The sequence below is a fragment of the Vanacampus margaritifer genome, chromosome 13, assembly GCF_051991255.1.
Source record: "Vanacampus margaritifer isolate UIUO_Vmar chromosome 13, RoL_Vmar_1.0, whole genome shotgun sequence".
Lineage (NCBI taxonomy): Eukaryota > Metazoa > Chordata > Actinopteri > Syngnathiformes > Syngnathidae > Vanacampus > Vanacampus margaritifer.
In genome coordinates this window covers 6,224,119-6,346,014 of record NC_135444.1, presented here as the reverse complement: position 1 = coordinate 6,346,014, position 121,896 = coordinate 6,224,119, and the positions used below count along the sequence as shown (strand labels likewise).

The 121,896-nt window shown below is 38.8% G+C and overlaps 7 protein-coding genes across 14 annotated transcripts; all 7 read right to left on the bottom strand.

Moving 5' to 3' along the window:
* Positions 1–573: 573 nt before the first annotated feature.
* mfsd12b (major facilitator superfamily domain containing 12b) lies at positions 574–16,807 on the bottom strand. The gene is made up of 9 exons (XM_077583730.1): positions 14,612–16,807; positions 10,918–11,128; positions 7,918–8,038; positions 7,615–7,788; positions 4,085–4,177; positions 3,920–4,012; positions 3,347–3,520; positions 2,745–2,839; positions 574–1,347 (listed from the first exon to the last, which is right to left on the bottom strand). The coding sequence occupies exons 1-9, from the start codon at positions 14,892–14,894 to the stop codon at positions 1,209–1,211; spliced, it is 1,383 nt and encodes a 460-aa protein (XP_077439856.1). The 5' UTR covers positions 14,895–16,807; the 3' UTR covers positions 574–1,208.
* A 155-nt stretch (positions 16,808–16,962) lies between these two features.
* Positions 16,963–51,677, bottom strand: csnk1g2b (casein kinase 1, gamma 2b). Of its 4 annotated transcripts, none has more exons than XM_077583731.1 (12): positions 51,518–51,677; positions 47,425–48,163; positions 30,241–30,310; positions 26,094–26,242; positions 25,528–25,762; positions 24,735–24,820; positions 23,380–23,464; positions 23,155–23,303; positions 21,550–21,633; positions 20,326–20,427; positions 19,612–19,718; positions 16,963–17,957 (listed from the first exon to the last, which is right to left on the bottom strand). In XM_077583731.1, exons 2-12 carry the CDS (start codon positions 47,650–47,652, stop codon positions 17,903–17,905), a joined length of 1,350 nt encoding a protein of 449 aa, XP_077439857.1. In that variant the 5' UTR covers positions 47,653–48,163; positions 51,518–51,677; the 3' UTR covers positions 16,963–17,902. The 4 variants fall into 4 exon arrangements, with proteins under 4 accessions (XP_077439857.1, XP_077439858.1, XP_077439860.1 ...); XM_077583732.1 differs by having other exon boundaries at positions 23,155–23,300; XM_077583734.1 differs by lacking the exon at positions 20,326–20,427.
* A 1,579-nt stretch (positions 51,678–53,256) lies between these two features.
* On the bottom strand, positions 53,257–57,323 carry dmbx2 (diencephalon/mesencephalon homeobox 2). The gene is made up of 4 exons (XM_077584870.1): positions 57,224–57,323; positions 56,555–56,688; positions 55,658–55,833; positions 53,257–53,945 (listed from the first exon to the last, which is right to left on the bottom strand). The coding sequence occupies exons 2-4, from the start codon at positions 56,685–56,687 to the stop codon at positions 53,460–53,462; spliced, it is 795 nt and encodes a 264-aa protein (XP_077440996.1). The 5' UTR covers position 56,688; positions 57,224–57,323; the 3' UTR covers positions 53,257–53,459.
* Positions 57,324–64,268: 6,945 nt separating this feature from the next.
* Positions 64,269–80,511, bottom strand: rexo1 (REX1, RNA exonuclease 1 homolog). The gene is made up of 16 exons (XM_077584899.1): positions 79,808–80,511; positions 75,389–77,181; positions 75,217–75,312; positions 73,822–74,035; positions 72,526–72,647; positions 71,095–71,232; positions 70,853–70,976; positions 70,603–70,728; positions 69,207–69,347; positions 68,309–68,422; positions 68,154–68,227; positions 67,914–68,024; positions 67,709–67,824; positions 67,465–67,603; positions 66,969–67,089; positions 64,269–65,226 (listed from the first exon to the last, which is right to left on the bottom strand). The coding sequence occupies exons 1-16, from the start codon at positions 79,986–79,988 to the stop codon at positions 65,138–65,140; spliced, it is 3,699 nt and encodes a 1,232-aa protein (XP_077441025.1). The 5' UTR covers positions 79,989–80,511; the 3' UTR covers positions 64,269–65,137.
* A 3,073-nt stretch (positions 80,512–83,584) lies between these two features.
* Positions 83,585–95,601, bottom strand: mknk2b (MAPK interacting serine/threonine kinase 2b). Of its 2 annotated transcripts, XM_077584419.1 has the most exons (15): positions 95,436–95,601; positions 94,687–94,916; positions 94,329–94,419; positions 94,106–94,207; positions 93,921–94,018; positions 92,182–92,261; positions 91,965–92,035; positions 91,827–91,859; positions 91,755–91,772; positions 91,492–91,547; positions 91,198–91,293; positions 87,445–87,639; positions 86,596–86,760; positions 86,468–86,508; positions 83,585–86,386 (listed from the first exon to the last, which is right to left on the bottom strand). In XM_077584419.1, exons 2-15 carry the CDS (start codon positions 94,735–94,737, stop codon positions 86,110–86,112), a joined length of 1,374 nt encoding a protein of 457 aa, XP_077440545.1. In that variant the 5' UTR covers positions 94,738–94,916; positions 95,436–95,601; the 3' UTR covers positions 83,585–86,109. The 2 variants fall into 2 exon arrangements, with proteins under 2 accessions (XP_077440545.1, XP_077440544.1); XM_077584418.1 differs by having other exon boundaries at positions 91,755–91,859.
* Positions 95,602–104,800: 9,199 nt separating this feature from the next.
* mob3a (MOB kinase activator 3A) lies at positions 104,801–111,369 on the bottom strand. The gene is made up of 4 exons (XM_077584421.1): positions 111,220–111,369; positions 109,242–109,789; positions 107,469–107,671; positions 104,801–105,191 (listed from the first exon to the last, which is right to left on the bottom strand). Exons 2-4 carry the CDS (start codon positions 109,657–109,659, stop codon positions 105,162–105,164), a joined length of 651 nt encoding a protein of 216 aa, XP_077440547.1. The 5' UTR covers positions 109,660–109,789; positions 111,220–111,369; the 3' UTR covers positions 104,801–105,161.
* Positions 111,370–111,580: 211 nt separating this feature from the next.
* On the bottom strand, positions 111,581–121,683 carry zap70 (zeta chain of T cell receptor associated protein kinase 70). Of its 4 annotated transcripts, none has more exons than XM_077584414.1 (13): positions 121,610–121,683; positions 118,460–118,901; positions 116,518–116,678; positions 116,285–116,423; positions 116,119–116,197; positions 115,565–115,587; positions 115,403–115,442; positions 115,051–115,228; positions 114,771–114,977; positions 113,348–113,540; positions 112,711–112,851; positions 112,522–112,634; positions 111,581–112,422 (listed from the first exon to the last, which is right to left on the bottom strand). In XM_077584414.1, exons 2-13 carry the CDS (start codon positions 118,862–118,864, stop codon positions 112,311–112,313), a joined length of 1,791 nt encoding a protein of 596 aa, XP_077440540.1. In that variant the 5' UTR covers positions 118,865–118,901; positions 121,610–121,683; the 3' UTR covers positions 111,581–112,310. The 4 variants fall into 4 exon arrangements, with proteins under 4 accessions (XP_077440540.1, XP_077440543.1, XP_077440542.1 ...); XM_077584417.1 differs by having other exon boundaries at positions 115,051–115,210; XM_077584416.1 differs by having other exon boundaries at positions 118,460–118,942; positions 121,610–121,642.
* Positions 121,684–121,896: the final 213 nt, after the last annotated feature.

The following is a 121,896-nucleotide window of genomic DNA, read 5'->3' as shown; positions in this document are numbered from 1 at the left end:
TACTACACTCCGCCGCCTCTGTTCACTGTGCCCTCCTGTATTTGCATTGAACGGATTGAATCCTTCCTGCATTTTTGTTTGTCTGTCCCCCAAGTTCCTTTCCCCATCCCTTTGATCTCCAGTTGTTTTAAAGAACACACCCTTCATTCTTTGGCCAAAAACTAACACAGCACCTCTGTGAAATGATTAATTTCAACTCATCCCTGAAAAAAACAGCATCTTATATTGTTTGATTAGGATTTTATAGAACTTTTTTTGTTCAAGTGTGTAGAAACTACTATAATAAGTTCAGTCTATTGTTTCATTAAGTAAGGAGGCCACCAGTATTTTTTAAACATAGTCACATGATGATGACATTCATCATGTGACTATGTTTAATGTGTCATCAGAGAAACAGTAAAAAAAAAAAAAAAAAAATGTGTGTGAAGTACCGGTACCAATACCTGAAAAAGGCTTCGCTTTCACGGTCCTTATTCAATTCTTTCTAATTTTGGTAACCTAATTCAGGTACAATTAAAAAGACTGGCCTAAGCACAGTTTTCAAATACTGCAAACTGGAATGATACGATCACATTTACATTGTAACATTTGGTCAGATTTTATTTGGTCATTTCCTGTCTTTTTCCAAGTGATAACAAACCAAACACAATAAAAACAAATAAAAAAACAGTCACACAGATTGTAGTGTTGAGATTGTATTCAATTTTTTTTTTATACATTTATCACACATTAGTTTTCTGTGTTGCCCTTTTATAGGGCAACGGAACATAATTTAATTTAATTTAAAATTGATACACACACCTCGATTAAGGCAGTAGAATCATGTTACTTCTCCCAGCCAACTAGATAAAATAATTCAATATGAGATATGTACTGTATAATACAAAAACCTGCTGTACTGCACATCAACAATGTTGCGTTTAGTGTCCTTCACAGATTATGTGTTAGCTGTTAGTGAGCTTGTTTGAGAGTAAATAACATAACATGAAAAATGTGGTTACATATCAATTCATTATGTCGGGTTTTGACCTCATAATGTATTAAAAATTAAATATTTATTTTAACTAACCAACAAATTAAAGCAAAGTGAATTGTGTGCAAATGTCATTTAAAAAAACATCCATAAAGATGCATTCAACATCAATTGGATTTTTTCCCCTCCTTATCACAATCTCGAAGCACAATTTAGAAACGATGCTAACAATCCATCATTCGCTTTTTCTAGTCTTGAGCGGCCAGATGAGAATTGTTAACAGGCCAAACACGGCAGCCAACGCCACGCCTCCTGTTACGGCTGCCATCACGTCTCGATAAAACCAAATACACGCCGGGCAGCATGCCTCTGTGCTGTGGATGGCAGAAAGAGGGAAAATAATTAAAAAAAAAAAGTCAGTTGGGCATCATGAGGACACTTGCACAATCAACATCCTTATGAATAGTGAATACTTCCCAAAGTAACCATATATATTGTTTTCTATCGCCTACCCTTAACCCTGAAACTTAACCTCCATCACAGACACTCTGGGAGTATTCTCCACACCTAAGCGCCTATTACAGACTGACTCAAATCCAAATCCTAACCTCGACTATCCCGGGAGTGCACCATCTGCTGGGGATATGTGGTACTGCACCCATCACTACACAATCAGAAACCAACGTCGACTCCCCCAGCTGGCTCTAAGACCCTCTTTTCACCCAGAATAGGTGTCAAAATGACCATTTCAGTCACTTCCGATTGTAATGTTTCAGCTCCACCCATATTTAGTCCGAATCTGCGGGCTGCAGCATGGCTAGTAATCTAAAAAAAAATGGCAATCAACCGTTACCAAAATGTATGTGGACATCTCTACTTCTACCTACTTTAACCTCTGAAAATATTACAGTTAGCCTCTCAATGGCTCACTTATTAGGAAATGAGCAGCTTACCTGCAGTTTTTCTCATGCTGGATTTGTTTTACTTTAATAAATCCCCAAGATATATGTTTAAAAAAAAAAAGCACTCTGATAGGCTTTGGGTAAGATATATTGTTCGTAAGTACATATGAAATAAAAATATTAAAATTTAATACTTTCTTTCCCCCCCAAGACTACCTCCAGGTGGCACGTCCGCCACCGTATAGCCACAAATGACACCCTAAGCACCAGCGGCATGCACAGAGATTTTGGGAGGCAAGTGCTCCAGGGGAGAAGTTCAGCAGAACTCATATTTCAGGAAAATCCGCAAATCAGCCATGTCACTGTTTGGGCCGCAGGGGTTAAAGCTTAGGAGGAAAGTTGTGGCTTACAGTCCAAATTTTACAATACTAGGCTCTTTATTTGCAATTATACAATGTGTGCAAATTTTAACTTATCTCACAGAAAGTAAGGCTTTTGTTCCAAATTTAGAACAATTGCGCTGTTCATTCATTCAAACAGCAAACTTAATGAAACACAAACTTTGAGTCATTGCCAAAACCTTTTGGCGATCTCAAACTGAAGTTGTTGTAAAGGTTAAAAATACTTAAAAAAGAGGGCAGGATTAAAGTTATGCTACACACTTTTTTTAAACCATATAAAATAAAATGAGCACACGGTATGCTTCATTTAGGCGTTACAACAAATGAGGCACTTTCTTTTCCTTATATCACTGTTATTCTTCTGAAATGAAAAGATCCAAACAAACTGACTAGTTCCTTAAAGCGCTGAAGCAAAAATGTCCCTAAAAACAGCTAAAATGGGAATGTCAACAGAGAAGTGATGCTCACCTGCACGGTCTTATACTCTGAATGATAATGACACCCAAACCATTGGCCACCTTGTCCGTGAGGCTCATTGATCCGTATACAAAGGCTCCACTTTGCTGCCAAACAAAACACACACACACACACACACACACACGCACACACACACACACACACACACACACACACACACACACACACACACACACACACACACACACACAGAGTTGACATGACATCACTATTAAAGCAAAGCACAATGGGAGGAAACCCTCTTTTATCCCTATAGAAAGAAGGAACATCTGCCAAAGTATGCCCATGGGAATTAAATATGGAATTTTAGACCTGTGTGGAAAATAGGTCGGGGTATAACTTGGACTGATTGCTAGCCAATCGTCGGACAAACACAAACAAACTATTGAAGCGACACTTAATTTGTTTGAGTCCTGAGGAAAGAAAATGTCAAATTTGTGTTTCAAGCCAAAATTATTTGGGGAAACCCTGTTTAGGAAGAACATTAAAAACAAAAACAGCCCAGCCATGACTCAGCAGAACAAATTCTTCTTATCTTTCTCCGCAAGTTGAAGCGGGTGTCACTTTTCGGGCGTGTCTTCCCCCAAACGTACCGTTTGCTCCCCGATGAGTTTGGCCGTCATGGACAACGACATGACCAGGATGACAGCCGAGCCAGCTCCCAGCAGCACGGCCGCGCCATAGATACTCTCATATCTCATGTTCTTGTCAAAAATCACCCAGAGGGCAAAGGCGAACACCAACAACAGCCCGATAAAATACATCATCTGAAAAGTACAGCATGACTCACTAAAACATCACACATTCATCATATGATCTTTGGGTGCACTCACTATAAATTGACCTCCATAGTTAAATGACATCCAGTCTAAAAACTAACAGGTCATCTATCACAAGTGATTGTTATCAACATTTCAGTAAAAAACAAATACATACTGTTGTATAAATGATTTTGAGACTTGTTTTGTTCTTTACTACCGTATTTTGCAAAAGTGAGTACACCCCACGGGCCAGTACATTTGGTTACTGCACAATGACAATTGAGGTTACATTGTAGGAAAGCGTCCTTTCTTCAGTGTACATCAATATTTACCAATAAGTGAGGGCTGTGCTGACTTTGGGAGATACTGTATGTACAAAACAGATTGCAATGTTGTTTTACTCACGCTGATGCCTACAAGCCTGCTGATCGGCTTCATGGTCAACGAGCTAACGAAGCCGCTGACATACATGACAAGCGGTATGATGGCAATGTATTTCTGTCGGACATCAAGATACATGTTAGAGCGCAACAGACAGAATTGGCATGCTGACGCGGCGCAATCTCTTACCTTTGGTAGCAACAGCGAGTTGGTGAGGTAAACAGAGATGTACGACTGGGACAGGTTGACTATCAGTCTCGTGCACATGTAGAGGAAGGCCACCTTGCATGAAAGGTGACATGAACGAGAATCAGTCATTTAAGCACCTTCTTGCAATCTTTTAAGGATTTGCACCTTCAGTTTCTAAAATGCGCTTTGTCCTGGCATGGCTTTGTCATGGCACTAAATGCACCACTGTGCTGAGTCGCTGACAAAAATGATTTAATAGGATCATTTGACCTTGTGACAGGGGCACTGCCAGGGATTTAGGGTCCGATGGAAGAAAAAAAAATCACTTGGGACCCTCCATGTCAATGCTTGAAATATCTTTATTCATCTATATGTGCCATGAACACATAGTGACTGAAGGGAAAAAAAACATGGTTTGATATGTCCTCATGAAACCTCTTATATAAGGATATGTTGTTGTCCTGAACTGTTGTACAAATCCAGGTGCCCAACAATTTGTAAATAAAGGGCGGCATCAGCCTGGGAACTCTTCCTTGTTTATACTACAGCCTTCCCTGCTTTGCAAAACATGTTTTCGAAAGTGTCTGAGAAAGGGCTTTGCTAGCCCGGTTTCCCACGCTAATGAATAAAAGACGGAGCGGCACGCGGTCCCGACAGAGTCAGCTGTGGAACACGTACGATTGCCCAGCCGTTTTGCAGCTCGTTCTACCCGGACCGTAGGCTCTCCGGTCTAGTGTCAAGGTAAGCGCTGATGATCATCATATTATGCTGCTTAACGTTGTAGTGTATTGATTGCTGTTTGCGGGGAATAAAATGTACAATAATTCTAGCAAAGCAAGTTGTGATTATTGCTGTTTGCGGGGAATAAAAGGTAGAATAATTCTAGCAAAGCAAGTTGAGAGTATTTCTGTTTGCGGGGAATAAAAGGTAAATTCTAGCAAATCGAGTTGTGACTGTTGCTGTTTGCGGGGAATGAAAGGGATAATCATTCTAGCATAGCGCAGGTGTTGATTACTGTTTGCGGGGGATAAAACGTACGATTATCCTAGCACAGTATAAATGTTGATTGCTGTTTGCGGGGAACAAAAGACACGGTTATTCTAGCAAAGCATATCAAGTCTCTGTGTATTCATTGTTGCCGCCGACCACTCACGATCCTGCATAAAAATATAAAGGTGAAGTAGTGTTTTCCACAAAACAGTGACTGACAGGCCAAACGAGTAAAATGTTCTTCCAAAGAAAGAACTGTGAGCCTACCAGTTGTCATTCATACAACAGACCAAGTCATGTATATCAGCTTTGTGTTCAAATTCCACACTGAATAAGTATATTTGTGACTAAATTGAGACACAGTTGTTATTTAAATATTCATAATTTTTCATATTTTTGTTTGGTGGTGTGCTATGAGATGTATTAAATGTAAACACTGTTGAACTTGTCACATAGGGACCTATTTTCTTATAGTCGCTAAGTCACGACCCACTTTTATAGAAGTTAAGAATGATAAATAAAATGTACTGTTCAAACATATGTTGAAAACATACAGTAGATTATATTTTCAAAATAACTACACATGCTTCCAAGCTTGAATCCTGTGTACAAATATAAACATCGTTAGTGGCTAAAATTCTAAATTGAAGTTATATCTTGGCACTGATCTCATCATTTTAGGAACGTTCTTTACCCGATATGTACTGTGTGGTACAGAAGCGTACTATTTACAAATATATGTACTGGTACATCTGTATAGGAATACAGTTTCTGCCTGTCAAAATAATGTTATTTACAACATAAAAGGCAAATCAGCCCTGAGATGCATGTTCAATATTTCATACATGGGTGTCCTCAGTTTACAATGGAAGCTTCACTACAGTGGTGACAATCCAAATTTGTACGCAGTCTAGAACTACTCTAACCTAACCGACCACAGTAGTAAGGTCATAACTATACAGTAATTATTTGTGTGAAAACACTTTTAGGCCATAAATATGAAATATGAAAGCTGTTTGTGACCTCACAAGTTACTTTGAGGTTGAGAATGACTGTAGGGCACCTGTCATTCATGGGGCCCTACAACCGTCATCACTCCCAACATTCCGGCCAACCCCCGATCGGTGCCTCTGCCTTGTGATGCCAAATGTAATTGTTGTGATTTGGCTCAAGGGCTATAGTTATGAGGGAAATAAACTGAGAAAACAAGGACAAACCGAGTTATCCGCTTGTAAGCAGAATGTTTATACAGTAGGGCAGTACTGTACTAGGGTTGAATGATTTGGAAAATAATTGAATTGCGATTTGCAATTTAATATCTGATTATTTTGTCAATGTCCTCTTTTCATGTACTGAAATGATTATGGCATTACTGTATTTTAAAGGCGAAGTTAACCCTATAATAAAACCTATAATAATAATTTTTGTATACACCCCCACTAGTCTCAACTCAGCATTCTGATTAATTTTGTGTTTGTAGAATATGAATTAAGCAACAAAAATCCACCTGTTTGTATCTACCTCAGGTGGTGGCCATTTTGCCAGTTGCTGTTGTCCGAAAATGATATCACAGTTGCTCAGGGTTCAGGCAACGACCAATCCCTGCTCACCTGTTTTCTGAGTTTGGTCATGTGACGTTTGCAAAATGAGCTGTGATTGATAAATAAAATGTAATAATAAAATAAAATGTCCTACACTCTAAAAAGAGAATTGTTGGACCAATTTAAGATTATAAATTGAATTGTTGACCAACTTAAACACACAATTGAATCACGTTAATCCAAAGTGAATACCGCTATATTAAGTTTAATTAATTCAGAGTTCATTAAACTTAATATATTCACTTTGGATTAACTTAATTCAATCGTGTGTTACCAATTGAAGCATTTTTTTTTACGTTGGTCATTAATTCAATTTTCAATCTTACATTGGCTCAACAATTCTCTTTTTAGAGTGTAATTCAGTGGTCGGCAATGAGTCGCCCGCGGGCCAGAATTGGCCTGCTGCCAATTATATCCAGTCTGCCAGACTATGTTGTTTGGAATAAACATGATAACTAGGAAGAACACAATATTTACAACATTAAAAAATGCCTCAATGGCATTGTGGTCTTGTTTTGGTACAAAATAATGAGCCGTTCTGTTTAAAATGTAATTTTGTTTGGCATGTTGTTTGGAAGCACTCCGCTTCTATATTTCAGGCTATGCGGCCAAACAGATGCCTGTATTGACTATACAAGCACCAAGATTGGCTGCCTGACCCAAGTAAAGATGTGACCACATAACAACAAATGCACTGATGATTGCCAGACTGGACTACGAGATAATGTAAACAAAAGCCAACCACGCCCACTAACTGTTTTACATAAAGTGAAGCTTGACCCCCAGAACTGTGAAACAGAAGATCTGACCAACAGACTGCCCAGAAATAAGCTAATAAAACAGAAAGATAGATTAATAAACAAAAAGTATCATAGTAATGATTGGAGCAATATAGCATTGTGCTACCTGGAAGTATGAGTCAAATGTCTGTCACCTCACCTGGTAGAAGGAAGGCTCTTTTAGCCAGTGTTTCCACTGCATCACTCGAGCAGGCGGTGCATCCACATCAGGGGAAGGTGCGATGAGCGGATCATCTCCTGACTTCTCCTTTGTGCCAATGTGAAATATGAACGAGAACACTACTCCAACGCCCACAACGATGAGAGCCAGCATCTGTTGTGCACAGGAGAGCACAAGTAAACAATGGTGACAGACAATATCACATTCCACTTGACTGTGAAATCAAAAATGTGCATCCTGCGCCTATAGGAAAATAGCATTGGAATGCCATTCAAATCTTACCCGAAAGACAGGAATGTCCGCCGAACTCAGGTTGTCTGTGATGTCCTCTTGAGCCAGGAAGTGAAAGAGAAGAAAGGCCACCGTGTACACCATGATGTTGGCCACCACAGTAAAGGCATACCTGCCAAAAAATGCACAGCAATACATTCAGTTGACATGTTATTCTAGATTTAAAAAATATATATATATTAGCATCTGAGCTAAAGTGCTACATGTTGGGCAATATAATAGAAAGCCCCATGCACAGGTTCTTTCATCATAGTTGTTGACGCCAGTTACTTCCACACAAGGAAGAAATGGATGACTAAAAGATACCGGATTCATTTTTATTTTTGTCACATGAGTTTATGACACATCCACAAATGACAAAACAGTCATGTAAATGGACAACCCAAGAAAGACATTGCACAGTGAGTAATTGCTGCTTCTAATCAGACATTCAGTACTAGTCCATAGAATTATCAACATAGGTAAGAATTTATATTAGGGTAACAATGTACTCTAGTAAAAATATCAAATCAGAACTATATTAATAAAATATTTCTTCACGTGAGCTTTTTTGATTTGCAGGGTATTAGATACTGAACGCAGAAAATGTTATTTTGAATCGCTACTGCCACATGTGGCCGGAAATGAAACTGCATTTTCCCTTCTTCACAACACACACATTACGTCACATCCGCAGTCAAAGGGCAGAAAATTCGAAACCAAATTTCCATTATGAACAGCTAGGGTGTTAATCTACTAATTAAAAAATATATAAATGGTAATAAATGGTCAAATAAAAAGGCTATTGTAAAGATATTTCGGGCAAATTGTTACAAAATACAGCATTAATATATAGGCTTGCTTAAAAAAATAAAAAATAAACAAGTGATTGTATAGTAGCCTAGTCACCAATCATGCAGAAATGTTAAATGGAAGTCAGTACATACCTGCCTACAATTAAAGTGAATGTTTAACCTCAAATGAAGTTCACCTGATCTACTAACATTTTGTTGCCATTTTCAGTAATCTACATCTTAAAAGCTACCTCAACTAGCATAAAATGGTTTAGAGTCTTTATCTACTGGAATTGTGCATTAGTAGTCAAGGGGAGCATTTGAAAGAGGGCAAGAACTTGCAAGGCACTGGGCACAAGCATGCATGGTAGCATAAAATGTGCTAAATGTTCATTGTCCCTGCCAAATGTCATTCTGTTGTACTAGTGACTAACTTTCAGCTGTGGAACCTGAACATATTAGAGAATTCTGATAATAATGCTCGCCACAGAGGGGAAACAAAGAATAGTCGGCTCAATCCAGCTGAAAAACACTTGGGATCAGCTTTGGTGTGCTCTCTTTGCCCGAGTGGCAACCATAAGAAAGGCTTTCCAGTGGTGTAGATAATGCATTGGCAAGAGGTATTGTTTCTACAGAGATGTAATCACATTAACAGGACATAAATTTCCCCAAAATATTTTGAAACCAATTGTGATAATCACGTACTGTCCGAATACAAAAGGTCATCTATTGAACGAGAATTTCAGCACAAGAACCACACAAACAACATTTCAGCAAATCAGCCAAAGAATGCCATTGCAATTGCAGCACTTATATGAACAAACCAAAAGGAACAACAATTTGACCGGTCTTCCTGCCATTTTCCCTCTCATTTTCCCATACTTCTCGGTGCTCTGGTCAGTTTTTGTCATTTTGAATTTACAAAGCTGTCTGGGGTCTCAGCAATTAATTTTCCATAAAAAAAATAGAGCTAGCAGTATACTAATAGACAGAGGAGGAATTATTTGGTCTTATCATGTGTGGTAATATTAATTGGGAATTGCTTCAAATTTTAGTTAACTGTTCCATTTTCAGGGTTAGTTGTAAAGTTATTGCAATGTGTAGTGCTTTCATTATTTACATTTGTCACTGGCAATCAAAGGAATTAAGTTTTTAAGTCAAATTTTTATTCTCCACAATTTGTTGCCGTGAAACAAGTCTCACATAATACTTCAGATTTACACAGTTCAAATTTCAACTCGCTTCAAAAATTCACGCCTTCCGGGTTATTTATCATCTGATTCCACATTACTTACAGTATTCACACAATTTAACGTTAGATATCAACTTTTCCCCATTCATTTTCAATGGACTGATATGTCCCACTTTCCATGCCCACATCCATACATACAACTGAACATCATTACCAGCAGTCTAATACTGCTCAATGGCACATTTGGTAAATTGCCTTCTCCAGTACCCTGGAGGTCGCGGGTTCAAATCCCACCTCTGACTGTACATTGCAAATATATCCATGGCAATTACGCTAAGGGATATAAGGTAAGGTAAAGGTAAATTCCACTGATTGTCACACCCAACTACATGTATACCAACTGACTATCATAGTTCCACTTTTTCATCTAAATGAATGGAGGGTACTTTCAGATAACACTTTTACAAATATAATTTTCAACTTGCTTAAAAAATTCACACCTCCCTGGTTCAAGTGTTCTTTTTATTCATTTATCTTTCAACTACAATTAATACTTTGTAATTTTCAAATATTTTTTCTTTCAATTTACTTCATAAGCATTCAGCATTCCCAAGCAACTTCTGCTGAAATTGCACTTAGTTTAGTGGTTTGGAATTCTGTTAAATTAATCCAGTCGTTTTAAAACCAACATTTATAAGTTTTTAACTGAGAATAATTGAGTTGCTTGTAATAAAGGTTCTAAGTAACTACAAGTATGTATGTATATATATTTTATAATTAATTAAAATTAAATAACTTAAACTAAATACAAATATTTTTAACAATTTAAAAAACCCCATCATTCATTCAACTAAAAAAATATATATTTTAAGTTGCTAACTACAGGTTAAGTGCAGTTAAGTTACATTTTCACAGATTTTTGCAAACCCGCCCCCCCTCAATCCCACAGCACTGTTTGCATCTGCTGATTTGGTGTAATGGGCAAGCGGGGCCTGCCTTTAGGACATCCATGATGTCATAGCCCACCTGTACGCGGTGAGCTCAACCTTGGCGCTCTCACTGGACACCAGCTCTGGGATGAGGGAGAGGTGTGAGATCTGAATGGCCGCCCAGCCAAACTGGAAGATGACGATGAAGGGGGCAAAGTAGAAGACTTTGGCCCATTGGGGGGTGTTTGTCGAGCAAGCCAGGCAGGGGTTGAAAATGAAGGGAAAAGACAGGATAACACAGATGGTTCCTGGTGGAGAGGAAAAAGATGGTTTCATCAGATTAAGAATCGATTATAGTTTCAGTAAAAGCTATGCTTACAAGGTTAATAACTAGGATATATTTTTTCAAATTCAATACTGCAAAATCTGTTTCAAGTAATAGTTTAAAAAATTACCCCAATGCTATGGGGAGTGCATGTGTATAGTTGACTTAAATCAGGCTTCCCCAATCCTAGTCCTCGAAGGCCAAAGTCCTGCAGGTTTGAGATGTTTCCGTCCTCCAACGCACGTGATTCTAAAGATCAGGATCGTTATCATTCTTCTGCAGAGCTTGCTGATGAGCTGATTATAGGAATCAGGTGTATTGGAGTAAGGACATTTCTAAAGTCTGCAGGGCTCTAGCCTTCGGGGAACAGGCTTGAGGAAGCTTGACTATGTATTTGGGAGAAAGTCATGTGCTGCACTAAAGATTAGTCATCTGACCTTATGATGAAGAAAACAACAACAACCATCCTTTATTGTGCTTCAGTCTATCATTAAAAACAATTCAAAACATTGAGACAAAACGACCCACTTTAACAGATAAAACTTTGGTTGGAATTTTTCGGGGAAAAAAACCCACAAGGATGTAGGCCAAACACAGCTTTGAACCCGTTTTTTTATTTTTTATAGGAACCCGATAACCCGTGCATTTCAAGCCAGCCCGTAGACAATTTGCATGCATAAAACTGGTACCTGGTACAAAAAAAGGTTGGGGACCAATGTTTTAAGAGAAGAAAAATAACACTCAACAATCAAGATAATGTGGTTAATTTAGGACATAGGTGTCAAACTCCGGTCCTGGAGGGCCGCAGTCCTGCAGGTTTTGGATGTTTCCGTTTTCCAACACAGCTGATATATGATCAGCTCATCAGCAAGCTCTGCATAAGCCTGAAAACGATCCTGCTGATTGGAATCAGCTTGTGTTGGAAGAGGGAAATATCCAAAACCTGCAGGACTGCGGCCCTCCAGGACCGGCGTTTGACACCTATGACTTAGGATGTTCAGAATTAACCAATAAGGCCCTGTCCAGAGGGAAGCCGGCTTCGTTCCTCAAACAAATCTCATACACACAGAAGCATTTCAAGACTTGCAGGGGTCCAAAAGAAGACACTGAGGGTGTTTAATGGCTGTAATGTATATGCCAAGTCTGGAGTGGCGCTGTAGTGCAGCCACAGAAAGCAAAATATTTGGCTGCAAAAGCATAAGCAAGCTAAGGAGGCCGCGCAAAACCACTATGACACGGCTATCCGCCATTGTTGTTGACAGACTGACAGTTCGTGCGCAGTCACGCGAGAATTGTCGCATACGTCATTAATCTGTGTCGTCATCGAGCTGCGACCATTACGTCATCAATGGAGGAGTATCCTGCATATGGTGTCCAGACGGACACGTACGGGGCGCGTTTTGAAATCTTCCGGTTTCAAAAGTGATTGGTTTCAAGCTCCAAAACCGCGCCATCACGTGGACGAACAGCCTAAAACGGTAAGAAACTTGTGAGGATACATTGAAACTGGCTTTCGTGTGGACAGGGCCTAAGTTTCAAACTCATGTTAAACGAGAACCCACAAACACCTGCTGTTGACTCTCTAGTACCCCCCGCTGCCTTCTTATTTTTCAACTTCCTCCCTAATTGTTCTTCACACAGCCTTTTAATGAGTGGCTCTGAAAAGATAAATGTAGTACATATTTCTAGTCTAATTGGAGATAGAATAAACAACAACAATTTACAGTACATGAAAAAAAAAAAATGTGGTGCCGGTCTTAGGAGTCATGCTTTGTGTGGTCAAATGTCTGCTGACTAACTTAACTAGTAATTATGATATCAAAAGCAAACATCTGTTAAAAAAACACACAAACAATGCTCAATGGTTTACATTAGAGGTATGATATCACGGGTTGCTCAAAACACAGTCATCTGACTTTGAAAATAATCTTGTTCACTAACACGCCCGCAGCCAATTGGGATTTGGGGACAGTTTCTATGAAGAGGTTAGCTCCCACTTGTAGCATCTTTAGACTGACGTGTCTGCTGCTTTTTGCTCTGCAGCTGATATTAAACACACAGCAAGTCCCCTATTCTCATGATACACTGTGTTCCACAAAATTTGACATAATTTCATCTATTGTCAGGATTGTACATGGCAACTACTCCCCAGCTGCCTCCGGAGTCCCACAGGCCAAAACGGCCCGATAGGACTACTGCTTTAGCTTGACGGCATCCCTCCCCACCACGACAGACAATTTACCAATTCTAAAGGTCCTAACTTTCAACAGTTCAGCTTATCCCCACCACTTTTTTAAATTTCAAAATGAAAATCAAACATTATGTTTTGTTTAATCCCCCTCTACATTACCGCTTCAAACCATTCCAACTTTAAAGAGTTAGGCTGATCCCTATACCGCTTGATTTTCAAAATTTCAGAGTAAAAGACAAGTTATGATTTTTTTTCTTAGAATGTATTTATTTGTATTTTTTTTAACTAATTGTAACTGTTGAGCTTGCAGTTGTACCTGCATTCAAAATTTAAAAAATAAAAGCTAAAAATTCAATTTTGTTTACCTTCTCTAATTTCTACATTGTTGACTAATTCAACCCGCTCCAACTTTAAACTTTTCATCTTATCCCAATTTTAAAATGTCTACATATTCACCTTCCGTCTGCATGCAGTGCAGTACAGGGCAGGCCAAAAGTTTGGACACAACTTCTTATTCAATACATTTGCTTTATGTTTCATGACTATGTAAATTGTAGATTCTCACTGAAGGCATCAAAACTATGACGACAACTATGACAATTAATGCACACGTAGAGTTACGTACTTAACAAAAAAAAGGTGAAAATAATAACATAAATACATATATAGCCACCCTTTTTTAAAATTACTTTTTTTGCATTCTTTCGCTTCAAAAAGTAGTCACCTGAAAGGATTTTCCAACAGTCTTTAAGGAGTTCCCAGAGGTAAGAATGCCTAAGTATGCAAAAAAGTAACCAGCGCAAACAATGGCTATTTTGAAGAATCTTTAATATAAAACATGTCTTCAGTCATTTCACCTTTTTTTGTTAAGTACATAACTCTACATCAGTTCATACACAGCTTTGATGCCTTCAGTGAGAATCTACAAACTAACCAACCAGTCATGAGAATTAAAGTAATGCAATGAAGAAAACGTGTCCAAACATTTGGCCTGTACTGTATATATTGAATTGATAATCAAATCAACTCCAGCATATGTTCAGCAGCTTCAGCTCATCCTAAATCATTGTATATCATTCCATGCTTGTTCAGTCAGCCTTCACACGCAATTTCTCCATAAATTGCATTCTCGACTTAATACATAAATGAGTGTGTGGGTGTGTGCGTATGTAGCTCTCTCTTGCCACCTGTTGTATTTTATGGAAGAAACCAAACAAAACCTATATTGTTGTTGCCCTTTTGAACAAAATGAAAACAAATGCTTGCGTTACTCACCCAACAAATGCCAGCTTTTTCTCTTGCCCAGTCTCATGCCGGTAGTTCTGTCGGATTCGTATCCAATAATTGGCGTGCATACTCCGTCTGCTACCTGGCCGATGAGCAGCAGCACGCCCGCAAAGGTGCTCCGGAGACCAAGGACAGAGTGCAGGTAGACCAGCAGATAGGTGAACCACATGGAGGCGCACAAATCATTGAGAAAATGCCCGACAGCATAGCACAAGCGCCGGCAGACCGACAGCTTCCTGAGCTCCCTCTCGACCGGGACACACGGCTCCATGATGGCTTGGATTGGTGATTAAATTGTCTTTATTTACGATTTTGTGATGTCCTTCTCGTATTTACAAATATACAATAGTTACACTAAAAAAAAGAAAATGAACAGCCCACCTTGCTAAACTTTCACGAAAATCTGCTGCATTAAGCATCTAATTCAGCGTGAAGGATTATGACAGTGGTTCTCCACCCCAATAAACTAACACTTAAAAAAAAGTCAAACTACTATGTTAAGCGCTCCATCATACACTGAGGAGGAGCTTTCAGGTCAAGGTTACGTTTCGAGCCTCCTCCTCCTCCTCGATACCGAAATAATGACCAGACGACTTTGCTTTTCAACGCCGGAAGGCAATGTAAAGATGAACACTAAAGCTCAACGCCTTTCACTCGTGACCAAATGCACTTCCTTTCTTTTCCCCGACAACCCACGGAGGGGAAGTGCTGCTGCTGACAAAAGAAAAAAAGTCACCTGGTGAAACTTGTCACTCAAGTCTCAAAACATGTCTCAAAATATGTTGCTGGCATGTTCACCACTGGCTCCTAACTTCCGTTTTCGTCTTTTCTTGACGCGCGTGTCGTGGTTCCACTTCTCCATTCGATTAACAAATACGCAGTGCCACACGTTCCACTCAAATGAGCAAACTAAAGAAAGACAACAGCATAACATTTGAAAGACAATCCATGGCCACGTTGATCTAAACAATGCCGAGCAAAAAAAAGGTGCAAGCTAGTGTTTTGAGAGATGACGTAAATTTGCATTGTGGGAAATGAAGTCCACCCTACACTTCTGAAGCAATCGTGACGTGTCCCCAACTTGGAAAACCGTCGGGGAGGAAAAAAGGCCTATGTTGACATTATAACACTGTATAATATCCCCAATATACAGCAGTACGTTAAAACAGGTGTAACTGACAATTTTAGGGCAAGTAAACAAACCCCCACACTGAAACAACTTTTTTTGTTTTTAACACAAAAACGTATGCAATCGTATCCCACCGGATATCCGGTTTCTTATGACAGATTAAAATGTAATTATATTTCAGTTGACTTCGTGAGAAAGAAAAAAGGTCACAAACTGATTATATTGTGCTGTAGTGGGTGTAATTTCCAGTGCTATAAAAATGCTCTGCACCATCTTTTTTCTTCCCTTCCAGGTGTCTTTATAAATCAACCAGTTTATATGATCAAAATGTTAACCAAAGAAAGCACTATGATGCAATGTAGTTTTGCACCACCGCAAACCACAGTAATAAACCGTTGACAAAATACCTCTGTTAATCAAAACCAAGCTTTACCTTTTGTAACGGTAAACATATTTTTAGCTTGTGCATGTGTACTTTCTGTTAAATCCTACACTGTATTCCCTTCACTGCTGTTGTGATGAGATCACAGTGGAAATTTGCTCGCTGTTTTGTAGGTCTAAAGTCTCTCCTAAAAGTGATAAGTGGGCTGAGATCAGGTGACAAATACATAACACGCACGCACAATCCCATGACATCTTTTACAACTCCAACCATCATCTGGCTTGGCCACCTGCATTGACATCCTCTTTCTCCTCACAAGATCATCCATGCATTATTTTCTATTAATTGTCACCTGTGTACATTTAGTTAAGATAAAGTGACATGAAACTGTATTTTGAAAGCAGTCAAAAAACAAAACCCATTAGTCATGATTTTGTCATATTCTGCTACAGAAATACCATTAAGTGAATTGCACAAAGGTGCATTATGACTGTCTTGTCAAATGTTATGAACACACATAACCCATCATCACCTCACAGCGCAAAGTGTATCCTGTTACTCACTTCCACAATAACTCCACGTCTGTGCACGCAAGCACACATGCATCCATCCACACATTTGACACAGTAAGTAATGCTGTAAACATTTGGGAGAGATTTGATAAACGTCATGGCGGGACACTCGTTGAGCTTTAAACATTTTACTTAGAAAGGCACAAACTATGATTTCCTGGTAAATTATTCTGATGTAAGAAATAAAAATTGAAAGACATCTTCCCCCATGTAAATCAACATTTTCTGCCATAACTCAGATATAAGCGTCGTGAAGGACTCTTCCTAGATCAGTCTTTATTAAGTTTTGTTTTCGTAATTGTTAATTCCAAACCTAAAGTTTCCACTGTAATTGTTTTCTGTTTTTTCCAAAAGTGCAATAATAGTAAGAGAGCTTAATATCTGTTTCTCTCAATCTTCCACAGTACCTGAGGCCAGTGACTGTGCTACAAAGTCCACGTTGACAGACAAAAAAGAAAGCCAGAGGAAGGAAAAAATGGAACTCCAGAACACTACAACATAAAAAATAAGTCTTCAAATCAGGTATTTGACTTTGAAAACTGAGGATTCCATTACAAAAAAGGAAGAAAAAAAAACATAAAAACCCTCCAAATTCTGTTATGGATGAAAAGCTTCCTGCGTCTCTCAGATTTAACATATTTCCACCTTTCCTTTTTACTTTGATCCCAAAACGCACACCAAAGGAAGAAAAGGAAAGCAATAAACAATTTCAAAAGGAGCAGAATTCTGATGGTTCCCCCTGATAAACAGCTCACTGTTGGAACAACACACCTTCTTTTATGGAATCTAGAATACAACAACTGTTTCAAACAGTATCTTTTTTCATATTCACGCCACAGTTTCATTGTTACAGCTTTTTAAAACTTTTTGTCAAGCCCAAACCCCCCCCTCCCTCCTTGCAATGCAGGTAAGTTTTTCTTTTCTGCTGATAAAGGAATCAGAGTCTGTTGTGAGTCAGTATGACTGCAACGTTCCTTTAGCACATCAGCAGTCAGGGAGCACTGAGAACGAGAAAGATAGAAGCATGGGCAGGGACATCGGGAGGAAAGTGGAGGAGGAGGAGGAAGTCAAGTGAGGGGGTAAAGAGGTGAGGGGAAAGCTGGGCAGAGAAAAGGACAGGGAGGGGTCTGTGTAGTTGCTTCCATTTAAAACTTGACAGTGACAACAAGGTTTCAAGTTCTCTCCAATCGCTTCCTTCACTTGTGCCTCTGGAGGGCTTTCCTCTTTCTCCTTTTGAAGAAACAACAGCACCTGGGGGACAACCAAGAGACATTTGGTTCAAAACATACATTTTTGTGCATTCAATAGCTGGCTAATTTAACTAAAGTGGGGTACACACATATCAATAATTGGGAAATTGACACAAACCAGAACAATAACCAATCAGGAAAAAGAGGAGCAAATGATTTTGAGTGTTTTTATATGACCCCCCCCCCCCCCACACACACACACACACACGACATTCAGCAAAAAAAAAAGACAATGAGAGGAGAATTTCCAACTGCAATGTCTATCTAATTGTACCAGACCAATCAACAGTTAACCTAACATCTATTTTGCTTCATCTTTTACAACTCTTTCTTCTCTGCATTTTTGCTATTGTATTTTCTATGTGGCTCCATGCTGTCTCCCAGAGGTCAGTCTTGGTATTACAACAGATTTCTCTGTTGGGGAAGGAGACTCATTTTGGTTGAGAAATATTATTGTGTGTGTGTGTTATTTCACATCACGTTAAAAATTGGCATGCTTACGAGCTCAGTGCTTGCACAGGCTAACCAGGTTAGATAGAAATCTCACTTAAACATCATGTTGATAAAGTGAGTCAAATTCACACTTGTCCATTTCGGCATCTTAAAAATCGTATGTTGACAGAAGCAGTACAGATGTACATGTTTTTTCATATAATGTCTCATATTACTTGTAATTATTATCCTCCCACCTGTCTCCTGTAAATTCTACAAATCTAAACTTGGTAAGATTCTTACACTGTACATTGGTGCCTGTATTTGTGATTTGTTATAATTTGTGGGGAAAAAATGGCAGCTGGGCAATAAATCAAATTAATTTGATTTTTTAAATTGAATTGTTGAAATTGAGTGTTGTCTTCTGGATTACTAAAAGCTGTTGTTTTTATGTTCTGTTACATCCAAATGTTATTTTGAGTTGTCCTTTTATTTTTATTTTTACAGTTGGCAGAATGTTGGATGGGTGGTTTACAAGACATATTTAAAATAGCTACCAACTACTTAATTGTGGCATTTAAGTGCAAACTATGAATATTAGGTTCATGCTAAAACTGATTTACAATCAGTATACTGTACATTATTGTTGTCTGAACATTTTGCACATGAATTATTTTTGAATAAATTGTTGGGTTGATTACATTAAAATAGATTAACATCGCAATCGTCCTGAATGACTTTAAAATAATAATAATCAAGATTGTATTTTTTGGCAATACCGCCCAACCCTACTACAATCACGACATGACATTTTCATAATAATTTCCTCTCGTGTATTTCAAGTATGGGTAGTGTTGCTATTTTGGACCTGGCCCTTTAATAGTAAAATGAACTGCACTGGTATGCTAACATCAGTGTCCATGGCTCAGTATCAGAATATCTGTAGAATCAAGACTTTCATTATAAGCACTAGCAAACATGTATTTGGTCAGCTCTGACAGCCTGTATGAAACAATTTCACAATACAGCCGATTTAAACCACCCCCAAAAAAATTTGGGGGGAAAAAAAGAGGGCTCAACCTCCAATAGCGCCTTCCATGAAAGTTTAATTTTTTTTTCATAATATTGAATCCACAGTGGGTCCGTCCACTTTATATAATACAACATTTATATGACAGCAGACAAAAGATTTTTGTAAAAGACAACCACTTGCGGTCTCTTACTTGGTTTCGTCGGCCACTTCAACCTCGGTGGGAGCAGTGATGGGAGCATTGGAGTGTCCAGCTGTGGGATCATCAGTGTTCAGCTCACCATTTGTTGAGCTCATCACCTGCATGAGCAAACAGAGACCAGAGAGCTCAAAAAGCAGTCACACACACCCAGAGCCCGCTGGCTGCAGGGTGACAATTCAAAGGCCCATATTCATATCTATTTGGCAGCCATCTTTGAGCAGATCAATTTGTGCAGTAACTTGGGAGTGCTCCAACTAAAGCAACTTCATAGAAGCGTAAAAGCTGCAGTACTACTGGCCGAACACTGGGTGGCATAATTGAGTTGCAGCATTAACAATTGAGGCGTTCTGATTTCAGTAGCTCTACCAAATACGAAGCAAATATGGGAAATGGCAATGGAATTTGAAATTGCGGTGATTTATTATTATACATGTATAGAAAGCTCCTGCATTTAGCTAACCAAATCATCATGTCATGATAGTTGCTGCTAGATGTCATCTCTGCGCGGCCCCTCACGTTAACAGGCAATTAGCAGATGAAGCAATTGCTGCAGTGAGAGCAAACAGAACGGACGCACAGGGATTCAGACAGCTGAACGTACGCACAGAGCACAGGCGGCGTGACGTGTGTGAAGGGATGACAGCACGCACATAACCATACAGCTTCATGCACTAGCCATCCAAGCAGCAGCAGTAGCAGCAGTACCTGGACAGAGCCCCCCAGCCGCTCAGCTGTAAGGTGCGACCCCAAAGTCTCCTTATTGGTCACGGGAGTGGGCTGAGACTCACTTCCTTTTGGCTCAGGCGACTTGATGCATTAGCAAAAAAGGTTGAAGACGCAGGTGGTGGTGAAAGGGGGGCAAGGAGGTGAGGGGATCAATGTGGTGGGAGTGGAGGGGGTGAGGGTAGAGTTGTGAGGGAGAGAAGGGAACAAGGAACAGGTGGGGTAGGTGAGTGAAAACAACAGAAAGAAAAACAAAAAGAAACAAAACAATTACAGAAGACATCTCCCAAGCAGAAGCAGGCTTGTTAAGACAAACTATGTTAAATAGAGGAGAAGAGGGAAGCAAAATTTATATGAAGCACAGATCAACACACTTACAACGTCATGCAGGAGTAAAAGAAAAACAGCCTTGATCAAACTTACTAGCAGTGAATATTCAATAGACACAGCTATGCACCATCAGGATGTTCTGTCAATTTGTACAGTTGACAATTTTGATGCTGTATTGTTACAGGATGTTTACAGTCATGGGCAGTGTGCAGGCTAGTGCGTGAGAGGTCACAATGTTTCCTCGAGAGCAATAAAAGAGAATGCGATTGGCAGTAAGAAGCCAACCGTAAAATCTTCAACACTGTGTGTCCTTCATGGAAACAATGACTTGGACTCACTATGTAGAATTGCATATCTGTGTCTATCAGAATTATCTTTTTGTGTAACAATCATTCTAAATGAATAATATTTCACTAACAAGGCAAGTGGTAAAATGGGGGAAAACAATCCAAACTTGGTCACACACTACGCATGTACTGTTCAGTACTGGTATGAACAATGCAGTCTGCGTTTTCAACTCAGGCATGCAATGATCGAAGCTTAGAGCGGCATGGCATAAGAAATAAATTCAACACCGAAACAGTGATTTGGTTGACAGCTAGTGCAGCAAAATTCAACTCATGACTGTGCAACTAAATGCATACCGTCTTGGCGGAGACTTGGAACAAATGACTCACTCTTTACCATCACTGCATTAATGTGTGGTGAACAAGTGAAAATGAGCGGCAGCCATTTTCTCAAGGAAGTTGCTTACAGTTGGATACAGCAAGAACAATCAGGCAGAGGAACTTGAATGACTGGGTTGGTTGGTCAGTCAGTCGACTGGTGGATTGGCAAGCGTGTGTGTTGGTTATGCAACACTGCTAATGACCTCACCTGGTTTTTGGTCTGCTGTTGTGCTTTGTCCCTGCTGCTGGGCTGCAGGGGAGCGTCACTGGGGATGGGGCCTATTGGTGTGGGCTGAAACAAACACAAAATGGAGAATATCTGAAATAGTTGAAAATGGAGCACAGAATAACAAAGGTAGGAAAATATACAGGTATATTATTATACAGGTTAGTTGGTACGGCTGGACGATTAATCAAAATTTTATCATGATTTCGATTTTGGCTTCTCTCTTATCTTTAAAACGTAATAATAAAAGAAAAAACATTAATGTGTTGAACAGTGAGGTGCTTTCATAAGGCTCCTATGTTGTGAAAGTACCTGAATGTACCATGTTGTTTGTATCAAGCTAATCAATGTGATTCTGCCGTCCCTAAACGTCCTTTAAGCTATTTAAAGACACTCCAGTTGGAGTTAACTGTAAAACTAAACACACAACAAGAACACTTACATACCCCCCATTTTAAATACAAAATATGATTCCTTTTTTTAAAACATTGCTAAAGCGCTAATTGTAAAGTGAATGGAGAATCCCATTCAAATGCTAACGGGAAGTTCGCATAGACTTCGGGAGTGTTAGTCCTTCAAATAACGAATATTCACAAACAAATGCTGTGGAAACGCATACCCACAGGTAATATAACACTACTCAAAGGCACAAATTCTTCCCAATTCGTGAAAAACGAGTTATTTTAATAAAATTCAACCGCAACTTTCTTCTGTTCTCATTGTAAGTGTGTACAGTACACCATGGATGCACCAGAGCCGTTGATAGAGTTTGGTCAACTCGGTTTCAGCAGAGTAAACAAGATGGCGTAGAGTACTACGTTGTGATTGGTCAACTGCTGGTCACATGGCATATGGAAGCCATCTTATTACCCTGCTGAGTTGGCCAAACTCTCTCTATCAACGGCTCTGGGATGCATGACACAATACTGCCCCTAAGAGGCCAAAATACACAGGGACACCCAGTAATTGTTTTCAATTTCTATCTTAGTATACAGTATTCTTATTTTACTTTTTAGTAATTTAATTACCCACTGTCATTTAAGTCAAATTTAAAGATGAGTTTTCAAGGAGTCATACATTTTCCTTCAAATTTCAAGGATACAAATATCCAAGGATTTTTTTTTTTGGCATACCAATCCACATGACACAGCACAAAATATAATCCCTGAGGTCCCAGGTTAGCCCACTAGTCACCAGACTTGTGAAAATAACATAAAATAAATATGATAAAGGGGGATAAGATAATGTAATGCTTAAGTTTGAAAATGAAGAATGAAAATACTAGAGGCTTGAATTTCATATATTTACAAGGTTAAGTTATACTTGACAAAAATAATAGTGTTCAAGAATAAAACGTTCAGCGTGAAGGGATGAATGGCTGTAAGATCATAGTTTTAAGTCGTTGAGTTTTAGCAGTTGAAAAAATATCAAGTTTTAAAATCAGTGAATAATTGTTTTAAATATTGTGACTTCAATCTCAATCGTGATCATCATTTTTCCCCACAATCATTCAGCCCTATTAGTTAGACTACAAAAAACAAATGCAGCCCAATACAATGCTTTATTTCTACACTAGTGGCCACTCACCAGGGATTTGCCAACCCAGTCATATTCATAGTCAAAGACATAGCCGTTTCTGTCAAACAGATCAGTGAAGAGCTTCCGCAAGTAGTCGTAGTCAGGCTTCTCAAAGAAGTCCAGCCTCCTCACATATCGCAGGTAGGTGGCCATCTCTTCTGTATCGAAAGGAGGAGTTAGCCTCAAAAGACAGACAGCGACATTAATATACTCCAAAAGGTTGATTGCACTGACCGGGGAAGCTTTCACAAAGCACTTCGATCGGGGTCGCTCGTTTGGTGTCCCCAATTTTTTGATACCGCTCCTTCAAAGTTTCCGCCTGGAAAAGGAAATAAAAAAGATGCGTAATTATCAAGCTCAAAATTGGTATGGTATGGTTATGGTCCATAACACAAGACAGTGTGAAAAAAAATGTTATTGTGTCTGTACACTGGATTCTTTTTCAAGTTTTCATTCAGTGTTCTTTTAGTCCTACAATAGACAGACGAAAGAAAACCTGGCAACTACGGTAATCAAAAATATAGTACTCCACAATGTTTGTTTAAAAGCCTCATGTATTGTTTTTACCAATATTGTCTAAAACATTGGATGCAACATTAAATTTTAGGAGAACAACCTAATTTTGCATTTCAAATGTAAACAAACATTCCCGTTTTTTTTTTGCAGAATAAATGTTTACAGGCAGACATCCTTGTGATAATGGCTGAAAAATTAAGTAGAGCATAGAGACCGAGCGCTAAAAATTACAAGTAATGGATGACCGCCCCCAAAGTTCTATTACATGGTATGTCACATGGTTGTAGGTTGTCGTGATCCACATTTACAAGACAAACTATGTATTTAAAGTAATGAGAGGGAAGAAAACAAAGCAAAAAATGAAAACCTGACTAGACGACCTATAAATATAGCAGGGGTATGTTCTTAATGAGAAATCAAAATGAATAGATCAGGTTTCTTCTGTAGAAATATTTTTTTCGTCTATCATCAGCCAATTAATTGCTACCAAGGCAAGGAGAGTGTGTAGATACTGCAATTCCAGAACTGGTCACTATACCCTGTCATTGTAATTTATGCTTGCTGCCATGTTACATATTGATGAAAACTTGGCTTGGCCCGAGCCGTGCAACCTCCCCCACAGTCATCCATCCCTCACATTCATCAACAACAGGCTTCCTCCCACATAACAAATGCTCAGATGTCTCACTCTACTCTTATTATTTGCAAGAGAGACCATTTGGATCATACCTTGTGAGAAATCCATCATTAGACAGCAATTTCGGAGTAGATTCTTGTTATTACCTGCTCTAACAGTAACCACCCTAAAACACAAGTCAATTTCCTCCAAAGTATTTTTTACAATTCAAGGCATAAAAACCACATACAAGTGAGACTTGACACTGAGACTTTGTTGTCCTTTCTTAGGTTTCAGGCTCCAAAAATAACACAAGGGGAGACCTTGAAATGTCTCCTGTGTGAGAGGATGGAGTTGTTTTCCCAATGTCATCTCAATAAAAGATGCGAGAGACTGCATTGGGGAGTGCAGGAAAAAGTAAAATCTCTGGTGCGTAGGAAACAATGCAGTACTATACCTTTAAGCCCTGCCAAGGGAGACTACCTCGAAGGAAGTACATGAACATGTGACCCAAGGCCTCCAAATCGTCCCGCCTACTTTGCTCTGAAAATGACAACAGGAAGAAAATGGCGTACCATTATGCAATAGGTTTTCATTAACTCACGACAGTGATGCCCATGGGCCAGTGATGAGCCATCCATCAGTTTAAGAGGGGGACTAATCAGTTAAATATATGCGTGGAGTGAGTACTTGGAAGGAAAACATGGAAACTTGGGTTAGCATACACTACAACAAGGATTTACTATTTACAGTAGCAAAAGGCGCAATAAGAGACAAAGATTCTACCTTTGGTCACAATGCAACGCGGGATTCTAGTTGAGGAAAAAAACAATCCGTAGTTAAAAGCATAAGTTTTGTCCAACCAGATCTCGTTCGCTGCCATCAACGTATGTTCAGAAATTCACTCTGATGCCCTAACACCACTTTGAAAGTGTGTGTGTTCAAAAAGGCAGAGTGCACCCCCCACCCCCTCCCATTAATTTCAAAACGCTGCCTATATTATATAGCAATCTGCAGCTTGTGCTTGAAACGTGCTTTATTTCCTTTCTTGCCTTGACGCACTAAGCTCTTTTTTTGAGCATGATGTATTTTTTGACTGGTACGACTCTCTTTACTGTCTGAAAAATACAGTAATTTCATTATCTAATTTAATTAAAAAGGGTTAAGCCGTAGTCCCAAACTAATTTGTGGATACTTTAAAGAACAGGTATTTAGGTCTAAAAGAGAACAAAGATGATATTCTCACTCACCTTTTCCCAAGTGTGTGTTGATGCTCATGTAGCGTGCCGTTCCAGTCAGACTCTTGTGCTCCCGGTATGGGATGTGTTTTTTGGTCTCGGGGTCTATGTACTCTTTGGCCAGACCAAAATCGATGATGTGAATGGTGTGCTGTCGTTTGCTTCCTGGTCGCCCAACTAAGAAGTTTTCCGGCTTCACATCTCTATATATCAGACTCTTTGTGTGGACATACTCCATCCGCGTTATCTAGATGAGATGTCAATAGATGAGAAAGTGGTTAAGAAACTTCAGTCCCTGTCTTTCCCTGTTTGTTTTCAATGCTGACACTGTGTAAGGACTTATTTTACTCAACTTTTTTTTTTCTTTCAGCTTCTGTAGTTAAAACGTTTACTTTACAATCTCATTATTGTTCTAACATTAATGCTTCCTTCATAGGAGTTAATTAAAGGTGTCATCATGCCACCAATATGGTATTTATATTGTTATTATAGTGCTTAAAATATGATATACACGGGTGGACAAAATTGATGATTTTTGTATGCAAACATTGTTCATGTGCCAGAAAGTTCAGCCTTACCAGCTGTATGGCTATCATCAGGACGGTCTTGAGGGAGAAAGTGCGGTCACAAAGGTCGAACAGGTCCTCTAGACTGGGCCCAAGCAACTCCAACACCATAGCGTTGTATTTCCCACAAGGACCAAAGTAGTACACCTGTGGAATTCCCTCTGTGGGAAGATGCACAAATAATGCATTTCATTTTAAAGAAGCTTGGAGGAAATTCTTCACCCTCATTAAAATGACAATTGAAAAATATATGTTTTTAGTTTGGACACCATTCAAATTCACAATCAATCTGTGACTTTTTCAAACTGTGTGTCATCTATAAAAAATAAAGGCACAAACATCCCTCTTTACATCATCAACTTTAACTTGATGAAGATGCAAAGAACCTATTTGTGCAGTTGCTGATAAGAAAAAGTATAAACTCAGCAATAATAAATAACACTAGTTAGCTAACTTCTACAGGTCTGTCAGGAAAAGGCGTGGCCGACTGTAGTAAAGGGAAAGTGTAAAACTTCAATGGAGGTCAAGCACATATCACTAGCTGAAGCTCTGATGCATTTGCTACTTGACACCACCACACCCCATTTTGTAATGACGTGTATAATGCTATTATGACAATACACTCAGAGGCCGCTTTAGAAAATAAGTCAAATGCTCGTATGCTCCTTTTCTGGGTAGTCAAGGCCTACAGTAATGTGGGTCATTGTAGCCTCTATGTAACAAACACGCACAAACCGTGAGATATTGCATAAATGATTAACCAGTTTGGATGTGTTGTATGAGATTGCCAAACCCCGTTTCCAACCAACACTGCAGTTCGGGTGACTTTTGTTTAGTGGAGCACTTAATATTTAGCGTAACACATTTTTGTCAAAAGTCGTGAGGGGGAAGAGAATAATATCTAGACACATTGCCTCCTGTGAAATGACCAGCAGATAATGTCAAATTTTGTGCAACAACTTGAGGGGATTTTTTTCTTTATTTTTAGTTTAACTTTTTTTTTTTTTTTTTTTTGCTGGTTACATTGTTCTGTGCTTTCTTGAAGTGGTTATTGCGATCCAACTAGACACCTCATGGCAGACAAGACAGATTGGGGTTTACCAGTCCAAGATGAACTGAACTGAGCCCTTTGTGGAAATCAATCTCAATGCAATGTGAGAGGGATATAAAACAGATGTAAAAACAGTCGGTATCAAAGCAGTCACTATCACATTGCTGATTTTTAGTAGAGAAAAAACGAATAGGTCTCGTTTGCTTGAATAAAAGAATGAAGCACAGTGAACATACACTAGGCAGGACAAGCAACAGTATACTCATCATCTTGAGTGGTACTTGAGCATTAACACAGAATTTTTTTTGTTTTCGAAAACTTGCCATAATTTCTGTTTGAAGAAATTACATAATAGTCAGTCCCATAAAATACATTGCATTAAGACACACCAGAAAAGTGATCCCCATTACTACTGCACTTTACAGGTAATGAAGCCCATGACATAAGAGGTCAGTGGAAGGCTGACTCATGAAAGCTTGGCCAAACCTAGAGGGCATTCAAAGCATAGTCATCACAAAGGAAAATCGGTAAATGAACATGCTGAATATGAGCAGTTAGATGGCTGTCTACCACATTCTACAGTAACATTATATCGCCTAGAGCAATGTCTTTTTAGCGTCATAAAAGTAATGGGGAAAAAGTATCTCCAGTCTCCACCTTATCAAGATTTCATGAAGAGTAAAACAAACTGCAGTACGATTCTCACATGTGATACTATTTAACAGGATACACTTTGTATTTTAATAGCAAAACAAGCGGCAAAAAAAAATTAAGAAACTAAAACAATCAATCATCCGCGATGCTCTGCCCCTATTGGCATAACTGGAGACAATTCAACCTATTGTATTTACTGCAGGCCTTATCAGGCTGCATCATGGCAGCTGAAGACAATGTTGCTGTACAGTGAAATGTCAGAGTTGTGGGTCAGCGATGAGAAGGACTGGGAAAAGAGGAGATGGCCAGAGAGCCGAGGAGTTGAAGGGAGTGAATGCATATTAAACATTTAGACTATGGAGGGAGGAAAAGGATGAAGATAAGTGACTTCCATTAGGCCAAATGCTCAGGAGATGTCCTCCCTGGATTGAAATAAGATCAATGGCCTGCCTTGTTCGGGCTGAGGCTAGACTGACAAAATGAAAGAAACACAGGAATGCTATTTGCAGCTTTTAAGCTGATATTGCTAATTTTAGAGTAGTTTGAAGGCCATATTTTTGCTTTATCCATGTATGCATGCTATCAACAATAACAATGAATCAAGGCAACATCCTTATAGACCAACTCCTTTTACACATACTCATTTCAGTTAGTACAGCGATAAACACAAATTTTCCTTGCAAAAATTAATGTAGTGCCAAGAAAAAAATAGACCTCTAAGACTTTGAACAAAGCAGGAACAATTGATTGGTAAGTTACTAAATCACCAGCTGCATCACTGGCTCTAAATGATTATAAAATGCTGAATTTTCTAGAGGCCCTTGAATTTGAATGTATTTATTTGAAAGGGACAATGCACATTAATCAACATTTTACAATTTAAATGTGCCCAAGTTAGCTAAGGCAAGCTAATATTATAGGAGGAGGTTAAAAGCGTGGCAGGAACAAAAGTATGACCAAAATCCGATAAGGCCAAAGCTGCAGGCATGTTTTAAATGTCAACAAGCTATCGCTCGCTAACTTGTAAGCCTTGTTGGCCACAAAAGAGGCATTTGCTCTGCCAAAGAGAAACAATTTGAAAACGAAAGAAAGGTTGAATTTCAGCACAACGTGTTGGAAATATCTTGACAGATTGAACATCCCCTAAATACAGAGTCATAGTTACTTAGTCCCTAGATAAAAGTAGGCTTGATTGAGAAAGTTTAATATCAAATAATTCAACAGTGCCACTCTACCAACTAAAAATGTTGTTCTCTCACAGTCACTACAATATGAATTATTTTCCAATGAACTATTGATTTACATTAATTACATCTGAAGTCAAATACTACGATTCATAATTCTGTTTTTCAAAAAGTTGCATATATGACAGTTAAGAATTTCAACTTAAAAATTAAGAGTAAACTTAAAGGTGTTATGAAGAATGTGATTTGATGCTAGAACTGATTATTTCTAAATAAATAATAGATAATAGAAAAGCAAAGAAATTATGGCCAGTTTAACTTCCCTTCCTAGCACAGAAAGAATCAATGTGATAGAATCAATATACTTAAGCTGTAAATTCAGCTAGACAATGAGACATATGACCATGATGATACTCATGTAGAACAACATTTTGTTGATTTTGCCAAGTGGGAGCTTATCTATTCTGAAATCACTGCTTGGTTTAGTCATGAGATTTCAGTTGAAAATCAAAGTGTCTCGCACCTTTTCAATCCAAAAACATTTTCCAACATGTTCAAACCCACTTTTGTTACAGTCCTCGTGTATTAGTCAAAGTAGAGGTTGGCATTGAAATGTATTCAGGAACACTACTGCAGCATAAAAACTGACATGACAGTTCTTGAACCCTATTGTGGCATATCGTCAATTTCTTTCACAAAAGATTACAACTCACAATCTTTATGCTAATGCTAACCATTAACAACGAGGAAAAAATCCTAACTGTCACTCTTGTGTGTGGGCATTATTAATCATCTAAGATTAACATAATCAGTGATGATATTAGCACAAGAGTACAGTACACCCAAGGAAAAGTGGGACACGCATTATCAGCAACGCATAATTGAGAGTTTCCCCTGTAATCTATGCTGGCGGCACAATCACAAACGCAGAGGATACCGACTGAGGAAGTTATCAGAGTAAACACACCATAATGGCCCACACAGCATGTAGAGGGCCATCTATAAATAGTCAAGGACTGCCCTTGCGCCCCAACCACTTTCAGGACTTTTGCTCCAGTACAAGGAAGAACCAAGGAAACTGCCACATGTCAATAAATAAGACGCAAAACGCACTTGTCAGGCTCACTGAATCATAAAGGATAACAGACAATCAAATAAATGACACACAGTGTATAATGTTCTCTTGAAAAAAACATTGTGGGGCAACATGGCCTCCCTTGTGTGTTGTTAGTTTTATTTCCCAACAGTAATCGAAAAAAAAAAATCTTACCTGAATTTCCCAACTGTTTGTAAAACCTATACTCCAAGTGAAGTTGTGGTGCCCTGGACTTAATAGGCTCCTGCAAAGAAAAAGAAAAAAAGAAAAGCTGTGAATCAAACATGGCACAGCATAACAAAAAAAAAAATTCACCTTGAATTAAAGCAAATTGCCACTATACAAGTCGTGTGATTTGGATGCATAACTGAACAAAAAATGTTTTACATGTTCTAATCGCAAAAAATAACTTTTGCGTTTAAAGTTGTCATTGTGAGAGGATCAAGAGCAGCTCCAGCTGGTGAACAGCAGGCTTTTGTGATGGCATGGCTTATGAACAACCTACTCACACATACAGTATTGCCTTTAGTTAGCTCCAGATTTACAACTTAAAAATGTAATCTGATTAACCCCTCCAGCAAAATGACATGGGCATTATAGACAAACATGAGCGACAGAAAAAATACACTCAAATTAACTCCTTTTCTAAGACTTCACTAGCTGCGCCACAGTTAATCCAGTACTGTGGTACCCAACATACAGTACGCACATGACAAAAAAATAGAGCTGCATTATAACTATTGGACCCATATGGGGGGGGGATTATGTCACATTCATCGGTCCGATAAAACAAAACCCAACCGATAATGACGCGGGCAACATCTTTGAGGGCTTTTTTTTGTGGCAAAATTCCATACTTTTATTTTAAAAATCTAATACAATTACTTTATGCTGCGCCTACGCTGTTGTACATACATGTCTTTACCAGAATTCTAAAATGTTGTCACTGCACATGTTCGTTCTCTGACAGACAAAGTGTAGGACATCAGTTTTACCATGGTATGCTCAGAGTGACGGCGCAATGGTTGGACAAGGACAACAAAATGCCAAAGACGATACTGCCTTTACAAATGCTGTCAGGTTCACACACAGCAATGAGGATTTGCAAGGCTTTCAAAACCATTTTACGGCAATTGGACATAAACAAGAGTGGATTCCGCCTTTTTATTCCGATTTAGATTTCATCCCGTTTGGTTATTCAGTTTCATTCTATTAAGAATACAAGGTTTGATGTCAATCTGGCTATTGACTGAATGTGTCCGTTGAGTGGTGTGAATGACAACGAATGATACTGCAAAATTGGTTGGCTAAACTTTGGCCACTCATGTTCAGTGACGGCATCAGACGAGGCTACGAGCAGGCATGCTAAGAATGTGCTTGTGCTCCCTGTAATTGCTTAAAGTTTGTTTAATGAAATAATTGAAAAAGCACCGACTGGACGTGCAATTGAGTTAAGTAAATACATTTAAACATGTGGAAAATTTCTCTGAGACAAGAAAAACAGTTTGAGAGTATAAAGCAGGTTTAAATTGAGAGTGTCTGGTGAGCTACTTTGCAACGTTTTGCAACACTGAACGAAGCCTGATGAAAAAACAACACTCGCAAGCCTGCGGCACTCAGTGATACAGGGGCATTAGGTGTCAGTCACAGACATATTTCAATACGTGTAAAACACACTGGGGGGAAAAAAACATCAACTAAATTAGTAGTTGATCTCAAAGACGTCAATCACACTTGCTCCCACATCTTAGCAACAAGAGAAATCCACAGGCTCGTTGTCCATGCATAAGAGTCCCAAAAGGGACAACAGAAACTGTAAGCAGAGCAGGAAGAGCAAGTAATGCAGAAGAGTGCGAGCCTGTGGGATGAAGACATGTGACCAGCCTGAGAGGCGAAGCAAGCAACTGCTCTGCTAGTGTGAACACCCCCCCCCCCACCCACCACCACCACCACCTATGAGCACAGACAACAAATATATAAATGATGGGTCAAACCAGATGGTACTACACTGTAGAACCATTTAAAACAGCTTACAATGGGAAACAGCGGCTTATGGCAGCTTTATGTAGCCTACTTAAGAGTCATCTCTATTTCCAGCAGATGGACTAAGCTATGGCTGTGTAAATGACCAGAGCCAAGCTGTGAACGTCTGATGTAACAACTTTGCATTTGACAAGGATTTTTCTCAGCGCTTGCAAATATCACATTTGTGATCTGCTCACAGGATGAAAGGAAATGAAATGAGGGCCATGCTCTGACATAGCAGAGCTACACATGATTTCAAGACAAATAGAACTGGGCTGCCTGTCATGTAACCTTGATCCTTCCCAAAAATATGTTTAAGTTTGTGACAATTCACCAAATCAATGTTTGCATATCAAAGGGCTTACAGCGAGAAATAAACTACAACTGAAATGAAGTGTTATAAAAAACAAAATAACAAAAATGGGACTTCCGTGGGGGTAGAAAAAAATCTGATATTTTATTTTAGGACTACATAGACTAGCCATAATGCATGATGGCATATATCTTAGCAAACAAATATACACACCAAGGTTTGTGAGCAGAATATGGTGAAATTAATGTGACTGGATGCTTAGAAAGTTACTGGCAATGCCACACCACCATTACCGCACAAATGTGTTGCTCACTAGTGATCGTTGAGTTATTACTTGATTCAGTCCAAACAGCTGCAATTATGTGGTAATGATGTCAGAAACAAAGCTTCTAGATTGCTCTGATGTCATTCCAATTTTTGACGAGGCCCAACTGGGCCATTTTTTTGCGCCGTGTCTAGGGACTGCTATGATAAACATTGATGTATTAATCAACCACTTATCCTTGACATTTAGCTAAATGAATTGTAATTTTTAGTTACTGATGCAATTTGCTGGAATCCCCTTTTGACAAACATACACTATGGTTTAGCTACCCTATGGTGTGTCACTTAAGAGAGCAGTATCCTTTCACCAACAATCCTGGTCTGTGTCCAGGGCAGCTGACCAAAAGGCCAGAAGGGTCCTTCCCTGTCTGACCCGCTGCTGCGCTAACCTCTCCATCTCAGCTGTTCCACACCACAGCAGGTTGGTTCAAAATACATGTGTGTGTTTTTGGCCATGTTAAAACATCCACTGAGGCACTAACATGTTCTGGCACTGTGCTTAACCTGATGGGTTTTGGATCACAGGCAGGCACATTCCTGTTTTCTAGCATGGTTGGATGGAAGGATAACATTCAGTTGATAAAAGCGATTTTAAAAAATAAATAAATAAATAAATTTAAAAAAAAAAACGCGCAGACCACTCCACTCTTGCTGCAACTGTCTTTGATTAGGAGCCAAGTCGGATCAAAAAAGTGCAGCAACAGTCCTGTACAGAAAATAGTAACGAACACCGGCTGCTGTTAAAGCAGTTAAAAAGCTTACTGATTTGTTGATAATATTCATGCCAACAAATATTGCTCTAGAAGGATAAAAGCTTGTACAACAGCTCAGGGATAATGTTTTTCATGACACGTTATACACCATTTAAAGGATCCCTCATACAGCAAACACTTGAAGTTGGTACAAATACACGATTATGTCATCAGAGATTATGGAGCGTTTTCAGGATTTTAACCACAGCCGTCTCGCATAGACTTGTATGGATAGAAAATCAACAATAATCTCTTCATATGATGTCTTCCAAGCAAAATCTGATATTTGCTCAATAGCAGCAGAGAAAGACCAGAACTGACCTTTGTAACTAGACGTTAAATTGAACCACAACATTTGCTTACTTACCCATGCAGTCTACTAAATAACTTCAATCACTTTTTGTCGTACATGGCAAAAACTGCTAAACATTGAAAAATGCTTGAGAGAACAAAAGTAACACAACAGTATACAAGTATATATACAGAAAATGAACAATGTTATTGCAAATTTATGATTGGATCGGCTTATTTAAATTCTGTGATCAACCATAAAAATCCTGATCGTGGAAAGCCTAGTATTAACACAAGTTATGTCAAATAAGATCCTTCTTAGCGTTTCTTCTACTGAGAGAGAAAGTTTGCTCATATAGTCAAACAGGTGATTAGACTGGAATTAGTCATTACTAACCAATACTTAGTGTTGGATTTTTGTTGTTGTGGTTAAAATGATTTGTGTCAGTATACAATGGTGCACTTTTGTCAATCAATAAAAGAAAAAGTTGGGGCTGGGCAATATGGCTGAAAAATGTATCACAATATTTCATATCACTCTTTCGATAACTGATTTATTTTTACATATAATTATTTTTTACATATTCAAAATCATAAAATATAGATTTAAAATAAAATATAATAAAACAAATATCATGAGAAAAAATACACTGTACAGTTGTGTACATTGTAATGTTTACATCCACGCTCCCTTAGTTGTGCCATAATGCCTTCTTCTTTTCCTTAAGGCTTTTCCCTTCAGAGGTCACCACAGCGAATCAGTTGCCTCCATCTAACCATGTCCTCTGCATCCTCTGCTCTGTCCTCTTTAACTACATCCATAAACCTACCTCCTCTTTGGTCTTCCTCTAGACCTCCTACCTGGCATTTGGAAACTCGGCAGCCTTCTGCCAATATACTCACTATCTCCCCTCTGGACACGTCCAAACCATCTCAGTCTGGCCACTCTGGCTTTATCTCTAAAGCCTCTACGTAGGGCTGGGCAATAGATCAAATTAATTCGATACATTGTCATTTTAAAAATCGAATTGTTGAAAATGTGCTAAATCGTGATATCAAATGTTCTCATGTTATGTTACATTCAAATGTTTTTGTAAGTTGTAATTTTGCACAAGTGGCAGAATGCTGGATGGGTGGTTTACAAAACATGTTTGCAATAGCTACCAACTACTTCATTGTGGCATTTAAGAAAAAAATATGAATGTTAAGTTTATGTTCAAACTAATTTAGAATCAATATATATTTGTACAGTGTATATTTTGCACAGGAATGATTGTTGAATAAATGAAACCTTTAAATAAACAATTGTTGGATTTATTAGATATAAATCGATAAAAATCGTAATCGTCCTGAATGTTTTTATTTTTGGGCCATATCGCCCAGCCCTACCCCTAACATGTGCTGTCCCTCTGATGTACTCATTCCTGATTCTATCCATCCTGATCACTCCCAAAGAGAACCTCAGCATTTTCATCTCTGCCACCTCCAGCTCTGCCTCCTGTCTTATCCTCAGTGGCACTGTCTCCAGACCAAACAACATCGCTGGTCTCACCACAGTTTTATAAACCTTTTCTTTCATTTTAGCTGAAACTCTTCTATCACACATCACACCTGACACATTTCTCCACCCATTCCAGCCTGCCTGCACATGCTTCTTCACTTCTTTTCCACACTCTCCATTGCTCTGGACTGTTGACCCTAAATACTCCACCTTCTTGGTCTCTTCTCCCTGTAACCTCACTCTTCCACTTGGGTCCCTCCCCTTCACACACAGATACTCCTACTGTCTTGCTATGACTAACCTTCATTCCCCTCCTTTCCAGGACAAACCTCCACGCCTCTAGCTTCTCCTCCACCTGTTCCCTGCAATCACTACAGATCACAATGTCATCAGCAAACATCATAGTCCATGGAGATTCCTGTCTAACCTCATCTGTCATCCTGTCCATTACCATAGCAAACAAGGGGCTTCAGAGCTGATCCCTGATGTAGTCCCATCTCTACTTTGAACTCCTTCGTCACACCTCCAACACACCTCACCACTGTCTTACAGTTCTCATACATGTCCTGTCTCATACATGTCCTGCACCACTTGACTGACTTCCTCATGCAAAACCACAGTTCCTCTCTAGGCACTCTGTCGTAAGCTTTCTCCAGATCTACAAAGACACGATGCAGCTCCTTCTGACCTTCTCTGTACTTCTCTATCAACATCCTCAAAGCAAATACTGCATCTGTAGTACTCTTTCTTTTTGGCATGAAACCATACTGCTGCTCACAAATGTTCACCTCTGCCCTCAGTCTAGCTTCAACTACTCTTTCCCATAGCTTCATTGTGTGGCTCATCAGCTTTATTCCTCTGTAGTTGCCACAACTCTGCACGTCTCCACTGTTCTTAAAAATGGGCACCAGCACACTTCTCTATTTCTCAGGCATCTTCTCACTATCTAAGATCCTGTTGAATAACCCTGTCAGAAATTCTACTGCTACCTCTCCTAGACACTCTCATACCTCCACAGGTATATCATCAGGACCAAGTGTCTTTCCACTCTTTATCCTCTTCAACACCCTTCTCACTTCATCCTTACTAATCTTTGCTACTTCCTGGTCCACAACAGTCACCACTTCTACTCTTCGTTCTCTCTCATTTTCCTCATTCATCAACTCTTCAAATTACTCTTTACATCTTCCCATCACACTACTGGCATCTGTCAACACACTTCCATCCCTATCCTTTATTACCCTAACCTGCTGCACGTCCTTTTCATCTCTGTCTCTTTGCCCTGCCAACCTGTATAGATCAGTCTCTCTTACTGTGCAACCTGGTACACACGTCATTGTAATCCCCTTGTTTGGCCTTTAGCACTTCTACTTTCACCTTACGCTGCATTTCCGTGTACTCCTGTTTACTGCCCCTGGTCTAAGCAGTAGTGTTCAATCACATTAAGCTTCCTACTTTCAAGAAAGGGAAGAAGAAGAAAGAAGGGGAAAAATGCTGTGCTCGTAGTCATTTTGCTTCCCGTAACAGCCTCTGAAGATTCAGATAATTGTACGTAGGCTTTGTCCAACATGGAGTTGAATTTCCAAGCAAAAATGCACGCAAAGCCCAAAAAAACAGCACGAGTGTTTAGTGACGAGGCGGCCATTACACCTGCTGGAGTGCCATGGGGGATCGATATTGTTTGAGCTGTCGATGCCTCTGATACCATGAAGACCCAGTCTTTAAACTTAAATATCCATACTTAGGTTATTTGAGGTAGTGTATTTTTAGCATTGTACCAAAAAGGAAAGCCGTATGGACATTGAGACAGATGCACACAGGGGGCAGGGCGGCATCAAGTTAATACATTTGTTACATATTGACAGGTAGTGTCAAAAGCTATTACTGTTGGCCAAAAGTCATTAGTGGCAGCCCACCACAGATAAATATATGTGGGAACCACTGTGGCTGTAATCTTATGTTATTTTGTGGAGCCGATCAATGACTGGCAAATTAAGATGTGTTGTTAAAATGTGTTGCTCACAAAAAGTGCATAAAATGCAAAATATCAGCCAATCCGATATAGCCGATCAGATCGGTGAAGCATAGCTAATGCTGTGAAATTACATTTTAGTAATTTATAAGAAAAGCCAGTATGACTTTCACGGAGTGTGAAGTACAGTATGCCAAAAACAACACACATGCAATAGAATCAACATTATGTATTAGCCCCGGAATAGACCAACCTTTGCATGACTGCCAATAAACCACTTCACAATATGCATCTTGCAATGTGACTCAACTGTAGAGAACTACTCAAATGTCAAAAAGTGCATCTTTAATCTGAATCTTTAACACGTATCAAGTATGAATTATCTACTGACTGGACAGCTCAAACAAATGAAAATGCCTGAGCAATGCATGTGTGTGTTTTGTTCCAGTGAGGCAGGTTTTCCTGACAAGAGGAGTTTCTTTTACAGTTGGGAGAGAGTATTCCGGAGAGAGTGGTGTCATGGGACAACATCTGGAATGTGTCCAACGTGTCTCCTGTTTCATTTCAGATTTAACACACACAGTCAAGAACTACCTAGTACATTCATAGAGTTAGGGTGATACCGGGCCACAGCCAAGCTTAGCTGCACAAGAATTGTTTTTTTATTTTTATAATGATGTTAGTTTGGTTCCATTTATGGCATAGGCAACTTAAGACTTACTACAGCTAAACCAGAATTAAAATTGACCACTATGCCCATGTCAGGCTGTGAAAAGCCATAAAATTTCATTTGCTGCACTGTTTGCCTCGGTTGTTGCAGCATTTCTGTGTAATGCCTTTTTTACATTTTTATTGCATAAGCTATATAGTATAAGCCTTCCATTTAAATGGGAATATTCAATTATGTTTAAATCTAATACTTGGTGCATCTGCTGGCGGGTGTATTAGATCATCATGTTTAAAAAAAAAATCCACTCGTGTGTAACAACTATTATACAAGTACAGATTATCCATGTGGTCAAAAGGATAAACCAGTGCTGCATTTGGCTTCAGTGGGCATTTTGTACACCCATGATCCATCTTTCCTAATGATGAAGATTGTCATGAAATCACAACAAAGTTTCAATGTTGACACCATTTATTGATGTTTTTCTAAATGTATACTTTGATTTTAAAAATACTGACACTTATGTGTCACAAGTCACAAGATTTCTATCCAGATTTAATGCCTGCACCTAAATCACTGTCTAAGCAACAACATAGTGATGTAAACACAGTACGATGCTGCTAGTAGCTACTGATTCATTAGCAGATTAGCTAGCTGACTGAAGGGGAGCTTTTACATGGCAATATTTCATTCATTCAAGCTGGACACAGTGTTCTCAAGAGAGCTCAAGCAAAGTAGGGAAGACCTTAAATTGTCAAAATGTCAATTTAAATTGTGCCAAACATGCTGATAGAGCTTTTTATGCCTTTACAGTTCTGCGACAACTGTCTCATGGCAGGCTGATGTAAGCTGCTGAGCTAGAGTGAAACGAGCTGTTTATCATACTTCAGTGGGAGACAGACAGAAGAGTTGGATAACACATCTCAATCCATCTCAGGATCATGTCAGTCAGTACTTTTTAAAATCTGGAATCAGTGAATTAGACCAGTGGTTCCCAACCAACGGTCCGCAGCCCAACAACACTTGGGCACTTGATACAGGGCCCAAAATTCAGTCCAGCACTGCTTACTGTACATTTTTGGCTTGGACACAACCCAGTGTCGCAACCATGAGGAATGAGAGTGTTTCTACATGATCGTGCCCTTTTCAACATTATGTTGTTTAAGGCAGTGTAGTCGAACAGCCAGACTCCAGCCATTGCTTGAAAGTAAGTGACCATGGATCTTCGCCGACATAGCCAACAAAGTCATGGACTGAAATTCGGTGTGGGGTTGTTATTTTGTAAATTAGTAAATGCAGATTCCTCAATCTCAAATTTTCAGTAATAGGCAGCTAAGATTTAATTTAAGGCTTAATGGGGTGGGTAGGCAGGTGACCCAGCTAATTGCATAAAAGAAATTAAAACAATCAAATATTCATGAACAAAAACTTGTGCATTTGTAGTGCCTAAGCTGCATATAATCAGACTGAAGTACACTTTTAGTCATCATATACAATGCAATATTCATATCACAAATTTTTACATCAGTAGTCTGATGGAGTAGCAGTACTCCATCTGCTGTTTCACTCCACTGATTATAACGACAAAACACCTTATGCTTGCATAATTGCTTGCTTTACATATACAGTATCTTGTTGATCTTGCAACGCCTCCCTGTCTGTTGTAGTTCACATAATACGGAAATTAATCAACCACAACTTCACCAATATGCAGTACCTTGGTGTCACACAGCATTGGCGGTGACCACAGATGCAGTGAGGTACTAAAAGAAACTGTATAATCCATCCATTTTTAGTTGATTGGCAGGAGCCGGAGCACATTCCAACCATTTTTTGGTGGGAGGCAAATAGCCAATTAATCACAAGGCATACTGTATATTGACAAACAGTCATGTCTAATTTCACAATATTCTCAAATGCAAAAACACACCATGATACAGGACGTGACCTACTAACAGCAACTGATAAACAAGAAAGACAAAAACAAATATGAAACAATGCAGACTTGGCAGAGATCCGTGAGTTCCATCCTGCGGATTAATCTGCAAGTAGGGCCGGCCGATAAGGCATTAAAAATTAAAATAAATAAATAAAAATCATAGAAATCTGATTGCCAACATTATTCATTTCATTTTTCCCCTCTTCACTACTAGGAAAAGCAAATGACAATGACATTATTCATAACTGGTTTTGCTTTTTGTATACCCCTGGCCCGCCCTTCTCAGATTTGCTTTATTTCTCGTGATACCTAACAAACTTTGAAAAGAGTTTTATCTGAGTATTAATTTGCATAGAACTACACAGAAATAAATTAGGGAGGCACCGAAAATTTGGCTACCAAAATATCGGCATTGAAGTGCCCAAAAGTGAACTTTCAGTTTTGCGATTTTTACAGAACTTTATTTACTTTATTATTTTATGTATATCGATATGTTTATTTACATCATCCACAAACAAATTTCAAACTCCAAATATATAAAACAAGCTAAACATAATTTACACAGAGGATTAACAGTCATATTAAAACAAACACATTTCTAATAATCAGTGATTTACAAATACAGTTCTTTTCGTCCTTTTTTCCCCCTTTTCTTAAGTGACAAAGGATTTGCCTGACTACGGTGTTACTATCCACTACTATATTCTTCATGGACACTGGTTTTCCAAAGTTTCGCACAAACAACCGTTATAATAGTTTGAAACAATTATTTTTCTTTGGGAGATGTTATTTTCTATCAAGCAATACATAATAGTGGTATAATTAACATCAATATTAAGACCATTAACTTTCCTCATCACTCAGACCTGCTGAGCTCTATTACATTCCATTAATAAGTGTTGTTGTGTTTCATCCTCTGAACAATTAATCATAGGATATTTTTTTGTCTTTACATAACAAGACCATGAAACCATTGCCCTAATTCAGTTTTAGTCCTCAGACTTGTCACAGAAACAACAGGGCTGAAACAGGATGTTGTGATGACGCAAGCACGGGCAGACAGACCTCTTAACTGAGCCAAGGTGGTGCAAGCCTTGATATGGGGAAATTAACTGAGCCAAAATTCCCCCACTATTTGGAGTGCCATTGCCAGTAATGCACACCTTTGAACGAACTCATAACTGTGTGCAGATGATATCATCAGACTAAATGCGTCACATGTACCACTGCACAAGCACAAATTACATGTACTACTCACGCAAGACCATTACACAAATGCATGCGAATTACTCAATTGTTAAAACACCAACAGTAATTTATGGACTATAAGGCGAACCTGACTATAAGACGGACTCGCTAAATTTGGGGAATACTCGAGTTTATTACACATATAAGCCGCACCCGACTATAAGCCACAGGTGTTTTAATGTTACCGCACCGGGTTCCCGCTACTTTCTTTTTGATAGTGAGGACGGCAAATTGTTTATCTCTTGTTCTGTCTTTCATACTGTATTTGGGCTCACTTGGTTTGTTTTGCTCTGCCTGACGCTCTTGCGCTTCCTTTATAGTGCGCCCCCTTGTGATCTGATGGACCTTTGTATTTGGCGCAGTGTCGAATGCAATAATAATAATAATAATAATAATAATAAGAATTAAAGTGTGAACTATGAACTCTGTAACAAACTATTTGAGATAGATACATGTAGTATTGACAGATAGACAGATAAATAGATATAGACTGACAAACAGATCAATTAAACACTTAAAACAGCAACTAGATGGTCATTTTCTCTCTTCTTGTTTTTACATCACCAAGAGCAGAGACCATTTAAATATATATAGTTTTGCAGTCATTTCTACAGGAGACCATGAGAGCAGACATTACTGTACATGTTGGTGTTTTCTTTAAGAGACTGGGATCTCCCTGTGAGTAAAGCCTGCAGTGTACATATGTAAATGGCTATACAGTCCTGTCACCGTCTCACAGGCATTCAGCCAGTGCAAGAAAGCACCCAGCTAAACCACAAACTGACCCACTGTGTGTCGACCAGGCCTGCGAACAAAGACAACCTTTCAGAACACAGCAGTTTCCACTTGTCTCTTGCTTTTCGTTTCAACATTAACACAGGGCTCAGAAGTGCATACTCTATTTCTCATTCTCAGTTGTGTTATAATGTGGTAAAAGAGGTCATTCTGCCATGCTTGGTTGTCTCAGGTACATATACAGTAGTCACCTCTTGATCTGCAAGTATAGTTTATTTCATGAATCATTACACTTAGTTTCAGTTTGGTCCACTACTTTTTGTTCTCATTGCCAAAGGTTATAAATGAGACTGACCATACCAGTTTTCAGGACCCTTCTATTGAGGCATTTATTACAATGGTACAACAGTAGGGAGGCACTAGACTAAATACCTGTTGATTGGATGACCAAGAATGGTCACTTCCATGCAACGGCGGGAACGGAATGGAAAAAATACTAATTGCATCATTTTCCAAGGTATTTTGGATCACAAAGAATTCAAAGAGGTTACATGTTTCTGCACCAGAAAATGGAATAGAATCGAATATATTGTCATTGCACGTCACGAGTAGAGACACAAACAACAAACAAAATTCACTTCACAGTTACAACCTGTCCAAGAGAAATAAACGATGACCAACAGAGGGAGACAGAATGGGAAGCCTGACAAGCCGCCAAAAGCAGTGTCCTGACTTCTCAGATGAAAAAAGAAAAACAAACGAAAATGCTCCTGTGACAGGAGCCGCACAGTCTTGATTTGAGGAAGGACCCCTCAGGAAACAGCCACATGATTACCCAACAAACAATAACTCGAATACTTGCACATAAGTGGGGTAGGGGCTTATCGGGCGGGGGACATTACAGCCCAAACGCAGGGAGTGGGCAATTGCGCCCTTAGATAGGCGTCCACCTCCTTCCCAGCACAAGTGAGTATTCAGTACTGTACTGTGTAAGTTAGTAAGGTTTGGTTAAATTATTGACCGGTTAGACGGTGTCACACTGATATGTCATGTCAAACATTGACACAGCTATCACCATCCTGCCTACACAGCTGGTGGCAGACATGGAAGGCAAATCAAGGTTTACAGTGGAAACTGAACTGTACTCCTCTGTGTTACAATTTAAGTCAGTCCTTAACACTAGGCCCTTTTACACTGCCTGGTAAAGCCACTTCATTTTCCTTTTTTTCTTACTATGCTGCTCAAGCTGGGGGGCGAAATTAACTCATTGCAGGATGACGTTGCTGTTTTAATAGCATTCACATTTGTGGTAATATTCTATCTTCACTGGGTTATGTGTAAAAGGCAAAGATAGACGCTGAATGTTCAGGCTCCGATGCGGGGCGTGTGTAAAAAGGGGGTCCACAACAACGGGGAAAACCAAGTGTTTTCCTTCAAATCCTGATATCTAGCATTCAATAGATTACAACAAATGATATTAAAGGAGTACTCCGATTGAAGAATCTGATACACCGCCATTGCTTGTCAAACAGTCAAAAGTAAGCTTATAAGCTTACTTCATAGTAATTTTACAAGCTCTCTTTTCATTGAAGTTTTAAAACACTGCCTTGAAACCAGTCAAACAACACTTCTGTATCAGCTAATTTATACAACCCCCATGTTACTTTACATATCTCAGTTTGTGATTTTAGATGGAATTCTAAAAAAAGATTGGTTGTTGGTGGATATATTGAACCTAATCTTCTGTTTCAGCTATCTTATTGCACAAACATAAATAGAGCACTGCACACTACCTACGGCTGGAATGAGTCCTTGAGTAATTGATTAATTTTAAAAATTGCTGGACGATTTTTTTCTGCCTCAAGGAACTGTTAAATTGTAAAGCTTAAGGGACACATGGGCTATTTAATCACTGCTATTGACAGGGAGCTACTGTATATACCAATAGTATGAAACTGGGAGGAGTGGCAGTGAATAAGTTGGCACAGAGTGGTTACGTCACCAGCGCATGGGAAGAAGTGCAGAAACAGGCATAATTGATCAAAGGAGCAACAAAATGGAGGAGGCGGGTAGGAACAGCAATGACGAAAACGATATTGTGGGAGCACTTCAGATTGAAAAGCAAGATGAACACCGTGACGTGTACTAATATTGTAAAACAGCCCTTGCACACAATAACAACAAATCCTCAATGTTGCAAAAACTCTGCCGAATACACCCAGAAGAAGAGCGGACAAGGTACAAATTACATAACAAAAATGAGTGCGATTAATGTACCTGTAATAACATAACGTTAGAAGTGCGGAGCGCTAGGTTTCTGCTAATTATGACAATTGTCAATTTTTGGGGGAGTTTATTACAATGGTGACAAGCATGGACATCCTATGACTTTCACACAGGGTTTATTTAATCGGTTAAAGGACATCGCTGTGAAGTGAAGAAGATGCCAATAAAAACATGATTAAGTTAGCGGAGCAGTCAGTAGCTGGTCACTTCTAGCAGACAATACTGTGTGGTGGAGGCTCTCACTTGCTTGGTGGAGAAAATTTTAAGGAGCACTGGTGTAATATGCTCCTTCAACATAGGTGCTTTTCATTTTAGTTCTGACTTCTAACTCTTCTAAATTTTATAGTAGTATTAAGAATATTTGTCTTATTTATTGATGTATTCGTCTACTTATTAGTTAGCTGGGCTGAGTTCGAACATAAATGCACGCCATGTCGAATGCTAAAATTCTAGGTGCTCAAGTGAAGTTCACAACAAAGGCTGTGTATTCATATTTTTATTAAAGCTTTATAATTTTGATGAAATACTACGTTTAAATTTGATATCTATTTAAATTTATTGATTTATTAATTGTATTTGTTTGAAATTGCCTCACTGGTAACAGTTTGCTGTTACACAAAATTTGAATTTAAGAACAAAAAATCTTGTTGATTATCAAAATGCCGACTCTCATTTTTTCTTGTGTATTCACAATTGCTCTTTATCCAATCACAAGTATATTTAATGTAAATACTTGATTATTTGATAGTATTGCTGCAGCCCTAACACTAATGTTAGTGCCAGCAACACGGTGAAGCATTCTGTTACTATTACATTTATTGCAATACTCCCACAATTACCAAGCCAGCTGTAACATATGAACATACGCTCTAAATGTGATACTCGCCTTGAAAAAACAAAAATATTGCTAGAACGAGGGGATAAAGTTAATGAGGTGAAAAGAATTAGTGGCTAATCATACAATTACCATTCTGTGGTTAGACAATATTTACAGCTTAAGTGGGTGACAAAGAAGTAAACGCTCGTGTATTAGAGTTGTCAGGTGTTTAGTTCTATAAGGAAGTGCTCACTAAGATAGATACGAACTCAGACCTTTGAGATCAGGAATGGACTTCAACATGTGGACCGACAACTGTTCAGGAGTGGGGGGCCTTTTTATTTTAGGTTCAGCATTACCTCATGTTAAGCTTCCGAACTACCGGCAGTTATGAGAATGTATGTTTTTAACTTCCCACCTCCCCTTACTATTATATGAAAATGAACAGTAGTTACAGTGGGCACAAGAATCATGGAGCAATAGTATTGCCTTAATGCCATACCCAGATATAGCTGGATACCATTGGGATAAAAATACCCGAACAGATGGGAGGGTGCACAGGCAAGGGTAGAGGCAGTGAGCAGTGAGCACAACGTAAGATTTCAGAGGAGAGAACTGCAATTACAACCGCTTTCTAACCTCTGCCTTCTATGTGGTTCACAAAGCCTTCAGTGGATGCCCATTCAGAGATAATGACCTCCCTGGGATACACAAATGTAAGAATAATCATACACAGACCAGTGGCGCTGTGGTGGAAATGACGCCAAGACTCCAACATCTCCAGTAATAACTACTTTACTAGTTAGACTTAGGCTTTGCCATCATTAATGTATTACCAGTAGTGGTGCACCAATCGACTGACCACCAATAGTGATCAGTCGATTTCCGTGGTTTGGCATATGTCAATATGCCTTTCAATGCCGATCACAAAAACCCACAGCTCATACTCTGCAACTAGAGACCAGCCTGAGTGCAATAGAGCGTCCCCTCCCCCTTTCCTTAATACTGCACATGTTCCAGACCAAACCAGTAACTGAATCATAATATATGTTTGTGTATTTTCGGCACTGTCAAACTGAGCTAATGTCCTGTTTTTTACAATAAAGGGATGGACATTTGGACAGATTGCTTTTTTTTCCAGGGGTCCCCAAACTTTTTGAAACAGAGCTACTTTCTGGGTACTGATTAATGCAAAGGGCTTCCAGTCTGAAATAACAAATTTGCTCAAATTGTTAGCAGGTAAAGCATTTCCATGTAATTGACCCTCTAGCTTTTCTCCACTAAGGTTTGGCCATGCGCAACAACAATACTTTTTTTTTTTTTAATACTGTATTGTTATTACCAAAAGTGATGCCATTTACTGGAAAGTGGAGCTGGTAGGGCCACCACAACTTGGCTCATGGTAGCCAGCCTGATATTGATCAGTCTCCTGATTAGTCAGTAAGTGAGTAAGAAAGTATCATGATTTGTCTTCACATAAATGAATATCATTAATTATTATTAATAAAACACAATAACAACATTATTAAAAGTAACTTGAGAAAATTTGTTACTTCAGAAGTGTGTACCAAACGGGTAGCCCACCACATTAATCAATACTCAAGATGTAGCTCTCAGTTTCAAAAAGGTTGGTGACCCCTAAATAGAGGTTATGCAATGGAAATGTCTGATATGCTGTAGTTAGCGTCTGGCCTTCACTTCAGCATTAAAAACCCAAACAAAATGATGACATTGAATACCAATATAAAAGGTTTGGTCATAAACTTGTTAAAATAACTACAGACACGACTTCTTATTGTACTTAGGAAAGATTTCATACAAATATTATATATAAATAAATATATAATATAAATAAAGATGAAAAGGTAAAGAGTTTCTGTAATGCTAGTGGTTTACTGAAAACATTGCATCAGTTTCTTTCCTTTATAGATAAACAAAGGAACCGTTTCTGTGCTTGAATGAAGCAACAGAAATTAAAGTTTAAAGATTGAAGCCAGCGTTCAAATCAATGGAGACCAGCGGAATACCAAATTGTTCACATATACAGTCAAAAGCTTAAAGCATAAGTGTGTTGCTATCTCAACAGAATCCTATAGTTAGAGGCTTTGGGTAGTGACTGAAAGAAAGAGAATACTGATATGGTATGTGACAAAATTGTAACCATGTGCCTGCTGAGCTTATCACCACTATTAGTTGTTTGTTTTTTAAATCCAGGAGTGATCATTAGCTACATATACATATCACATAATCGTGGTTCAATGAGAATATATTTACACTACGACTATTGCTTCTCATGGAAAAAAGTGGTAGACCAATACAATGCAGTGCTTTATTCAGGCTCCCAAATCAGCCTTTTGAGCAGTTATCTAATTGAGTTGTAACTATTTGATCATCACAAAACGAGCATTGTTGATTAGGTTTGCCAAATACTGAACAAAAAGGGGGACCAAACACATGAGTGCTGTGTTAAATGAGAGTGTGCGCTTACCAATTTGATCGCCACATATTCGTTGGTATAGAGATTTTTTCCCAGGCGCAGCTCTCCAAAGTTCCCGCAGCCAATCTTTTTACCAACACGGAAGTTTGGGCCAACCATAAGAACTCCAGAATTGGTCCCAGAACTCCGGCCCCCATGTCCAGTCCTGCTACCTGCCGTTTTAGACATTTTTTTCCCTTCCTCTGGCTCTCCCTTGCCCCCTCTCTTGTCAAAATCCATAAGCTTGTGATACCCTGGCCTCTCCACGGTTATTCTCCAGCCATGCAAACCATAGGAGATCCAGTAACAATGGCAGAGGAAGCTTTAGGAAGGGGGAAGGGAGTTAAATCTCACAAGACAGAGGAAAGGTGTTGCTGTTAAAATTGTGGTAGCAAATAAACAAATCTATATCTAGAGCCGCGTCCTCCCGTTTTTATCTTCTTAATTCTTTGTCACTCCAACTCCAGTCAAACAAAAATCCGGTCCCGACAGCAGACTGAGCAGCAGGCGGTGCTAGAATGTGCCCACAGACACACATACAGTACAAATCATAAAAAATCACTCCAAAAGCCAGCTAGTGAATCCACAAGGCCACTTGGGAACATCCCTTGGGGTTCCTCATTCCTTGTGGTCAGCCCTCAGTGATACATTGGCTGCTATCCATGTTGTAGGGTCACGGCACACAGCAACCCTGAGAGCAAACAGCGATGAGATGAACTGGTAACGGATTGGTTTTCTGTCACCTTGATACCTGCAAAAGAATCAAAAGGAAAGAATGAGCTCATAACTTATGATGTCATAGTTTCCATTTGGCCCATTATAGCTCTTCTTCAAACCCAAAATGGTACCCAGGTAGATTAAATAGTGTTTACACACACACACACACACACACACACAAAATCCTTAGACTGTTCCGTTAATCATTGAGCAGGCAAATTTTTTCATAGCCAAGATTTGTTTTGTGCTACCAATTTTACTTTGTCAAATTCTTTATCATTTTATTTAAGAGTCAAAATGTCAATGTTATGGTGTTATATCACAACCGTTTGACTTAACTAAAGACTAAAGTCAGTTGTTATTTAACCATAATAGAAGATATTCAAGTTTTAAAACTTAAGGTCAATTTAGCGTGTTAGATACCGGTAATTGAAGTTGAGATTAACACTGCAAGTCTACAATTACTATGATATACAGTAACCTTTGGAGCCAACAATACAAACCAATGATTTATCCTTTGAATGTGTCAAAGGCATTTCAGGAGTGGAATGTGACTGTTCAACAGTACAATACCAACATTAATTGATACAAGCACATATTAACAACAGTGACTGATAATATATATACATATCCATTTGAATGGTCAAAATTAATCATTTTTCAATTTAATTTGTTTAGCTAAGCAACATACTTGTGGTGCACAAATCAATCAGTTCCAGGCACAGCTGTCAAAAGCCAGAATGAGGTCAATTTTAATTGACAGTGCAACTTAAACATTAGATCCAAAACAGCTCTACTGAACATGAACACTATATAAGCACAAGCTAAGAGGCTGGTTCAGAAGAAGAGCCCAGGTAATGGTCAACTACTCTTACCACTGGAAAGGCACTTTATATGGATCAATAAGAAGTATAAATTAGAAACGATGTCTATTCCAAAATGGCCAAAATGCGTCTCACAATATAAATATCCAACATCCTCTGAAAAGTGTATGTTAAACATGTACAACTCTCTCATGTTCAGTTCTCAGGAACAACAGTGATGTTCCTGGGTCAAATCGACTCAGGCATACTTAATCCAAAAGTAAGTTCAAAGGCCTCCAACATCTTCCACAGCCAATAAATTCAGGAAGAAGCAATTGATTGTTGAAGTAAATGACCTACTGGCCACACTGCCCTTCTCACAAGTGATGCAGTTTGAAACGTCTCTTTAATTTTGACATGTCAACTTGGAAAACCCTTTGGAATTTTGGCCCATAACATCTTATTGGTGGATATTTTTAGCTGAAACTTGTCAGCCAATCTGAGATGTGGTTCCCCAAGTAGCAGACAAATAAAAGGGTCAAGGATATATGTTGAGAATAATCATGTTATACTTTTGTTAAATCTGAAGGCATTTTTGACCAGGCTTTCTAGGGGCGATATTACAAAACCATTCTCCAAAAAGATCCTTTCTTTTTCTTTTTTATTTCTCCAGAACCCACCATCCAAGTTTCAAAATGTATGCTATGTACTCAGATTGAAGTGCCCATTCCAACCAGGTTTGCATTTTTGACAGTGTCATATTTAAGAAATCAGCCCCCACCTTTCTCCCCACAGAAAATGCTTTAATCAAATTTATACTTTTTATTATTATTTTAAAACAGGTCAGTTTTCCTTGAAACATTACAAGAGAGTGTTAATACAGCAGTTTCCAAGAAGAGGTGAGATCACAGAAGATTGACAAAGATGTTTTCAAAAGCGAAAGGCAAACAACAAAATAGTAGAGCGGCTCTAAATAGGTTTTCCATTTTTCTTATATTTCCAACTACAGCCTATGAAAACAAGTGGCAATGCAATCGGCAATAAAGTCTTCACAGTATTGTTTGGTAATACATTCTGTAGGAAATGAAGAGAGCGGCCACCTGGTCACAAGTACATAAGTACAATAAACAAGAAGCCTAAAAGCCATTAGAGCATCCATGCTAAATCATCACGATTGTGAAATGTTTAAAGTTGCATACTGTATATGTGAAATGCTTGTATGAATAGGTTTACATTCGACATAATTGAGGTAAAACACACACAAATCCACTTCTGTGTTGTTGTATTTTGCGTTACCATTACTGCTTCTACTCAAGAAGGATATTTTGAATGTACTGCTATCACTACCTATTAGTTTATTACCTTAGCAATAAGGCCTAATTTTTGAGGTGGCACCAAACCAGCAGGTCTAAATCATGGCTAGTGACTTTACCGTCACTTCTCTCAATATAGCTACGGGTAGCTCGCATTGATTGACACGGCAAGGAAAAATAAACACAATTCAGTGTGACTACTCTTCCCTCGCAACAAAGTGAATGTCTAAAACGATATTAATCAATAGTGCCCACATCGATCGGCAGATTTCCTCTTTATGGCGAGTAAAATGTGTGCATTTTTGCTAATTGGTTCACGCTCGCTAACAACTTGCTAGCTAGCACTAGCTGTCATTTAGCTTTACTTTTGTGTAGTCTCACAAATAACTATTTCCTCAACTGGATACCAAGTATATTGCGTTTGGCGGCGGTTATGTCGGTAATACATACAAGGAGTAGTGATACATTTCTTCAAAAAATAACCGCAGACTAGCACTTGCTAGTTGGTGAGGACAAGGCCATTTACGCTCAAGACATCCTGGCGTTATTTAGCAACTTAGCATAACAGCGTTCATTCGTTCACAGATTTTATGTATATCAATATGTTGTCTTGTAATTCGTAAACACAAGTGGCGTACACAATTACCATCTAATTGTAAGCGGATGGTTCTTATTAAATTTTACAGTTGATGAATGCTAACCTAGTTAGCACATCAAAAAAAAAAAACACCGCTCCTCTTGGCCCTACGCCTAATAAAAAAAACAGCTAACGTTAGCCGGCGCTAATATAGCAACTCGGATGTAAAAGGAAAAAAATGACCTAAGAATAACTAACATTAAACGAACCACATCATCCAAAGTAGGAAGACAGCAGCGCACAAATTATTCATTGATTGACAGCCCCGAAAACACGCTAATCTGGTTAGTAAATGACTAATAACAAATGAATAACACTATCACTTCCGACGCTGTTATAGACTATAGACTACTGTATACTTTGTCAGATTTATCACAATGTAACCTGACAGTTTAATTCAAAATACATATTGCAGTCATTGACATTGCGCCGGCTACTGCCGGGCAACTCCTTAATCCTAACAAGCGAGTGTACACCAGCGGTCCCTCTTTTAGCTCGCATGCTAACGTTAGCGTTGACCAAAACTAGCACACGAAACACAGCGAGAACGTTCATATACCGCGAGGCGCTTTCTTCTTCGAGGAACAACAATTGGGAAGGAGCTTTTACGCCCACAGGAAAACGTGTGGAATTACCTTTAGACTTAAGCTATCGATGCACAGTCGAAGTCATGGCTCTTCGTACGTATGAATCGTTTATTTTTCCCCCTCTTGTCCTCCAGTTGCTATGATGTCTCTTTAAGCCTCCCTCGACTGCCGATACCCTGACACAGCGTCACACTGCCTCACGCCACTACTACGCAGAAAAAAATTCGGGACGTAACCTTTTTCGGGAATACGGAAAAGAAAAGCTCGCAGCTTCCGCAGTTTTACTGTTCCAACTCGAGTAAAGTACAAATACTGTACTGAACTATTCGGAAAAAGTGAAGCTACACTATATTATATTATAAGTCTAAATCTAAACATGTTTGTATCAGAAAATACAGAGTTAGTCATGATCACTTTATGCAAATCGGAAATTCGCTCACACGAAGTTTTGTGATTATTTTTCTCCAATATACGAAAATATACAATTTAAAACGTAAAAAATAAATAAAACATAAAGCATTAAATTGTATCATAAAACACTACAAACTACAGTCACAATAAACAATTATATGACAATTTAGTTATATCTAATTAAAATGTCAAGTATTGAGTCAATTGTTTTACAAGAAGAAACAATCGTGCTGTAGATTAACTATTAATGAAACAATATTGAACATGAATTAATTACTCAGGTAATTAACTCACATATCTCACATTCTAGCCACATGATTTAGGCACTCATACAGTTGGTCATATGCAGTGGATATAAACAATATACATAGTACACACTGCTGTTCAAAGTTTTTGTGATATAAAAAATTACAACAAGATTAATCATTTCAAAACTTTTCCCATCATGACCTATAATTAAAAACAAACAAACAAAAAATATTACTGGCGGAAACAGGCTTCCCTACCTAGAATGTATTTATTTATTTATTTATTTCTAGCTGAGATGATCTTTCATAACTGCATAACTCAATAATAATAATAATAATAATAATAATAATTTCTCAATTTACATCCTCTTATATCTGATGATGTGGCTATGTTCAAAATTAACCAATCACCCTTAAACTCATGTTGAATGGAAGTCAGCACACATCTGCCACCAGAAAAGTACCTCTGATTAACCCCAAATAAAGTTATGATGTTCTAGTAGGCTTTTCCAGCCATTTGTAGCAGAACTCTGAAGGTTTTCTGTGAACACTGACTACTATTTGTAGTCAATTACAATTCTACCAATCTTGACTGAGTTCTCATTTCCCAATATCATCTGAAGAAAAACAGCCACAAAATGTCAACCCAAAACTGTCATCATGCTGCTTCATCTCTTCTTCTTTTTTTTCAATTGAGTTGTACAGTTTATAGGTCACTACGACAGTCACAATGTTTTGAAATTACTTATTTTGATCTATTTATTATATCACAAAGGCTGGCATTTGAAAGGGGTGTGTAGATTTTTTATATACAGTACACTGTGTTTAATGCTGTCATTAAAATGTGTAGTATAGGCATGGTCCCAAAACTATTACTATAATATGCTGTACTATTTTCCATTATGTTAAGAATTTTGCAAAAGTCACAATTAGACAGCATGTTATGACAATATCATCCCAAGCAGTCCCAGTGTCCTTGTGAAATACATAACTTTGAATGTAGAAAAGTAAATGTTCAAATCAGCTATCTAGTCTTGGTTAAAATGAAGAGAAAAAAAGGAGAAGCCATTGAGAGACACAGAGATTTAAAATACAAATAATTTTATTTCACTTTTATTTTGTTTATATTGCAGAGCTGCGTTATAGTAAGGAGTATTATGTTGCCGTTGTTATTGCAGCAATAGAAAGCAGTGCAATCCGATAAAAGATATATAAATCATACAATAAAAAAAGTGAGCAGGAAACGGTATGGTAAAAGATGTAAAGAGAAAATAGGCAGTAGCACGTGCAGCCTCCAGATTGCCCATTGGCTGCTGGCCCTAAATCCACAGTTACAAGCCCAGGTTAGGATACAGCACAGCTTTATTGGAACAAGCAGTCTGAAGGGAGAGGCTGCAGTTTTTAGTCATGGCTGTCAGAGGAGCCCCCAGGCCCGGGTTCTGCTGCTGTATGAAGGGCCAGAACTCTGGAGGGCCGACAAGCTCTGTGGAAAGCATCCCGAAAAGTGGCTGGCGAGGTGGGTGGCTGTAATTTTGGCCTGGGATGAAAGGGAAAAGGGGAGGGGAGGGAAGTCGCAGGGGATACCTGGAGATGAGATGAGAGTCTGAACGGGGGCAAAGATCTCTTTTTTGATCTGACACGGGAGTGCAAGGCCTGAGTGGAATGTTTCTTTCAGTGGGTGATGCGTCCGTGTCTCGTCTGTCCCCCTCCTCTACCAGCTTGCTGTCATGTGGTGCCTCCTCTGTATTTTTGTCTTTGGACAGGGGTATGCACCTTTGACCTTTGCGATGCTTAGCTCTTCTGTTTTTAAACCACACCTGAAGGGAAGTGGCAAAAATACAAAGGTTTAAATTCAACACAGATTACTGTATAGAGCTGGTTAGGCAAATTTTGTGCTCAGTTCATTAGACGTGAGCTGATGTCAGCTGTCGTGTCTGGTGTGACATAAAATAAAGCAACATCACTTTCAACACAACAGGGTTTGGAGAAGTGGTGAATGTCCCGCCTCTGTTATGTCTCTGGTATTACTTCAGAAGGTGGGTGTGTTGGTGCTGTTTAAAAAGAAAAGCAATTGAGATAAAAGTGTTTTTTTTCCTGGCAGTGTAAAAGAGACTTTAAAGGGGAAGTCTACATAAAAATGCAGTCCCACTATTCTAAATAGTATTTTGGTTAATATTATTAAAGCATTTTAATTACATTTATTATTTAATTTCTTTTTCTTTTTTTTCACTTTGTAAATTTTTTATTATTATTATTATTTATTTAATTTTATTCATTTCAAGCAGCAAAATCCACCCGCTTTTATCTTGACAGCTGCAGCTGTTTGAAAGCGCTATATCTTGACCTGTTATATCAGGGGCAGCCATTTTCCACTTGTTGTCCACTGAAAATGATTGAAAATGAACAACCAATCACGGCTCACCTGTTTTCTGAAGCAGAGTCGAAAATAATATCAAACAAATCTTGTTATATTAAACTGACCATAGGTCATTGGGAATGAGATTACTAAAATATGAAATAAAAATGTAGGAGGCGCTATTGAGCCTTTTTTTTGTTGTTGTTGAAAATCACACAAGAAATTTCCAGGTCTTGATGTTTGTGCAAAGTTCCATGAGTTTTCTCCCAGGTTTAAACCTTCAAAACCAGCATTACTTTTCTTTGCAAATAGCTCATCGCCATGACAACAGTGTCCAATGAAATAAAACCCTTTCAATAACTTTTCATTTTAAACTCATTCACTCCCAGCCATTTTCACTGGTTTTACTGAATTTTGACAGATTTTGCATGGCCCACAGAATATTCTGTCCTATTGCTATTAAAACATGGAACCTACCAAAATAAGTCTCTTCTTTCATCAGGAAGAAAAAGTATATTATTTCCATTTTGCAGCAATTAGCATTAGAATATAGCTAAGTTTCATCATTATTCACAAATCTGTTTAAAACAGTGGGCAAAAGAGCTTTTTGCATGTTGGCCCTGGTTGATATCTTAAACTCTGCTGCCACCTGCTGGCCGTTTTTGTAATAGCTACCATTGCTTTAAGCTTTCTCTTCAGTTCAGAGGCTGCATTAAAAAAAAAACATTAAACAATTGTATAAATACGTTTTTGGGACCATGGTAATATTTAAAATAGAACATATTTATACATTTTTGGGAGCAAATGAGTTAAAAAAAAAAGTTAAATATGACCTCTATAAAAGGCCTCAAAAAACAGCAACAAATTCCAAAGTAAATCAAAACAACAGACTTCCTGTTAGGTTTAGCATATGGTTCCAAAATCATTTTTTGGTATGTCGTGGGTTATTACATATGCCTCCCAATTATCTGAGGTATATATCGGGCCCTAATACAGTAAATAAACACTTCCTTAGAGGTATTTATTGTGACCTGTTCTTGCAGCAGTAATATGAAAAAAATCTGTGAGTGAGTATTGTGAAAAGGTCAGAATAACTACAAATCTGGGACTGGCTGAAGATAAATCACTTATAGCATAAGTAAACAAATCCATTGAGTGTTGTTGGAAGCTGACCTGAATGCGAGCCTCGGGCAAGTTGATGCAGACTGCCAGCCTCTCTCTCATGCTGACATCAGGGTACTGAGTCTGCTCAAAAGCTTTCTCCAGAGCCTGCAGCTGGGACACCGTGAAGGCCGTGCGGCTGCGGCGCTGCTTCTGCTGGTTTCCGTAACGTGCCTCCAGTATAAGTTCTGTTGCCATGGAAAGAATTAACTTATTGAAAAATCTATGTGTTTTACTGTCTATTGTGTAATGCATAAAAAAAACATTGATATATTGCGGTTTAACAACTTTGCATGTTCTTTGTAGTATGGTGTAGTGCACCACAATATTATTTTTTGTTTTCACCATTTTATTTTGTGATTTTTAACTTGGTAATCAATGTGATTTGTACTTAAGTACTGTTGTTAATCGTTATTTGTATTTAAGGCTGTAAATGCATTATAGATTTGCCTTGTGTGTGAATGGTGCTTGCCTTGCCTTCCCTAACACGGTAGTAAAGTCATATAGTAAATATTGTACAATTACAATAACAATTGTGGGCTATGAAAAAGAAAAAGTAAGTTTTGAGCATACCTTCTTGTGCTCAGCAACAGCGCAAGATGCTACTAATAATAATTGAACATTTCATTCTCAGCTGGGCATATGCCTTCAAATGTTTAGAAAAGGTCTAATTAGGTTCTCCTATAAATGTCATACACTGTATGTAAAAGTCAATGTAAAGGTCATGGGAGCCCAATATTACTAACTTTTTGTAAGTATTGTTAAACACAATAAAATAAAACCCAGTACGTACGGTGGTAACTGAGTGCCTTCTTGTGTTGTGACCAGGTATCCTTATTCCGTTCAACGCCCTATATAGTTACTAGTTCCCGTCGTAAAGCATGAACGGTATGTTATACAGTTGAGTACCTGCAAGTCTCTCGGCCACCGACAGGGTGCGCGATGCGGGGCTGGCCGCTGAGTAGACGCCGCTGTACTGTGGCGCCATCTGCTGGTGGAGCTCCAGTAGTATCGCGGCGTTGACGCCATGCAGGGGGAACATGCTGCACAAAGTAAATCCATCGAGGTCATGTTCAATATTAGGCAGAGATGTCCCAACTTTTCCAACTCTCTAAGGGTCACGTATATAAAATGACAGGAAGAGGGGGCTACGTAATTTTCTGTTTATGAAACTAATGCTAAAACTAATTCAATATGCTGCAGCAGGTCAGTTATACAAAATGCTAAGCAGTTGAACATATTCAAAGAATAAAAACGGCTCAATCTCAGTTTTGACATGACAAAGTGAAAAAAAGAGTATAATATATTGTAACATTTAACTTAAAATAAAAGATAGCGTGTTAGCTTGTAAAGTTAAAATGAATGACAAATAATTTGGCAAATTTTCATTAATTTACTAATTTTTTTTAAAAGAAAGAAAATTATAGGAAACAAACCTCTTTTTTAGGGTCGTAAATGGCACGCCAGGATTAAAATTTCTGACGAAATTTGCCAATGAAAATTTGTTTGTGTTTTTTTTTCGTTTTTTTAAATGATTGTGATTAAGAATTTGTGTACGTGTGTGTACAGGTGGTTTACCTGAGATGTTAATCTTGTCTTTTTGAGGAGTTCTCAGTGCAGCAGTAGCGTTTATCCCCAGTGCAGGAGCTCCTTGCCCGTCTCAGCTGCTTGCGAGCATTGTCAGCCCGCACTATTTAAGAAGCATTTAGCAAGGCTCCCTTCAACCATTAGCCAATAGAAAGAAAGGTATTAGCTAGGATTAGGTGGGATGAGGAGGGGGTATGTGGGGGTTGCACAGGGCTCAAGTTTGTGAAACTATTGAACTTGGGAGATTTATTCCAAGGATCCCCCTACAAGCGGGCGTTAAAACAATTAAAACAATGTGGTGGGCTAATCTCTGAGGCAGCCTAGACTAAAATAGCAGCCTTCTCAGTCAGTCCCCTTTTCGTTCTCCCATCATGCTGCTGCCGCCTTTGACGGCCCCCGCCACCATCCCCTTCTTACCTCCCCTCTTCCCAGGGGGGTTTGTTTTGCTAACACACACAATATTTCCCCTGGTAAACTGTCACCGTGTGAAGGTAATCCCAAGTCAAACCTGTTGAGAACTTTTTCAAAGGAAACTCAATTAGGAATGTTCCCAGAGAGCTCAGAGCTCATTTTACTTTATATTCATATGCATATGCACTTCTTATCTATCGGTTAGTGTGGGTGGTTTGTAATTTTACAGTGTTGGAAAGCTTTTAAAAATTAAAGACTTGCATATTTGCAATGGCAGTTTGACATGCACCCACAGGACACTTTATTAGGTACACCAGCACAATCGAAAAAGCTGCATCAAAATTGTTCTGTGGCAATTCAAATATTTGTTTTACTTTATTTTGGTACATGAGAAAGAGCTAGTAATGGGAAACATAAAAGTGACAACCCTTGTCAAGTCACATGCAAATCACTAAAAATAAATGTACAGGTCTGTATAAATAATGCATCATTGAACGTGTGACTTTATTATTTGAATATTATCAAATGTGGCGTTTATTGCCCTGCATTAAATAATTTGATAATTTGGTGTCAGAAAGTACTTTTTGGACTATACAAATCATAACTACTACTTACAGTGCCTTGCAAAAGTATTAGCCCAACGCCCACCCCGCCTTGAACTTTTTGACCTTCTGTCACATTTCAGGCTTCAAGCATAAAGATATAAAAAAATATCTTATTTGTTATTTGTTTTGGTGAAAAGTCAACACAATTGTGACATGGAATAAAATGTATACAATATTTTAGACTTTTTAAAAATACAAATACTGCACATTGCTGAAAAATAGAGTGTGCGAAATTATTCACCCCCTTTTCTCTCAGTGATGAGACATGTTAAAAGAATATTGGGCACAAACAGAAAAATGATGATCAAGGCCAAGAATCACACTAGGTAGGTCTGCTTTTGATTTAAAAGAATGCATCAAATCAAACATACCAAATTGTTCCACTTTAATTTTACTTTTATTTTCAGTAGGAAAGATTACTGTAATGGTGTATCAATATCTAAATGGTCTTGAACCAAAATGCATGCAATATTTCAATTTATTTAGACTGATGCTTGTTTTTTTTATCATTGTAATCTAATTATTTTAGATGATTTTATTATGATTTTTGCAATGTCTGAATAATATTTTGTTTCTCTTTCTGTAATGCTTTTATGTAAAGCCCTTTGAATTGTCCTGTACATGAAATGTGCTATACAAATAAACTTTCCTTGCCTTAAAATATATCAAAATGCGTAACGTCATCAAATCACAGGAAAAAAAGAAAAAGTAATAACTTTCCCTTGTTATATTGACTTAGAGGGTGAAGACTCATACTTGGACTTCACTTCTTCCACTCACTCACATAAGCAACAGCTCAGACTTTGAAAATATGTGAAAATGTTTGCGGACTTTTTTTTTTTTACCCCCCCATCCCACTTGGCCTTTTTGTCTTCCTCCTTTCGCTGCTCTTGGCTGTCAAGCTGTATTAGTGTCCGATAGAAATAAGTCATTTAGAAGAGGCTCTGTCGGCCAGCCCCTCAGCTCCACTAAAAGCTCCAGGATTAGGTCCCAGAGGCCTTTGTCTCGGCAGCCCGTAGGATTAAGGGAGATTTAGCGCGAGGAGGGGGAAAAAAGTAGTTATTTCATGGCACTTTCATGATGAAACCTGGCCAAAGATGTGTTGGTTAGAGGGGATTAAAGGCACACAAAGAGTAGGCTTGTGTGTGACCCTCACCATCCCACACCAACGCTGTCTCAATTCGCTGCCACTAGTACCCCCTTCCCTCCACCAACGTTTCCCTTTCAGAAGGCCACTAAGGTTTTGACCGAGTTCATCTTGTAGTCATCAAGTCTCTTCTCAGTTCCCTCATTGCTTGGATGCAAGTTCCCACATGAGCAAGTGAGAGCGTCCTTAATGCAAAATTTAGGGATAATTATTCGACTACAGGGTCACGGTGTGTGCCTTTTACAGTGCTCTTATGAAAAAATAACTTCTATAAGGAAGGGTTTCGGTTTCCCAAGCTTTGTTGAGCCAAAATACATACAGGATGTTCCTGAAAGTCACTACACACTTCTTTTTCTTGTAATATATTCTATTCCAAAATTAGGCTAATTGTGAAAAAGCATTTCCGGTAATTGTTCTGCCAGCCACCCAACTATACATCGAGATAGACAGTTGAATGAAGATATTTTGTAGTAAATTTTCAGAACAAACAAGAGTAACTGGTGAATTTCAATAGGCACACTGTTTTAGGTAGCATGCTTTAGTAACTCCAGTGTGAAAACCGCTTGATTTGGTGCAACACATACTATAATCACCTGCACATAAGTAGCTGGCATTGAAGACTGAAGGGTGAGAAAATAAGTAGTTAGTGGACCCCCCCCTCCCCAGTTGGGTGGAAAAGCGTTCCAAAACTGTGATCCTCCTCTTAGGGGATCCGCTTACACATGCATGGATTACAGTGCATGAAAGACAAAAAGGCCAGTCACATTACTGAGCAGGTGAATACATGCTTGTAGCTACTACACAATATGTTGTATCACAGCTGCCTAACAGTGAACACATACTTCTTAATGACATCAAGCGGGAAACTTTTGCAATTTTGAGTCCCTTTCGATGTAAATTTCCAGCAAGTGTAGTGTTGGGGACCCTGTGGCCTGTGGGCGAGAGCAGTTTCTTTGGTCGAACATGCAATTCCATTTTATTTTTTAATCACTTCTCCTATTTAGGGTTACGGGTGAGACTATCCCAGCTGACTGAGCAAGGGGCTGCAGCGTGCACCCTGGACTGGTTGCCAGCCAATCTTTTTTTCTTTTTCTTTACATTTTAGCTTTTATAGGGGCAGCAAGATGGAGCATCTCAATTTGGGACTTTCTGTACGCATGTTTTCCTCATGCCTCTGTGTAATAATAATTGTACACTCTAAAAACAGTTGGGCCAAAAATAACCCAACTATGGGTAAAAAATGGACCGATCCTCTACTTGGGTCGATTTGACCCAACTTTGAGTCAAGAAATGGGTCTTTCAGCATAAAGCAACTCATAAATATTGGTCAGATCCTCTATTTGGGTATAAAATTGGGTCATTTTGTATAAAACAACCCAGAAAGTTGACCGGGATCGGTCCATTTTTTATCCATAATTGGGTTACTTTTGACCCAACAGTTTTTAGTGTACATTTTTAGAATGTATTAATAATCAATTGTGCTGAAATACACAGGATGAAATTATTACTTAATAAAGTACAGTCATTCATAATAATGATGATCAACTCAATCACACTCAATAAATAGTTTGTCTCCTAGTTTTTTAATGGGAAAGTCAACCCCACAACAACACGTTGTATGCACCCCCCACTAGTCTAAACACGACATTCTAATTAATAGTTTGTTTGTGAAATGTGAATTAAACAGCTAAATCCATCTGCTTTTATCCATCTCAGGGGGCGGCCATTTTGCCACTTGCTGTCGACTGAAAATGACATCACAATTAGGTAACAACCAATCACGGCTCAGCTAGCGAATGTCACGCCCAAACTCAGATGAGCCGTGATTGGTCAATACCTGCAATGTCATTTTCAGCTGACAGCAAGTGGCAAAATGTCGCCCCAAGATGAAAAAGGGTGTATTTGGTTGCTTTAGACCAGAGGTGGGCAATCTCGGTCCTCGAGGGCCAGAGTCCTGCAGGTTTTGGAGGTTTCTCACTTCCAACACAAGCTGATTCCAATCAACAGGATCGTTATCAGGCTTATGCAGAGCTTGCTGATGAGCTGATCATATATCAGCTGTGTTGGAGAAGGGCAACATGCAAAACCTGCAGGACTCCGGCCCTCGATGCCCACCTCTGCTTTAGACATATTCCACAAACACAATATTAATCAGAGACTAGTGGGGGTGCATACAACATATTGTATAGAATATTTTGGGATTGACTTCCCCTTTTAATATACTTGTCTAATAGAGCACAGATGGGAATGAGGAGCAAGAAGGTGGCTTATTATCCCCTCCTCTTTTTTGTTCTGCCACTTTTTTGGTTAATGTCTCCTGTTAAACAGATGTTTTTAAAGCAAGGCCCCTTATGTCGCGGCTTTCTTTAATGAATTATCAATAGTGGAAATTTATATTGACAAGATCTGTCAAGAGGGGACCTTTGTAGTTGTCAGTTATCTGAATGGAAGGCCCCCTTGGACAGCCACTGGATCAATCGGCATGCGGCGCACAATTGAGGGGCTTTTGGGAGGGCGATGTTGCTACAGGAGCAGTTGGGCGAAGAGCGGTAAGCGGGCGGACTAAAGCGCCCTTGATGGGGGGAATCGATAGGGCCGGCTGGCCTTTGACCTGAGACGGAGTGGGAGAGCGGGCGGTGGGTCAGTGGGTCTTCTTAAGCAGCCAGGATCACGCTGTGAGCTCTGACACTGGCTATGACACTCCAGTCTTACACTGATATTGACCAAGTGCACTCACATGCACACACCATTGTATAAATGTAGTTTCAGAATGTACATTCATTCAGAATATCAAAATAATTTGAATAAATGTTACACATCAGCTTGTTCAAGTGGGTTATGATAAATATTCTATACAGTCAACTTATAAGGGTGTGTTGATACATATACCTTTCTAATTAGCTCTTTATATGTTCAGCCCTCGGGAGCCTAACAAAGCAGATCAATACACGAGGCTGAGTCGAGATCAGCCTCTTAATTGGCACAGTGCTAAAGATTAAAGACAAGTGTAAGGGGTGGGCAACTGGGTCTAAGGCAGGGCTCTGCAGCCTGCTGCTCCGGAGCCACATCTGGCTCTTTAGTCCCTCTCCTGGCTCCCTGTGGATCTCTAAAAAAAACTAGTCATTTAAAAAAATATATATATTTATTAAAAAAAAAAAAAAAAAGATAAAATATTCTTCAAATTAAGTCATGATTTTTTTTTTTTAAGAATAATTAAATATTTCAAAATATATATTTTTTAAGTTGTCAGACGAAGTGGGACGGAAGTTTTTTTTTTTTTAACTACCTAAAAATGTCCAAAATGGAAGAGGAAAAACAGAAATTTAACATGAAATTGCCAAAAATGTCATATAATGGAATTTTTTTTAAAAAGGCAGAAAAGAAAATGTTCAAATAGTAACCTAAAATGTCTAAAAAATAAATAAAAGAAAGACAGAAAATTACCATAAAATATGTTTGGAATTTCCTAAAAAGTCAGACAAAAAAAGAAAACATTCAAAAAAATAACTAAAATGTCCAAAAACAAAAGAAGAAACTCGAAAATGACCATAAAATGTCCATAAAATCGCCCAAAAATTCTGAAAATTACTAGCAAAAAGGACCATATGTCCATACAATTGCCACAAATGTCAGAAATTTGACAGAAAAGCCTAAACATGTATGAAAAATGAACTTTGAAAAATCACAAATAAATAAACGAAAGGTAGAGGACAATGAATCTCAAAGTATTGGATGCTGAATATTTTTGTGTTATGGTGCAACTCCATATAGCTCTTGGGCCCACAGTTTATTAGACTAACACACTGTTTCCGTCATCACAATGTTCTATTGTTTTGTGGCACCACACACGATTTTTTTTTGCTATTTATTTGGCCTAAAACGGCTCTTTTGACAGTAAAGGTTCCTGACCCAGGCCTGGTCTAAGGGAAGTCAAGAGCAACCATAGTGGGTGAAGCTGCACAGCTTCAGGGTTGATGTTGGGACCACAGAAAGAAAATGTTTACAGGTATATATATATATTTTTTTAACCACTGCTGTCTTCTCTAAGTACTGTGCATACCGGTAGTTTGGTCCACTTCCATGCAACCTTCTGCATGTACACTCACTGCAATCATTGCTGATTAGAAGAGCTAAAAGACCTGATTCTTGATTGTGGTTGATAATTTAAAACACATTTGACTATATTATACATTGTATTTGAATTTAATCTTTCTTTCTTTTTTTTACAATGTTTTTGTTTAAAAAACTGTAGTAATCAGAGAAGTAATCAGAATAGTCAGTAGTTACATTGATACATTACATAATGGAAAAAAGTTCAAGTGCTTCTTTGCTTGGGCTCACGCAGAGATAATTGAGCTCTCCGTCGCTCAGCATGGGGTCAATTTCAGAGCCACCACATCGGCGTGACCCAAACTACTCAAAGGTGACCACGAGAGTGTGAGAGAAAGGCGAGCATTGATCGAATTTGATAATGAAGACGACCCCTCTAAGCCGCTTTGCTCCACACGTTTAAAAAAAAAAAAAAATCCTCTGCAACAGTCAATACACACTAGGAATCCCCCCTCCCTATCACTGCAACATTGTGTCACTATTGATTCCAGCTATCTGGCTCTTTTCATACCTGGGCACTCTGGCCCGGCCGGGGGAAATGCATCCTGACATGCGACGTGAGGAGCTTAATAGGCAAGGGATGGGCCTCTCACTTTAGCCTTTCACTCCCATTTATCACATCTGCTGGAGAAAGGAGGTTTACAGCAGCTGCACCTGCTGTTGAGAGGAAAGTCGGTCGGGAGGGCGCACTGCAAGATGTCCTGCACTGTATTTGGGACAGAGCTGTCACTAGCTATTTCTGCCAGGGGGAAACACAGACCTCTTTCTACTAATACCCTTTTAATAGAAAAGATAAACAACCAAAAATACAGAAATACAAAACAAAGCTGCATAGAGCTTATTTACAGCACTGTTTGGTCATTATCAACCAAACTACATAACAGGGTACCTCATATAGATAATAATAATTTAGGCCGATGATACTAAGCTTAGAAATACAAGTTTTCTGATATTCGGTTTCATGCAGCCCACATGAAAGACATGATCATGAAAAGTACAGTCATATACTGTAAATATATTAAATGGTTTAGAGTAAACACAATGCGTTTTCTTCATATGATCAAGTATGATACGTTCAGTCACATTTTTGCTAACTAAACGTGATTAGCCTTTTACAAACGGGACGTCGGTGCAATGTGGAAAGACCATGGTAACCTTCCAACAGACCAAGAGTGCAATGCACTTATGCACAACATGAAAAAAAAAAGTGACTTCCTTAACACTGGAAGTTAACGCACGTTAACCTAGATGAACTCGCACAGAAGACACGTCAAGAGCTTTTCTCTAGTGCAATGTAGCCTGTCATAGTACTGACAACCCCCCCCCCCCCCCCTCCTTCTCCTGTGAACAACACAAAGTATTTTATTCCCCGATTGCTGTTGAGGCCTTGGGCATTAAAATGGCTCAAAGAAACCAAGAAACAAATGCACTTTGACTCACATACAAACGAGGACTGAATTGTCAATACAAGTAACACTGACGAGGGCTCCTATTGCTTATCTCTGTAATAGGCAAGAAGCCACAACAATAGGTGCTTGTGGCCTGTTTGTGCTCAAAACTGGACTAAACTGTCCCAACAGCTCCAAATGTCCTTCCTTGGCGTCATGTGAGGCCTGAAGGGGTGGCGTGAGGTCATCTCTTGACTTTTGCGTCCTCCTTCAGCTTCCACATCATCAGTTCCATGCAGGCGGAGGCATCTTCGCTCGAGTCATGGCCTTCAACTATAAATCCAGAAAGAAATGAGAGCTGATGCTGTTAACCAGCTTGGAAAATGTCACATAATGAATTCAGTACTTAAGAAATCCATGAAGACATACTTTACGTTTTTCCTCCAGTTAAAAAAAAAAGAAAAAGAAAAAGGTATGCACTGGTGACATTTGCTACCGACATAAATTCACATAAAACGTTTGCAATATTTGGATGGAAACTGAATTTGAGCAGTCAGAATTTTGACTTCTCAATTGGTGTAACAACATGCATTACCCAAATTATCCACAACATTATGACCACTTACCTAATCGAAAGAGATTCAAAATGAATTGCATTTATTAAAAAAAAAAAAAAAAACTGTTGTTTCTCAAGCAAATGTAACTAATAAGTTCAACTTTTACAATTCAGACTGTTTTTCAATGCAATGAATGACTCAAATTAAACAATTAAAATTCAATGTATGTAATTTCAATTCAGTTTTTCCAATACACGTATTCAACTTTAAACAATAATAAAAAATGATTCAAATTCCGTTTCTGGTGGCACATATTTTAGCCCAAACTTCTCATCCAAACATTTTGGTTACCTTATTTAGTCACCAAAGCCTATTCATGATATTAGAAACAGTTGTTTGATGCAGTGCATTTCAACAGCATAAACTGCAACCACAATTCTAAATAAAATTCATTGTTGAAAAACAACAACCAATTAACCATATGACTAATTGAATATCTATTCAACAGCATCAAAACTGAGCACAATTATTTTTGTAAAGAGAGAATATTTAATATGGCTCCTGTATCTCATACATAAATGTGGAAATGTAGCAATTTTGCTTTTCTGTTGAAAAATACACAGAAGAGTAAATGTCGCTGCAATTTAAACATGACACTAGACTTCGCTACTATAATGTAATGAAAGTCAAGTTGTTGAATTGATGACTTCATTGAAATATTTTTTTTCTGTACCGTACAGAGGTTCCCAACCTTTTTTGTGCCACAGACTGATTTCACATGGAGACTTTTGGGCGGCCCAGCACAGAAATACATAAAACACATGATTAAAATACGGCAAAAATATAAAATCGAACTTTTTCTTTTATTGTATTTGAGAATAGATGTCCATATTTAGCAGTGTCCATGCTATCGGACACATTAAAAAATAAAAAAATAAATAAAATGTCCACAAGATTGTGTGCCGTACTGCGACAAGTGTCAGAACACAGCGTCATAGCGACAAATTTTGTGATTCTGGTGCGTGGTGTGATATGAACAAAGTTCTGGTTATCACACAGTTGTTGTCTGTGCATTATTGGACACAACATTTTGGTGACGAAGAAGTTCATGTCATACCCTCGTTCCTCGCCATCAGTCCCACTAGCATGAATATTTTATATTAACTCTACTACCAATTAAAATAGCTGAAGCTAGCAAGGCTAACCGCTATTCTCAACATCAGCTTATACTTGTACCCTTGGATCGGCTCAGATGTATGAAGGCCATCACTTTGTTGACATTTCACTGCTCTACAGTGTCTTATAGTCTGCCGGCGGCAGGAGTAAAGTGTTGAAAGTAAATTGGCTGATTAGAAGACAAGATGCCAAAAACACCGCAGTAGTAAAGTCAACTCTATGTATTCTCACATTCCCTGTGTTCTGTATAAAACAAATGATTGCATAGTCTAGAATATCTGGTATTATAAAGCTCAGTACAGTAAAACACATCTGATGCTAAGTTTGTTGAAGTTCTCTCACCACTGTCCTGGATGATGCGGTTGAGGTAGTCGGCCATCAGGTTCCTCAAGGCACGTTTGTAGGGTAAGCCAAGTCTGTGAGGGAACACGATGGCTGTATCTACTATTGAACTGTGAATGAGCTGAATTGGGTAAAGGAAGAAATTGAGAATGACTGATTTATTTTCCATTGTCAGCAGGAAAAAAACACTGCAAAAACAAATCATCGCATCTTAATTTGGGTGCAAGGCAGATATAACCTGTACTGGTCACCAGTCAGTCACAAAGAACGTCTAGACAAAAAAAACCTCTCCAACAAACATACTAAACCTTTGATATGTACTGACTACAGTATGTCAAACTCAAAGAACAAACTGCATGTACAGGTGTTAGCTCACAAACTATTATGTAGCTCTTTGCTATCTTGACATGCCAAAGTTATTTTATACGGGTCACTTCTGGTAACTTGCACATGGCCAATCAAATGACATGTTGACAAGAAATGATGGGGTGCCTACCTTGAGAGCCAGGAGGTCACTCTCCAGGCTGTGTCCCACCAGGATGGACTCAGCACTGAACATACAGAGCAGCACAGCCTGAACATCTCGCAAGGTGATGGTGGCGCCATCCAAATCTTCTGCTGTCACGCCAGAAAATCTGTGAAAGAAAAAAAACATGAAGTTCTTTTCACAATGCTGTTTACAATGGGCAGATCTTCACTCCAGTACAAGCTAAATTTCGGATTTCGAGGACAAACTGTACCGTGTGTTGAAGTCAACCACTTTACTCTCAGGTTTGACAAACGTGTCATAGATGACTTTGAAGTCGGAGTTTATGACCGTTACTCTTGTCAGCTCCAGGCCTTGCTTTGTGTAACACTGGTTACAAGGACACAAAAGTGAGAGAAACATTTCGGATGAGGACAAATTGGCACAGGGTAGTTTAGAGACAAAACTAATTAGCCTACCATCTCACAATCCAAGGCAAACACTCCTCCATTGCCATCTAGTGGGAGATCTTTGCTGAATGTTGTCACAAAGCCTTCTAATGACTCTTTTCGCCCATCTTGAACATGTTGCTGTGGAAATGTGCAGTGTGGAGTAACATCAAATAAATGGAGCTAAACTTACACAATAAAAAATACACAGAGACACCCTTTTTAATTGGCTTTGAAATGCAAAATTTGAATTTGGATTTTGGAAGATACCTTAGCCGTTTGGCAACCTGTAGAGCCCACAGCCCCGGAGCAACAGCTGTAAATGGTCTCCCAGCCTCCAGCCACTGCCACAACCCAACACAACAGAACAGAGGTTGACATAAACAAAAGTTTTGACCACTTTAGATGCATGAACAACACCTTACCTTTCTGCCTGCGCAAACGTCCCCAGTGAAAAGCACATTCCTCTTTGCGAAGACAGTTACCCTTGAAATTGATTTTATACTCGGCACCGCATCTGCAGCATATCTTGGTGAATGCTACAAACACAAGGAAAACAATCAAATCACCCACTCAATTACACGGATAACATTATGCATTTTATATACAGACGGATGATTATGGAACACAAAGAACACTAAAGGGCCTCAGACTTAAAAATCACACAAAATATATAAACCAACAAGTATAGTAAGGACCAAGTCAACTGAAGATGAAAAGGTTGAAAATATTGGAAACCATAAAAACTAGGGATGTTCATTGCCACTTTTCTTCAGACTTTCACCAGTACGAGTACTCAAAACTTGAGTAGTCAGATAATATTAAAGAAAGAACTATATACCCCAACATAGCATCTTCCCTTTAAAATGCATGAAATTAATGGCAATGTTCTATTCTTTTCAATTCTAATAACTAGCTCCTGATCATAAAATGGCCACATCGGTCACCGTTGCGAGTACCGATACCTTAAAATAAGGCTGGGATCCATCGGTACTCGTCTAGTCCTAATAAAAGCAATATAACCCCCAAACCCCAAAAGATTAATTACTCATTTATCCAAAATATCTTAGCAAGATGAATTAAGAACCCTTTAAGTTTAAGAAGCATAAACACGGAAGTAAAAGTCTATAAAGTCCTGTTCAAATGCCAAGTTGTTTTTTTTGTTGTGTTTTTTTTTTTTTAGTTGAGGCAAAGATAATTCGGTTTAAAGCTTGCTTCATCATTAATGTGACCTGTACATTTGAAAAAAATGTTGAGCGCCATATGTGACGTCACTGATGTGTGTGCATGTAGAGTGTAATCTTATGTATTTACAGTACTTACGGTCCATGTTGACCTTCTTCTCTGGGAGGTTGTATATAATAGCCTTGCCTGCGCTCTCGGGGTTTATTCGAGGATATCCGTGCTCCTGCAGCTGCTCCTCTGTCATTAGATATGCCTTAAGCTTCCTGTAAAGTGCAGCTCCTAAAGTGTAGCAGAGAATAACGTTCAATCAACTAAGAAAACAAATTAACTGATTTTCAGCTGGTTTGGGTCGCAGACCCGTTTTGGGTGGGTTGCAGCAGGAGCAAATAGGTTTAATGTGCATTTAGATAGGCAAGCAATAAAAATAGGTAGCAGTTTTACTACAAATTTGGCGGACAAAGTGTAAATATGAGTTGTTTAAAATGTGGATTACTGTACAGTGGGGATTTTTTTTTAAAAAGACAAAAACTCAATTTTCTTTAATTGAGTCCAGCACACACAAATGAGTGAAATAACAAATATCAGGCCATTCTAATTTTGTGCAGTCTTGATGTTTAGTTTTATTTGTACTTTCTCAGTTAGTACAATGACTGCAGTGGCCTTCGTGCATGTGAAGCCTTATTTCGGTCATTAACTTTACCCTGCCGTGCCTTAATAAGGACCTTTGATTGAAGGATTACAGTGTCATTGACATTTCCTCTGATGTTATTTTACAAGGCAGGGGCATTCATGTGTAAAAAAACAAAAACTAAATGAAGTAGTCAGGAATAGAGGAGGATCTTTCTGGCTATGTAACGAATGGCTTGTATACAAATATTGTGCTGTAGTTGGGTCTCTGGAGAACCTGCCCATCTCTTAACTGTGAAATTAAATCACCAAGCAAATCCAGAGTCCATGAGTAAGCCATTCAGCTCTTCCAACCCACTCTTACGTACAGTCTTGACACACTTTTAAGTGAGGCACCATCATGCTGTCATGTAGACCAGTGGTCCCCAACCACCGGGCCGCGGACCTGTACCGGGCCGTGGGCACCTTTGGACCAGGCCGCACAGTTGAAAGAATAAAAAAACTTACTGTACTTCCGGTTAATAGATTAGCCGAGGCTTAAAAATATTTTATTTTGAAAAGTGACCAGATTCTCTCTGTTTACGACGGACTCTTGACACATGTCAAGATGCTAATTATCTCAGTCGCGTTTTGTTACCCTTGTTATGGTAGTGGACTTGCGTTTGTTGTCGTAGCCTTTTATTAATCAGCCGATGAACAGTCAATCAAACCCCCCAACCCCAACCCACTGGGTTGCCGGTCCGCCAAAGTTGTGGACATATATGAACCGGTCCGTGGTGAAAAAAAGGTTGGGGACCACTGATGTAGACAACTGGGAACTGTATGAAAATGGGCCTTCCTTTATTGAGGCATTGTACTGCAGTCGGGTAAAAACAAGGTGCATCAAACAGCAAAAAAAAAACCTCACCATTGAGCTTCTCTTCTTGTTGTTTACCCATCCTATTGACAGTGAAACTGGTCTTAGCTGCAAGGCGGCCTCCCAGAACCTCCTGATGAGACTGTGCTTTCCGAAAAGGAGGTAGACCTTCCTCCTCTGTAAAGCAACACAGATGTACATAAATTTGTAGTATAAACAGAGGTCTAGCCGCTGCCTAATATTATGATACATTCAGTACACATTTCATGGTGTATGTTAATGTACGACTGTGCTGACATACTGATGGCAGGCGAGAAGCAGGAGCTGCTCTTGTTACGGAGCTTTTTCAGCGAGTTGACAGCTAGATTGAGATAGATTTTCTTGCTGCTACTGCGATCATACACCAGCTTTTCCTCATCAAGGCCCTGATAACCAAAAAAAACTGTTTTCAATTGACAAACTGTGGCAGAGAAACACTGTCATCAAGAAACATGGCAACTTAACCAAATGATATAGCAGCTTAGAGTCTCAAGACATCCCTACCATCTGGAAGGCAACATCCTCTGATGGGCAAAATTTGATGCACTCGTCTATGAAAATGTGGAGGTAGCGCTGGCGAGTAATAGTTGGGATTTTGGACCCAAAGTCAATGGGGATGATGGGACGCTTCATTGAGGAACTCTAAGCAAGCAAGAACACGGATTGTAATGGCATTAGATCACATTTTACACATAAAATTAACATGAACACATTCCAATCTCGATTTTTTTATGATTTGCTTTCCTTGGTTGTCTTCCAACAAGGCCATCTTGGCTCAAACAACAACGAATGGTGTGATCTGAAACTCATGTACCTTGGCCTTGGAGTTCACCTTTTATATCTTTGGAGGTTGTTCTGTGCTTTTTGGATACCATTTCCAACTATCTTCAATTCATTATCAATTTTCCTCTTGCGGACGGCCACATCCATGGAGGATGGCTACAGTGCTGTGGATTTTAAACTTCTGAAATAATATATTTGCCACAGGTACTTGGAGATGGTCTTAAAGCCTTTACATTTAACAAGCTTGGCAATAATTTTAAATAGTGACTATTTGTCACCATTTTAATAGTGAAACTGACTGATTATGAGTTTGAAGACACCTGTGACGCCAATTAAATCACACCTGAGTTAAACATGTCCCTCTAGTCAAATTATTTTCACTCTTTTTAGAGGTACCATCATTTTTGTCCAGGCCTGTTTCATTTGATTTTTTTTAAATAATTATTTTTGGAGGACAATTTAAAAGTAATGCCTCACTTTGTTAATATCAACAATTTTTAATCTATTGTTCCTTTTTTTATTATTATTTCCAAGTGATTTCAGTGACCATAGTGGGTTTTTGTTTCATTAACACAAGGGTACCAACAACTTTGTCCACGTGTGTACATTGCATTGAGCAGGTGACAATGGCATTTTTTTTTGCTATCACACTGCACAATGCGTATTGGCGGCATGATAGGGAGAGAAAAAAACACTTGGAATTGAATTTTTCAAAATAATATCAGGCCTCCTCCAATCGTGGGATACGTATCATCTATCAGTCAATGAGTGCCATGTAAAATATGCCAGTGCAATGTACTGAATGGCAGCGGTTTAAGAGCACTCTATAAATAAAGATGACTTGAAGTAGTCATATACGTTATTTAATGTGTTTTGTCTATATAAACACAGTAAAAAAAAATGCTATATACAGTAGGCATAACAACCGGAATTTGGCACTTTCACCTGTGGTGTAAATCCAGCCTTGCTGACACATTGCATCACAAACAGTAGTAGTACCATACCTAATATGGCTAAACTGTACCATATGGTAGAAAAGTGACTTTAGAGAGGCATTCTGATAGCAGTTGTCCAAGTTAAACTGGCATGTCTATAGGATTTCCCCAATCATATTGAGTAAATACTGTATAAGACATTCTAGAGATTAGATACCTTCATGGTAGGTGTATGAGCCATTCGTTTTTGTGCAACAGTGGATGTGGTCTTTGACAAGATACCGGCTGTGGTTTGGGTTCGAACAGGCAGGCTACCAGCTGGTTTAGCATCTGTAGAACCTGCCCAAATATTCAGAGCAAGAATCATTAGAAACATTCATAAAAGCCCCATCAAACATTTCTCTTGGGTTGAATTATAATGTTATGAATATTCCACACAGTTAAGCCCTTCAAGTTGAATATTTATTAGCTGAATAAGTATCTTTAAGATGGAAATGACACAATTTTGAAAATATTAACTTTAATTTACAAAATTATTCACCCATTTCTCAAAACAGACACCATTATTCTAAATTTACAGTTGTCAAGGTTGGGGAATTACATCTAAAATTGTAAAGGTTTTTGTCACCTTCATTTACCATTATCAGCTATAAGATACCCATTCAACAAATATATACGGATAAGTTAATTGGACAGGGTGTTGCTTTAAGTCTCTACATTACAACTACACATAAGTAAGATCCATTAACAAAATAATAATGCATAATTTAGACTGAAATAATCAGAGAGGTATTTAATATTTACCGTCAGCCATTTTAGAGCATTTTGACTTTTTAAAGACCCACAGGTGCGCAGCGATTGTAGATATACTGACTCTAATAAAATGAAACTATAGACTCTCTCCTTTCACCACCCCAAAAATAAATAAACCTGCCTTTTTCTGTTGTTTTATATTCAACAGTAGAACAAAGGTAGGTTTCACAAAATGCAGCGGTTTCTCCCAGTGAATTCACAAACTGGGCTGATCTCGTATCTAGAATGGTGTATTGCTGCTATCTACTGGTGACTGTACAATAGTAAAGTTGCTTCCTAGCACAACATTTACAGTGGCGCAGTATCAGACCTTCCCCCACCAATCCCAGTTGAAAAATGTAATCTGCAAGTATACTCATCAATGACAATAAATAAAAGTCTAGAATGTTCATGATCTACTTCAGCATTGTACGGAAAGATGTTTCTAATATTTTGTCCTTCTGAGGAGACCAAATAATATTTAATTTTAATAATAAAATTTTAATTTTAATAAATTTATTTAATATTTAAAACAAGGGGTATTACTAATACACTTCAAACTACAACCACGATAAAGCCAGTGACATGAACATGTTATTGTTGCAAAATTACATATTTTATACAGCTCTTGCATTCAACCTCCTTCTGGACGCATGATATGAAAATTTGAGTTGGAGAAAACAGCACAACTTAACAATAGAAATAAATGTTGATAACATACTTGTCATTGAGGATATTGTCAAGGGGTTGGGACGGTGTGCGATCCTCTTCCTCTCTCCTGAAGAGCTGGAGCTGAGTGTGCTCTGTGTGGGTGGTTTGACTATAGCAGAAAGCTGAGCAGCTTGCTGCTGCGCCATCTGCATGCGCTGATAGCAAACCTCCTGAGCCGTTTGTCTTCTGTGCGGCCGGACTACATTCTTTGAAGATGCATCAGTCTGACAAAAAGGAAAATAAGTTTAGTCGTGAAACTCTAAATTGATGATACAAAAACAAATTATATTCAACATCCTAAAAAGGTTCAGGTTGGAACAGTGGACAGATGAGTTGAATCCCTTTTAGGTTTAGTGTGTCCTTAGTGTGGGGGTGGGAGGTGGCTTTGGGGGGGATCTTTAATGCATCCCATATTTTTTACATTAATTGTCTGGTTAATTAGTTGGGCGCTACATCTCATTACTATGCCAATCTTTCCATGTTTCAGCCTCACTTTTAAAAAGCTGTGCTGTGGCACTAAGATGACTGCTTCTTGTAGATTTGAATGAAGAAATCATTTGTACTCTATAGGAGATTTAAACCAAACTTTTTGGGAGACATTTTTCCAAGGAAGCCATCATTAGGTAAATGCCAAATAAATATAACAACTGTATGTGCAATGTGGGTCCCTAAATGCGATTAGTATGAACAAGTTGTGTTTTGTTTGTTTTTTAGAGAAAAAACATAGCTAATATCATTTTTTACTAATTATATTTTAAAGGAATAAAAAGTTATATTATTTGGAAAATGAAGTTGCATTTTATGAAGATAAATTCTGAATATCATGACATAAATGACATAAAAATATGAGGGAAGAAAGTCATATAACAGGTGAATTTCAAAAATACAACTTTCTTCTCATAATGTTATGCCTATGTTGGAGTAGAAGACCTTGTTTTAAAAAAAATAGGGCCTCATTCCCACACACACATACACAAAAAAATGTGTTTCTCGCAAAAAAACAACAACAAAAACAGGACATTATGCCTTTTGCTCTAACATTGTATAATAGCACCATATTATAGGTTAAATGTTGCCCATTTTCCATTCATCCATTACAGGCTGCTCATCTTAGATTGGGGATCTGCGGTCCCTTCTCCTCAAGGCTTTTTATATTTTCCGCCCAAACGGGGTTTTGAGTTTTTCCTTGCCCGGTTGGAGGGTTTAGATCAGGCAATGTCACAATCTTTGTCAACTGTGGGCTTGTGAAGCCCTTTGACACTATTTTGTGATTAAGGGCTATATCAATAAACTTGATTGATAATATGTTACAATCATATCAAAGATGTTAAGTTTGGGAACAAATGTGAACATGGGAACAGTGTTCACATGATTAGGAAAGAGATGGAGGATGAGGTCAACTTACGTTTCCTTTGGCAGTAAAGTGTGAGACTCTCTTCTTCTGACCAGGGAAGAGAGTGGTTAAAGTGCTCTCGGTGTCCTCCTCTAACTCTCTGGATGGCTGACAGCAAAAACACGTGACACCAAACATTTTACCCAAATAAATGAATAGCGTGAAGAATCAATAAGAGTACTACCTGCTTAGCTTGCCTTCCCTTGTCTTCCTTCTTGACATCCTTGGATTCATTGAAGATCCGCAAACACTCCTCCATGGGATCTGAGTCAAACTCATCCTGGAAAAGTGACAAGTCCACTACAGCGTCTTTATTCGTCCCGCCACTTTCGGCCACTTTAACATTCTCATCCTCAGAGGAAGACAGAGCCAGCTCTGAGGCTTTCCTCTTATTCAGTTGCCTCCTCTTTAAAGTGTCAGCAGATTTCCTCACGAGTACTTCTTCCGACTCGTCATCGCTATCATCCACCACGATCGGGTCGGCCTCCTCTGCGCTCTCATCCCCAAAAAGATCAGCATGACTCAGACTTACAGTTCTTCGTTTCTGCTCCAGGCCTTTCAGGCTTTTCGGGCTAGCGCTGTTTTTTATTTTACCTTTGCTGATTGCAGAACTAGTTTTGCTCTTAGCGCTCGTGCTTGAGGAGCTGCTTTTGCTAACTTTCTTTCCATCCTTGTCTCTTTTACTACCATCTAGTTGACCGTTTTTATGTTTCTTCTCCTGCTTGCTTGGCTCTTTGTCTGAAGTCTTGGACGTCTTGCTTTCCTTCGCACATTTCTCTGTGTCCTTACCTTGTTTGCTGGAATTTGTTTTGGAATTAATCTTTCCATCCCTTCTTTTGTGTTCTTTATTAACTTTATCAGCAGTTTTGACTTTAACAGTGCTCTTTCGATCATCATTCTTGCCATGAGTCTTGTTTTCCTTTTTTGTGGAGTCTTTTTGCTGAGACTTCTCCAGTGACTCTTTGCTCTTGTCCTTGCTACTTTTTTTGATAAGAGACGTTTGACCTACTTTTGCTTTCTCCGACTTATCAATCTTTATCTTCTTTTGCTCTGGGCCTATATCTTGCTCCACATGTTCCCCTGTCTCTAAGTTTTCCTGATTCATGTGTGCCTGTGTATGTACAACACCCTTGGCCACCCCCTTCTTCACACTGTCCCCCTTCTTCACACTGTTTCTAACTCTTGCCATGCTATTGGCTTTTCTCTGCTGAAGACTACTTAGCGAAATAGGTCTGTACTCGGTTCCAGAGCTCTCATCATCAGAGTCAGAGAAAGTGTACTTATTTGCGTCAAAGCTCTGTTGCTGTGCTTTTCTCACAGCCGGAACAACGGCATCATTTGCTGCGGGGAGTCTATGTGTCTCTTTGCCCTCCACAATAAGATTGCACAGGCTACCATCGTTCTTGCGCTTTACTGCAATCCCTGCAGAGTAGTTGGAGAGTGGGTCATATTCCATGTCTGTAGATGGCCTCGAAGTGTCCACAGTGTATTTACATGTTGAGGAAGATGTCCTGATTGAGTACTTTGGACTTGGGGGCGGAGAAGGGACTCTGTGTGTGTGTGTTCGAGATGGATTCTTTTTTAATGACGTGGGAACATACTCCATGCTGTTGCTATTGCTTCCTTGACTGCCCGAATCCAACGTGTACTTGTTGCACACAGGGGTGGGGTTATATCCTCCTGACGTCATTTGATAACTGCCAGGGTCGTAGGCCAAGTGTGTAGCTGCTGCTTGACTTTGAACACCATCAGAGGAAGATGCACTCGTTCTTCTACTGGCACTATACGGTTCGTCCCCAATCTGAAATAGCTTCTTCTTCTTCCTCTCCACTTCATTGCGGACCTCCTCGATGGCCTTGTTGACCACCTCCAGAGCACCACTGACAATGTCTGTGATGTCTCCTGAGCGAGACGAAGTTCCATTCTGATGCTCTTGAGGCCTCACAACTTCAGGTTTGAATGGGTCATAACCTTCTTCTGCAGGAAGAAAGTTTAGACAGTCTTAGAATCCAACCCCAAAAACTATTCATAGTGTCCACCTTACACATTAATTGCTTTACATTGCAATTCTCAGATTCAGGTTCATGGTGAAAATTAGTATTAGCATAGAAGTATTCTTTTGAACCAGTGGTGAGCCGCCAAAACCAGCAAAGCCTTCTCTACTAGTTTAAACACTATGAGAAGTCCTACATCACAAAATAAAATTGCATGAAATTAATGCCAATTTTCTATTCTTATAAATGTTTCTAATTTCTAGTCGTAAAATGGCCACAAGAAGGAATACCGATACCTTGAAATAAGGCCTGGTATCAGCCAGATACAGTATCGGTGCTCGCCCATCCAAAATTGTAATTACCGGTAAGCGTTTAATGTTTTTGTAAAGTTGTTAGATATTCTCAACTACTTCAGATGATGTATGTAGCACAATTGTGTGCTGTTAAATTGTGTTGTATAGTATTGATGCTTTTTAGAATTGTGATGTGATAGTTGTGAATGGTGATATTACAAATTTTCTTAGTTGCTGTGGTACATTGCAGTAATTTTGCAAAACAGTAAGTGTATTTCTCAAGACAGTTCACACAAATAGCAAAACACCGAGTTCTAGTGCAAAGGCTACTTTCTTTCTCTATCTGTCAAAAGTAAATATCTGTGTCAATGAACACGTCCGTGCCATCAAAACAACAAGTCTTTGAGAGTTAAAAATAAATTGTGAATAGATAAGACATCAAATTGCTCAATCGTGTTTTCAATATAACAGTGTACCCTGGAGGTATGTTCTGATGTTAATTGTCACTTACCGGTAAGTTTTGAGAACGATTACTAGGGATGTAACGACGTCCAAATGTCATGATTCAGTGTTACCCACTGTGTTTTGCTATGTAGTGTTTTGAAATCTACTCGGGTGGGTGGACTCCGGCGAGGTGGGTGGGTAGAAGGGGGGTGGATTGGGGGGGGGGAGGTTTGTCTCAGTCCTGTTACTACATCTCCTCTAGCCTCACGATCCACAAAGTGACGGCAAACTAACATTACATGCGGTATATCAGGTCGCGACATGTTTTCTTTTCTTCTTCTTTTTTTAAATATATATTTTTAATATTTTTTCTTGAAAACTTCTTGGGTGATGCCAAGTTTACTTGGGTGGCACACCCAAGAATAAACATGGTGTGGGAAACACTGCGATATGCACCTCATGATACGATGATTTTCACGATATTGTGGGGAGAATAGCAATATTAAAAAAAAAGGTTATGATATTGTAAAAAATAAATAAAAGAGCTCATACTAAAAAAAACACAATATTGTGCTTTTGTACATAACAGCAATGCACAGAAACAAAATACTATCTCTAATAACACTTAATATTGAGGCACTTACTTGCTAATGGACACACACATTGAGTTCCTCCACATATTAACATGGTTCACAAGCATATTACGTTCCCCTTTATCTGACGATTAGCGTGGATTTTAAACATAGAAGGGCCAAAACATTCCTTATGAAAATTAAATTGCACTAAAAAACTAGTCACCAGAGGGTGCTGGAAATAAACAAATAGAAATCAACCTAACATTTTCAACAGATGTGCTGCTTTTAATATTGTGACATTACGACAACGATATTGTGGCAGTTTTTATATCGCGATATCACAATAATGCTGTTATCGTTACATCCCGATTACAGTATTCAAATTTTTAAGTAACACCTTTGTGTCTGTGGAAGATTAAATTCAAGAGACTGCGCAATATTCACATTTCACTCGAAAAACCATCTCAATGTGATAAAGAAAATAAAAGACACTGCATACAATTTTTTAAAAACTATATAATCTAAAAAATAAAATACAAAATCTGAACATGTGATAATCTCTTTTGGGAAAACTGTATGTCATGCAAGACTGTAAAAATTACAGAGTAAAAGTCATATGCAATAAACTAAGGCCAAAATGTTTTGGGGTCAGGTGCAGGGCAATTCAACAGAGAATTAAAAATTTTGATATACATGATATAAGCAATCCATGTTGGAAACAGCAGAATAGTACATAATCGTTTGCAAAGTTTTATGGGCACAATGATGTGAAAATTGAACAGGAATCTTTGAGAAATTAAATTCTGATGAATGTACCAAAGCGACTGAGAAACACTATTAGGAGGATCAAGTTGGGTAATAAGTGGTAGCCTCTAATAAAGGCCCAGGTACCAAATACAGAGCCTGGCCGTGTTTAGAACACAACGTTTGAAACATTGCTATGCAAAAACAAAATTTGAAAGAATATGTTTCTGAAAATATGAAACAAACCGTATATTTGTTTGTCAAACATACGCTAACATTGTCTATGATGGGCACATCTTTTCCAAGTCAACTTGTTAAACTCAAGACACGGGGGAACACTGACCAGCCTGTTTTCCTTAGCTCCCCATTCCCAACGCAGGTGATTCCAATGACAACTCATCAGCAAGCTCTGGAGAAGCCTGATAACGATTGTCACCTGCGTTGGAATCGGGAGACATGGAAAATAGGCTGGATAGTGTGCCCCGGGGACCAGAGTTGAGAAACGCGGTTTTCAAATTCATATTGTCCTAAAGTACACGCTTATTTAAGTCACCTTTTTGGGCGGCGTCGAGCTTTTTAGTTTCGACAGCACCCCCGTAAGTCTGCCGTCTCTGCTGGCTGTGCCTGAAGTGACAGTAGGGTCTGGTGCATCCAATGCCGCTGCATTTGCCCTCAATGTATTCCGTGTAAAACGGACAGTCAAGCCCACGGAAGAAGCCGGTTGATCTCAACATTATTCCCAGTTATTCCTCTCGTGCCCAAGCGAATGTTCTCAGGCCGTTTCCACTCTTTCGTGGGAGCTATAACAAAGCTTGAATGGGTGTTAGGACAATAACAACGTCTCTACGGCGCCATATTGGATCTGTGGCGGAAATGAAATCTCGCATCAGCTCTCGCGTGTTTATTTGGGTGACGTCATGAAGCGTCACGTTCGCACGGGCCGATGGGGAAAATAAAACAAAAAACTTCGTCATGAAATGTGTGTCGCGAGCTAGCAATTGGCTTGACCGCAGTGTTCTTACAACTTTTAACAATTTAATTTCAAAGCTTTCATTTAAACTTGTAACACGTCTTTGATTTGGGCCGAGTACAGCCATCGACGGGTACTACTAAATAGCCAAGCAGGGAGCATAAATAGGCTGAGTGTCCTGATTTATTAAAAGATCAAAGAAAGAGAAAGAAATAGTATGAGCGCTATCACGCGTTACGAGAAAGCATACAGTTCGGTACACGACCACCCAGCTCAAAAATGCAAAACGAAAAAGTGACAGCTCTGCGCCACTAAACAAAACAACGCCACCATGTGGCGCAGTGCCACACTACGGGTCGTTACAACCGCCCCCCAAATTTAAAAGCAGAATTTCGTACTGCATTATACGGATATCATAAAATGTGTATCCAACCAGACGTGCAATGTTCGTAGAACGACAAACAAATGACAAGTGTGTGATGGCCACTCAAAGATAGCAAAACGAACGTGTGTGTAGCATATCAAACGTGTGTGCGTGTTTTAAATAAGCGACACTCTTTTTTAACCAATTTATTTCACAGGAGCTGGAAGTCCTCTGATAATCAAGTCTGTAAGAAAAGCATGCACAGTATTAGGCAATTACTGCAGTGACCTTTTAAATTAAGCATGACTCACACAAAGTTAAGGATGTTCCACTTTTGGGTACATGTTCAAGGTGAACCTCAAGTGCCCCTTAACCCTGACAGGTGAAGTTTGATCTCAATGTACATGCCAAACAGTTCCAAGTTTTCAGTAGCCTTCTTTTGCACAGCTTGCTGTAAGAACTGAATGAAAGCCACTTTGACTTTCTGTGACTCTTCCGGTCTCTGTTAACCTACAGTTGACACGGTCAAATCAGGGGCTGCGTCCCTTTAAGAAAATCCTGTTTAAAGCCTAGCAATAGTATTAACTTGGTCTCACGACGCATGAAGAGGACCGTCTAGATACAAAGTCTATTCATGTTGAGACTGCTGTTCAGCTCTTTATTAGGTATGTTGTGCAAGTATTAAAGCATTAAAACATGGAACAGTTGTACATGTGCATTTAAAAAAGTTCAAAGGTCAAATTAAGTGCAACTTGGAGTAGCAAACTTAAATTATGCCCAAAAGCTGAATTTCCGTAACTTTAACTTTGAGAGTAGTTTCATGAATAACAATTTATCCAACAAGATTCGATAGGTTTTTCAAACTGTTAATGCAGGCAAAGACATTGACATTGATTTGATTTACCGTGGTTAAAAGAAACGTGTGTATGCAAATTGCAAGTTAACATCATCAGACATGGATTGAATACCTACCTACTATCCCTATGTGCCGCTCACTTAAATGTCACAAAACATGTGCGGGGTTTTATGCCTTTTCCACTCACAAGCGATCCAATTAGGGACAGTTTAATTATCTAATTAGCCACAAGTGCGCCGAGTGTGTCCTAAGATACACACTTGCCTTTTTAAGCACAACGAAAATCCCATTACCCCACAATTAAAGTGCATTCATAATAGACCTACTGTATTATGATACACTGCATTTTTATGTGTGCAGTACGTACATTACACCCATTGATAAGTTTACATCTGTACATACCTGCGCAAAGTGTTTACCTGTGAAACTAAGAACGTCCACAAGAGGGCAACACACTACAGTCCACTGCTCAGTCACGCCCCATAAAGACTATACAAAAGTCACACTGCTGTTGCATCAGTTTATTTCCTCCTGTCCTATTAAGTTTGCAATGCCCGAAAACATGTTAGGCAATAAGTGGCGTGACTATGTTGCTTAAGAGAGAGAAAAAACTTACACAATGTGTACGGTATGTACCGGACTATTTCTGTTATATAACTTTTCATAATGCAGTATACACCCTTCAGGTTGGAAAGTTTGTATAAACAGTCAATATAATTTATTGATAGGCTTACATTGAATTGGTTGAAAACTTAGTTTGCAAATGTGTTCTCAGTCTTGACTTTGTCTTGGTTATTGTAGGGCACAGGTTCCAAACTCAAGGCCTGGGGACCAGATATGACTCACCACATCATTTTATGTGGCCGGGAAAAGCAAATCGTGTTTCAAAATTTCAAATTTCATGATTATTTCTAAAATCTGTAACAAATGTTCAAATTGTTAATGTAATAAGAAGCCTAATACCGTTGATAGCATTGTATTTATTTATGTGTATGTATATATATATATATGTATTTATGTATTTATGTATATATATATATATATATATATATATATATATATATATATATATTTATGTATGTATATATTTCATACATACATAAATATATATATATATATGTATGAAACCTTTTTACAGTAACTTGAACAACAGCTGAACAAACTGCTATCTTTGAATTCTGATTTCAAAACTAGTGGTTCAACAACTTGTGTATATGTAATATGATGAGTCACTTAAATATTTATATGAATGACTTGGAATTTTTTTTTTAACCCTTCTCCCGACCTTTCACCTTTGAACAAAAAGATCCCTCTGAAGCTTACCAGAACTATTTTTGGGGTGGGTGGGGGTAATATTTCCAGAGGCTGTTAAACAGTGGCAAGTAAATACTGCTCTAACGTGTGTTTGAATGTGATTTGTTAATTATGAACACATCCGGCACATCACATTTGTATTTTTCATTTATGTTGGTCTCATACATATAAATAAATACAGTACATTAATTGTGTTAATAATTTTGGTGATGGGTGACTGTTTCTTTGGCTTTACCCCCCTCCCCCCAAAAAAAGACTGCACATGTGCCTGCCTGCTCCCCATTCACACCTAAAACTTGAAACACTAAGTCACAGGACACCAGGGAGATACATTTGGGACATAAACTTATAGCAGCATTCCATATTTCTCTTCTCAACAACTGTATTTAACTACATAAAGCTAATTTAATGTAACCTTACGAAGCCAAGTCATTTCCTGTCTGCAGGAAGCACACAAGGCGATAGCTCTTGCAGCAGGTTGCATCAGTCATGTACAGTAAGGCCCGCCTGTGGAAAACCCCACAGTGGCATGCTGGTGGCTGACGCGTCCAAGTTCAGTGAGTGAAGGGAAAAGTGAGCTGGTATTTACTTATAGCCAAGGACACGTGACAGCTGAACTATCAGTAAATGTGACTGATATGATTTACTGCAAACAGTCAGCTGGCATGGCCTCAGCCTTGGCCAAAAGATAATGCTAGTTAATGTGAAACTGGTGAGGTAGAAGGGAGCACATGCCAAGTATCAGATTTCCAGCCAACTAACTCTTTTGAACTTTCCGGGAAATCATTTAGCACAATGATTAATAAATATCACACGGACACCTGAGTTATTAAAAGCATTTTATTGCTTTTTAATTTTTTTTAGAAAACAATACAAAATTCTGGAACAACTGTTTTAAGTGTTGCCTTGAGTGAACTGCAATCATTCACATGGTACAGTAAAGTGCTTATCTTAAATCAAAATTGTTTCGTATTTTACGGATTTATTTATTCCAAAACTTCATCCCCTGAGGGCATCATGATGGTGCTAAAACCAGGCATTGGCTCGCAAGCTTCAGCTCAAGGGCTTATTCTTTCCACCGCAGGCAGAATTGTTTACCTCACACTTTTTAGTTCACTTAGGAAGGCTTTGATAAGTATTGCTGGATTGTGAATTCTTTGCCTGTGGACTACATTCAAATTATGGGAAGGGGTTGACACTTCGCATGAATGAATAGAACACTTTCTTACATCAAAATGACGAAAAAGTGACAGACTTAGAATATAACTTTCTCCCCTTAAGACAGTCTTTAAACTATCATTTAACAAAAAAAGTAGAAATGATCATGACCAAGAACTCTTATTACACCAGTCAGGATGTTGAATATGGCCCTTTGTGTGCATGCATGATTGCATGTATCAAACCCGGTCCAAAATTTGTGATGCTCCAAAGAGACAAGAAAAAGAAAAAAATACTGAACTGTCATAGGTGTTTAAAAAAAAAAAAAAAAAAAAAGAGCCTTAATCATCAGCTTAATGCATTTAGGTTTAGCAAAGTAATTTCCCAGATAGAGAACAGCTGCATATACAAATGCAAGTCTTATTATAAGACATAAAATTCCATGATGCATCTGCAGGTGATTTTGAGAGCAATTACAGTGTCCTGTTTTCAGCAGATTGGATCCTTTACTAAAAGGCAACCATTTCCAGAGTACCATTACTGCAGTGCTGGTAGTGGATCGTCAGCACCTGTCTACTAGGTTCCGACGCATGTTTCAATGTGCCAGGTCATGACTTGAACACTCTTTAGTGAAACGGAACTCATTGCTTTTCACGCCTATCACTGTCTCAGAATGAACTTCTACTTCATTCGAGAAGTAAAGAATTATTACAAACTCGTGAACATTAAAACAAATAGAAAATATCTGTCTGGGCAAGAACGCTCCAGGTCAACTTAAACTTCTGCCGACTCTTATAGTCACAACTTAACATACATGAAACAAACTGAAAGAAAACAGCCGGTGCTTCACCTGAACTCAACAGCACCTCCATGACAATCACTAAGTAAAAAAACAAACAAAAAAAGCCATACAAAAAAAAAAGTGGCAAATTCACATGGAGTTTTTAACATGGAAAAATATAAGGTAAACATAATACAGCTACATATTTGTGGAAGACTTTTTTTGTGCTTGTTTTTGTGGAATGTTTTTCCTTTTTTAATTTTTTTTTTAGTTTGTTGAGGGGGAAAAAAAAAAAAAGTTGAATTATGTCAATGTTTGGAAATGGATGTCTCATTAAAAAAGGTACAACGCATTAAAAACGCTGATGGTCCAAATAAGTGTATTCAATTAAATGACAGAGGTCAGTGGCCAAAATGTGCTTTTCAAATCCTGCAAAGAGAATTCTAACCTTTAGAGTCAAAAAATATAAAGGTTAGCGCTGTTGCATACATTGATTTGCATATTTGAGGGAAAAAAAAAAAAAAGTACAAAAATGAGAAATCATAAGCGCCGAGTGTGGCTGTGGGACACAAATTCTTTACATTAAATAAAAATAATTTTACTGTGGTCATTATTCTGAGCAACATACCAGATATTGTTCAAGGATGCAGTATGGCAACTGATCATGATAGCATTGATCCAAACTGTATTTAAAGAAAAAAAAAAATCCCCCCCCCCAAACTGTACTAATTACATCATGGCTGGCAGTGTACAGACATTCTCTGCTCTTGGAGCCTTCATTGCGTAGTCACCAAGTCAAATTCATTCCAAAACTTACTCTACTTTGATTTCGGCTTTAAGTGGAGGAAGAAAAACAAAATTAAAAAGAAGATGAAAATAAATAAATCCCCAGCCACACAATAACTGCTCCAGGCACATACAGCATTGGCTTACAGCTCTTCCAACCCCCCTATGTACACCTTCATCTTGGCATATTGCATAAACTTGTATGTATGTGCAGATTGACCATTTGTGCATACACATACAAGCAAAGAGAACATTCCAGACAACCAAATTCACAGTGGATCCAGTTGTAACGTGGGAGCAGCACGAGAGGTTGTCCTTTGGTGTCTTGAGCTTTGTTTGAAACATAAGTGTTGAGAGGAAAGGGGGGTGGGGGGGGACCAAAACTTAAATTCAAAAATACTTCTCTTATCCTCCCTCCCCAAAATCCTAGACTTGCATCGATATTTGCAGGCCCTGGGCTGATGTGCTTCAGAAGTGCTGCAGAAGGTCAAAAGGCATTTAGAAGTCCCCTTACAGCGAGGCATGAAGAGCCTGAACGGCGAGGGCCCAAGGCCAGTTAGAGTCAGAGACAGGCAAGGAGAGGAGCAGGTCTTCGATCTTCGCAGAAGGTCTGAGGTCAACAAAAATCAGGCACAGTCCCCCACAATAACGAGAGGGGCCAAGAGCTGGCGGAGCTCAGCAGCGGAGACAGGGCCACCCTTGCGCTGGCTGCTGCGCTGTCTTCGCCAGGCCAGCTTGGAGTTTGAAGGAGGAGAGAGGCGCATGGAGGAGCCGCTGGCAGCGGTGACCACAAAGGGGGTCTCCAGCTGATGCTGCTCCTCCATGCCATCCTGTTCAGCCAGCTGCCGGTTCACAGCCATGGCCTTGTCCGCAAAGAATGTTAGATCCCTCGCATTGCCGCTTCTGGAGAACAGGAGAAATTACTTGAGTTTCACAAGCTATAAAAAAGTGTTAAATATCAAAATCTTTCAGAGACTGCCTCACCTCTGATGAAAAACTGGTGCAGGAAACATGTCAGGTGCACCCTTAAAAAAGAAGATTAAGCCCATTAAAACAATATTCACCATTACTAAAGCAAAATTACAGAGTTAGCATAGTGGTTGGACACTCACCCCCTGCACCCAGGGGTGCTGCAGCACCTGGCTAGCACTAAGGCGATTTTTGGCATCCCGAACCAGTAGTCTGGATATAAGGTCTTTGGCACTTGAGGCGATATGAGCCCAGTCTTTGTCAGGAAACTCATACTTTGCTTCCTGAATACTTTCAAACAAGGTGTTCTATGGGAGGAAAAGAGCATTTTGTTGACCATATCAAAAATCAACTGTGTATTATATGCATGTATGTATGTTGCCAGGTTATCTTTAAACCCAATTCCTTTCCATTATGTTTGTGTACGTATTTTCATCCGCATCCAATTGCTAGCTGGTGTCTATGTTTATGTCTAGAACTACTTCCTGTTTCTGTCTAAGAATCATTGAAATGTAGTCCTACTAGCTTAATGCTACGGATGCCGGTTAGAATAAACACAAGCTGATCTTTTCTAGCGGCACATTTCTAATGTTACAATGTGGGACCAGACCGGCGCGAGGTAAACGACAAAGCCAGCTTCCCATAGCTGCTGGGACTGAACAAAACAGGCTTGATAATAGTGAGTGAAAGCTGTTGAACTGGCAACCAAATTAGCATCAGCCAAAGTAGTAACACAACCTCCGGTCACCAGATTGACTAGTAATGTTCAAACTTTTTTTTTTTGTCTGTCAGAGCATCCCCTCTTCGGCTTGAAGCAACCCCCGTGCAAGCGAAACCCGCGTCGCTACCCGATATAGCTTAGCATAATAGCGTTAAAGCTATCAAAGAAATATATGGTACAATTAGAATAAACATGATAAATCTTGTCAATCTAAAAATCGGTCCAACAAAAACATTTTTAAAAAGCCCGAGTGATTATTCCATAATCTCACCTGGCACCTGTGGCAGGGTTCCCCCAATTCCCAGCCACAGTTACCCCCGCAGTGGCCTACAAAGGGTGGGTAACCACTCAGCATGATGTACAAGATGACTCCCAGGCTCCAGAGGTCACAACGTTTGTCATAAATAGTAGCCTCCTCGCTGAAGGCCTCGACCACCTCGGGTGCCATGTACTCTGCAGAGCCACACTGATGGGAAGAAAAGGCATCGGTTAGCCACAGGCTTGACAAACTGCAGAACACATGAACAGTGAAGTGTTTTCTTTCGCTGCTGCTCCTCACATTCCTCATTTCAGCTGACACCTCGTGTTGAAGCTAGAGGCCTAAACTGGGGAGATCTGTGAGAGTCACATGCTCTAGAAGGATGGGCCAGTTTAAAAAAAAGGAACTACGCAGCTTCTCTCTGTGTGGCAAGTAAAAACATGTTGTGCAACATCCCTGCACAGCATCAAATGGGGCAGGTTTGCAGGAACATTAAGTCACAACTTGGACCATCCAGCTGCACACAAAGTACACAGTGGACTGAGGGCAAAGGCAGGCGGCCTCAGCTTTGACGTTGCCTTGTTATGTATCCAAGACAGGAATTAGGCCAAACACTGAGCCCAGCAAAGAGGATTGGCTCTCCAGCAAAACCACAGACTGGGCCGAGCCCTGACCACTTGCATAACTTTTAAACGCCAAGTGGTGCCCTAATGGAACCAAAGAGGACCAGGTCACTAGTTCACAAGAATCTTCATTCTAAAATTGTATTGTGCCCGAGTGACATACACGCAATAGACAATTTAGGAATACGGATCGCATACATCTTATTCAGTCATTGGCCTATTCACTTAAACTGTAAGCCTTCAGCATAACGGGGAAGTTAAGCCAAACATTTTCTTTACAATAATGTGTTCTACGTGCCTCCAATAGTCTGCTAAACACAGCATTCTGATTAATACTGGATTTGTAGAATATGAATTAAGCAGCAAAATCTCAGGGGGCGGCCATTTTGCCACGTGCTGTCGAGTGAATTACATCACAGTTGCTCAGAGCTCAGGTAACAACCAACCACAGTTCACCAGTTTCCTGAGTTTGCTCATAATATTTGCAAGCTGAGCCGTGATTGGACGTTACCTTAAGCCCGGAGCAACACCGATATTTTCAGTTGACAGCAAGTGTTAAAATGGCTGCCCCGAGATGGATAAAAACGGTGGATTTAGCAGCTTATTTCATATTAATCAGAAAAGAATAGTGTTTGCAGTAGAGGGGCTGCAAAAAACACGTTTGAAAAACATTTTGGGGTTGACTTTGGTTTGCAAACCCGGGGCCACTCATCTCGCTTTCCAACTGTAGGGTGCATGTTTACATTGAGCAAGACGATTGCACAACATCCCAGCAGCTCCTCCTCCTCCATATTTATGTCATGAAATGTGCTGCACAGGAATTTGAGCACAGACAAAGCTGCTTCTGTCGCTGGAGAAAATCCCAACCCCCACATTTCTACCATCAACATGTCTGGTAAGCCTGCCTCCACAGACAAAAAAAAAAAACTGAATGCAGCTGAAAATGCCAAAGGTTTGTTTGGTCCATGTGCAACTGCTGCTGACAACAGCAGAAAAGAGAAGGGGCCAGTGAAATAAGAGCACCAAGGCCAACATTGAACTCGCACACTCAGTATATCCACCGCCCACACAAACTTTTCTTCCTGCTCTGTTCATAAAGCAAGCTGGTGCTTTCCCGGGAGCATGTGACGAGTCAGCCCATCATGACGCCACTTGTGCTCCACACCTCTGATGTTGGTAAACAAGATTACCTGGTGAGGTTTTAGGAACTTGCAAATGGGCCAGCGGCCATAACTGCTTCAGTTTTGGCTCAATGGGGCTGCTTCTGTCCAACATTTCCAGTCCCTGCCATTTCCTTAATACTGCACAAGAGAGTTTTGATAGTTGAGCAGACATTCTTATTTTATGTTGGACATTTGTGGAGCTTTTAACAATTTTTAGCCTTTTCCTAGAAAGGTTCGTCATACCTACATTCTCATACATAACAAGCATTCTAAAATAAAAATAAACGGCACAACAGCCTTGAAAAGAATTCTACTAAATAGCACCACAAGTACATGCAATAGATGCAAAAAGATCTCAATGTTGCGCAACAGCAACTGTACAAATGAAGTATGAGTAGGAATAGAGATGAAAATAAGATAACATTGTTCCTGAGACCAAGGCAAAGGGAAAGGAAAAAAAAAAACAGGCTAGGGCGCATGAGCAGGCTGACCCTCCCCCTCCCACTCCTCTAAGCCAATCACGTCTCCGTTGCTAGGTATGGGAGGGAGGACAAAAACATTGTAGAAAAACCTTGTTGATCTGCTTTGTATAAAGAACATTAGAAAAATGCAGGGTTGGTCCATGGGGCATTAAATAAGCAGAGGGTGGATGTCTCTATACCGCCTGACAGAGGTTTGTGCATGGTTTTGAAAGCACTCTTTTTCTACAACACAAAACAGCCTTGGAAGTTCCCTCTGCGGCCTCATTACATTCCAAGGCGGTTACATTGCTTCCTAACGCCTTTGCAGTACAGTAGATAACATAACTCTGGTTTCTCAATAGAAAGCTGAAGTTACCAATGTAAACATCCCCGAAAACACAACTGCAGGTTAAAGCACCCCCTCCATCTGCTCTTGTCCATATATGACGTACACTCAGACTGTGTCAACACGTAGCAAAAAACAGAACAATTACATGGCAAACATCCCACTTTTGGACACTTTGCTTCTGTTGTGACAATGGTGCCAGGTTGAAAAATCATAACTTCAAATTCTTGGGCCTGAGAATTGACAGTCAATAAGTAGGACGTGGACCTTACACTGAAGGATATCTAACAGGGATCTGCTGATACCATGACGTGATAAGGTTAACAGAATGCTGCCAGTCAAGCGCCAATGAAAGATCGGCGGGTTGTTCATAACACCACCCAGTGACCAATGGGCAGGGAGCCTAGACTTGATAATGGAAGTTTAAAGCCTGATTGCCTATCTGCATGGTGAAGACAACTGCACAAATGGTACAAAACAACAATTAACCCAAGACGCAACATTAGATTTGCACAGTTTCACAAGTAGGTCAAAGTTTGTTTTGTTTTTAAACTTTCCTCCCTAACAAATTGTCTCAAATAAATCCACTTTGCCAAGCCACGGCCAAATATATACACTCACTTTTTTGAATTTATTTATCTCTTTGCATCTCTGTAGATGCTTAACAAAATTTTGTTTCATCAGTACCGGTACTCTGCAAAATGACAAAGTTGGATCCATTGTGGATATTCCGTACCACTTTTTTCCCCCCCAGACGGATACCAGTACTCAAATCAAGTATTCACCAATAGTACTTTTGATATATAGAACCCACGCACGCCCTGCGTCCCAATTTTTTTTTAAAAAACTGACAAAATTTTACAGAGAACTATATATCCTAATACAGCGTTTTTCCTTAAAACTGCTTGAAACTGACGGTAATTTTCTATTCTTCCGATTTCTAATTCCTAGTTCCTGATTGTTAAACATCTACCATCTCAGTACCTTGAAATAAGGCTGGGTATCAGTACTCTACCATGGATAAAATCTAATAGGTCCATGTTATCTAATTTAATCTATTTATTACGGCATGTGGGAACCCAATGATACTTCGTCATTGCCACATCCATGTAGCACCTTACCACAATAATTAATAAAACGTGATTTAAAAAAAAAGTTAATCATGAACTTACAGGCGTGAGGAGTTCAGGGGTGGAGATGGGTGAGCTGTCACTGTTCAGTTTGATACCACTTCCCAGGTCAAAGTCACAAATCTTAACTGGGGAAATCTGAGAGAGGAATACAAGATTAGAATAACAATCTCATATCCTGTTAAATCAATTAAGCCCCAAGTACAAATGTAGATCTCTTTGCACACTATCTTTACCTGGCCTGTAATCACCATGCTAGAGCAGCTTATCAATCTATTAATTGCCACACTAGTTCCCATTAGTTGAACTACACAGAAAATATTTGCACAGACTCACCTTGTCTGCACTTTCACAGAGGATGTTTTCAGGTTTGAGGTCTCTGTGAGCCATTCCTAGAAATTAACAAGACAGTCACACTTTTGGTTAGTACATCACGGCCAAAACGGCAAGCAAATCTTCAATATTTGGTTATCAAAATGCAAAAAAAAGTAAAATAATAATTCTAATGAATATTAAAAATAGATGTAGAGTATGTTACCGGTAGGTTATACTATGTCTGTTGTAACTTTAGTGTTAAGGATTTTTGAGATTGTGCTCACCCTTGTTATGCAGGAAGTCCAGAGCTCTAGCTATGTCCTGCACGACAACTCTGGCTTCCTGCTCACTGAAGTGCTGCCTCTTGTGAATGTGTGCCAAAATCGACCCTAAGGAGAGAGAACACGAGTACATTAGCTATTTACATTAAGCAGACGGAAAAAAAAAACATGTTTTGCAGGGCAAAATTAAATCAACAGCTGAATTTCACTGACCTCCGAGCTTTTCAAACACCAGATAGAATTTGTCTTCCTCTTCAAAGAACTCCACCAATTCCAGGATGTTACTAACAAAAGAGTAAAGGTAAAGCCAGTCAAGCAAAGTGTCGTCTGATTCATCACATCATCATTTTAAAAGTGTTAAATTACACCATGAACAAGAGTCAAAAGTGATCAAGTTGTATTTCGTTGAGTTGGTGATTAAGATCAGTACCTGTGGCCCTGGCACTGGTAGAGCATTTCGACCTCACGAAAAACACGGCTGCGGCTGTGTCCTGGTCTTTTTTCAATTATCTGAAAGAAAGGGCAGATCTCAGTTGACTGGTTCCTATGGAAAGTTGTAGCTAAAAATACAGGACATATGCCTACACACACACACACAGAGAATGGTATGCTTAACTTTGAGTGTCTACAGGGAGTAGATTACATGTTCCATATGTGGTGCCAAGTTAATAACAGCCCTTTAATTCCCCTGCTTCCCAAAAGGCACCCCACCCTGTGGCACACTTGCAACGATACTTTAACCTACTTTCAATGCTGCCAGGCAAACCATGATAACGAACAAAGTCACAGAGCATCTCTATATTTAGTCCCATGTGTCAGTCTTATTAAATCTTAAATGCGCTTAGGTTTTCTTCCATTGAAACATTCCATGGGCTAATCCCAAACTGTTGACGGTAAAAACAAAACACACTCTCTAAATATAACTGCACTCTGCTATGGGGGGGGGGGGGGGGTTAACCACTCAGGGGCCACCATCAGTTGAACGTCATGCCAAGAGAACGATAGACTGCTGACACCATAGCAAAAGGCCTGAATGTTCCAGCCCTGGATGGTTATTGTTTGCTTGGATGTTGTGCATGTGTCTCTTCCTGGTAGCTGGATTACAGTTGCTTTTGAAGCACACTATTGCCATGCGTCTAGGATTAATGCACAGACAAGAGGGCTGTGAGCCATCTAAAGCCACTAGCACTCATTCAGTCCGCATCAGCAGCACAAAAGTTCATACAACAGGACAGTCAAACACCCATACATATCAAACAACAATTTGAGTCAAGCAGGTGTTAAATACGCACAGACTGCTGCTTGTACTTTGTGACGCTAGGCGCCCACACTTGCAACTCGCCCGACTGAGGGGGGGGGGGGGGGGGGTAGACGGGACATCTGGCAGGAGCAGTCTGAGCCCCCTTTCAACAAGCAAATGACCTACTCCACACGCTTCCTCCATCACAATGACAAAGTCCCATGGGGATCCACCAGCACGTCACGGCGTAAACAGCAACAGATTGCCATCATGTGACCAAATGCTTGCCCCTAGTCTTCTTAATTATTCATTTTTCTATAATAAGGATACTGTATGCGTTCTGTAGAGAACCAACAAAATTATTTTGCTTGAGACCAGTTTGATTTGTGTATTAAGATTTGTGTCAATAATTAATGTAAAGCAAAACATCGCAATTTTGCTGCCTCGTGAGGATATGCGGTTTTTAGAAGAGGAAGAAGTCCTTTAATCAAGATGTGTCTTAAAAGTAAAAAAAATAATAAAATTCCTGCAGAGAGCAAAAAAGCGGAAATAAAAGCATGTAAACACCCTGGGTCACAATCTTCAACCAGCGCCACCCACACTGTTCCTCCTCTATAAGAGGGTTTTGTTTTGGCAGCACACAATGTTCTCTCAACTCTCCGGGCAATAAGAGTCGGATGAATGGGAGGGTATATCCCTCGCTGCACTGTGATAGGCCAGCTGCATGTAAAAACAGCAAGGGGCGTGCCTGCTGACTGCAGCTAATTCCAGAGCAGCAGTAGCACACACAAAGAGAGTCATGCGGCAGCTGATGTAAAGAGTTGAATGTGTTACTTCTGAACCAAAACTGCCTTTAGCAAGTGACTTAAATAATAAACATACATTTAGGCTTAAGTGGATGGAATAAGACAACATGACTGATGTCTTACCTTGACAGCATACTCTTTGTTGGTGATAAGGTTTATGCATGTTTGCACCCTGGCATAGGCACCCTCTCCCAGTACTTCATCCTGCAGTCTGTATACATCTATGGAGAGGTTGAACAAGTTTTGAAGTATTCTGTTCATGAGACTAAATTTGACATCAAGCCACAGTCCACACAAAATGATCGTACCCTCAAATCGTCCAGAGAAACTGTCTGTTGCCCTGCAACGCTTCTTCTTCTTGTTTCTCTTTTTAGCATCAGGGATGTCTATGGGCTGGCTGGAAGGTATATCTGTGACAAAAGAGGCTACATTATTACAAAGCTGAGCAATTGTTACAAATGGGTCACTGCACAACTAATAACATTACGATAGCGTAATGAGATGGCCAGCGTAAAAAAATAAAATACCCACCATGTCTTGGGGAAGAATCAAAATCAAATGTTGAATCAATAAGATGAGATCCATTTTTGGTGAAGTCATCTGTCACAAAAGGATTTTGGCCCTGGAAAGTAAGACAGTGACATCAGCAAACAGCCCTAACTTCCTCAATAGATAAAACTTCTTGGCTCAGCTGTGCTCAACTAGAATCAAGTGCAGCTATTGGCCCCTTTCTTTCCAATACATATCACAAAATTCAAATTACACTACACTCATACAGAGTACTACTTCATGTAGCTGGATATCCACCCATGTATTAAAGTGTGATGAAGAGATCTGTTAATAGTTGGCAGTACACACACGCACACGCACACGCACAAATTTAACACACCTTAAAAGAGCGATGGAATCCAGTGACTTCGGTGATCTTATTTTGCACCATTTTGCTTCGATTTGGGCGATTTTATTTCGTTTTCTTTGGAGGATGCGCGGCGGCTGCGGCAGTGGTGTCTGGCCTATCCGATTGCACTTTCTCCGAAACAAAGGTGTTTCTGAGACAGTTGCAATGAGATCACACTGGTGCGGGCTGGACAGCTTTCTGCGGCGCTTTCAACCGGAGCCCTGCCGACAACGGACAAATGCAATGCGATTACCCCAGAAACACAAGTACAGTATCGCAAGTATCTAGAGGGCACTATCTTAAATACAGAAAAACAACGATTAATAAAGCATCCAAGTACAGGTATTCGAAATACATAAATCCGACCAATAATATGCACGCCAAGCAATTTGCATTGAAAACTCTTTACATTGTAGGCACAAATACGTCGTAGATTTTAAAACACAATGCCTTCCTCAAGCTAAACAGTGTGTGTCAAAACTAGCTAGCTGCGTATGGGTTGACGTAAAATTGGCTTTTAGTGTTTCGTGTTGGTTTTGAGTAGCCAACGCAAAACATCAAGAAAACATTATCTGGTCATTTTCTAGCAAAAGAAACAAGGCATAAGATTTAAAGCCAAATAAACAGTGTACTGTACACAGTTTGCACCATTGGTAGCGCATGTCATTAGCATTCAAAGCAAAACAGGTGCACTTTTAATTAGACTTCTAAAAATAGTCAGATGAAAAAGATGAACTTACCAAGTCGTTAATTTTACAGCTCCAGTGTTAGCGTCGTGATCGGACCCACTGCTTTGACAGCCACATAGGACGGTCGTGGGGGGGTGGGGGATAAGGCCGATTGAAGGGACATAGAAGGTGGCGGTATGGTAGCAGCTGCAGCGTTTTTATAACCTCATGGTTGACTCCTCCTTATCCACGCCCCTAACGCCTTCACGTTGCGTCAGCAAGCTAGAAGGATCACGTATTTTCGAGAAGGTAGCCTTAATGGCCGCGTACCATTTCATATCACCGGGTCTTCGTTAATTATTGTACGAAGCAGAAATAATAAACAGACACTTTTTAAATTAGAGAAGATTAATAAATGGTTCCATATTTATTTGGAGGGTTATTTGAAGTCTGCACACATGCACAGGTCTTAGGAGAGGAGAAAATGTTGATATGAACGAATTGGTACGAAGCCACATAGCAGTGTTTTGTTCAACAGGATGTATGGAGCACAAACCAGCACGTCATTGTTGTGATGTGTCTGCTCAGGGGGAGGAGAGAGTGGAGGATGGTGCAACATGTCGACAGACAAGATCTACTAGTTTAGACAATGCCAGCCTTAATATCACAAGAATGTTTGTTTTTTCCCCACAATGTCATAGATGCAGATGTCGAAAAAACATGTTTGTGCTTTGTTACCATCTTATAAGTCTTATATTATCTTCTGAGATCTCAGACCCAGCAATGAATGGCCTTGGTCAGAAGGACATTGAACCAACCTGGTTTAGTGTAGCTACGCATATGGCCTCAGCTTCCCTGACTTTTGCCACAACAATGCACACATGCAGACTCATGTGTAATTACTGTATATTGCCTCATACAGCTAGGGAAGAATTATTCACTTTGGTCTATTTTTGTTTGGTTCTTGTTGACATTTTAATATTTCATTTTATATTTTAACTGTTTTGAATTTAGTTACAGTTGTGAAGATGTAGATTTAACTATGTTAACTCAATATAGCTTGATGAGTAATGCTTTTGTCCTCTTTGTTGTCTTTCGTTCTCTTTTCCCAAAAATGAGAAAGTTAATACGTTTCTTTTACTTATCTAAGAAGTCTAGTATCTGTTCGTCAGAAATCCGGTTTTTGAATGTTCAAGGACGATCTAGTATACTGGGAGAATGTAATCTGATTTTGTACTTGGAGGGAGGGGGAGGCATTTTCTAATAAAAGTCCCGTCCGTGTCTGAGAGACAGGACACATTTTGGACAGAAATATGGCTTGGTGAAATTCCTTTGTGTCATCAGAAGCTTCTGAAAAACCTTGCAAGGACCCTCTTCACGAGATCTCAACTCTGATTTATTTGAACACGCAAAAGATTACAAAAACAGGTAATCTAACATTCTACAGAAGCAACTGAAGAAATGAGAGTTAATGCCAAACAGTCAATGGCAAATTAATAAAGGCAATATATATTTAGTTTTATCTGGCCTTAATAATTGAATTTGGGAATTTATTTGATAGCAAGCTGTAAGGGGAAAAAAAGAATATTAGTACAATTAATATTTTTTTTGCTGTGCAGAAATGAACATTTCAATGTTTTATAAAAGTTATGCGGCATATAACTGGAGAATACATCGATATGTGGTAAATGAAAGTAGGCTCAGTTACAGGTGTACTTACTGTTTCACATTTGGTTGTTGTAATGTAATGGCCTAGAAGTTTTTTTCAACAAATATTCACTGTAATAAGTAAACGACTTTGCTAATACTACCCCGTCGGCATAGTCATCATATAGGCTAGTGATAGACTATAAATATGTTGCTGTCGTAGGAACCCAAGGACGGAGGACCCCCTGTGTTAGCAGTGATAAGTTCAAATGTATCAAATAAATACGCATAGCAAAATAAAATAAAATGCACCTTTTCTGGACTTCAATCAACAGGAAATCACGAGTTATAGTAGATGTGATTTCTGCGAAGTAATTCCTCCCTGGGATTACTTACAATGAGGTGATGGTTATGGACAGTCCTTACAATCCTCTTGTTTTTGCCAAGTGTGACAGTGCACACATGGCACATTTTGGAGCATGATGATGAGGCTTTCTGAGACCCGGGTGGAAACTCTGTCTCATGCTTGTGATAATGAAAGAAATCCAAGAACCCTAATGATCCAGAAACATGCACTCTATCGGCACAGCCGCTAATTGTGACATGCCAGAGACCTGACATACTACTGCTATATTCAGTTATTAAAAGCAAAGTTAATTTGACAAAGGCACGTGTGGGATAGTATGCTAGTTAGAGTGCATATAATCGAACCTGCAAAGGGTTCAACCCAAATTTTTAAGAAAAAAATCTCCTCAACAGACAAACTAAACTTGGATTTCAAACTGTGTTAATGGAAGTTTTTTCCCCATGTTTTCTTTCATGTTTTTATTGTGTGTGTGTGTTTGTAATAATAATGCCTAATATACACCAAGTGACAATATCCGCTGTAAACAACATCCTGATTCCTTTCTGATTATGTCTGTCATCTGTCCAACAAAGGACGAGTAGTTTTATTTTATTTTATATATATTTAGTTTTATAATACAGTGGTTAAAATCTCTTTATAACTACATAAATAATTTATATGAATATATAGACATTTATTTGAATAATGTGTTAAAAGCCTTAACATGAATTCATTTTTTATTGCCGAACGATACTCTCAAACTGAAAATTGTAGACATGGTTCACCAGACAGAATCAAACTTTTCCCATGGCCATCTCGGTCGCCAGACCTCAAACCCATTGAAAACCTGTAGAGGGGGCTAAAGAGGAGAGCGCATAGGAGAGGACACAGGTCACTTGGATGATAATAGATTTTAGACGATTGTGCAAAGAGGATTGTTTGGGGTTCCCCTTTTTCTTTTCTCCCATATTGTGAAACATTATAGGAGAAGATAAGGTAAAAGGGCAAAAGGGGGTTGTACAAAGTATTAGGCCTACCATCTAACACCGGTGCTAGTGGGGGCTAAAGCCCCGTCAGAATTCTGTGCAGCCCCCTCCAGCATTTTCGTTGATATTCTAAAATATATTTATACATTATTTTCTAAATTATTTTACTCTGAGTGGGATAAGTCCGACTTCAAACTTTCCTCAAATGCAGCATAAGACTGCCATTTTGACCTGTGAAAAAAAGCTTGGAATTGTCAATACAAGCATGCTATTTCCCAGATCAAGGCAAAAGGGCAAGGCTGTCTGTCCACACTGTTTAATTAATTGAAGACATCGCTTAACTTTGTTTTTGGCTTTGATAATAGAAAAGAATATGACTTCACCTGACAAACTCTTGTGAGTACTCATGTCCGATTTACACAATCCACAGGCACATTGTTTGGCTATTTTGCTTGTTGGAGGTCCATAGCTTGTTGTAACCTTTTTGGTATGGTTTCATTGAAGCTGACAAAAGTTTTGTGGATCGATTTTACAATGGATTTCATTGGAGCGGATATGAGCCTGATGGACCTTGGTCGTTTCAGGGCGTGGTTTGCTAAAGGTCATTTATGGGGGTAATAACTGGTACGAAATAAGCATTTCGCATTGCAGTTTGCGAGGCAAAATGAGCATTTTGCTCTTCATCAAAACACACTGAATAAAAAAAACGAGAAAATAAAATGCCGAGATGGTCCCAAAAAAACTTCAATGGGCTGAACCTATGCATGCCACTCATGTCTAGAGAGAGGACACTAGAGGCTTATATATACTGTGTGTGTGTGTGTGTGTGTGTGTGTGTGTGTGTGTGTGTGTGTGTTTCATTGCAAATTTTATATCTGTTCTAAATGTACAATAAAATGTACAATAAAATATTTGTTTTCTAATTTTCATACGTTTGTTAACATGAAAGTGGAAACAAGTGTTAAACTAATAGATATATGGCTGCATCTTTTAGTCATTGATACAGTAATTTTATAATAATTCACAAAATTGAGTTAAAATTAAAAAGATGAACTGTACTGTAAAAACGAGTGTGATATTGATTTGTGTTGAGATCATTTTTTCTGCCACTAGATGGCATAATTGCATTTGTAAGAGATTGGTGACACCTCAGCGCATTTTTCTTTTCATATTGAGACCCATCTAATCTTGAACATGAAGTAACTTGTGGAATTCTGCACATTTTTAAAATCGTTAAATACAACTTGACCCCAGTCTCCACAAATATATGCATTATTATTAAATTAATTACTGCTAAATTTTGACATGGACGTGTCTGTTGCGTTGCGACCGGAATTCTCCCAGTACACGCTTTCCAAGTAACGGGTGGCCATTAATCGTTCGTTTAAAAAAATTGTGGTGTTAAAGCAGAGGTGGGCAATTTCGGTCCTCGAGGGTTGGAGTCCTGCAGATTTTTGGAGGTTTCTCACTTCCAACACAAGCTGATTCCAATCAACAGGATCGTTATCAGGCTTATGCAGAGCTTGTTGATGAGCTGATCATATATCAGCTGTGTTGGAAGTGGGCAACATGCAAAACCTGCAGGACTCAACTGTGTGTTAAAGGAACCTCAAAATTAACACACTCATTTTGACACCCCATATATATATAAGGATTATTTTTGACCTACTTATTTTTTATGCATGCTCCGTAAAAACATCATGCCCTTTATATGAACTTTTGTTCTGTCCTGCTGTGTATTGTTGATCAAGGGAGTCTCAGCTGAATCTATGTAAGGTTTGTTTTCATTCGTTTGCTGTCTTGTGACTGGAGGCTTTTTGCCTCTCCTCCCTGTTTCAGCTTCCACCCCTCCAACATCCACCCCGTTTAGTAGCAAACATTGTGCAAGCATATGACGAACTGTCCCTCCTCTATCTGGCAGCACATGTGTGTGTTTGAATGTTTTCGAAGAGACACAAGATCACACAGCGACACACGAGGGGCTGGCACAGTGTTACTACAGGTCAAATGAAAGCAGGGTGGGCCATCATAAATAGCTTCAGGTGACAACAACGTCGCCTCTGATGGCACTCGGGATTTTCCGAGGGCATGCTTGTAATTTAGCATGTGTCCCTTTTGTTGTTTTCCATATATTCTGTCAAGATCCAAATTCTGTATGTGGAGGACAGTTGGCAGTTAGATACACCAAAATACACGCACGTGGCTATCTCACTGTACTAACACACAGTTAGCTTCACAGAAACTATTCGGGTTCCAATTTGGAGAAGCTGGTTGTGTGTGTACATGTGTGTCAATCATTCTTAGTCAACCGTTATGTTTCCTTTTGGTTGACTATTTCACTGAGTGTAGCTTCTAAGTTTTAACAGAGCTCTTGGGAGATGTATTGACTACATTTTATATTTGAACATATATTACATACATATATGAACATATATTTGGGGCAAATAACCATATTTGGTAAACAAGCAGAAAGCTGAAATGAAAAATGTACTCTCATTCCAAATATAAATTATTCATAAATCAGATATCGTTGCATTCTTAAAATAATCGCCTATGTCATTTTCTTTCTCCAAATTTTTAGGATATACAGAAAATTTAACCATTTGCATCATGAGAGTAAGGAGATGACTTAGGGGGAAAAAATGCCAAAAAAACGGACTTTTGGCAATTATTTTAAGAGGGTGATGATATACTAAATAGGACAGTGAGTAGCATGTCTGCCTCATAGGTCTGAGTTATGGGATTCACATCCTGGATACGGCCTTTCTATTTGAGATTGGCATATTCTCCATGAGCTCGTGCTGTTTTCTGCAGGTAATTTGGCTTCTTTCCACATATGGACCTAAAAATGCATATAAGGCTCATTGAAAGTCAGATAACCCAGGCTCTATCTCACCCATGACTTCAACAAAGACAAGCGCTGCAGAAAATTGGATAGATCTACTGAACTAAATATAAAATTGTGGCATCACAACAGTCTTGTGTGCATGTGCAAATGCATTCACATGTAGGGCATAAAAAGTGAGCCTAATAAAACTGCCAAAGATTGAGATGCTGAGGATTGAGGACGCTAAAAGCAGCCAGAAGTAATGTATCAAATTAAGATTTATACCTTCCTCGAGTAGTAGTAAGGTCACAGTGGTCTAAGGTGTGCTTTTTCTTAGAAGCAATCCCTAGCGGAAACTTCTCAGAAAACAGTTCGCAGGCACGAAGGCCTCACCAAATTTGTTTGAAATAGTTCCCCTTGAAAATGTAAACAACTACCGTATTTGTTCTATACCATTTATCCTGGTCAAGGTCATGGGTGAGCTGGAGTCTATTCCAGGTGATTCAGGGCAAAAGGTGGACTACACCTTGCAGCTAATCTCAAGGCACATACTATGTAGATACATAAAATTGTTTACACTTTCATTCCCATGACACTGAGCGGTAACTCAACCCAAGCTGCCTGCACCCAAGTCAGGTGAGTGAACTACGACAATGAACTAGATCCTTTCCTTCAGGTTTGTAAATATTATGTTCTCCTTCAAGTTGGAAGAAACTTTTGTTTTCTTCTCTTTGCACTTCACTCTTGTTATATAATCACATAAGTGTACAACAACGCTTCATCAAATAAATCCTGCCCTTGAATTCCTCGAAGATCTTTTCTGAAGGGCATAAACACAACTCTGAATCCGTTAGGGTGTGTACATTTTCCACACTGCTGAGTCACAAAACCGACCAAACGTTTCTCTTACGTGCAAATACTGACACTGTGCCACCAAAACAACAACTAGGAGAGGAACTGAACACTCTTCAATCTGATTGGTGGTTGCAAGTTCTTCCCACATGTCCATGGCCTCTGGCTCGCACTTGCTATCATGTCTTGCGAAATTCAGGGGCGGAACGAACACAACGCACACTCACGTCAGGCAGTTGGAAGGGACGGCGTGCACCAAACACGCACAGCACGGCTCATCTTGCACGTAGCATCCGTAAGCTTGCAGGAGTCTATTGAATAGAGAGCATCAGGTTGCGGCAAGCGTTGAGCTCCCTGGAATGCTTGATATTATTTTCATGCGTAGTTACATCAGGTAGATTTTTTCAAATTAAAACTCAAAATGTAAATGCTGTATACGATATCTATTTAAACCAGAGGTTCGCAAACTGGAGTCCAGGGAACCATGTGAGTTCCACTAGGTGTAGCTTGGGGGTCCATGAAATAATTAACAATTATTTTGGATCATTAAAAAAAAAAAAAACATACGGTACCTATGCAGGACAGCCTATCCGTGGATTTTTTGGGGACAATTTAGTCACCACTATTTACTGATAATAATAATAATTATTATTATTATTATTATTATTATAATAAACTGCTTTGGTGGCATCTGGTTGATGTACTTGTGGGCCAAGCGTCGATGTAGAACTGAGGGGAGGAGTTTCATTTAGTCAGGCCATAGCTTTGTCAAATAAAAAAAAAAGTGCTTTGCCACCATCTTGTGGCATCAAAAGACGAGAGGCAATTACAAACTTTTTTGTGTAGGTGCCGACTTCACACAGGTTTGTGATATCTGTGATGGTATCCACCTTATACCTGCAGGTTCTGATGTAGAAAGTAGAAACAATTATGGCCGTGACTTACTGTAATAGAAGTAGCCATTTGTTGCAATGGCTTTCATTTCCCTGAGCGGTTTATTTGAATGTTTTTTGTTTACTTTTCTAAACGATCATAAGCCCCCGTAGCATTTAAAAATGTCTTGCACCGCTTTGGAATTTGTTGGCAGTGTCATTAACAACCTGGAGTTGTTGTTACAAAAAGCAATGTTTTGATTTTGAATAGGCAACCTGTTAGAGGAGAGAATGTTATTGGGATGCACTTTTCAGCGCCTTCCATTAGTAGGAAGCGGAATTTAAATATTTTCTTTTAAAACCTGTGAAAACTAGTGTTACTACATTATCTCTGTAACTGTCATAGAAAGGGAACTCACGCAGCTACCAAACAAAATGCTAGTTCCGGTTTATTGTGCCTATAATTCATGCAAAGGCTCATGGGGCCTATACATAGGATAGCAAGTCACTTAATTCTCCGTACCTTATCTTGCGGGCCAGGTAAAGCTCTGATATGACTTTGACATATCACATTTGCTATATTCTCAACTAATCAAGCTACCAATCTGCCTTGACAATGGCACCATGTTCGTTGTTCAATAACATAATTTATGTGGAGGGTCAAAACGTTATTTCCATATAACACCACCAGGGGTCGCAAGTTTTCCGTTGTAGGGGATTGGTAAAATTTAGATTCACCCGAAACAAATACGTTCAACATTTGGGTCAAACATTTAATATTTGGATTCAACTGTTAGTATATACGATGACAAATATTGTTGCAAATGTGAAGAAAATCAACTCCAAAAATTCCATCCTGTTTACATTATGTGAAAGCTAATGTGACAAAATGTCACCCCTTAAGTATGCTGTCAGCATTTCTGCGTTTGCTTTTATCCAAACTTCCATTTGATTATTTACGTTACCCGTATCTAAATCCAGTTGTCCTCTAGCGTGTTCCCTTAGTAATCGTTGAGTGCTAGAAAACCGGGCCCATTCACAAGCAGCAAACAGCCCTCCCCGGGCGGCTGCACCGTGGTGGATACAGACTGCCCTGGTTAACTTATTACATAAACCGCTGAGTAGACTCATTAACCCGAGTCAGGCAACCCCCAACCCCCATGCTTCTTGCCTGCAGTGGATCACAGCCAGGGTGAGGGATTCAGGACGACTGTACAGTCAAGTACATTTCTGCGACTGGTGCCACCTAGCGTCGCCTTTGGGAGGTGGGAAAAAACGCTCTCGCCTCGTGTTTGGCAGCGGCTTTTTGTCACGTGAGGCTCCAGTCTCGTGTGGGAGTTTGGTATGTGCAACATGCGCTGGCAGATCTGACACCTGAGAAACTGCCGGCTTGAAGCGGCCAAACGTGTACAATAACCCTAACATGATAAGGTTAGAGTCACCTGCCAGCCACGACTGTATTTTTAGTTGTAATTTTAATGTATAAATCCTATTGGATTACAACATTCTTTCCATTTTTGCATGATGTTCACAAGCAACTATTGGCGAGGTTCACCTCTTTTGTGAACTGAGTGAGCAAATAGTCTCACAGTTTAAGAATGTTTCTCAATAGGAATTTCATCATCTGTTCATAACATCAAAAAAAGATTCAGAGAATCTGGCGACATCTATGCACATAAATGGCCTGTGACCTTTGATTCCTCAGGATGCACTGTAGAGTTTAAGCTTTTGTTTAGCCATGATAAGATAAAAAAAAAAAAAAACTAAGCATCATTGTAGGGTAGAATGTGCGTACTTGTGTTCACTGTTTTGTGCAGGTGAACCCACTTTTAATGCCGGTGACTTTGGTGTCTGTACAATGCACACAAGGAGTTAAAAGTAAACATGAAGAAAGTAGGACCGGTAGATTCACTCAAATGGAGTACAAACTTTTAATGCAACAAAGTCATCATACAGCTGTACGAACCCCGCCATTTTTTTATGTTGGACAAAAAAAAAGCGAAAGCATGCTGGAATGATCTGAAATTCAAATAACATAGACCGCTTAATACTTGCTCTGATACAATATTTTCTGGGTTCCACTTACAAGTTGAGCTCCGTGGTTAAAACCTACAGTCTGTAGCTAAAATAGATTACAGTACTTAAATATAAAAATAGACTCTTTATGAATGTACTTGTCATTTAAAATCTCAACTGCAGTTTTTTTTTCAAATTGATGGACGGATGTGATTGTCCGGCATGTGCATCCACAGATCAGCTTGGCCCCTCTCAGTGGCACATCCGAGAGGTCATCTCTTTCTGTGGAAAACACACAAAAGCACACACAACAGCTAAGTATATTCCATCTCACATCATTACAGTCCTCATGCAGATTTTGCATACAGGCCTCATCAACATTTGCTGCCAAATTGTAGCAGTTGCATTTTTTTTTTTTTTAGGGGACCGCTTAACCGAGCTGTGCCGACTGGTCATTTAGTTTTGCCCCGTCTTATGAGCGGTCTGTGAACTAACAGCTTACTATTAATTTTAAACTGTTATAGTAATATTGTTATAGTATTACTAATTTGAAAACACAACTACAAATGTTGTGTTATCAAAAAATTGTTTAATATCATAATAGGTCATTATATGTTGCATTTAAAAAATATATTTTTTTAATGACGGTATTGAAAGTGACACCGTTGCCATTTTTGGACACCCCGGGATACCGTATTACCATTTTACCGCCCAACCCTAATGCTCACACTACAGGGCATGATGCCCAATTCAGATTATTTTTGTCAAATCCACTTTTTTTATATACTTTTTTCACATTGCAAAAACAAATCCTGTATGACTTCTAATGCAAATTGAAAGTGCCCTTTAAGTAATATGTATGCATGCTGCAGTGTTTACATAAGTACATACTGTATGTTTCATCTCATTTATCTATTTGCAATTTCCTAGGTCCTCATAGCGGAGCAAGACGGGTAACGAGACACTCATTTCATGGAGACTTAAGATACGCACATCACAAATGAACCATCTCATATCGCCACAAATGTTCACTTATGATTTGTTTCAGGTGGGATTAAAGTCAAATATAAAATTGCCACTCACTAGACTTAGTGACTTTTTCGAGATACAAACACGATTGTGAGTATCGCACGCCCGTCTCCTTTGCCCATGCGTACCACATATTTGGCTTTTGCAAACTTTGGATAAGCGCAATCTGATTGGGAAACTTCAGTCACATCGGCTTTGTATCTGATTTCTCTCTCTCTATATATATATATGAAAGAGGCCGGGGTTGGATTTGAGGGAAAAAAAATGTGAATTGTACGGTTCAACATTGCATGATGAAAAAAAAAAAAGGAAACTTGATTTGGGGTGGGTTTAAAATAAATACTAAAAGTAAAAATCACAACTGACCTGCATTGTAAACGTAGCCTAATTGATGTAATAGTCATTTTTGTAGAGGATAAAGATTATATTGCTGGCTTGGGCGGAATCAATGTTCCTCCAAAGTCATAAAATTTCATGAGACTCCAAAAATAGCCCGTTTGTTCATAATTAGCATTACATCTTCAAAGGAGAGTATTTTCATTCATTTTCAACACTTTTTATTAGTCAAAATTTGTAAAAATACCAGCCACATGTGTGGACCGACCCATAGTAGCCTAAAGATTTGTGAAAAAAATCTAAAATTTACCAAATTGTGACATAAGAGGTTTTAGTCAAATGCCAGCAAATTATGCTTTCCCAACTGTTCCCAATTGTGAAGCGAGTAGAATTGAGTTTATTGCCGTCAGGTCACTCGCGTCTCAAGGTAGCACTGTAATACACAAAAATACAACAATCCTCTATAGAACTTCACTTAAAGCTACTAAACGCAGAAAATTTAATTTCGAATTGGTACTGCCACATTTGAAAAATGTAACTGCATTTCCCTTTTTCACAAACACAACACGCACTTGACGTCACATCCGCAGACAGAAGGCGGGAAATTTGAACCCGAATCCTGTCTGAAAACTATTGGCCAGAGGCTTGCAGGAGTTCCCATTGTGAACAGCTAATGTGTTAATATACAAATTTAAAAAAAAATCAGTAATAAATGGTCAGATAAAAAGGCTATTGTAAAGATATATTTTTTTAATTGTTACCAAGAGGAGCTTTAATAGCCATGTATTTCTTAATCTTTTTGATACAGACACTGTAGATGCTTATTTACTTAAATCTTTACTTTGACTAATTATTTTAAACATCTTTTATAGCAAATTGAAATAAATCAACCAAAATTAACTCTTCATAATAACATATCCGATACGGGCATTTTTTTTTTTTTTTTTAAATCCACAGTTGGAAGAGACCTGATTCTGCCCTGAAAATATGATTATGTGCATTTTTTTTTCTTCTTCTTACTCTGCCATGACTCTGAATTGTGCTACTTGAGAAAAAAAACTCCATTGTATCACTTGAACAAGCATGCAGTTGTTTCTTCCAGCGCAAGCTGGAATCATTTCTTTTAGAGAAGTTATGTATAAATTAACAAATTTGCAGTCTGGTGTCATGTGACTTGCCATCCTTTCAACTTACCAAAGGTTCCAGCTCTTTCTGGTCTGTGAGGTTGAACTCTGTGACAAAGTAATAGAAATGCTTGTAGCATGTATTGACATGAGCCTCGGCCCCCATCTGGCTCACGCGGTCGAAGTGGTGAATGTAGACGTGGACAAACACCCGGAACAGGCGGGATAAAATCTTCTTAGCCACCTGCATGAAGGTCTTAGGGAATGGAGTACCTTGGGGTCACACAAAGGGGAGACAGGAATTAACAGCATGTGGTTGAGAATATTTGACAAAAAAACAAAATCACTTTGTGTGATCACATAGCTTGTTCTTGTTGACACAGGCAGCCTGCATCATGCCTCAAGCAAAAGGATCACAATTTGTCCAGAAAGGCTGTGTGACTCATTTAGGAGTAGGACGTCCTTTTCTCCCACCCAATCCAATATCTCTAAGAATCTTTTCCAGGGGGCATGAGTGGCAGTTTTTTCCCCCTCCTTATAGCTGCTTGCTGTACATTGCGTGACCTACTTTACGAATCCTTTGCTTGCTTGTTTCTGTGATGATTGAAATGCGAAGCCACAACAATTCTGACTCTGCACAAATAGAGAATGAGAACACCATGGCAACAGGACAGTGGCAGCAATGCAATGAATGTAGCCTTGTAGCGTTATCAAACATCCATCTTATCTATCGAGAGTGCATAGCTGCATCTCGCTCCAATCTTATTTTCTATAATAAATTTTTGCTGAAATATGTTGCACATTTATGGCATTATGCTTTACTGAAAAAAATGGATTTTGTGCTCAAAGTGAGGCATTAGTTATCACACCTTCAGGAACTACACACACAGAGCCTATTTAGAAAAGATATAACTGTAAAGTGGCATCTCAAAGGTGAACACAATCCATAACAAGATGTGATGTAATTTGTTTGGACTATTTTGAACACTAAACATAATGGAATACATATACAACTGTCAGCATCATAGAATCTCTATTAGCTCTACAGGCAATATTTTTATGCAACAGTTCTACATGTCTTATTTCCTTCTTCTAATGTTCTTTTTAAGTGAACATAAGTCGGAGGCATTATTTTATAAGAAAACAGTCAACAATCTCATCTTGGAAATATCGCTTCTAACCTTAAATGGGACATCTCATTGAAATCTAACTTTTTAATTGTTTATTAACAAATAACCCACCCAACTAGTGTGTGGTACTCGCAACGGCATCCGATACCTGTATCGACAGATGTCTTGTGGCCCTTTCACGATCATGAACAAGAAATTATAAAATATAACTGCCATTAATGTCATGCAAATGCTATATTATGATATATAGAACTTACTTTAAAATGATCTGTCTGGTTTTTTTTTTTTGGGGGGGGGGGGTTATGTATAAAACATATTAGTGGTATCAGTACTTGGTATCGGTGACTGCTCAAGAGCTGAGTACTCTAGTATTGGTCTGAAAAAAAGTATCGAACATCCCTACTTTTATCTGACTCATCATTAGTTAAATCTAGTATAATATATGCCCTAAGACGGGACAGAATTCTCTCACAAAATGAGTGTGGCAAGTGAATATTTAGTTTACCTTGCAAAAGAAGATCAGACATTTTCTAAATATGATTGGAAAATGTTAAAAATTTTGAGGAAAAAAAACATGCTATATTGAGTAGTGAATGAATTTATCGTGTTTAACTTGTTTAAATTGCAAACATGAAAACTTCTTAATAGCTTGTAATAACCACAATTTCAAATTCTGGACTTTATGACCATCTGAAACTTGTTTTAACACTTACCGACATTAGTAGGGAAGATGTTTTCATTGTTGATCTGTACCTCGATCCAGTCCATGAGCAGGCTCATATATTTGGGGGCCGAAAGTGCGGTGGGCCTCTTGTACTTGTGCTCATCCTGCCAGCGATATTCGTACTTTGGCCCGCCAGACATCACGGGGCAGGTCTGGTCGGTGCAGGAGTCACTGATGGTGCCGTAGATGAGGTTGATGCGGTTGAAGAAGTCGACGACGTGGACGGCCACCCAGTCATTGAGGTCCTCTCCGTGTGGGAGCTGCACGGCTTGCTTCAGGTCCAAGCCGGCGTTGAGAGAGGCCTGGGCCTTCTTGTGAAGCTCAAAGCGCTGCGTGCCGGGCTCAAACTTGCGCTTGGGCCGGAATGTCCTGTCTTTGTTAAAAACTTGTTTCAGGGCCATGGACATGGTTGCACGCCGGGATCTTAGTTTTCAACACGTGGGGTGAATTAGGTACTGTTATAATGGAAGCAGTCAAAAGATGGTTTATGCCAACTGCAATTAATTTAAGGCTGTTTTGGGGGTGCTTGTTTACGTTCTGTAATGAGAGGAAAGTGAAAGAAAGCGTAGTTAGCCAAGTTATTGAATGATCAGCGGTTCTCAAAGTGCGGTGCACGAAAGAATCTCTTAATACAAATATAATACAACATATATTACCAACTATTATAATAGCAAAAAAAATAAAGCAAGACTAAGTTAGCAAGCGCATTTAAAACTGTTAAGACTGTGTGCATTTAGTCTTTAACAAATGCTTTTTCTTGAACATTTATTTATGTTCAGTTTTTTATTTCCCTTATGTGCCAGACTGATAAAGTTTTTATAAATTCTCTTGTACAGTCCCTTTGTTTGGGCTCCAGATTAAAAGATGAATGCTAGACAAAAGGTCAGAATTCCATCTTTTTTTTCTCATGGCGTTACATCTTTCACAGGTGAAACCAAGTCCAAAAACAAGCACCCAATAGTTTAAACAATCTAAAGTGTCACCTGAGCAACTATAAACACCGATCAGTCACATATTCCAATACTTTTGCTCACTTAAAAAGTGGGTCGGTTCAAACAAAAAGGTGCTCTGTCCTGAGTTGTTTAACAATCTATAGATGTATATCATAATTTGTAACAATCTTGAAATAAATGATGGAATTTTATCTCATCTGAAACCCAAATGTATTCAGTTTACAACAAAAACAAAGCATAATTTCAGTCGTCATATGTTTTTAAATGTATGCTTGATAGTGTGCTGTGATGTTTTTTTTTATGTTAAAAGGATGCTTTGTCTCAGTAAAGGTTGGGATAAACTAGTGTAGATTGCACAACATCAGCATCTGTGTCCCACTTTTGACACTGACAGGCCTAATCTTGCATGCGTGTTTCATGGATGCAAAATATTTTAATCTGGGAATTAATAAAATAATAATACGGCCGCAACATCATAGTAAAAAAAAAACGTCTGGGGGTGGGGGAAACATTTGGATACACATTTTCACCGATCTCTCAAAGTAAAAAGTTGAATAGTAAAAGGGAAAGCTTGCATTTACGTTCAACACAATGACTCATTTCCTATTTCAAGCACTAATCCTGCCGTGAAACTAAAGAATGCTCGGAATGACAATAAAGCCAAGCCAAACTGCCTCTCGACGATTTAATGGTAACAATCCAATCTTCACGTTTGGTAAATGCAGTCTATTGAATACGTAGTCAAAAAAATTCCATGATTGTTTCCGACATGAAAGCAGGAGATTAAACAGCGAGGCGCATGACGACTGTACCAACTTTGTTAGGTTAGCTAACGCGGTTGGACTTGTTGCTTCGAAAAGAACTGACAAATCGAGACATTTTGGCAATTATTTTTAACTTTTCAACAGAGTACGTATCATATTGTGCATATATTCGAAAGAAAATGGTCGGTATATCAAAGAGCAGATCAGACGATGACGAAATCGCAGTGGAAAGACACTTTTCTGAACTTACTTGTTCCGCCTTCCTGTTCCGCCAATTTCCTTCGATATTTTGTCCAAAGTTGCCAGCAATCTATTGCCACCGTTATATCAATAACGTATAAATACTAAAACGCGTATGCGTAGTGCCATTCATGCTGCAAATTTACTGTAAATTCCACAAACATTACACTTTAGTAAATGACAACCGCCAGCTAGCGACAGACTCCTCCCTTTCAAACGAAAAGTAACGTCAATGATTTACAGTTAGGGTTCTTACAACTTCCGGTATTGACATTCAAAGTAATGGCTTTTAGATGTTTACATTGCCTGACTGCCCCAACAAAAAGTAACAGACCCCAACGCACAATAAAAAAAAATACAAAAACAAAAACATGTAAACTACAATAAGCATACTCTTTAAACTAACTACATTTGCTTTAGAGTTGTTAGTGTGTCATTGAAAGTTTACATAAGCCTATCAATGTTTGTTTATTCAGGTGAATTTGTGAATAATTATGTAAAATTCCGTAAGATAAACTTGCCTATCAGTCTAACAAAGGTTACATTAGCAAAACTAGTCCAGCTGGAAAACAAATGGTGGTACTTTAGGTTTCATAGTCATATTGTATTTGCAGAAGTGTAACCCACATTTTACCCTTCTTTGACAAACAAATGTTTTGCATATGAGTAAATATTGAACTGGCTGCAAATTAATTTGTGTTCCTTGCTTTTGACTTAGTCTCATAGTTTGTTTCTGTAATATCTCACATACATTATGACTTTAATGATGAATAACATTTGTTCATTCAAATTAAAGAAGGCCGCATCAAACAGCAATTCCAAGGACCTTTAACTATGCTATAAAGTGAATGGGAAAAACATAGGAACAGTTTAAACATCAATGCAAAGATACATTCAAACAGACGAGATGCTTATGTAGGATACATGTAGCTTTCACACTCATGTTGCAAATGCTTAATTATCACCACCAAGGCCTGTTTAGCTGTATCACTGCCAGAGTTAAGGCACGGCTCATAAATAGCTCTTTGTTTTGCTTGTTTAATGATCAGATGAATGGATACATTGTGTAGCCATGGGACAGAATGTGCTTTGTTTTTATGTCTACTTGTTAAGTTCTGCATCAGTGGCACCACCCACAGTTTTTTTTGATAAGGAATAATGGTAAGATCTCATGGTCTCCTCCACATTTTTGAAATCAGGACGCTCTTCATGTCTGGTGAGAAAGGAAAGAAGCACCCAAAGCACACTGTAAATTGATGATTTAAAATGGAGGGGGGAAAAAAAGAACATAATTTTGATTAGATTTTCTTACTTGTATCTCCAACATTCTTGCATCACTGCATACATTCGATCTGGACACTTGGCTGGACACGCCAAGCGTTTCTCACTTTCAATGAAGCTGTTCACCTCCACTTGTTTCATTTTCTAGACCAATTACAGAACACAACACCATTGTGTGATCCAGTGTTTCTATTATGTGACACTGCTGCATATACTGTACCTTGTAAGGTTTTCCTCCATACGAGAAGGCTTCCCACATGGTGATGCCAAAACTCCACACGTCACTTTTACTGGAGAATTTGCGGAAGTTAATACATTCAGGAGCATACCACTTCAGCGGCCATGGTCCTGAGGAACGGGCCTGTTCGGGGTTGCATATGCCAAAATTACAGTTTTTTATTTTTTATTTTTTTTACTGTTCATTGGATTGACAATAGCTCATTGGTAATGACCTGGGCTTTGGAACCGGAGGGACATGGTTTGAGTTTCGCTGCAGACAAAAAATGTCAACTAGTTGCTGGGGACATGCTAGTTTACCTACCTATTGTTGAAGCGCCTTTTGTCAAAAGCGTCAAAAAAAAAAATTCCCCTTGATGGATTATAATCAGTATAATAAATTTAAAGCACACATTGGCGAAATTCTTATTTTTCGAAGAAAATTCCAAGTCTTGTTGAATATTACTGTACTTCCTCTCATTCAGTGATTCAGTCATGTGATTTCCACATTCCTTTCAGATGAGGGTCAGTAAATAAGGGCCAAAAGGAAACAAGTTTAGTATTTACCCTATAAAGATAACACCTTATGGTGATAACCTATGGGGAGGTTAGAATTCCTCAAAACAATTGGACGTCTGTACCTTGTAGTACTCGCTGTCTGCTCCCAGGGCCTTGGACAGCCCAAAGTCACTGATTTTGGCAAACTGTCGGTTGACCAGCAGGACATTTCGAGCTGCTAAGTCCCTGTGCACAAAGTTTTTCTCTTCCAGATATTTCATTCCCATCGACACCTGGTGCATTAGGTTGACAATGTCCTCCACTGATACAGTATCCCTGTAGTGATTGTGACATTAGAATTAGAGGGTCGTGTTTTGTTTACAGATAGGTAGATATATAGATAGATAGATAGATAGATAGATAGATAGATAGATAGATAGATAGATAGATAGATAGATGGATGGATGGATGGATGGATGGATGGATGGATGGATGGATAGATAGATAGATAGATAGATAGATAGATAGATAGATAGATAGATAGATAGATGGATGGATGGATGGATGGATGGATGGATGGATAGATGGATAGATAGATAGACAGACAGACAGACGGAGCCTAAACATGTGCAATTAGCAATGATGCTAACACGATATATCTTAAAAATGCTAATGTTTACATTTTAAGGCGTAGTCATTATTCCTGAGGGTACATTAAATTTCAAATAGCTCATTGTGTTATTCCTCGTTCTACTTGTTCTTCTTTGTTGTACTGTTGAGTAAAAAACATTTTATAATTATTTTATTTAATCAGTAAATATATTTTTTCATTATTATTATATTATATATTATATCGCCACCCTCTTAAATATAATTGCCTAAGCCTTTTTTTTTTTTAAATAACTTTTTTTTGGGCCTAAATTATCTCCTCGTGATGCATATAGTTTCCTGAAACATCTGAAAAAATTACTTAGGCGATTATTTTAGCTCATTCCCTCCCAGCCATTTTCACTGAAGCAACCCCCTTCGCTCCCAACGGATTTACTGGATTTTGACTGATTTTGCAAGGCCCACAGAATATTGTGTTCTATTGCTATAAAACAGGGAACCTACCAAAATAAAGATTAGAGTCTCTTTTTTAATCAGGAAAAAAGTATATTTCTTTCTGTTTAAGTTTTGCAGCAATTAGCATTAGAATATAGCTAAGTTTCATTATTATTCACAAATCAGTTTAAAATATTGGGGATAAGAGCTTTTTTGCAACAATGACCGTGGTTGATCTCTTACACTCTGCTGTCATCTGCTGGCCATTTTTGTAATATTATTTTGTGTTCAAAATTAACTTAATATGTTGATAAAAATGTTCAAGTACTCTTTTGTTGCCTTGTTTTTCATTCCACATACTTAAAAGTTGGCAATTTAAAAACAATGCAAAGTCATAATGATGGAGATGTTTTCAGAGCCCTCTGGCAAATGGTTGCCGGTCCATGAAAAGCATGCATTATGAAACAGCCCGTGACGCAAAAAAAAGTTGGGCCCCACTGGTCTATATGAACTCAAACATACTTATTAGAGGAGAGAAACTTGTTGAGAGGTCCGGAGGAAGCCATCTCCATGACCAGCATCAGACTCTCAGCGTTGCAAAGCCCCAGCATCCGGACAATGAAGGGATTACTCAGCTGATGCATGATCTCCGCCTCCCTCATCATCTCCTCCTTCATTAGCTTCTCATTGTCACTCTTCAGCACTTTGATGGCTACATCTAATTGACCCCTAATAGAAAAGACGAAAATATTTGGCATGAACAGCTCTAACTTTGTTTCCAGTTTATCAATAGTTTTCTCACTTGTCTGTATCAAGGACACCCTTCTTGACGCAGCCAAAGTTGCCAGAGCCGAGCTCCATCTCATCAATAAAAAGCTGATTCCTCTGAATGTTAAACTTCTTAATGTCATTGGGGTTGTGATAAGGGTTAAAGCCAATGCAATCCATTGGAAGAGCAGTATCTGCAGGCACAGGTGTAGCTATCAAGCAAGAAACATACATAATTTGAATGCAGAAACTCTTGATGCAGTCATGAAAATATTTTTCATTTCTTTTTCACTTCTTATCACATAAGCTATTGGGATAGAAGATCAAACAGATTATGTCATCAATAAAGTGAGATTGCTCAGAATTGTGCAATGTAGGCAACTGACCTCGAGGTGGTGGTGTGTAGCTATTTGGGCCTGTTCGCCTCTGCAAGTATGACAGTAAATCGACATTTAGAATACGGTTCTATTAGTCTGACGAAAAAGAACATTTTATTAAGATGGTTGTAATAGGAGGAATTAAACTCTTAATGATGAACTCATACTCACTGTTGCAGGGAGGCTAGGTAGCTCTGATTTTTCGTTGGAAAGGAATTTTATATGTAAAAACAAAACAGGGTTGGGGGGGGTGGGTGGTGCAACGAAATTAGTGTACTGCACAGTGGATTAAAACTAACGCATACAAAATTATGTCTATACAAAGTAGAGCCCTTTTGACTGAAAGCAAATACCACGAATTGTTGCTTTGTGTTAACAATCAAGTTTCTTCAGGTACCTCTTCAAAATTTCCATTTTAAGCTATTTAAGGTGAAGTCAACCCAAAAATGTTTATTTATTTTATAATAATATGTTCTATGCACAATCCCCAGGTCCAAACAGTATTCTGATTAATTAGGCAATTGTGGTGTATAATTTAAGTTGCAAAATCCTGTTGTTTTTGTCCATCTCAGTGGCGGCCATTTTGCCACTGAAAATGGCATCAAAGTTGCTGATTGGGTTGACGTCCCGCTTAATTGTGTCTTTTTGACAGTTTATACAAAATGAAATACTGTACTTGCATTCAGATGAATTTACATATAAAGAGATATAAACATGTTCAATACTTCCAGCAGCTCTGTTGACACATGCTTCGCCCAGAATTGTCACCATTCCGTCAGGTTTCATCTTCAGGAACTCTACCAGCTGGTAAAATAAATAGAACATGATTAACTGAACTCAAAATGAATGTGTGACTAACTACAAATCTTTAAAGGCATGTACAGTAGGTACCTGCCAAATAGTGTCAAACTTCAATCCCTCTGGCATGGAATATTTTCCCGACTTGTTTTGGAGGATCTGATAGTGATAAACCGATCTTCCATACATTACAGAGAGTGCAAAAGTACCCGACTCTTCTCTGTCACGAACCCTAAAACATAATAAATACATGGGGGGATAGATGAAGGAATGTTGCTTCAGACCTTTGACACTTTAGAAAAATGTTACCGCCCTGAGCTACTTACAGAAACTTGCCGTCTGGTTGTGTACCACAATAAAGCAGTCTCTCACATTCTTGTCGGGAGATTTTGCCGTGATACCACGACATCTTCTCGTGGGCCATAGTGGCGATCAGCTTTTCCAGTTGGGGAGCTTGACTGATGATGGCCTGCTCCATGGCTTCACCCTGAGTGGAAAAAAATCAGACTGTAAAATAAAAACATATAATCTACTTTAATCTACACTCATTTGGCTATTTCATTAAAGTGACAGTGTGTAGATATTTTTTGATTTTTCAATGATCATTAATTTAAAAAAAAAAAACACTTTTAATTTATAAGGGGAAGTCAACCTTAAACATTTCTTGACATTAATTTGTTATATGTGACCTCACTAGTCTAAACTTGACATTCTGATTAATATTACATTTGTGGAATATGAGTTATGAAGCAAAATCCAGCTGTTTTTATCTATCTCAGTGGGCGGCCATTTTGCCACTTGCTGTCGACTGAAGATGACATCAAAGTTACACAGTGCTCAGGCAACTACCAATCACAGCTCACCTGTTTCTTGAGGCTGAGCTGTGATTGGTTCATGCCTGACACCTGAGGAACTGTGATGTCATCTTCACTCGACAGCAAGTGGCAAAATGGCCGCCTTCTGATTTTGCTGCTTAACTCACATTCCACTAACGCAATATTAACCCAAATACTGTATTTAGACAAGTGGGGCTGCATAGTACTTTACTTATATAGTGCTTTCCACCTTACAAGGCCCTCAAAACGCTTTAAATTCACCTAATGATGATGTAGCATCAGGAGCAACTGGGGGTTCAATATCTTGCTCAAGGATACTTCGACGTGGTCACAATGGCATGGGATCAAACGCACAAGCCCTGGGTTGTGAGACAACCACTCTACCACTGATTCACACCGACACAAAAACATATTATTGTCACAAATTTCTTTCCCTTTAAATAATGTGCATTTTTTTTTATAATTAACGTACATTTGTTTATATTTATATACGCACACAGTGTATATATATATATATATATATATATATATATATATATATATATATATATATATATATATATATTCGTTGGTCTCGTATATATGTTAATTGTATTACATAGGTGGGATGACATGTTTCTGTTACTTGGAGACCAAGTTAGCAATTTAGTAATTGGTGGTAGGCTTGTGAAGTGTGGCCTTGCTGAGGCACCGTAGTGTGCGTGCTTACAAACGCACTAGCTTCAAACTTAGGTCGTTACATTCTATTAGTTCACCACTAAATGACAAACATTTCTGCATGCTCTCCCTTTAAATATGGTCATTGGTCAATCTAGTGAGATTCAATGCAGGAGCTGCATCAAAAATATTTTTTGCAGCGATAATAGAGTTCAATTGATTACCCAGTCTAGATGGATATTAATTGACAAATACATTTATTATTTTGCTCATAGTTTGCACTGATGTAACTGGTAAATGGACTTAGCTTATATAGTGTTGCTTTCTACACAAAGTTATCATATTTGAGCCAATCCCAAATTAATACAGTAACCTTTTTTGAGTTTCTCCTTGCCCTCATGTGGTTCGATTAGGGGATGTCGTTGATATTTGTCAACTGTGGGCATGTGAAGCCCTTTGAGACTCTTGTGTGATTAAGGGCTATATAAATAAACTTGACTTGACTTGACTGAAATGTGACATCACTACACTCTACAAACACAATAAAATGCAGTGACACGCAAACATCTGCAATTGACGGCCAAACAAAAAAGTTTGTAATTGCTTTTGTATGCCACAAGATGGCAACAACGCCTTTATTAGCCAAGGCTATGGCCAAATCAGAAGACTATGGAGGCCAACTGCAAATGTGGGAGGTTAATTATGCAAAATGATAGTGATATGAACGAGACGTCTGCGATTATTAGATAGTGTAAGTCTGTCAGTAGAAACCAACCTCAAGGTTCCAGGTCTGCCTCACATATTCCCTCAGCATGTTTTCCTTCAGGCTGTCAAACACACTGGGCCGGATCGGTGTGTCCGCGGAACGTAAGCAAGGCTTCTTCAGCGTGCACACCAGCCCATCAGCGTCCTTGCTGTAAAACTCGCAGAGCTCAGCGGGCCCACAGTGGGGTCTGCCTCCTGTGATACAATAAGTGTCATTAAGCTGTTTCTCTATGGGGTAATGGTGGAACTCCAAGTTGCACACAACAGAGAGGACGTAGCCACCCAGACTCCGCAGACACTGCCGTAGCAAGAAAAGGCCGTCGGCCATACCGGCCAGTTTTAAATGCTGCTCAGCTTCGGAGCGACTGATGCTGCCGTAGAAGAAAGGCAGTTCTGCTGCAGGGTCAGTGGACATGGTGAAAGTTCAGAGAGTTCACTTGGTCTTTGGAGCCCTGGAATCAGGAATATGCTGGTCATAAATGGCAGCAGGAGTCTGTTTGTGACAAAATTGTGGATTGCCTTTTACAGACAACTGAAACTACACAACTGTAATACTTCAATACTCACTACTATTACTGAAGCGCTCTTAAACACACTACTGAAATTGTCTCATTATACTGAAACACAGTTATTTATTTGGGAATAAATTACCTTTGGTTTTTCAAGCAAAGTAGTCTGAGACAGTAAATGAGAACCTCCTCCGGCTCAACCAACATTAGGTTCAAACATTCAAATTAGCAGGGCTTTTTTCCAGGAATGCCACTGTCGCAAAGACAAAGAGCGAGGCACTTTTTGACTTGATGTGATAGCTGATAAGAAAACACCTACACTGCAAGGCTGCGACTAACTCATGACAAGAGCCACAACAGGAAGTTGTGGTCCACTCTCACAGCCTCCTTTTGCTAACATTTCAATTCTTCAGTTGAGCAGGTGCTTTTTGATGAAAAAACAAACAATTTGTGTTCAACCAAAATAAATTATACCGTGTTACTCAGACACAGCGTCATTCTCCACAGCTTGCCATGACATTTCTGGTGCATTTCCAGGAAAAAAAGCATATTGCTGGCGTCATTCTGAAACCTCATAAGTCGCAATTTGGTAAATTTCATATTTTTTCAAAAGTCTATATTATGCTCATTCTACAAGTGTGGGTGTTATTTATTTATTTATTTTTTTTTAGAAATGATTTAAAATCGGAAGTGTTGAAATTGGTTTGCTCTATTTGATGATGAAATGTTAATGGTTGAACAAACTTGCCATTTTTGGGGTCATCTAAAAAGTGCACATTTTGGAGGCACAATGTTTTGGCCCAACGCCAGCTATCTGTGATAACCTGCGAGCATTTTTGCATATTAAGACACAACAGAAATAATATAAAATAAAAAAATAATAACGTTGATAGATTTTACTACAGAACATTTTCACAGACACAATTTATAGTAACTATGACTTGCTTCCATATTTAGCATAAAAGACATACCGTATATAAAGATAGAATATTATATATTTATGGCAAAGCAGTGTGATTTTGTATGATATGTTTATGAGGGGTCGTGCAAAAACCTCAGCTTCCTAGCAGCAGATACAAATCTCTACCAACACCCGCAATGGACAACTACAAAGTGGCCACAGGAAGGAATCTTCTGCGACTTAACTTTTCAACTTTTTTTTTACCACAACAAATGTCTTTGGAAGCCGCAACATGGACAAACGACAGCTAAGAATGCACTAAAAGTTCAAGAATTGTTATAGCTGTTCATGGTCTATTTTTTATATTTTCTGAAAAATAATAATCTAATTATGAACTCTGTATTCAATAATTTGTCACAAATTAAATGTAATTTGTGTCCGTAGAAGGCATAGAAACGCAGGCTTGTTTGTTTCTTTTCTTTACCTTTATATTATTTATTTTATTCCTCTTACACGCGCAGTACACACTTATACTTTTCAGTTTTTAAGGTGTAAACTGTAAAGAAGACTATGGTCAGACCAACCAAATAGTAAAACTTTTTATATTTAAATACAGTTTTCTCAACTCAACTTTACATTGACGGCAGCTGCTAAATAGTAGTACATTATTATTGGGATTTACAATAAAACAAAAATGGCAAAAATAACTTTTGTTAAACTAAGAGCATATGTATTTCATTTTAATTAAACAATCCATTATTGGACTCTATGAAAGGTATTTTTTTGGACCTTGGAGGACTTAACTGGCATTTTTCAAACATTTACAAAGTGCATAATTAATTGTGTGAAGATATTTAGGCTGTTTTGTTAATTGTTTACTATAAGATTCAATAAATATTTTCAATATACATTTTCAAATGCATGTTTTTTTTGCTACGCAGACAAGAATATAAGTTGATGAATGTTAGTGTAATGTAATGTGGCATTAAAAAAATATTTGTTTTTTGCAGTATACCTTGATATGAGGGAAAAAACATTTTAGAGCTCAGTACCAAATTTAGTCTGACATTTTCATGCTCTGAATCAAAAAAGTTAAATTCAACTTGGCTAAATGAAAACATCGCACAATGTAGCAAACTAGTAACGTTCCTAAAGTTTTCATGTGCAATGACAATAAAGATTCCAATGATTTTAATTTGATATGTGTCGTTTCCACCTGTTAACCTCAAAACATGAAAGTGTTCTACATTTTTATGATGACCTCCACACTGTATCTTGGACAATTTCTTGTGGTTGTTTTGCTTGTCACATCTAGGACACTAACCAAAGCATCATTGTGTATCGCTGGGATGAGTTTTATATCAATGCACTAATTGTAAACTCTAATACAGTTGGCTAATAGCACAAACCATCCTTCCATCTGCCCAATATCCATCCGTCCATCCATCCATTTTTTTATGCTGCTTATCTTATTTAGACTACACTTCTGGTTGCCATTCTATTACAAGCTACATAAAGACAGACAAGCATTCACGCTCATATTCACAATTACTGAATGAGAACTGAACAAGAAAACTGAGCACGTCTTTAAAATGCGTACACTTGGAATCAAATATTAATTTCAATGCAAAGATGATTAATTCACATTGTTTGGAATGGTGCTGCTCTTGGTTTGATGAATGATAATTATTTTTTGTAAATTATAAAAAATATTGTGAAAGTAAAAAAAAAAGTAACAAAAGTTACTTACTTCTTCCTTCAAAAGTAGACCAAGGTTGTTGCTTGAGTGATAGGATGCATCTGCTGATGTGTGTAGTGTCAGGTGCTGTCACGTCAGCAGGGGAATGAAAGTCGGTGTTGCAGACACACTAACGCTACATATATTTGTTTATGAGAACACTTGTTTATTATTAATTCCCTAATAACAAATAGAACCTATGCCACTACATTGAGATGCAAACAAAAAAATAAACCAAAACACTTGCTGACTGTGAGCAAATATATGTATGTATAAACAGTATGTGATATAAAATTCTA

What these genes read in the sequence shown, in the direction of transcription:
- dmbx2 (XM_077584870.1), bottom strand. Translation starts at nt 56,687, where the DNA reads ATGTTCCCCCTGCATGGCGTCAACGCCGCGATACTACTGGAGCTCCAC. An exon ending in GGTGGCCGAGAGACTTGCAG is followed by an intron (nt 55,834 to 56,554) that starts GTACTCAACTGT and finishes CCATGGCAACAG; the next exon opens with AACTTATACTGGAGGCACGT. An exon ending in TGCCCGAGGCTCGCATTCAG is followed by an intron (nt 53,946 to 55,657) that starts GTCAGCTTCCAA and finishes ACTTCCCTTCAG; the next exon opens with GTGTGGTTTAAAAACAGAAG.
- mknk2b (XM_077584418.1), bottom strand. Translation starts at nt 94,737, where the DNA reads ATGGTGCAAAATAAGATCACCGAAGTCACTGGATTCCATCGCTCTTTT. An exon ending in GATTCCATCGCTCTTTTAAG is followed by an intron (nt 94,420 to 94,686) that starts GTGTGTTAAATT and finishes CTTACTTTCCAG; the next exon opens with GGCCAAAATCCTTTTGTGAC. An exon ending in GGACTTCCTGCATAACAAGG is followed by an intron (nt 91,548 to 91,754) that starts GTGAGCACAATC and finishes GTTAATTTCTAG; the next exon opens with GAATGGCTCACAGAGACCTC.
- mob3a (XM_077584421.1), bottom strand. Translation starts at nt 109,659, where the DNA reads ATGTCCATGGCCCTGAAACAAGTTTTTAACAAAGACAGGACATTCCGG. An exon ending in CATCTTCCCTACTAATGTCG is followed by an intron (nt 107,672 to 109,241) that starts GTAAGTGTTAAA and finishes TGTGACCCCAAG; the next exon opens with GTACTCCATTCCCTAAGACC. An exon ending in AGAAAGAGCTGGAACCTTTG is followed by an intron (nt 105,192 to 107,468) that starts GTAAGTTGAAAG and finishes TGTTTTCCACAG; the next exon opens with AAAGAGATGACCTCTCGGAT.
- csnk1g2b (XM_077583731.1), bottom strand. Translation starts at nt 47,652, where the DNA reads ATGGATTTTGACAAGAGAGGGGGCAAGGGAGAGCCAGAGGAAGGGAAA. An exon ending in TGATGATAGCCATACAGCTG is followed by an intron (nt 25,763 to 26,093) that starts GTAAGGCTGAAC and finishes CATCTCATCTAG; the next exon opens with ATAACGCGGATGGAGTATGT. An exon ending in CAACACACACTTGGGAAAAG is followed by an intron (nt 24,821 to 25,527) that starts GTGAGTGAGAAT and finishes TGTCATTTTCAG; the next exon opens with AGCAAAGTAGGCGGGACGAT.
- zap70 (XM_077584414.1), bottom strand. Translation starts at nt 118,864, where the DNA reads ATGTCCACTGACCCTGCAGCAGAACTGCCTTTCTTCTACGGCAGCATC. An exon ending in GGCAGACCTGGAACCTTGAG is followed by an intron (nt 116,679 to 118,459) that starts GTTGGTTTCTAC and finishes TTTTCCACTCAG; the next exon opens with GGTGAAGCCATGGAGCAGGC. An exon ending in CTACACACCACCACCTCGAG is followed by an intron (nt 115,229 to 115,402) that starts GTCAGTTGCCTA and finishes CTTGCTTGATAG; the next exon opens with CTACACCTGTGCCTGCAGAT.
- rexo1 (XM_077584899.1), bottom strand. Translation starts at nt 79,988, where the DNA reads ATGTTGAGATCAACCGGCTTCTTCCGTGGGCTTGACTGTCCGTTTTAC. An exon ending in TTGCCTTGGATTGTGAGATG is followed by an intron (nt 67,825 to 67,913) that starts GTAGGCTAATTA and finishes CCTTGTAACCAG; the next exon opens with TGTTACACAAAGCAAGGCCT. An exon ending in GTGGTTGACTTCAACACACG is followed by an intron (nt 67,604 to 67,708) that starts GTACAGTTTGTC and finishes TTTCTTTCACAG; the next exon opens with ATTTTCTGGCGTGACAGCAG.
- mfsd12b (XM_077583730.1), bottom strand. Translation starts at nt 14,894, where the DNA reads ATGGAGCCGTGTGTCCCGGTCGAGAGGGAGCTCAGGAAGCTGTCGGTC. An exon ending in AAAAAGCTGGCATTTGTTGG is followed by an intron (nt 11,129 to 14,611) that starts GTGAGTAACGCA and finishes CCTCTCCACCAG; the next exon opens with GAACCATCTGTGTTATCCTG. An exon ending in GCAGGCTTGTAGGCATCAGC is followed by an intron (nt 3,521 to 3,919) that starts GTGAGTAAAACA and finishes TGTACTTTTCAG; the next exon opens with ATGATGTATTTTATCGGGCT.